This window comes from Tyto alba, unplaced genomic scaffold, assembly GCF_018691265.1.
Source record: "Tyto alba isolate M040663 unplaced genomic scaffold, T.alba_DEE_v4.0 Super-Scaffold_6, whole genome shotgun sequence".
NCBI classification, from domain to species: Eukaryota; Metazoa; Chordata; class Aves; order Strigiformes; family Tytonidae; genus Tyto; species Tyto alba.
The window spans coordinates 31,217,820-31,361,998 of NW_024881327.1; the positions used below are offsets into that span (position 1 = coordinate 31,217,820).

Sequence of the window (144,179 nt, forward strand, 5' to 3'; positions counted from 1 at the left end):
TATTTTTACTGTTCCAAGATAATGAAGGAACTAACTTTCCAACATTATGCAGGTTGTGCACAAGGAGTTCAAGGCTGAAATGTGTGAGTCATGCCCAGTGCTTGAAAGAAGGTGGAAGTTGCTTACCTTCAGGTCAGGATCCTGGGAGGTGTGGATCCCACAGCCCCTTCCCGTAGCTCCAAAGGTCTGGAGGCAAGTGGGATTTCAGGTGTTCCCCTCTTTTCTAAACTTTCTACTGGGTAGGTTACACAAGCCTTCGTGTCTGTTGACTTGCACACTGGCAGTCTGTAATCTAGTCATAAGCAGCATCTAAGCATGGATTTTGCGGGTTAATTTTATTGGTTTTTGAATGCTTAATTTAGTTAACTGAAGTGGGAAAAATACTGGACTTTGTCCTAACAAATGCAGCCATTCAAAATTATTTAAATGCCAGCTAATGAGAGCTGCAAATGCCTCGTGTCCCTCTGCCAGAGTGAAATTTCCCTTAAATTAAGGGACACATACCAGTCTATTTCCTTAGTTTATTAGTACAAACAATGCATACACAAGACTGTATATTGTTTGAAGACTGCAATAGATTTCTAATTTAACAACTCCGTAACAAAATTTAACTAAATTTGACATTTATGAAAATATAAATCTCTGATTGGGTAGGTTTTCCCAACAATACAAAGTTTACATAAAAACATTCAGTATGATCTATTAGTTGCAAACAAGTTAGGAAAAATCATTAAAGTCACTTAATATACTATGTTGGCTTGTACACTGAACATTCACACACTACATTAAGTTCTAGCTTAGCATTCATTTCTTGGAAATTTGTGGCATGGAGTTCTGATTTTAAAAATAAAATTGTTTTGTTTAAATAATTTGAAAAAATTTCCACAGGTGTGCCAACTTTAAGATATGTAAGGAGGGAGAAAACTTTTTATCCTTTCAGATGTTTTCCAGTATTTTTTTTTACTTGGGCAAAACGTAATTTTTTTTATAGCATTTGTAATTATTTCACAATTTCTGCCTTGAAACTGGTAAAACTGTACAAAAGGCTCAGAAGAGTTCTAAAGCAGAAAGTGAAGCTTGTAAGTATGTGGAAGTAAGAAAACCCCATTACAAATTGGACCAGTAAAGAACCTTTGGACAGCCTTTACATTTAGTGGAGTATTTCAGCACATATACAAGCAGTCCCAGAGTGGTTTGGTCATCTGATCTGTATTTATCATGGGAAAGAACAGAAATGATAATAAGGCAAATGTTATCAACATTAATAAGTGACATGTCTGAAATCTTTCTATTAAGATTACTTTGGGGACATAAGAGATACTTTAGACTTTCTTACAACAAAATGGATAGCAACCTTTTACCATAAATAAAGTGATGTGTTTAACTGTTCATCTGTAATACCCTTTCTCTTTGAAAAAGGTTTCATTACAACCTGTTCTAATACACACTGAAGACGAAAAAATTCCTCAAACCAAAAATAAAACCCCAAACCCTGTTATTCCTTTTATGACGTGTAGGTTTTTGTCATTTTTATCACAATACAGAAACCTGAAATCCCTGCATGCAATTAAAAAAAATTTCTTTCAGTCCAGTCATTGAGGTGAACAAACACTTATCAGCTCACATGTTGACATGTTTGCAGCTGACTGGCACCTACTCTTTTCAACCCAAAGATTAATCCCAGTTAAAAAAAAAAGAAAGTTGGTATTTTTAAAATGATGATGGAATGTATCAAGTGTTCCAGGTTGGCAGGTGACATCTTGTCATTGCACCATCAAGCAGAAAACCACATTTTTGCAAGTGGGTATAAAGTTGGCTATTAGCTATAGACCCATCTAGGTGACTTTGTATATAAAATAGTGGTCTGACTCTTCTCACTGATCATGTGGAGCTTTAGTTCTAGTTAAAACAGTTTGTCAATCCCAGATAAGATCACCTAACTTCTGTAATAGCATAACAATTTTAATAGTATTGCTAGAAATTTTTAATCAAGGCCCTGGTGAAATCCTGGACTGAACCTTGTATTCCGAAATTTAAAAAACCCTGCAGCCCATTTGCTTTATGTTTGCTTTTTTTTGTTTACACAGATGTAAGAATATTTATTGAGGAAAAAACAGTTGGTCTGCCCTCTGCTGTTTCTGTCTTCTAAGAAATGCACTGATTTTTTATGTGAATTCAGAAGACAAATCTATGCATGTATGCTATTATTCAGATAAGCTAGTCCAGATGGTTACTCAGTTGTCAGTAGCAAAACTGTGTCCTCTGCAATCTATGGCTGAACACACTTTCTCATAGCAATAGTTGTGTTTTTTGGTTGGTGTTGCTTCGCTCACCTCAGGCTCTGTAACTGTAATAGGGCTATCCCTTGCAAATACTTCCGTTGATTCCCTCCAAATGCAGTCTGCAGTCACTTTGAAGCTATAATTGTGACATTTTGGCCTAATCACTTGTGTTGTGTTGTTGAAAATCTGACGGCTGTTTGAAGTAGCAATTTTGATTTTCAGTGCAGCGTCAACTCGATCCACTACAGTATAAGTACCTATACTTCCATCATCAAATCCAATAATAATATTTAAATGTCTCTGTGAGAGTGCAAGAAAAGTGGGGGTTTTATAAAGAGAACAGGCACCGATGTTTTTGCCATCTGCTAGCCTCATTACTATTAAACTAGAGACCGCACCATTGTCATCATCTTCTTCACTGCGAAAACAGATGTACACAAGATAGCGGCCATCCCGAGACAGCCTCTGCCGCCAGATGATACCTGGAGCATGAACCACACGAAGTTTTCCACTGTATAAATCAAGCACATTGATGTTCTCATCACCACGGGTTATAATTCCTAGCTTCCCGTTTGGGGATATTTCAAAGTCTTCCAAATTTTTTAAGAAATTGGTAGGCAATTGTACGCGTCTGCAGATGACTTCCTCTGTTAGGCTCCAGATGTTCACAGTTTCAGTAGATGTTATAAATACTATAATATCTGGGCAGTCTGGTATCAGCTTAATATCCACAATGCTTGCACCATCATCACAGCAAAACTTCTTGGTTATGCTGCCTGTCCAGAGACTCACTGCCAACACTTTATTCTTCGCCATTCCGACTACAAATGTATTTGCAGTTGTTATAAATGCATTCTGTAAGGCAACTAAAATATTGCAAACCCTATGTCCTGTAGCCAGTCGCCAAACTCTGGATGCATTTTGCTCACATAGAGAGACTACAAATTGATCGTTATGAGTAATCATTAGCTCTGAGATTTTTTGTCCGTTAATACGAAAGATATTTTCACCACTAACAGTGTGCCATACATACTGGCTGCATTTATCATCTGATGTAACCATTATCTCTCCAGAAGAGGTCAGTACACAGTTTTCAACAATACCTTCATGCTTGAACACGGCTTCAATAAATCCAGTGCTGAAGTTCCACTTATGGACAGAATCTGATCCATCCAATGTGTATATTAATTCACCTCTGGCTGGCAGCACCAGTCTTTGGATAGGCTTGCCAGATTTGTCAATATTGGACATAGCAGTTATGATGTCTATATCCCAAATAGAAAGGACACCACTGGTGGATAAGGATAGCAGCATGTTGTGATGATTTGATTTAATTAGCCTGACTATAGTTCCTGAGATTTCCTGTAAGCTTGCCATACATTGTCCCGTATCTCTTCTCCAAACAAAAATGGCTGAGGTATTTTCCATTGAAGCAATTATACAGTTGCCATTTTTGGACAACACGGCAGATATAAAGCGCTCATTGTGTTTAGCTCTAAACTTTTCAGCCACCTTCCACACACGAGTGTCAAGAAGTTCAATGCTGAGAGCCTTACAAATTAAAATTGCACTTTGGTCTTCAGAAAGCTCTATGCTGACAACTTCGCTGTCTTCTCTCCTGCAGTCAAAGTCATCTGTAAGCTGGGGATTCGTGATTTCCTCCGTATTCCAAACAGAGAGGCTACCCTCGTTGTCCACCATCACCATTTCTTGGGCTGTGTCCAGAATGAGAAGGAATTTCACAAATCCACCAGAAAATTCAGAGGTCACGGTGGCCAGCTTCTCTCCGCTACCCAAATGAAAAATGCTTGCGGTGTTCAAATACTGTCCACAAAATGCATAGACTCCATCTGGAGAACACTGCACACAGGTCACTTCATACCAGCAGTGGAAGTGATAGAGAGGCCAACCGTAAAGCAGATCTATTACAGTAACATCTTTGCTGGCCTCCAGCCAAGCAAGTGCATGGTTGACTGATAAAGTAAATCCATTTATAAAACTGGACCCTCCCCCAATCCCACAATGTTTTGACCCCTTAATTTCCACCTCTGACAGAAGACAGGAATTTATGTTATCGTATATCAAAAGAGTGTTTTTTGTTGTAGCCACTACAAGATACTTTTCATCACTAGTAAGCTTCATCCCTAAGATAACAGATGGAGCTGTTGTAATCTGCCTTAGTAACTGGCGGGTCTCTACATCCCAAGTGCTGATGGAGCCATTTTCTAAAGCAGCAATAATTGTGCTGGGATTAAAAGTAGGCAAAATCTCAGTGACGTGCATGCAGCTGGATGACAGCGGCAGGCGCTCGGGACTGTAAGTCACATCCATGGAGGAATGCAAAGGGACAATAGAGCAGTACTTGGGTCCATCCTTGTCACATTCTAAGAGGAGATGTCTGAGTTTGGGCAATGAACTTACTACTGGGAGAAGCCTCTGCTGCAATTCAGCAGAGAGTGAACCTGGGTATTTTACTACTTTGAACTTTATACTGCGGAGGGTACTGGCCAGAAATTTCAGCTCCTTTTCTTGCGAGTAGGTGTAAGCCAGTTCTATGTCAGAAAGTGCTTTATCAAACTGCCCTATTCTAATCATGGTGTACAGCCAGCTGAAGTTCATAATGACTCCATACAGAAGATCATCTGTCCTTCCACATCTTGTCAAGTGATGAATAAGCTCCGTCATTTTTCTGTGATTGATAAAAAAGATATCAGGCTCTAATGGATTACACTGAAAGACCCATGGCTGGTCAGGTGCCTGCCTGTCAAAAGCAGTCTGATCCATGCAGTGCTTTTCATCCTCGTTCAGGCCTCTACTGACATGGTCAGGGCAACCATTCAGATGTTGGTCATTGCTGTGGAAAGGTTTTCTTCGTCCACCTGACCAAACACCAAGAAAATACTCTGCCATGACTGTGTGCATTTCATGTAAATCTTCTTCATTATGCAGGTACAATTTCTGGGCAATTAGTTGCAAGTGCCTATTTGCCCAAAGAAGCAGCGTTACATTTTTAACCTGTCGCTCTATCAAGTACCCCTGTAAGCCCTCCTTAAGCCTGGCAATGTATATATATGGAATTCTCAGTGGGTTACTTTCTCTGACACTCTCACTCAGTTCGTACATAACGCTATTGTCAAGGGCTAAAATATCTTCCAGTTCCATTTCACTCAGGCCAGATTTGGACATAGTGATGTAGCCAAGTGCTCTTGACAATAGTCTTGATCCACACTTGTTTTCCAGGGACCAAAACAACTGCTCTATGCTTTCATGGACAGTGACACAGAGGGAGGACTCGTCCACATCTTTGTGAGATCTCCAGTTCCTTACCTCTCTGAAGGTTAAGTTCACAAACATAGGCAGTGTGCACTTGGAGAATGCTTCATTGACATAGATTTGTTGCCCTGATGTTACTTTTCTTTTAACTCGCAGCAGCTGATGTTTCAGTACTTGACTACACATCTTCCTGTCCCTTGCAGTCAATTCAATGTAGTTGTCTTCTTCATGAATAAGGCACCTCAGTTTTTGCAGGATCCCATGCTTGTTTGGCAGTGTTGACAAAATTATCCGTACTGAACGGGGAAGGTGAATGGGAAGCCACCAGAGCTTCCTACCATCATCACTATCTGTTAGCTGTTCTAGGGCATCGAATATTATCACCAGAGGCCTGTGGAAGGAAGACTCATTCAAAAGATTGATGAACAAGTCCCGAAGGTCATGAATCTTTTTTGGGTAACTTTGTACGAGGCAACGATAGTTGACTGCTAATTGTTCACAAATGCTTTGAAGTATATTCTTCAGATCTGTACTTGTTTCAGTGGATCCCAAAAATCTTATAACTACCACAGGGTCAGAATCTGGTCCCATCTCTTCTTGCAACCAGGAATAGGACTAGAATACAGAACATAGTTTAGTTAATATCTAAATGAAGCACAGTAACAGTTTATAAATAGTGGTTGCCTATATATAAATAAACATTTTTATATGTTACTGGTTGAATGGAAATACTTTCACTGGCAAAGTTCAAGGCTGGTTTGATTTATGTGCACGGAATGAAATTCACATCATATGTCATCTTTGTTTAGCCCAGGTAATATCCCAAAACACTAAGACCCAGATCCACAAAAAGCCTTACATCAAAGGGACATGAGTAGAATGTAGTCCGTAAATCCCAGGATGCTCTTTGTAAAATCTGTGTCTGAAAGTCGTAGGTAGATTCTCTTATTAATAAAATTCCATAGACACTAAATAATGTCATCCTTGGCCAGGCAACCAGCTTGCACCTAAACTTGTTTAACATTGATTCCCAGCTGAGTATAAATGCACGCCCTGATGGTTTTGGAGGACAGGGATTAGAGTCCAGCTTGCCCTTTATTAGCAGGTTACCTTAATTCCTGGACCACAGGTGTGCTGTGTCTGTGAATTCTTTTCTTACACACTGCTGCAAGGGGTAAAAAGTATATCTTGCTATTTTTTTGGTTAGAATACTCTAAACAAGTGAGGAATGTGGCTTTAAATCCTCTCAGTCTGTGCAGGCTAACACAGTCAGTTCTCTTAATTGCTAAGTATTTTCATCTCAGTTTAAGTTACTATAGAATATTTTGAAAGAAAAGCGTAACCAGAGTCTCTAGGTTAACTTATGTACTCAGATCTGAAATGAGATCTTGAGTTGCAAATTCCAATTTCATATAGGCAACTAATGTGAATCTATAGGAAGTCACATTTGGGAAAGATACGGGATTTTAAACATTATTGTTCCCTTCTCTATTTCATTCTGGCTGATGGGGCTGTTTCGCAGCCCATGGTGCTAAATTCTCTGAGCACCCTGCAGGGAACTCAAAATTGTGACTCCCAGCTGGAGAATTAGGCTTAGAGATGCCAGCTTGGTTTTTTTATGCATCCGGTCCTGCCTTGCACAAAGTGTTTCACTCATCTCTCTGTAGTACTCAGCTCAATGACTTACTTAAACAGCATATGTCACATAAATGAGTACAGGTATTTTTGCAGGTTATTACAGATAGATCTGTAACGAATGTATCAGACTCATTCCAGAATAATTTCTGATGAGACCATAAGATGGCATGACTTGGAAAGACATGTTGTATTTGTGTATAAGACTAAAACCAGCATGTGATATTTAGATGGTTGTTGATTCACAGGACCTCAGTATAACAAGTGGGAAAGAGATCGTTCTAAAATACATGTTCATTCAAAAATATATTGATTCCTATTAGGTTTCTAAGAGCTCTGATAAAATATTTTTGTTTTGGCTAAGCACACAGTAGAGACACATTATTAGTGAAAGGTCTTTTTCTGAACATGTGTGCAATAATATGCAGAATATACTTTTTATTTTATATATTGAAGGCTGATATCAGATCTGTTGACAAAAGGAAGAATGAAAACTAAGTTGGCCTTTACACATTAATGCTCCTAACATCACCATATTATGCAAAGTATTTATTTACCTTCTTTGCCACTTCAGCTAGTAAAAGTGTCTTCCCTGTGCATGGTCCTCCATATATGATAAGAGGGTTAATGTGTCCTATTTTGCTAGGTAGAACATATTTGTGAACTATGTTTAATGCGTCACATCTATATTCATAAAAAGTGGAGTACGTTTTACACAGCGATGAGTGTTGAAGAACTTCATCGTACAGCAGGTCTGTCTCGGTGTCAAAATTCTGCTGCACTGTTGCTTGGATTATATCAATCATGTCTTCATAGAACTGTTTACCAAGTCCTTCGATGTAATGGTTCTCCACTTCTTGGGAGTAGCCCAGTTTCATGTCACAGTGAGTGACAGATGTGTACACTCTTAGATTGGATGATGCGACGATGGTAGGAATGAATTCATCCCTGAGCTTGATCAGTCTCTCATGGGCTTCGGGATCTCGTAGAAACTTCCCAGCTGTATGTATCACATCCATGTATTTTCCCATCTCTGGAATTTTAACAAAACGCTCAATGTTGGCAATTTTCCGAATGTAGCAAACACACTTCTTTAGGAAAGCTGGTGTTTGTTTACCCAAGGCAAAATCAAGTTCATCTTCAATAGCTGAGGATGAAAAGAGAACACGGAGTCTCTGTTATCTTTTCTTTATAAACAGTTCAAGAGCAACCCCCACCCTCAACATGCAGACTCTTAAACGATTGCATCTGTTTTCTGTAAATAACAGAAAAAGCACTGAAAAATCACTGGGTACTTTCATATGTGTTTTGGTCTCAAGCAAGCACAATTAACATTTTTTTTTCTTCAACTATATGAGAAATGCCAACAGAAATATATTTTCATGTTTGTGGAAAGGTTGATAGAAAAGTTAATAAATGAATATGAAGAAACAGTTAGTATGAACTTTACCAGAGGAAAGATATCTCTTTGCTTGGCTGTGTTTCATTTTTCCTTTCTCATACAGTAATTTCACAGCAGTCTTAAAAATCTTCTTAATCTCTTCTGATATATCTTGCCATTTGTTCTCATTCATGGAGTTTGAAGAAGATTCCATCTTTTAAAAATATCCATAGTTAAACAATAGCTGTAATACACACATCTACCACTTCAGAAAGTAAAAGTCTAATATTCAAGGTCATAAATAACATGGTAACAGAGAAACACATGCACTAAAAATAAATAAATAAGAGTTTAACTTTTTGTACTGCAGAAAATCATAATGTATTCAATTTCAGAATTATAAAAGTTAGCTACTTAAGGTATTTTCTGAATTCCTACTGTATGCAGCTAGTGCATTATTCTTCAAGAGTAAGATGAAAACCACCTTTATAGAAAGAGGGTTTTGAGATCGAAGCCTGAAATAATGATAATAAAGCAGCAGTAATACTGCTATTATTGCTCCTTTAATGAGAAGTAGTAGTAATATCATTATTAACTAATAATAATAATTATTAATAATAATGAGTAACAATAACAACAATAATAATAATTTTAAACTTGGATCTCAAAACTGAAAATGAGGTTCCTGGTACCTGTAGTTAAGCACCTCATATTAGCTACCGTATTTGAAAAATACAGGATTATATGTGACATTACTTTCATTCTTTCATTGCTATAGGAACAGTAATCTTACTGTCATCAGAAAGGGACTCTAATATAAATTCACTAATCCTTTCAGATGGTATCTTGCAGATGCCACAATGGAGGTTTCTCTAAGGCAGCTGGTAGTCACTGCTGCATTACTTACTGCAGGTGAAGTGTTTAAGGGGTCTCCAGTTTTCCTGGTGAGTGTAATAGGAAAAGAACAGCTTCCAGGGTAAGCTCCCTAGCAATTCTTTCTTGACACGTTCAGAGTTGTGTATCTTTTATTACTTACTCTAAGTTTATGAGATATAACTCTATGTTAGCTTTAAGTTATGAACATCTTTTTCCTTACTCCTGTGTATCAGTAGCTTGAGGAAAGGTACAAACTTTTAATAACAAAAAAGCCAAGCTTTATTCAAAGGGATACTGTGGGTATTAGCAAAACAATGCAAAGTTACAAAACTTGCTTTCTCCCTTGTGATCAATACTTCAGAATTAGCCACATGCTGTCTTCAACCCATTAAAACTCTGTCCATGTCTGTTTTTCATATTTTCAATGTTTTTTCATGCAAAAGAGAAAATACTCTGCTACATGATAAGTAAATGCAGTATAATGGTTTAATTTTATTTTCTTGTATAATACAGTATGCACTCAAAATGAAGTGAATACTGTTAAGAACTTTATTTTTTCTACACTGAAATCTGTCTTTGGGTATATAGGATGTGTAGGAGGGTAAAACTGAGCCCTGAGTAACATAATTTTTTTATTGTCATCAAATTAAAGACAAATGCCTGTTTTAAAAATTACAATTAACAGTGTTTAAAAAATCTACTGTTAGAATACAGTTAATAAGTTAGAAGTATGAGATCTGACTCAGGACAGCACTAAGCACTGTTAAAGAGCTTTCTTGTATGGGGATAGAAGGGAAAATGTGTATTTCCTCTGCAAATCCTATTCACTGAAACCTAGCAAAATCACAATACCAGGGCAGGAGAGTTTGAGCTCTCCACATTCCAACATCAGGGGAGGGAAGAGGAATCTGTACAACTGTCCCACTAGTCCCAAGAGGTTATGAGTGAGTACAGTCCACTTGCTCTAGCTGTTATCTGAGAGTGCATCATGACCCATCGTGTTCCTTAGTGTTTCACAGCTGCTCCCTTCACCATGTGTGGGAAAGGAGTGTCACAGCACCAGTTGCTCAGGGGTGGACAGAGCTGTAGAAGATAATTCAGAAACAGCAGAAATTGCCTGGCCCTGGGGACTGCCCGCCACTGTAACTGATAGAGAAGAATTCTGTAAGGAGGTGACTATGATTTACCGTATTCTGGTAGTTCTTCAGCATTTCAGATTTTGGTCTGAGGTAATATGCTGGTGGCACTGCATTCTCATCCCTGCAGTACCACTCTTCTAAAATTCTTGTCTCTAGCTTGGCCTCTACAGCAGCATCCAGGATCATTTCAAATTCTGCTGACTCAACTTCCCCCGGTATTCGGATGTTCCCGTACTTCTCTCCCAATAGGCCCTGTGTATTTGCAGGAAAGTAGGGATTAAATTTTTCTTTTTAGTTATGCAAAAACCCTCCTAAGAATCTGAATTTCATAAAAGTCACTTTGGTAATAGTTTAATGACTTTGAAATTACTAGGAAGGGAAACAGATACAGTGTAAGATGAATTACTGTTGAGGGTACTTTACTGAGCTGCATCCTACTATGATGACTTGGTAAAATTTCAAGTAGATGCATTCTCTTTCTTAATATTAACTGGTAATAAAAATACAAAGGGATTCAAAAGAAGAAATTAAAAAATACCAAACATACTTTCTTAGCACAGTATTAACTCATGTATTATTGATTCCGATTAGTCACAGGTTGGCATTAATCTCACACGCAAAAGCAAATGTGAAAATCCTTTTCTCTGAACTCAGGATAAGGATGCATCTCTGGATTCTTTACCCCTTGGCTTTATTCTTAGTTTCCACAGTAATGGAACAGAAGATTTTATGTTATGTTTGATGAAAATTCACATGATGTTATGTACAGCTCATATTAGTATTATTAAAAATGTGGCTTATACCAGCAATACCTAGGATCAATGTTGCAGAAACACAAGCTGCTTTGTTGTCTCATATTCCCTGTTGCAAAAATGTTCAATGTCTTTGTCTCTGTAGCTGTCCACTGAATGAACAGTGGGGCAAAGGAAAACAGTTTTGATCAACTAACAAATAGAAATACAAATTTTAGCACTTAAATGCCCATACTTGGTATATAGGCAAAGGCTTGTGGAAGCCAGTTCTTAAACTGTGGCACAAGAGATTTTTCACCTTCAAAACTGAGGATTCAAATATTGGTTATGATGCTCTGAATATATATTTTTTGAATTTATTTCCATAGTTTGCTGTCCATAAATATTTATAAAAAGGGGATTGGGAAAAACTTTGTAGAAGATAGAGTTTCAAGACATTCCTGCATTCTTTTGACAAAATTTTTCAAATTTGCAATCATCAGCTTAATTCTGCATTCAAATCTTGGTTGACAGAAGTCAGTGAGAACTCTCACTTCCTTTCAAGTAGGATTTTTTATTTCTTTCCTCATTTAAATGTATTCAGTAATGATTTTGAGTTAATGAGGAGTACTTAATGTGGAGAGGAACCAACAGTATCAGCATCTTGATTTGAATCAGGAAGATCTCTTAGTAAAGTAATGCTAATGCAAATGTAGTAGTATCCTAAAAATGTAAATGACCTTGTTTGTAAATAATAAATATCTAAATATTCATTATTTTTAAAGCACTCATCATAATGAGAAGCTGTTTTAAACTTTTCCAGCCGTAACTAAACCATTAAAATCAATAACTGATGAGGATGAAGCCTGCTTCAGTGATTATAAAGGTCTGAAGCTGCAGACCCCTTTTCTGAATCCAGTTATGTTGGCAGAAGGTACTCAAGCAGCTCATCGTGCTAGATGCTGTCGCCTCAGAGCAGAGATGTCAGAACAGTGCACGTGAACACCTCCTAACCTCTTTCAGGCAAAACCACCTCAGTTAGTTCAGACCACAGTTCACACTGGGTAAATGAACCCGGCTGATTTTTGCCTGGAGCAGATTAGGAAGAGCTCACATGAACTACAGTGCTGGCTCTGATGGAGAGTGGTTGGCATCCTACAACAGAGGAGTAGTGACGAAGAGCTGGTGGACAGGAACAAGTCAGTGTCTGTCCACTGCTTAGGAGAAATGAAGGCATGTAGGAATTGTGTTAGTTCATATAGTCCAGGCTTCAGTTTCTGACCAGTCCCAGCACCCAAGTCCTTTAAGAAGCTGCTCCAATAGAGAGGCATTAGGGGAAGAACGGGTTTGCCTGGCTGCCCATTTATATCCCGCAGTAGCTTCATTCAGGGTCCACATCAAGGAGTCAGGAGAAAGGAACAAATGTGTTCAGTAACTAGAATTAAATAATAATCACTTTAATGAAATGATCCATTATTTTTATTACATTATTTTTTCTCTGTGATCATTCTAACTACTAGCTCCCCTCATAGAGAGTGCTACGTTGCTTCACATAATGAGATAACTGGGGAAAATTTCTAAGTTTTTACTGCTCTGATCTATTAATAGAGCCCTGCAGTTCTGGAATTCTGAAGCTGCAGAGGTTAAACAAAATATTATTTTCATTCTTTATTCAAGTGAGGTTAATAACTCACATTGTGCTGAATTGCAAGCCTTTGCACATTCAGATTGATGTAGAAATCTCATAAATTTCTCTCAGAGGAGCTTTGCTATGCAAATTTTGCAATTACTCTGTATAGCAATTATTACTTGAAATTCATTAGGCTACACTTTACTGAATTTAAGTCCAGTGGATTCAATAGACAGTTGCCCAAGCAAAGATCAATAGCTGGGCCCTTCATTAACAATACTAAAATGTCAACATTAAAATGTCTGGTTTTAATGTACTGCATTTAATCAACTAAATTTGTTTTGGAATTATTCTGTGTACTTTTCTGCTTCTCTGGTACACTTTGTGCTGTTCTCTTTCCACTGTACTATAGGTAAATAACGGAAGGCTGTACTTTGAAATGAAAAGATGGATGTTTTTTTCTTGTATCTTATCTGTCACTGCAACAGATATTATGTAAATAATCCTGTATTAGGGATGATCCTCCTGGCTACTAGAGCAAAACACAATAAAAAGGAATTTTGATGTGATCAGAATACGAGAATCATTATGGATGACTGTATCATGAGCTTTTAAATAAAACGGAGGCCTATGCAAATACTATCTGAAAGCCTTAGCATTTTTTTAAAATCAAATGCTAAACAGTAGAGGACATACATTTATCATGGTGTACCTTGGTGCTATAGATGGTATTGATAATATTTTGCTAGAAGTCTAGCATTAGTTGAGGGAAGAATAGACATACATAGAAGAGGAATCACACAGACAAAATGTTCTCCATTTGGGATGATGGCAGTGAGCATCCATAAAGCTTAATAAACAATGAAATAAGACTTGTATCATTTTGCTTTGGGGTATTTCTACTCTTCTTCTTTGGTTGTGGTTTATGAAAATGTTTTAAGGTTACTCTCACAAGATGATACTTGTGCTAGGAAGAAAAGGAATGAGGAAGTGTGGAGGAAAGAAGTCTGAGCAAATATATGTTGCACTGCAAGGTGAAAACTAAGTCTAGCTTATTATTGTTGACATCTAGTGTTTAGAAGAGCCTGAAGCTAACAGCTGTACCAAGAAAGGAACGCATCAGTTGAACATCATGTAAGGATCTAAATGTGCTAAAGCATTTAGTTTTAGAACTTAGAAAGTGGACCAGGCAAAAAGGAAGCTGCAGAGGCCATGCCAGCACCTCACTGCCATTTATTTTTGTCCTGAGAACTGCTCAGGGAGCAGCAGGCAGTGTGATGCCGACCAGTCTTCTGTAACTGTGCCCACTGCACACCACAAAACTGTTGTAGGGATTGTGGTACAAACCCTTCATACAAGCTGCATGAGTTGGCCAGGCTCATAGCACATCTCTGTAACTTGGCTGTTTAACTCTGGATCAGCCACTTCATGTGGCTGGTGTGAGCAAGGACTCCATGTTTTAGCCAAAACTTAGGCATTTCTGCAATTAAACCAAAGTTAAGGAGCAGCTGAACAGAGATTCTGAGGACACCTGTGGCACCTACTTGGTGAATATGTGCATTTAGAAAGGCAATTAAATGAGTTAGTGTCTTTGATGTTTTCATACAGTAGAATTGACAAATGAACAAAGAAAAACAGAAATAGGAACAGGATAGGGAATAAAAAGAACAGCACTAGAATGAAGAAAGGAATTGATTACACAAGTAGAATCAGCAAATCGTAAATACTGTGCTGAGCAGGTCTATCGTTTAGAGCAGGGCAGTCCCAGGCACAGCACTGCAGCTGTGTTCCTTTTAAGGCCCCAAGAGAAATTAGCTGAGGTTCTGGTATTAGTACCTGACTCTGTGTAGCCATTTGAAAAATATTCTGTTAAAAAAACTTACGTGGAAGAAAACAATGGAGTCATTCCTGTGATTTCTAGTAACTCCAGACTAGCCTCAATCTACAGCCCAGTTTCACTGGCTATTTAACTGTGGTATTGAAACACAACTCCTTCTCATTTTTCTGGGGAGGGTAAAAGTAACTAATGCTGTTTTTCTAGAGGACTGTGATACCACACCCCAATGCTGGAAGTAGGAGGCATGCTGAGTAAGCATAGCTTTTTTGTACTGAGAGACTGATGCTCAAATGCTGGGTTACATCACATAAACACGCCAGGTTCCTGGGGAACAGTTCTCCACCTAAACACACATCCTCTAGATGCACTACATGTTTTCTGTCAACAGTGGTCATTCATAAAAATAATAAAAAAAAACCCTGAGGACTATAAACAGACTATATGTTTGCTGTAATAATAATAAACTATTTGTTTGTAAGGCTACATGACAGCCTTAGGATGGGTGCACTTGCATGCACAGGCTTCCCATGCTTAGACATGGAGGTGAGGCTTGGAAGTACGTCCTTCTAGCTTGTAGCAGGGAACAACCACCTCACCTCTGCTCATTTGGTGTTGCTACGGTTAAATTTATATCTGGGTGTATATGTGTAGTCTATCAGGGTACCAAAAACACTCAAACCTTCAGAGACCTAAATGAGAAGCTCTGAATTGAACTTTTCCTCCAAGGACTTCAGTGTCTGAACTGCATCCATGCAGAAGGCTTGCAGCAGACTCTGGAAATCATAGAATCATAGAATGGTTTGAGTTGGAAGGGACCTTAATGATCATCGAGTTCCAACTCTCCTGCCATGGGCAGGGACACCTTCCACTAGACCAGGTTGCTCAAAGCCCCGTCCAGCCTGGCCTTGAACCCTGCCAGGGAGGGGGCAGCCACAGCTGCTCTGGGCACCCTGTGCCAGTGCCTCACCACCCTCACTGGAAAGAATTTCTGCCTTATATCTCATCTAAATCCACTCTCTTTCAGTTTAAAACTGTGACCCTTCATCCTATCACTACACTCCCTGATGAATCCCCATCTTTCCTGTAGCCCCCTTGAAGTACTGGAACGCCACAGTAAGGTCTCCCCGGATCCTTCTCTTCTCCAGGCTGAACAACCCTAGCTCTCTCAGCCTGCCCTCATACAGGAGGTGCTCCAACCCCCTGACCATCTTCATGGCCTCCTCTGGACCCACCCGAGCATGTCCGTGTCTTATACTGGGGGCCCCAGAGCTGGACACAGTGCTCCAGGTGGGCTCTCATGAAAGTGGAGTAGAGGGGGAGAATCACTTCCCTCATACCACTGGCCACGCTTCTCTTGATCCAGCCCAGGATACAGTTGGCTTTCTGGGCTGCGAGTGCACATTGCTAGGTCATGTTCAGTTTTCCATCTGCTAATACCCTCAAGTCCTTCTCCTCAGGGCTGTTCTCAATCCATTCTCTGCCCAGCCTATATTTGTGCTCGGGATTGCCCTGATGCATGTGCAGGACCTTGCACTTGGCCTTCTTGAACTTCATGAGGTTTGCACAGGCCCAATTCTCAAACCTGTCAAGGTCCCTCTGGATGGCATCCCTTCCCTCCAGTGTGCTGACTGCACCACACGGCTTGGTGTCATCAGCAGACGCCGCTAAATATCTGCCCCATCTCCATATTCCCTATACATTCAAGTAAATGCAGATTTCTTCATAGAAAAATGAAGAAAAATAAAGCAACAGAAATGAAAGAAAATTTAATTTCTCACAATCTTCATGTTGTTTCATACTAAGTCTGCAAATAAGAATTACTGTTATTTCAGACCTTTATGAAAAATATCACAGTATTCTACAGTAATAATCTAGAACTTCAATTTGCGATAACAACATTGCAGAATTTTGATGATTATTATGGGAAGTTATTTTTAAAGGGAACAGTAAAGTTTACACTATATTCAGTACCAAGAGACAGTTTTATATGCAGACTCGTGAATCAAAATCTCCCACCTGATGAGTCATTTTCCTTTAATAGTAATGCAACAAATTAAAGATTCATTAGTTTGAAGGTGATTGAACTGTTTAAAGCTATCAGGCTGACAAACATATATAAGACCCTCAGCAACCACTTGTATCTAACAAAACTTTATAGAATTAACACAGAGCAACCTCAGCAGTAGTCTTTGTTAAGCCTGAGGCTAAAGTTACTACTAAATGAAGATTAAAAAATTACTGTTTAGATTAAGATGGGAAATATTTTTCTTCTAATATTCTTGTTGTGGAAAGATATTAAAATGATAGTCACAGCCACAATGACCAAAAGGAGGAAACTAAATAAGATTTGGATTTAATCTTGAGATATAGTGGATTCATAGTGCATGTCATGTTATTAGTTCAGACATCATCACTAAAATGTTCGTGAACCCTAATACCGTACCTTACATTAATACAGAACAAGTTGAAACTTTAGATATATTTAATTCCAACTAAGATATTTAGTGGTAATTTTAATTAAAAACAAGCTGTCAGATAACAGCAAGTTATATTCATTACTGATTGGTTTCATTACTCTTTTTTAAAAAGAAATTATATATTAACATCTGCAAACTAAGTCATTTGAAGAGTCAGCTTTGTAATGTTCTGTGAAGTGATTTCAGATACTCGTCAACTTAAGGTATTTTTTTTTGTTGTTTTGCTAGCACAGAAAGCTGCAGATTCATTGAAAAAAGTTTTATAGCTGGTGAATGATCTGATCCAATCATGCTGAGCTCCATGGAATCAGTCCTACCACTTTTACTTCGTGAAGTTCCACATGTGACACTGAAGTGCATACATATGTCCTCTTTACCTTTTCTCAGAGCAGACCTGGATTGCCAGCTTTTTGAAAAACAAGCTTTCAAGAAATCATCTTTGAAGGAATTAAATCTAACCACAAATAATTTTTTAACCTAAGATACCTGTGTGTATCCAGATCTAAGCATCCCTTAAAAAATTTGTTTTTGCAAGATCCATGATGGATTAGAAAGTATTATTGTCCTCATTTGACGTAGGAATTAGGTGCAGGGAATTAAGCCTGGTCTGGGATTCTGAGCTGTGGCAGGTATGCTGTGGTTTGTTATAACTGAGTAGTGGAAGCAGTTGTTCCTAAATTCTCAGCCCTGTCTTTCACTAATGAAGGAGGAAAGCCTTGCCCACTTGTGAATGAGGTCCTGAATGATTCACATTTCAGCCTGCTAAATTAATGTAAGCTTAAACTGCGATCACTTATTCAAGTAGAACAGCTCCATTAGGAGAAAGCGTATCTCACATTACTGAAGATGTGGGGAGTGGTTCATGCTCTGGGCTGAACATTGCCTGCAGACACATACATCAGCATTCAGGTGCCACTGAGATGCACCAGGTAGTTTTTCAGTAGCTGCTTGACTTGTAGAGATTTCAGTGCTCCCAAAGTGCCCTGGAAATACTAAGTTCATCTGTTGCCAGCGGTTGGGAAATGCTGCTTTCACCGATGTCCCAGAGGTGTCCTTCTACCATCCCCAAGGGAACTGTGGATTGCAGTCTGGTATCATGCCATGCCGCACCTGAAGGCCTTGTGCAGAAAACTGGTGAGAAGCAGGCTGTAGCTAGTGGGTCATAATCCAGAGCAAGGTGGGTAATGAGGGAGCTCACTCATGAAGCAAGAGGCCTGTTTCAAAATCTTTCCTGAACTGGAAGGACAAGTCTGTGGTCACCAGGTATATACCCTACTCATCAGGCTTCTGGGCATGAATGATGGGGTAAGAGTAGCATGTCAAAACTGCTGCTTGCACAGCATCTTTCTGTACAAGAAATTGCATAGCATTGTATAAGTAACAATATTATTTCAAGCAGGAACTTGAACCTTATTTTTCCACAGTTCACATGAGTGCCCTACCAAGTGCTACAAAGTCAGTCCTCTGGATCCCTTTCTCTCCTGTGGTCACCTGCTCTTCACTGCCTTTTCTGAATCCTGGGGTTAGAGATCTAACTCTCTGCTTCCTCAGCATGTGCTTCGTGGCTTCCTTCCTCTTGTAGTTAAATCTTTCTTATGAAGTAAAAACTTTTTTCTTCTTTAAAGCCATACATTTCAGTCAAATAGCCATTTTGCTCAGAGAAATGTGTCTTTTGCTCTACTGATTACTGTGATGTTAATACATCTATGAGATGATAAAAAGTATGTTACTTAGTAGTAGATCGGAGTTCTATAGACAAAAAAGACACATAAAGAAAAACTACAAGTAAAAGACTGACATTTCTATTTAACAACAGGCTTTAAATACCTCTAAGTATTTTGTCCAAAAAGTATACTTATTATAATCAGATGCTAATACCCATCAATTTTTTTCAACTGATATATATGTATGTACGAACTGAAGACAGAATCACTTCAGCATAACTACAAAAAAAGCTCCATTGTTTTCAAACCTTACTTTTTATATGTAGACTGGCTACATTCTACGTCCCGTCTTTCAAATTGAATTTGGAGGTGGTACCACAGTGCATCTGCATGTCTGAACCTGCTTAGGTGCCACATTCAAGTCAGGGAAAGCATGCAGAATTTGTAATGTGAAGGTGTGCTCACCCTCCATGTCTGCAGAAATTTGGGCTTAACTGACATAACCAAATATGCCAACTGTATCCTGGGCTGGATCAAGAGAAGCGTGGCCAGCAGGCTGAGGGAGGTGATTCTCCCCCTCTACTCCACTTTCATGAGAGCCCACCTGGAGCACTGTGTCCAGCTCTGGGGCCCCCAGTATAAGTAATGATAGGATGAAGGGTCACAGTTTTAAACTGAAAGAGAGTGGATTTAGATGAGATATAAGGCAGAAATTCTTTCCAGTGAGAGTGGTGAGGCACTGGCACAGGGTGCCCAGAGCAGCTGTGGCTGCCCCCTCCCTGGCAGGGTTCCAGGCCAGGCTGGACGGGGCTTTGAGCAACCTGGTCTGGTGGCAGGTGTCCCTGCCTGTGGCAGGGGGTTGGAGCTGGACAATCATTAAGGTCCCTTCCAACCCAAACCGTTCTGTGGTTCTGTGATTCTATGATTCTATGAAATATACAGGTAAATAATGTCTTGAAAATCTGTAACAAATGGTCAGGATAACAGTTTTTAAGGGCATTTTATTTAACAACTGAAAGAAATTTAGTACAGCTATAGGTCTTTCTGATTTGTTGCCAGTATATTGTAATTCTATTATAACAGTATCGTATGGAAATTAATTATGCAGTATAAGATGTTCAGGCACAGCCAGAAATATTTGGTGGAAAAAAAATGAAAACCAAAATAACAGGATTAGCTGGAAGTTTGTTTCTGAGAAATAAATATGATTTGAATTGAAACTGAGAATTTACTACCACAAACAGAAAAGAATGTCTGATATTATTTTTTTTATTATTCCTTAAGGGCACAGTATCCAATTTATCTCAAACTCAAAGCAAAAATGCTAATAGCTAAACAACAGTGAATCATCTGAACTGAAACCAGGAAAGTATATTTACTTAAATTTATTTTCAATGCACTAATGATTTCTGTAAGAAGAAAAACAAATTTATGAATTAATTGAAAATCTCAATGGAGTATTCATGTTAACTGCTTGTTAGGGCAAACTCCAAGCTATTAAACTGAACTGAAGTGAACAACTGAAACCAAGATGGAGAAAGGTATAATAACACACTTAATTTAAACCAAGTTTTAGGCAGCTGGAGTGCCAGAGCAGCTGATGCCCAACAGATGTCCTGAAAATAGTTGCCTCTACTCCTTTGTTTTCCTTCTAGCTGCAGTGAGGTATAGTGTGAGGACCTCCTGGTACAAGCACAGAGAGAATATTCTTCAATTAAATACATTTGACTGCTTTTCTTGTCTATCCATGGTAGTCATCAAAGGACAAAAGTTATGTTGCATTGGCATTAAGTCTCCCAAAAGAACTTCCATTAGAAATCAAAAATATGAAGAAGAGGCCAAAAATTTGATTTCCGATTTCTTGGATGTACAGGTCAAAGTGCATACAGAATGGCCTTTTTTTTTCTGATGCCAAGAGTTGTAAGGCAGTACAACTTATCAGACAGAACATCAGAGCTGCTGCAGATCTCTTAAATCTTTCTACTTTTACTTCATCTCAGAATGGAAACTAGTAACTTCCTGATGCTTTTGCCAGTGCCTCAGATTGCCTATCATAAAATAAGGCTAATGATAGCTTGCAAAATAAGCATTTCTATTTTGAGTGTTGATATGCAAAGAATCTTGTGTATTTATCTATCAGCAGGGATGTGACTTTTGCTTTACACTGTTTGTCCTGTTCAGTTTTTAAGGGAAAAATGATACCATAGAGTGTACCAAACATTTTCATTTGATTTTTCTCTATACCTAGGTGATAATGAGAGTGTCCATACCTCAATCCTTTGGTTGAAGCTTATGGGTAAATAGATTTAGTTTTAAAACTTCAGCTGACTGTGCAAAACACAAAGTAAGAAATACAATTTTTAACTGAAATTACTGAAGTGAGTAGAAAACAAGGCACAATCAAGACATTTCTGTGCTGATAAATAGATTTATTTTCTTTTCCACCTGCCTGGATATGCATTTATGTTCATTGGCTTGAGAAATGTCGCTGTGCGTTGTTTCACAGAGCCATGACCTAATTTCCCTCTTCCTTTTTTCCCTGGAGGCACTCCAGAAGTACACGGGGGGGGGGGGGGGGGGGGGGGGGGGGGCTACAGGCATTTTAGAAATTTGAGACAGGTATTGGTTTCAGTTTCATGAAAAACAAAAAAGGGCTGTTGAACTACTGTGTAAGAAAACTGACTGGAAGTCTTTTGCAGTGAGTAATGTTCCTGACATAAGGTGTAAGAAGAAAATGATGCTGGAGTTACTGGATACTTAACCTGTCTTTCAGAAAATTAAAGAAAGCAGCTGAATCCAGCTGTAAATGAACCAATTCCCTCAACTCTGAACTTCAATATTCAGTATTTTTCAAATCTCAAAGCTTTTCCCTAGTGGTAGGGAGATATGAAAAAACAATGAGTAATTTCTCAGGACATAGTGGGGGTAGGAGCTAATAGTTCACTATGCAGAGTGAACGTGCTTCCTCAGAAGAAAATAATGACCTACTTTGCTGATACACTTTGTTTCATCAGAACTCTCCTTTCTCCTGGCTGTGAAAGTATCGATAGTCTTCTTCCTCGCAGGTAACTGCTACTGCAGCCCAGATTCCTGTCAACTCTCTGACAGGTCCCGTAACACTTTATAATAGTGGAGCTGGGTAGAAGACTGCAAGGGCTAGGTTTAATAAAAGACTTTAGCACAGAGCCTAGACTGGAGTCAATAACCTTATCTGTGGAAATCACCACCTTTCCTACAGGGAGCAGGAAATGTTCCTGGAAACAGCAAGATCAATCTTGTCTTTTAGAGGAGGGCATGGTGATATAACCTCCCCTGATTTGTAAAATAATCACAACACTCACCCAAGCAGGGAGGAACTGTGAAAGGGTTTGAAATCCTGTCTCGCATCTCATAGGTGAAGTCTGGCTAATGGAGAAAAGCTTCTCCTACTGTTGCTGTTTAATGTGTGTTCCTGAGCACCCAGGGATACAGGCATCATGGAGCCACAAAGGAAGAAGATGCTCTGAGCATATCAGTGTAGTCAGCTGGGAAGACATGGCACTGGCTTCTGGACACCAAAGCCTGGAGTTAAAAACTTGGACTCATCTGCATCCTTATGTAAGAAAGGGTGCTGCCTCCTGCTGCACCCATGCACCCTCTAAAAAGATATGCAGGGGGGCATATCTTTATTTTCTGGGAAATATGATCTTGCTAGTGCTTATGAGAAGGGCTGCTTAGTTTCTAAATTCCCGTTTTGGGATGTTTTTTATGTGATAAATGATGAACCAAAGAGTTTAGATTGAGGCAGAGTTGAGCAGGGCAAGAAGAGATGAATCAGGCACTTAATGGATTGACAGAGAGGCATCTAGTCTATAGTAACTTACAGAGTTGCAGCAACTGAGGATGGATTTTTAGGACTGCAAAACCTATCCAAATTCTACTGTAAGCACATACACACACTCTTTATTGGAAATAGACCTATATATTTATGCTTTTCTGTAACATAATTAAGCTGTGTTTCTCAGTAATGCACATAGCCACTATGAAGGTATTAGAAAGTGTTAATTAATGAGCATTATCAGAGATCACTGATGGTTTAATTGAATTTTTAACACCCCTCCTGACTTTAGGAATACTGAAGCTAGTTGTAACATGTTATGACATTTCGCTGCAAATTTCTTTTTTCTGTTTTTTTTTTTTTTTTTTTTCCCTTCTTATTAGATCTAAACAGATTGGTATTCATCGAGTCTACAAATGAAAATCAGATTTTGTAATTAAATGTCAAGAAAATGATTTCACAACTTGTATAGAATAATACAGTCACCGTGAGCCTGATATGACCCACGACTGTGTAGTGTGTAGTGAAGCACCTAAAACACTATTAATAAACCTATTTTGCAGGAATATAAAATAAAGGAAGGCCCAAAGGCAAATTTTCAGTATAAGGGACATTAGCTCTAGCAGATTATAATGCCACCTCTGTACAGCATCCAGAATTTAAAATTTATCACAGTATGCAAAGTAGTATAACATAACATAACATAACATAACATAACATAACATAACATAACATAACATAACATAACATAACATAACATAACATAACATAACATAAAATAACATAACATAACATAACATAACATAACATAACATCAAATCTGCTTTGCAAGTATATGTGGAATGGCCTATATTATTTATTTTGGATAGTTATTGGATTTAGATGACTTATATTTACGATTTTTGTATCCTTATGTGCCAGTTGTAACAAGACATTATTTTTTCCAAGCCAGCTGGTATGGGTTTTAGGGCTTGTTATTTGGGACAGTTGGTAGCTGGTACTCTCTGAACAGATACTTCATCAATCTAGTCCTTCAAAGATGAAAAGAAATTATTAGATAATTCCTTGCACAAGAAGAGTATAATTTTCCTTCCCCAACAATGCTAGCAGTATGATGGGCCCAGTAAACTTAAGATTGATGTAGAAGTATCAGCCCCTTCTGTATGTTCTTAAATGATTTGCATGCATTCCTTTTCACATGCTTGCAGGGAAAGAACCATTTTTTATTTTTATTAATTTACTATGTATTTGGAGGAGGCTGGAAAGGACAGTAGCATAGCTGCAGGATGAAAGGAACTAATTCCTATGAGAAGAAACTATTAACCTAAACTGTAATAACAGTTAAGGAGAGAAAGCAAAAATGTGGAAGGGATCTTCATAGAAGCTGAACTGAAGAAAAAAGACTAACACAAGCACTGTGACAACAGGGATTAAAGCTTCATAAACCACACCTCTTGTGCATTTGACAAAGGTTATGGCTTATGAAGATCACCATTACTTAAAGTATTCAGAGTGTCAACAATTTTACAGCCAATTCACATCACCGAATGTGACAAAGACAATGATAACCCTACTAATTTAATTTATATGAAATATAAATCTAGCTTTTCAAAAAGCCACCTTTCAAAAACTACTGTTCTTCAAAACTACCCAATATTAGTTTGTCATTTATAATACAGATCGAAAAAAATCACCTTTATAAATCCTCTTAGTTTTCACTTGCCATACTTCTTCAATAATGGCATAGATCAAAATAAACGCTTACCTATAGTAGTTTTCTATTGGGATATCTTCATGCCTTTTCTAACACTTATTTTTACCTAAAAGTTAATCAGACTTAAAATTAATGGTAAGTGTACAAGCACTAAATACTAACTGCAGGTAATAGGTCAAGTCATTAGCCAAATGTTTAAAACTTCTGTAGCAAGTCCCCATGGAAATGAATGAAATATAGCAAAGAGCATCAGGTCATGACACTTCTCTCAATCTATCTGCCTATGCCATGCAGTGGTATGACTGAGAGGCAGAGTATGTGCTCTGCAACAGTATGTGGCCGGGTGATGAGCTGTTTATCCAGACACGAGTAGCACTACTATTCTAAATTCTTTTAAAACAGTTTTAAACATTAAAGTAATTTCTATGTTATGTAAAAGAGTTAACAAGAAAAGAACAGGTAGTTTACTCACAATATTTGCAGTCTCCATAGCATTCTAAGGAAGTATTCACTGTTTCATTTTTTCAAGGTGGAATGGAATAAAAAATTACTGTGTGAGGTTTTCCAGTTATGAAAGAAAGAAGCATATAATAATTAGTTGCTACAAGGCATGCTAACAGAACAGTAACTCCAAAAAAAGCACCTTGCACTGAGAGCAAATAGTTTAAGAGAAAAGAGGCAGTGCCTTATGGATGCATACCAGTATCACTATGAAGAACACTGATGCTGTCTCTTATTTTATTTTTGTAAATGAATATATTTCATTGAAGAAAAAAGGATCCTGTGAAATTATACACTCTGATTATCTTAGAAAAAAAGAGAACCAGCTACTGCTAGCTGGATTTAATAGTAATCAGACTAAAAAGTGAACTAGTTACTTTGTGGGTAGGTGTATGTTTCTGGATCTGTTATTGGAGAACCAAAGGATCGCTTAAGTGAATCTCTGTATTCGAGAAAAGGGAAGGTATATATGCTAGATGCAAGCAACAGCATTAAGATATCTGAACTTATCAACTGTTTGCTAAATACTGTAAAGTATGCTGTTTCTTTACACAGATGTAGCATTGCCAGGTTTAGGATTCTTCCTCCCCCCTGCCCGGCACTTCTGCAGAATAGCTAATGTTGGCTTTCTGATCTATAGTTTCATTTGTAGAACAGACCATTACATCTAGCTGATTACAATACTACCTCAGAAGATGGTTTGGTAAAGCTTTTGAGGGTCAAGAGAAAATAAATCTCATAAATCTCATGTGGCCTATTTCTTCCTCCACAGATTATACACAGAATGATGGAAATTTGAGTTAATGTTAATCTTGTTCTCACTAATATGGTTATTTATATTAAATATAATACTTAACCTTTCTGGAAGGCAGCACCAAAAATTCTATTTATGTCAAGAAAAAGAAATACAGTGACTTAGCAGAAAATACGTACAGTCTTCTGACTGTAGGCTGAAAATGTAAGCTATCTCAAGACTACATCAAAATCCATGCAGTTTCTGTGTTCCATGGAAAAGCTGCCTGATGAATCTTGTAGCTATTTTCAATGGGATATGGTTAAAAAATGGGTAAGCATTCTCAGACCCTAGGTTTTAGATTTAGAGAATGAGAGATGATTCACAGTAAACTACATTACCAGCCCTAAAGCAGACCAAGGAACTCACTTACAATGGCTTAATCATATAAAATCATCCCGTGCTTGATTCCACTCTGTGTGTGTCTGTGTTGTTCAGAGAAGAATATCATGGAAAAGGGTATACACCCTTTGCCTGTTAGTCTGGATGCTGTAAAAGAAGACCAAAGCTTGCTGAGGCCAAAGTTGCATACTGTGTCTTCAAAATTTAATCACTTTTTCTATTTTGAAGGATTTAAAAAAATATACAGAGCTCTACTTTGACATTCATATAAAAATCTTTCCTGGCAGCCAAGTCCATTTAAAACAGGATTAGTGTCTGCAGACATACAATTCACTTCAGATTAATGCCAATAAGTCCTATGCAGTCATTCCTGGTATGCTGTATGACCCCAAACCCACTTATGTTAGAGAGAGTTCTTACTTGGACCCGTTCTGAATCAGATGTGGAGTGAGAAGAAAATTCATAGTTTAATACTCGTTTCTTGGAAAATACTTTATTAGGAGAGGTGAGCTGTTGTGCCATGTCTGGTTCCAGCTATTTATCCTCATTCACTTAAAAACTATATATAGAGCTGCTTCCTTGAGGAAATTAAATTCAGAGATGTACAAAGCACATGTAAATTCTGCTGAGTTCCCAAAGAGCACTGGGTGCATAGCGTACGCCCCAAACTGGCTGTTTTACTATAGACACATTTGACTGACTTTAGCCTCTGTAACTTATGGAAGTTTTCCCATGAGAGCAAAAGCAAAATGTAACCCAGGTGTTCCAGAACCTGTATATATTCGGTTTTTACATTAGGAATAAACCCTAAAGTAACACCAGAAATGAAATGGGAATGGAGGAGATTCAACAGAGCTGGAGTAATACAATTTGGAATTTTCTCTGAGCTGGAATGTGCTCAGAATTAATTATCAACCATTTGTACTATGCAAAGAGAACTAAGTAGCAGTGTACTTCATGGAATGATTAAGGCATGCATTGTACTATAGGAACAAAAAGATCTAGAGATGTAAAAAAAAATCTCACTTCTCAATTTACCATATTTCATCTTCAATTTCAGGGTGATTTAAGGACATGCCAAATATTGTGATTTGCTAATATTCTTTTAAAATCCTACTGGAATTCCAATTTTATAATGTTAGTTTTGTTTTAATAGTTCATTAATGCTGAAATTAACAACAAGCTGTCAATAATTTTAGAAGGATAATGTATATTATGTCTGTTCCAAGTAGGTGGAAAATGTTTTTACTATTCTTTGGACCAAATGATTTGAATGATGGGTGGGGAGAATCTCTTAGGTTTGTAAAAACCCGAACATACTTAGTTGAGCAAACCACTACAGGTGACAAACTAACATTTCATTTCCATTTCTCCTTCTCATTTTAGAATTTTTCAGGACATAGTCATGCAAGAACAGCAGTTCAGGCAGAGACTGCGTGGTGCCGCACAGATGGACGAGTGCACCCACGTGTTATAACTTGCAGGGTGTGTTTGAAGAGAAGTGAGGAGAAGCCTGCCAGTTCTCTCATCTGTACTAAGGCGTAATCAACAGAAGGTTAGTGCTGGAGTATTAGTTAGGGAAAGCCGACAAAAAGGCAGTAAACTTATTCTGCAAGCAATCACTACAGACTAATGACACTCTAAATAGCTCAAGGCCTTGATATCAAGCACTGTACTTGGGTTCCTAAAGTAGCAATCTAACTCCCCCATGTCTCCTTGATGTTAATGGAGAAACGGTCATCCAGAAGATGACTCAGATATTATTGGAGATAGCTATGTCTTTCTATTCGTTGTTAAAGGTATCGACTGGATCCGCATTAGGTTAATCCTGTTCATGATCAGTACTAGTTGTGGGATAATAATATAACCTTTATTGTCACTCTACCATCCTGTCTGTATTGCCAGCCCTTATGAATTTGCTAGGAAACATAACCCAACAAAATGTAAAGGTTCCTGTGATGCACTGAGTGTATTTTGGCTTCGGTATTGTTATGCAATGCAGAGTCTAAGAAGTTTACAATTCAAAAATATACTGCATTTCAATGTCCCTATGTAGATTCCAGAGACAACCACTATGATTTCTGCATAAACTTTGTATGGAAAGTATTTTCTCCCATGGAAATAGTATTTTTCCCCTCATAAATAAATCTTGATAAATTATCCTGTAGATCAAAAATAGCATAGTATTATTTACCTACAGTAAAGGCTATGAGTTTTTAAATGATCATGTAGAATAGGCACTAATTTTACAATGTAAAAAAACAACCAAACAAAAACCCCAGCCTATCCAAAAACCAAACGACTCCCGTCTCCCTTAATTGGATCAAGTGTTGACAGAGCTCAGTCAGTAAGAGGGGGACTGTACATTCCCAAAGTCAGTGTCACAGGAAATGAATTACCCATTTTTTTCAGAACTGCCTCCTCCTTTGTTTATGAATGTGTTCATTTGGATTTTGTTGTTTCATATCTGAAGAAAATTTTAGGATTTCCAACTTATGCTCCACACTAATTTAAGAACTGAATTTAATTTTCTCTCCATCTGATTTCACAATGCAGGCACAAAGTGCCATAAAGAAACACTTTCTAAAATCAATCCATATCTGCTATTTAATTCTGAGTAGTCTGTTTGAATCCCAGATCTGCATCTGAATTAAAAAAGTGGTAATTGAAAAGTAAAAAAAAATACCCAGCTGAATGGAAGTGGCACATTTTATAGAACTTTCTCAAGAAATGGGAAGTTGCCCAAAGCCTTCAGTGCCAAAGTCAGTTTTTAATTATGTTACTATAAATTAAAACTAATTATGCTTTTTGGAGTAGAATCGTCTTCAATTTGTGTTGTAAATGAAATAAACCTCATCCCACTAAGGTACAACAAAGCAAAAAACAAATGTGCGTAAAAAGATTTCTGTAGTTTTGCCAGTCTAGTCATTGGGAGAACTATTACTCTGGCCCATACTTGGAAATGCTGGAATAAATATTGAAGTTTTTGGCTCACTGCAACCTCTCTGCTAACTGTTTCGTTCTGGTTAAAATTTCTGATTTGGCTTGATTTCTTTTCTTGGTAACAATATCAGGCAGGCAGTTTTTAACAGCCTCAGAATTCTGAGCTGCTAAAATATGCAGCAGTGGCACATGATGAGGTTTCCTTCACTGTCAGAATTTAGAACATTCATGTCTAAGGACACTGGGTATTGCTACAGGAAAAAACCATGTCTTTCTGTTCCAACTCAGTTTTTTCATCAAAGGGAAGATTAAAAAGTAGAAAAATAAACCCAGAAAACTAAATTTAGTCACGTAAGATGGAATCTACACAAACTGTCTAGAGATCTAGGCCAGTGTGTGCTTGTGAAAAACAGTGTCACGACAGCATCAAACCCAGCCCAGACTCAGTACTCCATGCGCTGGGCTTCTTACGGTCAAGCGCCGAGGATGGCTTTTGTTCTACAGGGCTCTGAAGCTACGTAACAGTGAGGCAAGCAGGTGAATGAAACAGAGCCAGCAAGATGTTTTTGTAAGGGTGTGATAAAGGTACAGAACAGCACATGCTACAGCTTGCTCTTTGTCTAATCTTTGGCATGGAGAGAAGTGATCTCCAGCTTTCACAGCCGGCAGTGTTTTGTATCCCTCCTGTCCCCATGGGATTCTGTGGTTTCAGTTCACTTAATCTTTAAAATTCTTACCTTAAAAAAAACTAATCAAGGACATGCAGTTTTTTTCAGAACTCTTCACTGCCTTAATATGACAAGTGTAAGAATTAGAGTTCACTTAGCTACGTTTAGGTACAGAGGAGAAGTTTACCTTTTCTAATTTATTTTCTTAGCAAATATATTATAGAAAGGAAAATGTGGAACAGCAGAGCCATGGTCTTAAAGATGTTTTTCATTGAAGTCTAACATCAAAACACAGTTTAATAAGTTGGAATTAAAGTTCTCCAAAGAAAGTGGCTGGTGTCCTTTGGTGTCTGAGCAAGAAGTATTTCCATTACCCTTCCAGTTGCAATAAACAAGTGACTATGGAGAGGACAATCAGTAGTGTATCAGTAGTAAATAGAAGTACTGTTTTTTTTTTTTCTTTGAGATCAACTGTTGAAAACTTGTAATAAAGACACGTGATAGCAAAATACTTGTAATTTAGTAAAACTTACACTAACAATCAGTGTAACAATTGACAAAATTAGTGAAGTAGGATTAGGCACGTCTGTGTGAAAACATTCAGCCTTACTGATAGGTACTGAACAAGTCTGTCTTTTGCCCTGTATGCTCTGGTACTTCTACAGTACTAGAATGAAACTGGAACTGAATTTATCTAATGTAGGCCGATTATCTACATTTCTCTCTGCAAGAACTTTGTCTTAAAATAATTTTGGTTGTCTTCTTAAACACAAATGAAGAGTTTTATAGAGGTTAATTTAACTTGAGACTTATCTTAATATCTCTGCAGTCCTACAACTATGAATAGAAAAATAATTTTCATACATCCCCCATTTATTTCTCACAAAGATGGAGCCTCAAGACAGCCGATAAAGAACTGAATATGTTTTAGAGTAATACAAGTATTTATCTTTCAGAGAAGCATCCTTGATCGTAGCAAATCCTACTCATTGTGGCTGTTTTTGTACTTTCACTGAAGTCTCCCTTGCACGTAGTACTTCTCATATACAAAATAAACCCACTTTCTTCCCAAATCATGTCTTTCATTTTGATGCTTTAATAGATGCTGTTAAGTATGCAGTATATAACACTGAACAGCCAATCTCATTAGAGAGATTCTCTATCTAGATCTACCCAGAAAGTTAACGAACAGCCTTACTCTTCACAGGTAAAGAGGCTATGCTACTCTCTAAGCAGCTGGGAAAAGGCATTTATCAAAAGTCATGTATTCTTTGTCTATGCACTGAAAACAACTACAGTCAGCATACAATCCACTAAACTGGTCTTTAAATATTTTTCAAGTTAACTATATTCATCTTAAAACACGGGTCAAATCTTTCTAAGCACAGAAGAAGGAGAAAAAAAATGCACTACTCTGAATTGTATATTTAATATAAAATCAGTAACAGCAAAATTGACAAGGGGAAAAGGATACCTGGGCAGGACTTTATATATACAGCCTACTCCCAGTGTCTTTCAGCTATTAGAACCCTACACAATGTTTGGCATGATTTCACAAATTCTTACTGCTTCAGCTGTAAAAGCTGTGAGGGATAGCCGAAGACTGTTGAGCTTGATGTAAACAACAGGTTCATCTACAGAAAAAGACCACACTGACATTAAAGTAAATATATAAAGCTTTATAAACCACTCCTATAAAAGTGGGTGCGGTCTCTCCTTTAGGCCTAATAGGAAAATCGAATGAAGATCTATCTTTTCCAGCTTTACTGACTCTTGAAAAAGCAACACTTGTTCTGGCAACAGTAAAGCAATTGCAGAGAGCAGGAAGAACACAAAGACTTAGAGCCTATTCAGGTTGTCACTGACCTCCATTCTTTTCACACTCTAATACCTGGCATCCTAACTTGTCCTGGGTTTACAACACAAAATGGCAAAATGCAGATCAGAGCAGATAGTTCTTTGCTGCTGCTGTGCTTTTGTAAATCCTTCTAGGCCAGCCAATAATGCTTGTGTGAAAAGTGCCAAGTTAATTAATGGTGGCCTCCTTCAACAAGTAGTCCATACTTTTGTTATGACAGTAGTACAGTTCTCCTTAAACAAGTAGTTCTGGTTTCTAAACCCATCTTGTTACGGGGACTGATCATGAAAGATCCTTCCTTCCTTTCCACTAATACTGAGTAATAACTGTTAATCTACAGTTCTGTATAGGGAAACATTTGGATGCAATATAGCAAATGTACAGAGAGGAATATAAAATATTTTAGAAAGAAGAAAATACATTTGTTACTGAATCATGCATGTTAGGATAGCTAACATCATTATATTTTTGTTGTAAAGTAAAACATTATTTTTATACCCACAACAAAACATGGACCTGCAGAACTTTTCAAGCAATCTTCTAACAGCTTCATACGGGTCTTTTGCAGCTCAGGACTGTCCCATTCGTCTGCTTCAACTCCCCAGTATAAATCTATGACCTGGAGAATAATATACAACATTGTTACTTTATCATATGCCTTTTCTACTTATCGAATTAAAAATTAGCTTTGTCAACATTCCATGTACCACTAAGCATTGCTCTGTGGTGTAGCAAAAGGCAATGAGGTCTATATCCAGTCCTTACACAGACTGGCAGGGTTTCCTTAGGTAAATGAGAACTCAAGCCTCTTATTTTCCCTCCCAGATGGTCTCTCCTGGGACAGTTTCTCATTTCATATTCATATTTTTTTACAGAGATTAGCATGACAAGATCTTGATTTGATGTAGTCTTTATTTGCTACTAGGTTGCATATAATGGATAGGTAGGAATAATGACAAAAGCACTGATAAGATCCTGGCTCTGTGAAAATTAAAGGGAGTTCTGCTGTGGATCACAGTCACGACTATGACTTGACACCCTGTGTCATTTGTTTCCACAGGATATAAATTCATCCTGTGCACATGGCTCAAAAGAAAGAATATGTGCAGTTCTGTGATAGCGTACTTCCTTTGTTATCTGGTCTTTGTTATTCTGGAGGCAGAGATTGTATAGATATGCAATGGCAGACAGCTTGCTGTCCAGCCTTTCCTCTGTAGCTACAGACTCAGTTTTGTGATGGTAATTAGTTGCAAACAAACTCATGGAAGAAATGGGAGTACGGATGTTAAACTTACTTGAAGAAATTAAGTGATGAAGTGTGATTTCGCTTCATATTTTAACTAAAAGGCTGAATTCTTACTGTGGGAAACTAGATTTAAAAGAATAGGGATCATATGTATGCATTTATTTTAGTACTTATGGTACATGCTACTACTCTCTCATTTAAGCTACTATTGATTGTTAACATCATGTATGTACCTTGAACAAAAAAAAAAGTCCAAATGGATAGTTAAAAAAAAATAAAAAAAATGTATGAAGACATAAATATATTACAGTATTGCTTACTGTAACATTACTTGTACTGTGGAAGCACTTGGCTGTTTCTATAAGAAACAGAAGCACAAAACCAGCTGTTGTCTAAACAGGTCATAAAATCAGCCTGAAGACCTAATATAAGAACTAGTAATGAGTTGATGTAAAAGTAAAATTCATCAGTTTACAGCTGGTTAATGTCCTTGGGAAATTTCTCATAACAATAAATGCCAAGGTTTAAGACCTTAATGCTTAAGAAGCATTTATGCCCATGTTTAATTTTACTGCCAACAGTCTTGTTGGCTATTTCTGCCAGAAAAGTTTGGGATGCATGTCAGTATTTGCTGGAGTAGGCATCCTGTTGCCAAACATGAGAGGTAATGTACTGCCTGACTGATGATGAGCAAAACAGCCCAATGTATAAAATGCGTTATAGCTTACACTGCCAAGAAAATATACTTAATATCTTTATTTTTTACAGAAACTCTGTTCCAAAATTTTGCTGGAACAAGCAGCTTCTGCTTTACAAAATTGCATCTCAGCCTTCCTGTCTCCCTCATTTGCACTGATTTCTTCTCTGTCCTCTTCTCTTTTAGTCTGATTAGGAAAAAAGTGTTCCCTTCTTCCTCTCTCCCTTCTGTGATTTATTTATGTGACTTCATTATTGAACTTCACATTGTATTCAGCTGTCTGATTACTTGAATGATGTATGATAGAGCTTAAGTATTCCAGTCATAAAATTAGAGTATCTCAGCATACAGTCCAAAATATTTGAATTACCGGTTGAATGAATTTATTGTGCTGCTCAAGTTCATCTGAAACATAAAAGCAATTTCTATTTTAATTAACTGTTCAGAAATGGTGCTAACTATAAATGTGAAGAGGAAATTCACTGGAATAGTAGATATTGTAGGGGCTCAGCAGCTGCCTTCTTTGTGTTACAATGTTACAGATTATATTTATGGGGTAACAATTTTGGTGCATAGTATCTTAACATGTTACAATTTTGTCCAGCAAGAAGAAATATTTTAGTCATTAAACCTCTAAAGGCACCAAGAATTTCAAAATGAGAGGCTTGTCAGTTATTCTTTAGGTTAGCTAAAATAAACAGGGTTTACAAAATTAAAGAAATAGAACAAGATGACAACTGTATCTGATGTTGATGTATGTTTTTACTTATATTTGGAAAAACTGTGTGACAAACACCCACTCTAACTTTCAGTAAAGCTGCCAAGGTGAGATGACAACCAGTGCACTGTGCGAGAGCTATTTACACACAGTGGACTGACACTGATCTAGTTCAGCTCCACTCTAGTCACCTAATGGAGACTTTTTGTTCATAATTCAATATTCCCTTTTACTTATTTTAGCTTTTGTCCTACCAAACCCACAGTTTCACAGATTTCTGAGATTTCTGAGGAAAATAAATGATTTTATCACTTCCAAGTGCTTAAAAAAACACTCAAAAATTTCATTCATGCAAAATTCCACTTTACTTCTAGCATATATCACATGGTGAAAATGATTTGAAACAGTTCACTGTTACCAAGAAGAGTATGCTGCTAATTAACTATGGTTAGTTATCCTCCAAAAATTTTCTATTACAACTACTTTAACTTCTCTGTCCTCCCCTTAAAAGTACTGGATTTCAGGTACAAAACACCATGCACTCTGGAAGTCTTTTTCTTAGCTTACTTGCTTTCTGTCTTCACCCATACCTATTTTTTAGAAATATTTTCTGATTCAATGGAAAGGGAAGTCCATCAAGCAAACAAGTTCATTGAGTGATTGAATATATTCAGTTCTGCTTCCACACACATGGTGGTTACATTCCCTAACGGCTCCCACCAACTTGAGGATGCCTGACAGATCTCATGCTTTGCAACAACTGAAATGCTTATCAGTGCAGCCAGATGACTCAGCGGAAGCTGGAGCAATTAATGTAGTTGAATTTCATTTGGGTCATGATTTCTCAGGAAGAGGGCATCTTCAGGACACCCTATATTATAGTGCGTTTGTGGCAGTCAAACACAAGGTAGTTCTCGTTTAGTCAGTAGAAGGTAACATATCAAGTTGAAAAGTTATGTGTTCTGCTCTGAACAGGGAAATACAAATTTATCCCTGTATCTGAAAAGTACATAATACTTTCTTGACACCACTGCACTAAAAACTGTAGTCTTGATTTTGCATGCTAACCTAAGAAACTCAGTGTATCAGGAATGGAAAAAGCAGAAAAAAATGTTTTGATAATGTCTACCTCAGAGCGTCCTCCAAAATGCCTTACTACTTTTCCTTCGTAGTGTTTTGTACAAGTTTTCCTATTTCGCTTCCACAAAAATGTGATAGCTTTCTATCTGTTTTCAGAAATGTGTCAGTGGAGCTGTCTCTCAGACCTCATATCACTTAAGGATGCTCCTGGTGCTGAAATTATGTAATGAAATAATTTGCTTCCATGAATATCAACTAGAATAAGCTTAATTATTCCTCCCCTATAGAATACATTACAATCCATTTGAAGAAAGACATGTTTCTTCTCACAAAGAATTCAGTGGATTATGATCTACTTGGAAGAGACATTTCCCTCCTGTCACTGAGATGTCTCCTCAAAGATGACTAAGAAATAAAGTTTATATTTTCCATTAATATCACATGGTAGTAACAGGAGAAAAATGCTTTATTATTTAAATATATTTTGCTATTCCTTGCATGTACCACTGCAGCTGGGACTTCCCAATCAGCTGATGAGCTAGGACCTTCAGATGAAGTTCTTTTATAGCCATAATCAAAAATCACTCTGGAATTTACCACTATGCAGATTCAGCAACTCCACTGTGACTCAGGGAATTAAAACCAAATATCCTAATTTAAGAACTTGTTATTTTGATTAAAAACCATCTGCATGTGCATCAAGAATAATATACTGGAAGGAACAGGATGTTGCATATAAGGCATTAGCTGTTTCCAAGTAAGCTACACTCTGGAGAGCTGAGTTTTTGCAGTCACCAAGATGGGAAGTTAATACTACTCCGTGAGGAAGTTTGAGGGTGTAGAAACAGAATTTTTACTACATTGCATGCTATAATTGTTTCTCTTAGCAGAGAGCCAGTTCCAGGCCTACTGACATATATGGGACTTTACTGGATGACTTTACTGGACTGTGAATTAGGATATACCTAACTTAAAAGTACCAGTGACTTTAACTGTGATGCCAAAATCATGTGTTTTAAGTCAAATGCAACTGCATTTATTACTAATTGGCTCTTACTAAAGATGTGGATGGGACTATGTCTTCCATAACACAAAGGAAAGCATGAACTGACTGAAGCAATGGGAATTTTACATTTGGCATTAAAGGAAACAAATTCCATGGTATATAATCACAATAGAAATGTTCTACATTCAATTCACTTTGGTAATCAGTTTCAATATTCACCTGGATAAATTATTTTCCACTTTACAGTGGAAGACAAACCTGTAGTTAGAGTAGATATAACACTTATGTGAATATACATATGCTGCTACTTCAATGATGATTACATGAAATTTAAAATAGGTTGTATTAACTTAAGTATGGTTTCTAGAAGTACAACATGGCAATTAAGATCTAACATTATTCCTTCTTAAATGCTCTGAATATCTAAAATAGAGGTGGTTTCATTAAGTTTCTAATGTGAAAGTAGTCTGTTTGTTGCCATATTGCTTTTATCACCAGTGCAATGTTGCACTGTAGAACTGTGTGGGTTTTTAATCTATTCAGAATTTACCTCAAATCTGCCTGTAAATTAATTTAAGTACACAAATTCATTACAATTAACGTATGAAATACATTTTTTGCAATTTTCTATTTTACCAATGATAGTTAAAAATGCTATCTGTTCTAAACAGAGTTAATTTCAAGAAAAATTAATGGAAGATTCAACACAACAAGACCTACCTGAAATTCCAGCCCATAGTTTTCCCTGCAGAATTCTCGCAGCTTGGGATACACATGTTCTCTTAGTGCGTTCCTTTCTGCTATTGTATCTGTGTTGGGGGAAAAGATGTTATTAACAGTATTTATATGAACTCTGTTCTTTTAGTCAGAGATATAGATTTATCATGTCACACACACACCCCCATGCCCCACTAATGAAAATCAAGTGCTGGAATTTAACCTCCAAACTGTATGTTGTATAAACACGTAAATGTGTTTGTATGGGCAACATTACACTTCATACACATCTTAGTATTGCAGCATATTTCAATACAGTGCAGCTGATTTAATTTTGTAATTCAACAGTCAGAATTTATCTGTTTGACTTCTATTTATTTTTCAGGAAGCTGAATTTTATGAATTAGAAACACCATGAAACAAAAAGATATACCAAAGATGAAAGAGATCTCTATACTCAGAAATAAATCAATAACACGAATTAATGTCATTGTGTCAAACACTATCACTTTCTTCACCATCTTTAATCTGACATTATCTTAAAAGGAAGAAGGCTGTTAATAGCATTATATATATTATCTTTTGGTCCAGGTGATTCCTGCTGTCATACTAAATGCACAGTTCTAACACCATGTTACTCTTACCATGCAAAATGCAAAACACAAAGCATATGTTCTGATAATGAAGTACAATATGGCAATGATACCAAAATTATTAAGTTCTGTCTGTCCAAGTTAATCTGAACACATTTATATAAAACTTATCACTCACAAAACGTATTGTCAAATGTGAAGTAAATTTGGTTAGTAATGAAATCTTGTATAGATAATAAATTTTATTGTCTCTCCCAATAAGGCTAAGATATGTGATGTATTTTGCTAGGTCTAAATTGTGACCAGTGTCGATAGAGCTAAGACACAGAGAGATGACACCATTGCTAAGTTATTTTCAAAAATAAAACACCGCTGTTGTAAACCACTAGATCTGAGTGCCATGTGATGAAAAATCAGATGTTAACTTACAAGTGATGAAGAACATCTACTGCAGTTAAAGCAATATTTGTATAACTGCACTGAAACAAAACAATAGGTTAAAACCAACTTAACAACCTCCATACTGTTGTAAACTAGAGATATGTATCCAAATCTAACAATGTTTCGTTTATCAGAGCCACAGCTGATACATCTAAGTCAGAGGTCTGTTCATAGACTCATGATCACAGACTTATAATATTTTTTTATTTTGACAATTCCAGGAGAGTGTGAAATCCATAATTTAACTAATTACACCAGATTCATAATATCCTTCTTAATATTTAAATATGCATTTGAAATATTATACAAATGTGTGGTAGGTACAATTACTATTTCTTTTTAGGAACAGAAAGCAATCCAGAACACTTTCAGAGAATTATTTCTTGTGATATCTTCATCAAGGTAAAAAGTCTATACCACAGAGGCTCAAAAGCACAGCCATGAGCTTAAACCAATTTATGTGAATAACCACAGTTCTTCTTTCACAAACTTTTGATGGGGAAAAAAGTCAAAGGCGTAGTAGTTTTCATAAAACATCCTCTCAAGTGCACCGGTATTTATGATTTAAGGTCTTAAAATGTACTAACTATGTTAATGTGTTCTGAAGACAAGAGTCCAGAAGCATTAAAGTCCTTGCTCCATTGCAAGCTTTCTATTCGACTGTGGGCACATCACTCGAGGCGAGATTCCTGAATCTGAAGTGCACAGCTTTTATCTATCCAATTTGAACGCTGCAAATAAGACAGACCCTGCTCTGGGTGACATTCAGAGTTTAGCTTCACTCCCTCTCTCCTGACTTCCCTCTTGGGACGTTGTTAACCTCCTCTCCCTGGCACTGAAGAGGCTGCACCAGGAGTGCTGTGTCCAGCTCTGGGCACCCCAAATCGGGACGATGGGGAAGAAACTGAAGAGGCTACTGAGATGGTCAGGGGCCAAGAGCACATGGCATACCAGGGGAGATTGAGGGATCAGGGCTTGTTTAATCGGGCAAAGAGTGTAAGGGGGATCTAACCACAGTCTACAACTACTTCTAAGGTACTTAGAAAGATGATGGGGCCAAGGTCTTTGTGGCAGTGTCAGACAGTACAACAAAGGCAATGACAACATATTACAGCGTGGGAAGTTCAGGATGGACACTAGGAGAAGCTACTTTGTCCTTGGAGATCTTCAAGACTCAACTAAACAAGTTCATGTTCACCAAGTTGCTGCTGGCAGCACTTCAAGAGGGAGGTTATCCCAGATGACCTCCTGAATCCCCCTTGCAACCAGCAGTGATCCCGTCTCTCAGAAGAACCCGCAGGTTTGGCTTAGTCATCCAGGCCTCTTGTACAGTACCTGGTTAGACTTCTACTGGGTGGGCCAGCTGGAGCAAAACTGTAGAGTAAAATAGATGGTGCCAAGGACCCAATGTCCATGCCATATGTATTTCAGGGGATTTTACTTTGAATTGGGCTCAATCCCCACAAACATCTGGAGTGCATAAGGTGAGATCCTGGAGTTATATTCCTGGTTTTCATCCAAAAGGAACACAGTTCATGCACACCAAGACTGCTCTATCATGTGAGTCAAAGTATATTAGATAGTGATGATGAAGAGATTAACCTCAGAAATGTACTCCAGATCTGAATGAATACAGACACATTTTACATATATTTAGGAATGGAGTGGAAAAACCAACATTCATACTCCAGAGCTGCCTGAGTTAGTACATAAAGAATAGAGGGATGGATTAATTGCTCCCTCCTTAGGATCCACAGTCATTAATTTTCTCTCATACTTTAGTGCCTAAGTCAACCTTTTTTTGCAGAATGTAGTACACAGCTAACACAGCTAACTAATTAGTCAAAGGGTTGCACTGTGCCAACACAGCAGCATTATTTTGGCTCCAAAGCAGTTTTTCTCAGTACTAGCTTGGAGACACTGTACTGCATGGTGTTGCTGTACCTTGTGATAAAAGCTACCTGCATACTTTGCTTCATTTGAAAGACTTCACTTTTTTTTTTTTTTTTTTTTTTTTTTTTTTTTTTTTTTTACCTTCATGGTAATGGAAGCCCTTACATCAGTCAGTGGTAGAAGACTGTATATTCTGTATTCTTTGCTTTAGGAGCAATTTAGGTTAATTTTAGCATGCAAGTCTAAGAAAACACAGACCATCGTATCTTCATGATTAAGTAGAATAAACTCTGTTGAAAACCAACTTACTACTCAGTTACTGAACTAAAACAGTATGATTCTTACCTCTCTAGATGGAAATTAATCATGACTGCAGCTTTGTTATTAAGGAAGCAGTAATTCACAGTTACTGTTTGCAGTTACTTAAATGATCAATGCGACAGTGGACAGAACAGTCTTACTAGGGAGCTAAAATAGACTAAGTTGCAGGAACAAAAAAAAATTACTGGAAAAGGGCAGAAGTTAAACATAAACATGATTAAATGATAAATGGGAAATATCTTGTCTGAGGTATACGACAGATAAAACCATATTCTGCTGCTTTCCATTTATGTCCATACGATTTACACTGCAGAACCCCACTGGCTCTAGTTTTAGAACATGGTGCTGTTCCCGGAAGCTAACTTGTAGAGTCATGTTCAGAAAATGAAACACCACACTGCAAGAATAGTGCTACATTTCTAATACCTTATACATGAAAGAAAGAGATAAAATATTCCTTCAACTAGAACTGTGTTCTGGATAAGACACTCGACATATCCATCCAGTATTTTTACTCCTGCCTCCAAATATAATAGAATGTGCTTATCTAATTGGAGTTTGAGTCTGGTGCTTATATTAATGAATTTTAAGAATTCCTGTATTTGTAATAAGTTGTGAAACTTTAAGGAAAGAAGAGTGCATATAGTTCAGATGAACTACAGTAATTAGTATGGATGGCAGATAAGCTGGTTTAATTAAATAAAATCTAACCTGATTCACAGTGACAGCAAATCTGTGAAGCTGGCAGATCCTAACAACAAAAATGTCACACAGGCAAATTCCACCTTCCAGGCTGCTGCTGCAGATGAATGGATTAGCTAAATGACATTCTTCTAGCAGACAAAATGAGACAGTAGCTGTGAGATGAGCTTTATAAGCCTCCTAATGTTAATTCTGATACTCTGAAATCCAAATGATAGTCCACAATAATCTGTTGGAATGAAACTACATCAGCAAAAACATAAGACAAGACCTAAAAAAAAATCCCAACCCTAAACTTGTCTCCAGTATTTAGATGAAACCAAAAACCTACACTGTCTTGAGCAAGACAGTGACTTGCTAAATGCACACTTTCCATACAAGTGTGAACTCTTGCAGATGGTTGCCTCCTAAGCCAGTTCATAAGCACACCGTCCTGCCCACTCCTACACTTTGAACTGACTGAGAATGCCATCGCAGCCCTCCCTCTCCCTGTGCACCCCCAGTGTGATGCTGAGGACTGAAATGAACTAGCCATATATGTATTTACAGCCTTTCTGCCAAATAACAGGCAATCACTTTTTAAACACGACTGTTTGTGTGAGGTGTGATTTCTGAAGGCTTGTAGCTCAGTCAAATCACTGCTAGTTTTCATTAGAGTACTCCAAGGTGCTGCTTCTCAGTGTGAACTATTTCCGTGCCCAAGTATGACCTTCAAACACAATCTGTTCTGCTATTAAATCTCTTATTTTATTTTTAATATTCTTGTGTTAGCAAACAGATGATGAGTATTTACAAACAGTTGCCAAACATTAATCTCTGGGATAAAATAAGTCATAGAAAATAGTCCAGTTGAAAAAAATTTCAAAACGTAAAAGTGAACAGAAAGAGCTAACATGGAATCCCAATGGAAATTGCCCATTTTCAAGCACCAGTTATTCTTCCCTAAGGCCAGTTTCTCTTCATGCTGGTGGTCATACTGGTCTGGGTTCAGCCACAGTGATGGGAATGGCTGTTTCACGCATGTGGGCTGAAGTCACACGATGACTCTTACTCAGCCAAGGCTTGACGAAGCTGAAGAAGGAGGCTGCTCAGCCACATCCGGCTATCATGTGTTGCACAGGGGGTGCCAATGTGGGACAGTGAGCTTCACTCAACCACCCTCAAAGGACCAGCACATTCAGATTGATGGTTTGTTCACAGAAACATAACCTGTGAGTAATTTTACCCGTGCACGGTGCAAGCTAAGGCCCTCAAGCAGGGGAAAATCCTAAGCCGTGAGGATGTTTGCACTGTCACTGTTTGACTGACAGAGGAACACTGCATCACCCGGCTCACGGGAGCTGGCAGGAAAATTGTTGACTGACATAATAGGTTGAGGCAGGCAGCTGAACCTGGAAGAACCAAGGCAGCAAAAGAGGAAGAAAAAAGCTGTCCTTGCAGCTGTTCAAGGCACCACAGAAATGGATGTCATACGGGGTCACAGAGCTGCCTGCAGGTTTCATCTTCAGCCCATCACCCAGGAAAGAGCAGCTCCTTCTATATACAGAAGAAACAAATTCTGTATCAGCCCCCTGTTTTTGGTGTTCCCATGCTTTGCACTCTGTCAGGACAGAAGCTTGCTGGGGGTCTTGACCTCACCGCTTTCACAGCCTACTTCTCTGCTGGCTTAGTCTCCTGCACAGATGCATACTGATATTTTTATTAACACATAATGTTGGAGTCACTTGTGCAACTATGGAAGCCCTGGATGATCAGAGAACTTCTAATGTCGTCCCGAATGCACATCCACTAAGATATCCAGCTATTTGCTTCCTCTAAGTATTTTAAATGTTTAGATTTGATGGATGGGTAGGGCAGATTCTTGCCAATGGATTTTTTTTAATGCACTGCAATATTAAAAAATATGGGCATTTTATAACCATTGTCTATTAACTGCAGTGAGAATGTCTGCACTTGAATTATCTATGATGCAAATAAAGTTAAAAATTATTTAGCAGCAACACCAAGTAAGAAAGTGGTTGCCAATACTGCTAGTATGTTCTTGTCACATAGGACTATTCAATTGAATTATTCCTTTTAAAGTGCCTTTTTTACTAATAATGCACAATAGCATTGTATATTACCCCTGGTACTAAAAGCTTTGAATACTAGTAGGTAACAAATGTCCTTAAATATTATGGAAACCTTGTCTCTGAAAATAATACCATAGTAAGAAGTAATTTGCATTTCTATAGTGCCTTTCAACTGAGAATCTCAGAGCACTTTGAAAGTAATGAGTTTGAATCATATATCTGGTAAGAGAGGGAAAAATGACTTGAGCTACCTAGTACCCTTGCCTTCCTAGAAAATTAACTCCATAGACTCTGTTGTCATTTTCTTCCCTTGGCATTTCTGTGAGTACAGAGCATTAGAATAAGCATGCAAAGCTCCCCAAGACTTTTTATGGAATGGGAACAGCTTGGTTTGGGTCGTTCCTTCCAGTGTGCCCTCTCCGAACAACACTGCCAACCTTCAGGTCTCTACTGGGTCTCTTAAGAAGGCACATGAGAAACTGGACAGCCTGAAGGCCGTTCATTAATTACACTAAACCCCGTAACTGACTGTAACCCTCCACATAAATTCTGATTAGCAAAATACTGGAGCATTACTGTGATGTACAGAGCTGCGTGTCCTCACCCAGCCTGACGGTGGGAGGTCTCTCACGGAAAGTGCAGAAAGCGTGTGTGACTACTGGACTAAGGACCTAGATCGCTGGCCTTCAGCTCAGAGGCTAGGGCTCTAGCCACCAGGATATTGCATAATAAGATTGGTGGCATCTCCCTCTCCTCAACCTTCTCAGCTCTTAAAAAAATAAATACAACAGTGGGCTGAGCATCTGAGTCCAAAGGAATAGCTGCTTGGTAAGAAAATCAGAAGAAATAATGGAAAGTAACATTAAAATAGGAAGTAATCCTGAAACATCTCTCAATTGTGAAGAAACGACAGGGTGTGACTACAAATTTGTGGTCTACACGAGAACATTTAAACACATTTTCAAAACAAAAGACCTTACTATCTGAAGCAGGATTCAAAATGTAGGGCATAATTATAAGCCTAAAACTTCTAGTTGCAGCAATTAGCTCATCTTTTTTAGTCCCGAATCAAACAATATCTGATGTAAAATGAGGTGTGGTTGCAAAACCTATTTCTCTGAAATGTTCTCTACTGTCAGTTCTATAAGATGACAAATTTAAAACAACACATGTAGAATATGTCTTCATTATTTTTTAAATTATAATGCTTAATAGCTGGCCACATTTCACAGTGACATCTTATAAAATACCCTGCATCTTGACTGTTAATGTGATTAACTAGTGCCACCTATTGGCTTAACAATAACGCCCAACTGACAACTTATATACATTAAAAAATGAGGCAACTAGTAAAATCAATGTGATCAAGGCCTGTGTTAAAATACAGAATTTTGGGGAAATATCATTATGGAATTGGTGTGACTGAAGGAAAAAGCAGTTCCTATATCTAAATATGAAAAGACTTTTGATTAATTACACATGATTATGTGCCCAATTTAAAACAAATGTTGGTTTCTGAGAGTTCTGAGTTTTATTATGTGTACAATATGCTTACCATGACACAAATCTGGATTCTGATCCAAAGGTTGGTGAAGTTAATGGAAAGATCTGTTAACCTCAGCAGATCTTAAATGAAGTTCTACATTTGTGACATGTATTGAAACCCAGTACCTTTTGATGCCTTACTGACTTCCACAGAGTTTGGATTAAATCCTTCAATCCATAAATAACTGAATAAATAAACAAACACTACATACTCGTTAAATCTAGTGGGAATAGTATGGGTGAGGATTCTGAAGCAGAATTTTATCTCGTAATGTATTCTAGTAACTAACCTCACGTTACCCCTTGGGAACACAGCACTCTTACATGTAGATGTTCTTATAGAAATACGAAGAATAGGGTTGACCTGGAATCCTTTCCCAATCCTGCAAATGGTCTCTAGATTGCAGCTTGGGTGCCTAGGCATCCTTGCGTCCCTTGACTATGATTTGTGGCAAACACTGCAAATGGAAATTCATCTGCCTAAAACTACCAATGCACAGTGGGAGCTTCAGCGGCACCACGGGTGGAAGGCAGAATCTCTACAGGGGGAGAATTCTGCATTCTGCAAACTGCACAAGTGGAAGAATTCAACAAAATCTAATTTTCATTTAATAAACCAAACTAGGAAAAGCTCTTGAAAACATGACAATTTAAAAACAATTATTGTCATACAATTAAATGATGTGACAGGAGAAACTGAAGACACAGCACATTTCGAGACACCAAAATTAAGTCTGAAAATTATCTCTGCAGAACACCAAAGCCTATTACAACTAAGCACTGGAAAACAGCAAAGCCTGCAAGGACAAGAATTTGCAACTATAATAAAAATTAATGTGAAAGAAAAACTTCTTGTGAAATCTAAAAGAGGACTTCCGAGTGAGCTTGTGCAAAATTGTGTAACAGAAGACATATAAAGGGCCAGTGCACTAATAAAGATACATGGAAAATTCCTACTAATTCATCTAGAGGTGTCAACTCACACTTCAAAAAATTATGGAATTACCTAGAAAGCAGAAAAAAAAAGCTATACAACACTAGAAAATGTTTTTAACAATTAAAATGTGTGTACTGCAGTAGCTTTTTTTTCGGACATCATTAGACCAAAAAGAAAACAATCAGGGCATGTTACTAAAGAACTTGAGGTAACGAGGCAGTGACAATCAATAAAGCAACAACATGTCACAGATATTTTACCTCCTAACTGAACTGCAGATTCAAGTGCTAGCAGCTAGTATGTTGGAGGCTTTGAGGAGGCATAAAGCAGAGGTGAGCCATAAAAAACCGTGAGAAAGCAAGGCTAGTAAAAGCACACATGTATTTCACAGTACAGGCTGGTGCAGGCCCATTAAATACACCTCATTCTGAAGAAATTCCAACACTCTTATGTGGCTTTACCTCTGACAGCCTGGAGGCTATGGAGGACCTCTGCAAGCACTATTGGCTCTCCAGTAAAGTTGCCCTTCCCTTCTCTAACCGTTCTGTTTAAGTTCACAAGTCACAAAGTTCTAATCCAGGTTGGATTCTTCCTTAAGTTTGGTGGAACAAGGCCACAGTCTGGGTCCCTACAAAACTGCTGAAGTCAGTCAGGCCTGCTGGAAAAGCATGACCCATAAAGGTATCCTACTGTATGGACTTCAGGTGAAAAATGTGAAGACTTTTATGCCAAAAGATGAAAAAGTCTTGAACCTGACACTTGTGGGTGTTCAGAGACACCCACAGAAGAAGTGAGAGGTGCTGCTCTCAGTACAGTAAGTCTGCATCAATAAAGTAGGAGTTTTCCTTGCAACAGGCTTTTTTTTCTTGATGCTAAATGGAGAGGACTATTAAATAACATCACTGCACAGTCAGAATAGTTCTTGGCTGCTGTAGAAACAGTTATCAAAGATGAAGAAACTAAATGACAATCCTAGCAAAGGAGAGCAGCTGCAATAGGGCAGTAAGCCCAGAACAAGGGGACTACATGAGGGAGGGATGCCAGAAGCTCAACCACGCCTTGCCTAAATAAGAGAATCTCAACTGATTCCTTACAGGACTATTTCACATACCAACAGACAACTTCTACCTAGATATAACCACCCACTTAGAGGCACTGCAGTACAACAGTTTTTAAAACTGAGAATTCCAGGTGGGGTCTGTGCTAAAAGTCATTGAACATGACCAAATAATTCACAAAACTGGCTCATTTTGATGGATTATGTAATGTCTGAGAGGAAAACAGTGATTGACATGTAAAGGAAGAGTGATTTATCCTACCTCCGTTCTCCCTTACCCTTTCCAATTCTAATGATTCATCTAAGCATTATTTTTAGTGAAGATTATATAATCAAGTTGAAAAGGCCATTTTTAATAAACTTATAATGTATCTGCTTTTATGAGTCAAATAGTTTTCTGAAGCCTTGATTTTACTTGGTATTGTTTTCTTATTCCAGATTTTATTAATTTCTTCCACTTGCTAACCATATTTGATTGATTATATATATATTAAGGTAATAGTAAACTTGCAATTTAACAATATTGAGGAGTTAGTAATTGAAAAAGGACAATACATGTTCTGGTCACTTGAGAAGCAAGTGTAGTTGAAAAAAATAAGTTCAGTTTCTCACAAATACCTTTCGTAAGTGTGATACAGAAAACAATATTTGAAGAACTTCCAGAACTGACATACAAATTTAATCAACTGGTGACTGAACTTACAGACTGTCTTCTAAGTTAGTACTTCCAAATTCCTTTAGCCATCTTCCCCAACTCTGCTCTTATTTTCACAATAATGATACCCACTGATTTACAACTTAAAGATCCTGTTATGCTATACTCTCAACGGCAGTGTAGAAGATGGCTGAAAGGATGGACTTGACCTCATTTCCATTTCTTGCACTGCCCGGCACTATCAGTCTTTCTCAGTGCTTGTGAAGGTATTTGTCCCTTGGCTACAGAAGCCATCTTTTACCTTCCACAGCTATATAAAGTTAAAACACAATAGAACCCACATCTGGGGATCTCATTTCTTTTATTTGAAATGATTTTGAATTTACATAATGACTATGACGACCTGACTGTGGTGTTAACATGGGAACAATGCACCAGCAATGGAACTGCTCAATAGAATTATATAGTATTATACATGGTTGATTATAGAAAGTATAAAATAGAACATTCATAATTAAAACAGGTGGAGTATAAGGAGATAATTTGCATTTTTATCTCTGTTTTCTAAAGAAAGAAAAGTAAATGATGATCTATGTCTTCTAGTCTTCTCCTCTTTTGAAAAATATTTTTAACTCAGTGACTGACATTAAACAAATCTGATTGAATTATATTAATCTGAAGTATAACAAATATCCTACATGAGAATAAATCAACAGGTAAATAAGAGAAATCCTATCAATGACTCTCCTCCTCCCATTCATATCTAAACTACCAAAGGAAAAGCTGTAACATGAGCTCTTAGACATTTCATAAATGCCTCATTTGCAGGAAGGCTTCACCTGAAATAAGCAGGCCACTGCAGGACATACATCCATGGTAAAATAATCTTTACGGGAGCTAACTGCTTTATATTAGCTATCTTTTGCATGGATGCATATATTGGCTTCCTGACATGGTAAAGGGATGAAGAGGCAGAAACTGGATTTGAGAAATTTATGAATAATGACATACACTAATGAAAGTTACTGAAACTCATTCTAAGCAAGGAAATGTTCAGGAATTTTTTAACCTCTGGTCATGTTTATTGATTAATGAGCTCATTTCCTGTCTGTGTATATTGCTGTAAGCTGGTAGTGCTATGGAAGACATAGTGCAGCAGTATGCTATACAGTCTATTTTCCTGTGTATTTTCTTAACTGTTTTGGAGACAGCTCATGCAGAGCTAGCCAATCTTCTGTCAGGAATGGCACAGGTACGTTTGATCCAGCTTCAGGCAGGAGGACGGATCCAAAGGCGTCAGGAGGTCTTTTCCAGCCTCCTGGTCTGTGATTTGCACAACAATAAATAACTAACTAATGAAATAACTGCCTAAGATGCCTTGGACCTCTGTACGGCCACATATATCTGGCTTAAATGGCATGTCATTTAACTCAATGGTACTTTTGCTCTCCAAAGGTTGCTTAATTCTTTATAATCCCATGTTGTAAATTACTTGCACTTCAAAGTAAATCATCATACACACTTTGCTAGTTTCTTGATATGCCAAATTAGGGATCACATAAACAGGAATGCTTCAAGAACTTGCTTCAAGAGTATTGCATAATTCTTCATCACATTTAAATGTAATCCAAGAAACATATAACTAAATCAAAACTGTTATCAAACAAAAATACGATTTAAAAATTTTCTTAGGATTTTTCAGTAACCACTCCTAAAAAGACAATCAACACTTACTGCTCACTGCTCTCATTATTTGAGCTGTCAGAAATATTATAGAGTGGAAAATGAAGGCGAAAAATAGTCGTTTTCTTCAGAACAAATAACTTTGTCTTGCCAGAACAGTACAGACTATGAATCTAGCCAGGAGGACCATTATCAAGTAAGAAAGTATTTCTCCTCTGATCTCCTTTTCTGGAATTTGTGGGGCCTTTATTAAACAACAGTAGATACAAAAACTTTAAAAAATTAAGTCCTTCATTTTAAGAAAATCACTTATAAAGCAGTCATACATGAATTATGTTTGATTCCGACAGTAAAGCAAGATCCCCTAGACGTGTCATGCTGGCATATGTAGGTGTGGAAAATCCTTGGTAATATAATAACCCTGAGATTAGAGTCCCTCATGACACACTGGACTCCTTTAGACACCATACTTTAGGCTCCTTAGATTATTGAACTGTCATTTCCTTATTTATTTCCTAGTATGGCTCCGTTTTAATAACCCCATGGAAATAAGGATATTCAGATAACTAGGTCTACACAGTTAACCTCTCTTTCTATATACAGATAAACAAAAATGGATCATTACAATGATGGCTTTGGATAAAGTTACTCTTTTAGGAAGATCTGCTTTTAGCTGTTCTACTCCACAGATATTTCCACTTTGGTTTTTGAGATCTCTTCTTCGGCTGAATATGGATAGTCTTGTTCATACAAAATTTCCACTGAAGTTAGCAGGAGTAGGCACTTCACCGGGCAATAATCTATCTCAAGACTTGGAAAGGTTTTTACAGGTACTGAGACTATGGATTAATTAGTAAAGCAACTAGAAAAAATAATGGAGGCAAAAGACCTCACAGATTATTAAACACAAAGATACAATCTTTATCATTTTGTCCCTGTTGTGATTTCATATTATCACGCATCTGAAACTGCCAGGGTCTGAGGATGATCCTTGGGCTCCTTTGGTCTAACTCACAAAGTCTGATTTTACTGGATTTGCCTCTTATTTATCTTAGATATAATAGCTGATGAGCGTAACTCTACAAATATGGATAACTCCTCTCATCTAAAAGAATTAAACCCACATTCTTATTTGACGGTTCTTATTCATCTAAAAGTAACCTTTATCTAATAAAATCCAGTCAGTGAGATCGTGTGTGAATAAACAGAGTGTAAGTTCAGGCAGTGTCAGGGCTTCTGTTACATATACTCTAAAGTGCCAGTCATTTCTTCCTACATTGCATGCTCAGGCATCAGTCTTATACAACACAAATAAACAATACTAAATAACAGATAATATATATTGAAACATCTATGCTAAAAGGGTTTTTTTGAGGATTCACACAAGCCATTTATTTTGCCAGTGATTTTTAATGTTGAAATTCTATATGCTTCTGAATGTCTGTTTTACACTTTTATGAAGTGCTGTAGCTCCTAAAGAATGCAAATGCTTTTAATCATACGAACACATCAAAGGGCCTAGGCTCCAGAAACACCTGCCAATAGCAAACATTACATCTGGGGAGCCCTCTCAAACTAAAGCTGTCCAGATAGGGCTCTTAGTCATTAATTGTCATTTCATTTTAATGCTTTGTAAAATGTTGCTAATTAGAGACTCTAAATAATAACTTTACAAATAACATTGATATGTATCGTATATACACTGTAATAACTACTTGTCTCAATACCTGATTCAGGTACCAAAGAGTTGGAGGACAAAGCTGGAGATTTATAAACATAGGTGAGACTGCAAAGGTACTCAATTGCTAGTAGTGTGGAATGGACTCTATTAATAAACATCTTCAACTGTTTAATTATACCACAGAGGCATGTTACTATACTGAAGGTGCAGGTGTGCCGCCCCAAGCAAATGCTAGGAGCGGGTTGTACAAGAGTATTTGTCAGGCTCTGACAATTTGAAATCTGATCTGTTTAATTATTTGATCAGTCCCAAGGACTGATACTTAGCAACAGCATGACTCTGGATTAAGTCCAGTGTGGAAGCCCTGCTATTTGCTAGTCTTTGCAGTTTCTGGTACCAAGTGTCTTTTGAGCATCCTGATAAACCTAGTGTGTAAAGGTGACTTTTTTTCTCTAGAAGGAGATTCTGTGCAAAAATGACTGTAGTTGGTCAGGCATCAGGTCTGTCCAGCACAGTGTCTTGTCTCCAAAAATGGGCAATAGCAGATGCTTATAGAGGGACTTTAAGGCGAGGTCAAAGATAGAGGCCGGCACGTAATTATGGTGCTGATGGGGTGGCTTACAAGAGCTGCATGTGGTACCCCTCCTCTTTGCCCAGCACAGCAGCATGCACGTGATACTCTGCACTGACACGGGGCTCCCTCTTCTTTACCTTGCTACACCTCTTGTTTTCAGCCACCTGTGATTCAGCCCTACTCTGCTTTTGACTAAATATTTTGTTAGTAAAAGCCTCTCCCTGATACAAAACCTAAATTGAAAGAGTAGCATCAGGTCAGTGGAATTATTTTAGAGTGGTACTGGCACAACCATGATTAAATTGGGTTCTCTAATTCTATTATTATCCTTCTTTAATTAAAATTCCAGTAAGGGGATAAAGCAGATGTCTTGAACAGCACTGCCTATATTAGAAACTGCCAGATTTCTCTGTATTCCATACACATGACTATCTATAACTACATTATATTTATATCTACCACCTTCAATATATTAAAACCTTAAACTACTGAATATTACTAGTAGCTGAATATTACTAATGTATTGTTACTGCACCCTGAAAGGATATCTTATCACAAAATACTCTTTCAGCAGATAAAAATTCAAAGAAATTTCATCTGTTTCAGATGAAAAAAGTTGCCGCTCAGGCACTGCCCTCATATCTTGAATTAGAAGTTCAGTAAGTCGTTGATCTAAGGTTTTCTTTCTGTAATAAGTATTTTAAAATGCTCCAAACAAAACTTGAAGTCTAACGCGGGGTTTTCTTTTGTGTGTTTACACATCTGTGGACAAACGCACATGCCCCCATCGTCCTGTGAGTTTCTTAAAAAGAGTTATTTCGCTGCGTAAGCTTAGAAGTAGGATGCCAAGTTACGTGCCCTTTGTGCTACACTGTTCTTAGGCGAGTACACAAATCCCACCACTGAATACACGGGGTCTCCTTGAAACACTGCCTCAGCAACCCTCCTTAGCTTGCTGCACAGCAGACTGTTGCTCAGCTGAGAGCCATCCCCCTGCCCTTCATCAGGCAGGAGAGAAGCTCCCGGGTGCTGGTGGGGGAAGGCACCGTGGTGCTGCCAGCGTGGTGCCGCCTCCCATCTCAAGCTAGGTCTCCTACCTTGCCGAGGGAACAATTCACGGTAAGGGCTTGATTCAATACTGCCGCTGTCCATCATCTAACATACTGAGAAATTAATATCGCATGGATTTTGCACAAATGTTTCACTGTTCCTCACTGTACTTAGAAGCGGTGTCAAGTGTGCAGGGGCCGCAAGCTCCTCTTTGTCTGCCACTGGAAGGGTGGGCACTTTGCACAAGAAGGAGGCACGCTCCAGTGTCCCACGCACATCCTGACTGCTCTGTATTTCTAGTTTAATAAAAAGATGCATGCATGTATATGTATGTTTAGATATCTAAACTACGCTATATGGAACCAGCCTAGCATGCAAATACATCTAAAGAAATAAAGCGATATTTGCAAAATTTGAAAGGAAGAAAATAAACTGTAGGTTCTGCTCTGTTTAAATATTATTTCTTCAACGCTAAGAAAAATAGTCATAGAACATAAGCTGCAGGTGCATACAACCCTGAATGTTTACAAGTTTATTTGTGGATAAAATCTGAACTTCCCTGTAAAGCTTTTACTTTTACAACAGCATTTAACAAAACCTAGGCTCTTCTTCAGTAATGCTAGAATTACAACCTTGAATGGTGCCCTTTGAATGTAAATACTCTGTTCTCACAAGGGGTCCTAACAGCAAGTTTGAAAATCATCTATGATGGTGTGATGTGAGTTTTACACATCCATTTATACCATTTTATACAGTTTATTTTATATATTTTGTGTATATGTGTGCACGTGTGTGTATACACATTATAGACACATCTACAAAAATTACAGAAAACCACAATTTTAATATTTTTTTTTAATTAAAAAAGAATTGTCATATTGTTAAAAATGTTAAGTAGATAAGGTAAATACCTAATTCAAACTTTTGGAGCTGATAATTGCAGATGCTGCTTGGTGGGAAGGTGACTGGGTTACTGGTAATTTTGCTTACTTCTCAATATCAAGAAGAAATAACAAACCCAACAAACTAAATACCTTGTTGTTTTACTAAAAATATAAACCAACAACAAACAACTCACACCTCTTGATCTTAGTCTTGTTCCTCAAATGCACACCCTACCTTTTGAGTATGTGAATGACAAATTGTGTTGAAAATGAAACGAAAGTTCTTAATGTTTCTAATTGCGTATTTGGTGAATTTAGAGCAAACCCTTAGCCCAGTCCCCAGGCTGCATAAGCAAAGACCCCACAAAGGAACAGGGAGACATGAAGAGCAGTTCTTTTCATACAGTTTATCACCAGCTTCTCAAGTTTATCTGTCTGGCAGAATAAACTTCAATCCAGTTCAGTCTCCATCCTAGCCCAAAGCGATAATTTCCTCTAACAGAAACAAAGGCTTGAGGATCTGTTCCTCTCATACGGGTTCTGCTTGAGATCTGCTGACTCTGCCTTGCAAAAAAGAGTTAAAGTCTACGCGAGACTTGGTGATACAGTCTCAAGGAGAGTCAGTCGTTGCTTTCTGCTCAACCACATCAACAACAGAGTTGTTCTGTGGCACAAGAGGGAAGAGAGAAAACTGCACATAAAGGCAGAAATACTGAAAATGGCAGGCTTCTTTCCAACCTAATAAACTGTAGGTATCTCTGACCTTTGGCCCTCCTGAAATAAGACGTATTTCAAACCCAGGTACTTGAACCATGATGCTCTCCTAAACTTTGAGATACTCAACTTTATTTCTAAAATTATTGAACTTCTTTTTTTTCCCCAAGTGTAGCTTGGTTTGTAGCTCTGAAACACTACAGTGATGTGCGTCACGTAAAACCATAAATAGGTACAAAGTTAGGTAATCAGAACTAACACTTAACATAAAAAAAGTCCTGCAGTTATTTGTCTCCACATCTCCGCAACACCTCCCTTGCAATTTCATACACTTGAACATCTGTGTTTTCCTTTAGCTAAGGAATAAATTCCACCCAGATTATATAAAATTGTCTTTATAAAAAGATCTTCATGCAATGTATCCAAGTAAGGACACCATATGGTATTTTGGTGCTGTCCAAAATGGACCATCGTTAACTAAACATTATTCTGGCTTTTGAGTACTTTTCCACATTAACTTTTCCTTAATTCTATTTTTCTTAAGAGAAACAACATTTCAGGTAAAAATGTAATACACCTGGAACATGCTCAGAATGCAAAATTATATCTTTCTCTTATCACATATGGCAATAACTTTGTAATTAAAGCAATCATCATTCTTCATCTGTTATGAGTTATCCACCCTCATGTTCAGTAGCACTAAACTACAAATGTACGTAACATTTTTTTTCTTTCTTCCACATGTAGGTTAACATGCATAAAAATACATGTAATTCCTGAAAAGTCCAAACAAAAACACGGGTAAGACCCATTTCTGCAATCCTTATTTATAGGAATCATCCTTTTCTAGTCAGCAAAACTAACTGCAAGTGAGAGTTTTGCTTTCTGTATCATGAGAACATATGTAAATTGGGCATCAAACATTTGTACTTTATTAGAATTGTTTTTCAAATTAACACAATGTTCTGGATGATGCATGTCTGTGGGAATAAACTAAGTTGAAAAACTGTGTAAGAACTCAAGAAAACTCGAACTCATTCAACAGTGTAAGACAAGGAAATCTCACTGATGCACTCTGTGGGGAAGCTAGTGAGGTTCCAGCTGTAGCGGTTAGTTTTACACCGTGATTGTACAATGGAGAAATTAAAGTGGTGGTAGCATCAGTAGTATCTTCTATTAGAGTAAGATCTTCCTTTTACATTCCTACATGTGTGAACAGGACTTCATACTTAAGATTGTTAATCATGCCAAAAATAGTATTAATCAGTTTTTTTAATTTATAGTTGGTTGTATAGTTTTAAAAAATGAGTACTGTTGGCACAGAAACCGTGAGGGACACAGCCTTTGTGGACTAAAAAGGGCTGTTAAAACAAAGCTTGTTCATGATCTCATCACAATTATTTCTGTTTGTACAACAGGAACGTTTTCAATGGCTAAAAAGTATTAGCTGTCAAGATCCAGTAAAAGCAATCCTGTGTTGGAATTTGGGTTCTGCACAGAGGAGATCTAGCTGAAATAAAGGATGGAAGAGGGAGCATCCTTACCATGTGAAGTGCTAAATGCAACCCTGTTCACACTTTGAGATAGAACTGGCTAGCACTACCTATGTCAGGACACACTCAGATACTATACAGAGGTATTATCATCCTGTCTTCAATGGAACCACCTGTGTGTAAGATTTGGCTTTATACAGATCTCTCATCAATGCAATCATTTGCCTCTGCTAAATTACAGATGTGAAAGGCACATTCACAACCAAAACTTCAAGAGCTCAGAGTAAAAAATTATCAATGTCTTAACTAATCAAAGCCATGACAAGACCTCAAGTTGAACTAGCAGAGGGCTAACTTTCCCACTTTCAGAAGAGCCAAGAGAATTTAAAATTATCAGAGTTTTGTTCCAATTCCCAGGATTTTGTTTTCAAGACAAACTCCTAACTCTGGTTAAGGCATCAGTTTCAACAAGGGCTTGTAAGATTGCCTTATATTGCCACATAATTTCTTGAAATAGCAAACTTTGCAACTCAAGTAATTTTCTGTTTGAAGTAGCAATGAGAATCATTAGAATGTTCTGAACCTACATAGGGCTGATGTCACAGCTCCATGTAATGGGACCGTATGGAAGTTTATACCTGTTATATTTAATATGAACTGTATATTAATGGCAGGCATCTATACAGGCACTATTGAGTAGCAGAGAAACTGTCATTAACTGATTGCTGCTACAGTCCACAGGTTTCTACATGTAGCAGTAAAAGCACTTATTACAGCCAGGTGAATATAACTTACTTTCCTTATCACTTTGAAGCAATAAAAGTATCTTGAGAAAACCAATACATTATTTAAAGCAAAATCTTCAATGTCTCCTAGCCAAAATACATCTTTAAAATTGATTTATATTCAAATGTAAACCAACTTCAATGTTTCTAAAGATCCAGTCATGTTCAGTGATATGAAGATTGATTAATCGATACCAACAATTTGAGCAAGACAATACTGTTAACTAATAGCGGAAAATAGATTCTTATTTATCTACAACATTTCCTCTAGAAAACAAGAGACTGTAAAATGAAGCAATTTTGATCCTGTTACCCATGCTCACTGTCGCCACTTGTTCTTTTTAGGCATTTCTGTTTAAAAAAGTTTACAAATAATCATTTTTTTTCTACTTGCATAATAAAACCATAATATGTTTCAGTCATATTAAAGTATGTTTGTAAAGAACAGACCAAACACTGACTCACCAGAGTTCTCCAATATACACTTACGAAACTGATACAGTTCAAGAAAACTACTTTTAAGTTCGTACACTTTAAGTTGTAGATAAAGTTTTCTTGTGATAGCTAGCAGGATTAACCCCTAAATTTTGCTGGCACTGTGATTCTGGCACCTACAGAGCACAAGGCCTTAGTCGTGCAAATATACATTGTGGTTTGAGGCTTATAGATGCTAAATAGTTTACTAAACTGGAAAAGTTTAACTTTTTTTTTTCCAGAGCTCTTGCATTGTGAATTCTTCTAGGTATTTTGCAAACAACATTTTTATTTCTAAGTACTTCACTAGATGATATCTAAATCCCACCATAGGCTAATTTTTTCTTGTTTATCCATATATTCTTTTTTTTTTTTTAAGGTCACATGCTCTTTAGTAATACTTCTGTGTCACTGATATCAGTGATAAACAGTCATGGTTGTTTCTCATCATTTAGAGTCCTTAAATGTTCATAATCAAAATCTGTAACCACTATGAAATTTCTGTCCCAAACTATAATTTCTGAAAGCGGGAGCCATGCTGCAGATAAAATTTTGGACATGAGAAGTGTTAAATACTCTGACCACATGATCCTACAAAAAAGATAATAATCCTAAACCAACTCAATTATTTTCTTCCTTCTACTGTCTTTTTAAAGTTGAAATATTGAAGTACCAATGCAAGGGTAAAATCCTACAAATGGATATATATGGCTTCAAAATCCAACTTTTAGAATGAGTTTAGTGTTGTTTTTTCTTTTGGTGGGGCTTTTTTATTTTATTTTATTTTAGCAAATATCTAGCTAAGAAACCAAGCTATTCTGACCATAACTGCCATTCGCATCAAATACGGAGGCACCAGTAGCTTCACAGTTAAGGCAATGCTGGCAAAAATCCATTTCTAATGAATAACGTATCTTCTAAAAATCCACACTCATTTTCTTTCAGAGCCAAATAAACATTTCTTTCTTATTATCGCTATTTATGTATCTTTGCTTAGATTGCAACTATAAACTGCAAGCGTCTCCATGCCCTCCTTAAAGAATGGCATCTTTTTAAACAAACAGGGATGTCGGTTGTGAGAGCTGAGAGTTTCCTTGTGTCGAGAGCAACTCGGAAGACCTGGAGGTGTGGGAATTCTTCAAGGCAGCGCTGTGCCCACTTTTTTTGCTTGTGAGTGCCGTTTCTCATACTCCCGTAAGTATTGGTGCCAAGACAATTTTCACTTCAAAATTCAAACTATTTTGTCATTTCAGGCATGATTTTCAGATGTCTGATGTTTGCATAGAAGGTGACAGTATTGTTGAATTAGAAGTGTTGGGGGGGAAGGTAGTGGGTGGTGGCATGAAGGAGAATTGTGAATACAGTGGGCACATTTTTACAGACAAGAAATGTCATAGGTGTGAATGCTTCATTTATTATTTCCGTGCTTCGAGTGGGAATAGGCTTCAGCAACTTCAATTTTACGAGTGGGAACGACACCTCCTGAATGTATGCAAATTCCTCGTATCAAAGGGTAATTTTAAAAATAGGCTTTAAGTAGCAGGATGCCTAATTAGCTCAGATGCCGAGTATGCGATCCCGACTTTATTAAGGCAAAACTGCAGCTTTCAATGCGCGCTTCCTCGGAAGCCGAGTATGACCGGGATCCAAGGCTCACAGCTGCCGTAGCCCCAGCCGGCTGAGACCTGCTTCCTTTCCCCATGCGAGGAAATCAGTCGGAAACTCTATTAATCGGCCTCCCCCCGGGAAAGCTTCCCCTTCGCTAGCAGGCAGCCCGTTTCCACGTCCCGAGCCCCCCGTGCCCCGACACCGCGAAAAAGACAGACACCCCCCCCGCCCTCCACGCTCCCCACCCCCCCACCCCGCTGCCATTCAGACGTGTCCTTTATGGGCATAAAACTTCACGAGCGGAGGACACCGCCACCCGCCCCCACGCGAGCCGCTCGCCGCCCCACGGCGCCCGCCCGGCCCGCCCCGCCCCGCCGCCCCACACGGCGCACCGGCGGGGCGGAGCGGCGCGGCCCCGCGCCCCGGCCGGGCGGCCCCCGGGGGCGGCCGAGGCCGCGGGGACGAGGCGCCGGGCTCGGCCGCGCCGCGGGGCCCCCTGAGCGCGGGTGCCCGGCGCCGCCCGGGAGCAGCGGGAAGCGCCGCGGCCGGGTGCGGGGCCGGGGCCGGGCCCGGGGGGAGGCCCGGCGGGCCGCGGGTTACCTTCGGGGTTGGCGCTGATGAAGACGCGGACGCTCCTGCCGCTCGGCACCAGGTGGGACGGCAGCGCCGAGAGGTTGCCGGAGAAAGCCGCCCGCCGCAGCGCCGCGTCCCGCGGGCAGGGCAGCCTGCCGCCCGCCCCGGCCGGCCACATCCCGCCGCGCTGCAGGGCGCTGCTCGCAGGCGGCCGCCGGGCCCCGGCTCAGGGCAGCCCCCGGACCGCGGCGGCGGCGCTGCCCGCCGGCTCGCCGGCTGCGGCCATGCGGACCCTCCGCCTGCCCGGGGCCGCCGCCCGCCTCCTCCTCGGCGGCGGCGGCGGCGGCGCGGCGGGGGCTGGGGCCGCCGCCCGGCGCCGGAGCGCGGGGGGCAGCGGGGAGGGGAGGCGAGGCGAGGCGGCGGCCGCCCCCCCGCGCCGCAACCCGGCGGCGGGGAGGGAGCGGGGAAGAAAGTTTGCGGCGGAGGCGGCGGGACGGCGGCAGCCGGGCCCCCAGCGCCGCCCGCCCGCCCGCCCGCCCGCCGCGGAGAGCTGCCGGAGGGAGGCCGGGCGCCGGGAGAGCCGAGTCTCTCGGGTTCCCCCTGCGCCCACGAGGGTTGGCGGTGCCCAAGGCAGGGACGGCTCCGGCGAGGCTGGCGGCGTCTTCCCTCCTCCGAGCGTGTCACAGCCCCGGGGTCGGATTTTTATAGGGAAACTGCTGCCGGCTCATCCTTCGGGCTCAGAAGAGTTCAGAGCCCTTTTTGCGTGTTGTTCCGTAATCGCCTGCACGGAGTCCCACCTGCTCAGATATAAAAGAGGTGTTCTTGCTGCCTTTTTTTTTTTAATCAGTTATTTATTTATCGGAATAAATGAAAAGCCCCGGTCTGAAGAATGAAAGAGGAAGGAAGCAGCGAGGCCGGCAGCCGGCGGGATGCGGTCCCTTTGCAGCAGTCAGTGGCGGGGCACCCCGTCGGGCAGCGCCGATAAAATATTCAGGAGGGCAGCGGGGGCGGGCGGCGGCTCCGCCGGGGCGGGCGGGCGCGGGGCGGGGCGGGGCGGCGGCCCCAGCCCCAGCGGGGCCTCGGGCGGGCCGCGGAGTTCGGAAAGCTCGGCGGGAGGGGCGGGGGGGGCGGGCAGGGACCTGGCAGCAGAGCGGAGAGGAGGGGCTGGGGGTCTGGGGGGGGGGGGGGGGGGGGGGGCGGCGCAGGGGCGGTGCAGCGGGCCGCAATTAGCCTCCTGAGTCTTGTTGGTCGCGGGAATACCTTCTGGGGAGGAAGATGCAGGCATCCACAGAGGGGTCTGTAGGTGTTTCTGCGTGCTTAATAGGCTGAAGATAAAAAGTCTTTCATGCGGGTAGTATCTAGATAGGCTATTTCATGTGCTGTGTCTGATACGAAGCTGGTTTGTGTAATTACACGTTAAATATATAATACACTATGTAAATTGTGGCTAAACCAACCTTACTGTGGATTTATACGCAGTATTTAAGAGCTGAGGTCTTCCTCTCCCAGTCTGTTCGGTTGCTTCCCTGCCTGCCCCGCTGCGGTCCCCGCCGGATGAGTTGCCGGCTCTGGCAGGCAGTGACAGCAACAGGGGAGGCTGAGCTGGCTTTCAGGGAGGTAACGCCACTCAGGTAAGCAAAAGCGAACTGCTCAGCTCTGTTTCAGAAACAAAGGTGACAGCCAGGTGCATTCTTTAAGTATTGCTGAGCAGATTTTTAAAAAAAAAAAAGTCCTGATTTTCTTAAAGAAATGAGGCATATGCAAAACTGCATCCTGAGTGCATTTGTATGTGAGTATAAGGGAGAAATTTTGTTGCTCTTTACTTGTTGCTTTATTAGTTCTGCACCCAATAGATTTTGAGCCAATTTCAACCAAGTGAAAGAGAGGGACAAATTTTAAGATATTAATTCTCCAGGAGGTAACATTCCCGTAAGTTCTGTGGACATAGCTGGGCAGGGGACGGTGCGCTTACCTGCAAAGAAGAAAAATACGCTGTGTACATTTCAACCATTAATACTGAAATTCCAACATTGAACAGAGAGGTTGTGCCACTCTGTTGGGAACTGAATGCAAAATCCCTCTTTCAATCAAAATGTATTTTCCTGTAGGATGCAGTGGTGTCCAGTAAGAAGCAAATCTCACTTGAATCCTTTCATGGTAGACATGCATATTTCTCTTCTCTGTGGATTCTCTCATGCTCTGTTTAAGACAAGCCTGAAGCTTTGGTATAATTTGGTTAAAAAATCTGACAGTCATGAGATGCAATTCCCTAGGAAATGAGGCTTCATACATGTCACTGCTTACAAAACTATTGGTCTTATCTGCACTTCACTTCCCGTTTGTATAGCAAATGTGCTTAGACGTGCCTTTTTCTGGTTTGTGTCATGAACAGGTAATTTCTCTAATACAGAGCTGAAAAGCAGCTCCTTGAGGCTGCAGACAGTTAATGAACGCATGAGGGAAATGATTTATAGTGTAGGCTGAATTACGTCTTGTGTACTTTGCTGGGACTAACCCTCAGCTGGGCTATCTCCTTTGCTTCTCCAGCATAAAGTACTAGGCAGTTCTTAGATATGAATTTGTGGAAGCAGCTCCTGGTAAGGATGCAGAGACTCGCTTCGTATTGCTGCTGCCTCAGTGTTATCATCAATAAATTTCTCAGACAGCTGCTTTGGAAGATGAGGTTCATTGATCTATCCCCTTACCATGCCAGCAATAATGCAGTGGTTTCCTAAGTCTTTTTTGGCAGTCATCTTTACTAAGTTGAAAATTTGAGTTTGCATAATTTGAATGCTTTTGGAATTTTGTCTTTGACAGCATTGACAACAGTGTCAGCTTTTAACTGAATACATTGTCTCACGAACCCAAGCTGAATGAAAGGGGACCAGGCCTATGATTTCCAACTGTTCACCCCATCTGTTTGTTGCCGGGGTGTTACCGCGCTTGCGGCAGGCGTAGTTGCGTTGCATATGAAGCAGGTAGTCTGTGCAGCTTGCAGGCTCCCCGTACCCACTTCAGAACTTGTGCTGATCTATAGTACTATTTTGATCTGTGAACTGGATTGCCTTTATGCATGACTCAGCTTCCTCCTGTCGCGGTAGCTGCCACCTCTGTGAAAGCTGAACTGGACAGATGCCTCGGAGTGGTAATCTCGTCAGCTGTCCGGCTTCAATCGGTCTGCATTTGGGGCTCAACATCCTCAGATTCAGTGCCTGTGAATATATAATGTGGGAAGGAAGTACAATGAGGCCGAAATGGAGAGGATGAAGAAATGATTACAGAGAAACTACTGCTTTACCTGAGACTTTATCGGTGTGAAAGCACTCTGGGTTAATTAAGTTTGGAGATTAGTTGGTAGATTTTCTTAAATGAAAAGAATTCTTCTCTTAATTCAACAAGAAGACAAAGGGTATCAAAGAATGTTATATAAACCCAAATACAAATCATAAAGAGGGTATTTCTGTGTTCATTATAAAACATACATCAAAATTATCCTGCTTCATACTGAATAACAGATTTTGTAAATGTTTCATTTAGGAAAATGTACTACTTTAGAAGTGATATTTTAGAATCAGTGTCTGTATCTGAGTCCCAAACCAGTTACGTGGAAGCCGCCTGAGCAGAGGTTCTCATCCTGTATAAAAGATTGCAGAGCATTGACTGAAGGCATGATCCCCAAACTTTCACACTGACTTTACTGTACTTGGAGCAGATCTTCCGTGTCTATCATTACAGTTAATGCAAGAAATATCCTTGTGCTGAGCAGGAAATAAAAACAGATTTGTAATTCTGCAAGTGATTTCGTATAAACATGGCCAGTAGATTGATCCTGAAAAACCACAGATCAATAAAGTAGCAGGGAATCTATTCATATACATTCAGTATACATTTTTTCCCTTTCATCTGAGTGTTTCTTGGTTATCATTCTGGCCTCATTCGTTCCAAGTTCAGATATATTTAAATGAAGTTACAGAATGCATCCTTAGATAAAACACATGAGTAAACCCAAGTTATTCCCAGTGGCCCGATCTGACAGACTAGTGCTTTACTTCTTGAGTAGTCCCCCAGGAAATGGTAAGACACTGGAGCTATGAAGTATAGCTCAGTAGTCCTGATCCAAATCCATGGAGATCAATAAAAAATGCACCAAGTTGTTTGGCTTAAACCCAGCATGAATAAGGGTTTGCAGCTGACAAACAACTTCCTGAGACGTGTCATTCTGAGTTGAGTTTTGTGTAAAAATGAGCATTATAGATCAGCTCTAATAGTCTGAAGAGCTTGGGAAGTAACATGAGTGATATGCCATAGGCAGTGTTGTGATACAAACTTGACTGTGAGAAACAAATTTATTCTGTCTGCAGGCCGAATTTATGTTCTTGCTCACATGGACTTTAATACACATTGTGGAGTGTGCAGAAGAGCTCGGGATTAGTTTAATTTCAGTCCCACTGCAATCAGTGGAGACATGTTCAGTAATTTTGAAGTGAAGGCATACCTGTAGTTAGCACTTTAGGAAATCCTATACCAAGTATGAGACATGGTCATAATAGCTGGAGGGTTTTTTAAAATATCTTTCAAGTACAGTGTTTTGCCCTACACTAAAATACAGCCGCTGTGGTATGACCTACGTACTTAAAATAACCATCAGTTCTGCTTGGATGTTTAGAGCCTGGTTCTGCCTTCTATTTAGCTTTCTTCTGTTCAGCCTTCCTATTGTCTTCTTTCCAAAACGTAGCTATTTGCAGGAGTTGGGAAGGCCAAGTTTTAAGATCAGGTCAAAAATCTAAGTTTAAGGGTCAACAAATTGACCGGGACGTCCCCTTTCATCTAGAAGCCAAAAGACTCCTGTGTGGAGTTACATTTTCTGATTGAATACTAACTTAAAGCTGAGTGGTTTTTTTGCAGCTCCCCAGCAAGCTGGCCCAGTTTTAGGAGTAGGCGAAGCAGGCAGTTGCCTAGAGCGACAGACGAAAGGCAATAAAATCCCATTTTAAGCAAGAAAGAGACCCGGTGACTCTGTGCCTGTTTCTGGTTGTTTAATGAGGACTCAGTGCGTTCCCCAGCCATCATTCTCCCCAAGCTGCTGAGGTGCTGAGGCTGAGCAAGCTCTTTACCACAGGAACCATGGCCACGATTTTGTTGTTTGAACATCTCATCTATTTGTTCTTGTCTCTGCTTCAGCTTGCTGCTGCTGAAACTGAGGGGAGAAACTTTCCGTGCTCCTTCGCTGCTCCTTTTTCTTGATGGTGCTGTATTACTTTTGCTGGGGTGGTTGGATTGGCAGGAGAGCTGGGGCAGATGTGCTGAGACTAGAGAGCTCACAGAATTCATGCTTCACTAAAAAAAAAAAAAACCCACCCTGTTATTATTATCCTTGCAAATTAGGAATGACAGGCTGCTGAGACTCACTGAGTTTATATTTATGTCAAGAAACTGATTGCAAGAAATAAGAGATGTCTTAGCAAATCTTACACGGCTACTGGGTTCCTATAAGGACCTTTCAGGGCTCAGCTAACTCTACGTGATGTAGATTTACATTTTCTACATAGCTTTGAGTGCTAAAAAAGTTTGTTTCCTTCCTTCTTCCCCTGCCCTCACTGCTTGTGCTCTGACACCTCTACACTTTTGGGATGGGTCTCTTCCATGCTGTGAATAGGTTGCTGTGTTAGGCTTTGCTGATGGATAGGCTCAGTGGTAGCCTTCAGTCTCACTGACAGCACGGTTACAAGCTGTAACAGAGAACCCATCTGGAGCAATAGTCATTTTGCTCTACTGCTCTTCAGAGGAGCTACTTGGAGCAGCAGAGTTTTGTGCGCTGACTGCGGGGTCTGAGACACCTCACTGTATTCACGCACATTAGGCTCACAGTTAAGTTTATCGTGTCATCCAAAGGCATTGGTAGGTCAGCCTTCACCACACATTGAGATCCTTAATAGCAAGGTGGGAAATGTGTATGGATTACAAAAAAAGACAATTCAGTCTCATCATAAGAATTTGGAAAGCATATTACATTTGATTAGACTTTGTGACTTTGGTCAATTACTGCATCACATCAAGAGGAAATTTATGAGAGGCAGATTGTCCCACATTGGCTCACTGGGATGTTCTTACACTTTCTCTGAAACACCTACATTACTACATCCAAAAGAGAATGCTAAACTTTGGTTTCAAAAAACAAGGACAAGTTTGGGTTTCTGTGTTTTTTAGTCCAGGAATACATTTCTCCTGTGGGTGCCCCCCCCGCCTTTTGTTATTTTGTTCTTGAATAAACAGTAATGGAATATGTGTTAAGTCTTCAAACCACATGACTTTCACAAGTGCTAAAAGCAGGCACTCCAACCTGGGATAAGGTTTTCAAATACAGAGGCATAAGAACAATCCTGGCTTTCAGGAGTTGCCAAGCAATGTAATTATGTACTTGTATGATCTACAGATTAATTTATATTTCAAGGAAAACAGGGAAGATAATACCTCCAAGTTGGTTAGGTTTGTACCTTTGTAAGCACAGCGGTACTTCATTCTCACCTCCAAGTCCTAGCTTTATTTGCCAGCTGGCACTGGCACAAGGAATTCTACTTTCTCCTAAAAACAGTGCACCACCAGGAATCTGCCTTAACCCTTGAAATGGCAATGGTCTGGAAATGGAAGAGGTCTGCATGTGTTTTTTTTTTTTTTTTTATTATTTAGAATTTTTCTATTTTATTTGAAACCTAGCAAGGCAAACATAGCATTTTCTCTTAAAATACTATAAGTGGCTACACTACATCTTTATTTTTATCTCATGCCACACTTGATTGAAAGGTTCTTTGCAGCTAAAATAACATGATGAAGGCATGGAAATTATTTTTGTCTTAGTTTCTACTGGGAGCTTAGAAGAAACCTGTTTATTCATATAGAATGAGTGTTCTCTTGCACACATGAGTAGCTGTACCCAAGGACAGGGGCATACACACATGTATGCACACATTTAAAAGACACACAAGGACACATAGATTGCTACATTCACGCAGGGACTACACAATAGTAAGATTTCTAAGTTAGTAATTCCAGTTTGCTTACATAGCTTTAGATTTTACACTGTTGCACATACACATTATAACAATCTTCAGCTAACTGACCGAGTAGTCATTTTTACCATCCCTTGGCATAACTCAGTGCAGAAAAGTGGGGTGTTCACCTGAGCAGTATCCAGCCGTCGGTCAGTGCATTTGGTGACATACTTGTGGCTCGCTGTTCAGACCATGTTAGAAGACAGAAACAGTCTTTTTCTCTTAAACTTTTCCATATAATTTCCCAAGCTAGTAAGTATACGAACACTTCTAAAATCTGAATAACACCCAAGCCAGAGAAAATTTCATTATTGAAGCATGCTTGTTCCACTGAAGCACAGGAAAATTAACACCTAAAGTATCTGTTAATTTTGGATGCCATCTCTGAGATACCAAGGAAGTGTTCAGTGTTCCTGTGTTTTAACCTTTAGACTTCCATGTCAGGTGCCCAGAAAATTAAGAACCTAGAATTAATGACCACCCCTGAAAAGTTTAAATGATTTAATTAGCGTCCTAGAAAATCCATGGCGGAAGCCAGGATGGAATGTAATTCCCTCCCCCTATGGAGCAACATTCACTTTCTTAGCTATGAAATGATCCTTTTCTTTTCCTGTAATTCCTTGCCTCATTCCAGCACCTCCTAACCTCAGCTAAAAATAAATCATCATTCTGCTTTGTTTTATGGTCCTGCATCATCCTTAAAGGTTATCCATCATTACAACAAAACAGGCAAAATATGCTGCCATGTGTTTTTACACTTACTCAGTAAAATTAATTTCCCTCCTCAGCCGACCACTACAATCTTCCCACATGCATGGTCTGCTTCCCTGGGGACTTTATCCTACTTCACGCTCCATTTCTTTGTCCCATTCAACTTGTCTTCCCCAGTCCTTTCATCCTTTTCACAGATTCTTGTCCGATGTGTCTGTCTTTTTCCATTGCCCACCACCTGTTTTATCTCTCACTTTGGCAACTGGTCCTAGTCTCCCATCACATTCTTTTTGTGCAATCTCAATGTATTTTTTTTTTTTTTTTCCCCCCACTTCGTCCTCATTACTTTGGCCAACCACTCACTCTTAGCTCTTCTGTCCCTGTGCTTTCTAGGGATCATGACTTTGCATAGCTGTTTTGAGCTTCCCTTCTCCCCAGTTCCCCATCTGACTTCAGTCCTTCCTTTCCTCGCCGCCTGCTCTGCTCCCTCCCATCCCACAGGGCGGTGGGATGGCGCTTGCTGCTCCCTGACAGACACTTTTCCTAGGAGATTAAAAAGGAGCTTTAAAAATATGTATTGGTAGCGGTGACAAGCATGGTAAAGTTCCATATGGTGAGAACATTTGAGATGGACCTAAAGGCTTCTGAGTCTAGAAGTTGCTTACAGCAGCAAAGAAGATACATGTTGCATTCCCTCTGAGGAAATGCAATCCAAATACAAACCAGAAAGTGAAGGAGGAACAGGGACAGAAGGCTGAGATGTTTCTCTGTGAGTCTGTCCAAGTTTCTGAGCTGCTGCTTTTGCATAGATTGTTATGGCGAGTAATCTTGGAATCATATTCAGAACAGCAATTAGGGAGAGGCTGAGCCTAGTATGTACGTGTCTGCAGCAGAGTTAAGAGAGGGCCATCTGCTGTGCAGGATTTTATGAGTGTTTTCTTCTAAGTTAACTACACCTGCTACACATGTGGCAAGTGAATTTTAAATAGTTGAGTCAAAATATTCATGCTGCAAGGTTGCTGGTGAATAAAGCTTAACAATTTGATTATAGATGTGTGCCTGTGTGTATATTTATTTATTTGTGCACATTACATGGAAAATAAATTTGCTGCTCTCTGATGTTTGTGCTAATAGAAAATGATGCCATTTACACTCCTTTGTTAATGTGATTTTATGGGATTTATTGACATGACAAGTTTATTTTAGACATGTGAAGACCCAGGGGAGCAGGTTTATAATAGCAACATTAATTTGTCTTCTTAGTGCTAAGAAAGAAAAAAACCCCAAACTTGCTAAGCATTGTTTCACCTGCAGAGGTTCTGAAAAAGCAGCTGTCACTTTTTTTAGTCTTATTTAGTATATGTCATCGTTATTCATCTGGCTCCTGAAATGATACTGTAGCTATGCTGGGGGAAAAGGAAGCTCTCCACCTGCTCCAAGTCCAGAACAAGATACTTAATCTTGGAGACAAGAACTGAGAGCAAAAGGGAGTTTCTCTGCACAAATCTGGTTGTTCTGCCACAGAAATGCTGGCAGTGGATTTCTGCCTCCAGTCTACTGTTGCTAATCCTGATTTCTGTAAATTGATGGAGCATGGAGTACTTTATTAGCAAATGCCATCATAGACATGTTTTGCAACCGTTGCTGTGCCACAGTTGTACAGTGCTGTGCTCTGAAGTATTATGAAGGCCCTTAGGCAGCCTGAGTGTAAAAACATTTGCTGAAGAATCATGAAGACAACCATCATCATCCAAGGGTGAATTTTAATTTGAAACAGTCTTTATCCCCAAATAAAATCTGTCACTTGGGTTATTGCTTCTGTAAAATGCTTTGTTTTTGTTTTTTTTTTTTTTTTTTTTTTAATTCAGAGGCAAGAATAGATCTATTCTTGGCAGTTAATCATACTTGGTAAGTCATTTAAATAATTCAGTAAGACTCTTTTATGAGTTATGCATTGCTTATTGTAAAGAATGGCATCAGAGTCTGCCCTTACATCAGTGTAGGTATGTATAAACCAGCAGATCCAAAAATGTTTCAGAGCTCCCAGCTTTACAGTCGTATTGAAGGTTGCTGTAAGGGTGAGATCATGTACCAGCCCCTCTTCTGCACTGTTTTTCCTGTGAAGAAAATCTGCATGTTTGGGCTAGACAGGAGCAGCAGCAGGCACCAGGCAGAGACACAAGTGCCCCGACGCTCACCAGCTGCTTACTCCAGGCACCAGCCTCTGACTCTTTCTTTGCCAAGTATTCTGCGAGCAGGTAAGTGTGCTGAATGTGTGGTTTAATATTTCCTATTGGCTGAGCTGCCTGATGGGTGCAGTTACTCCTTTTTTAGTTTTCCTGTGTAAGAGAGTTGGCGGCCGGTCTTCCAAGAGACACAGTTTTCTCTTGTGTCTGGATGCCAACTGAAACCAGTTGGATGGCTTTAAATCTTTTATAAAAATGACTCTCTAAGTAAAAGCTTTGCTTTAAGGTGTCCAACTACCCACAAAAAACCCTAAAAATAATAAATTCCCTCTTGTTCAGAAATAGAGCTGTTCTCCCACTAGATGTGTATGAACATGCTTTATTTATTGGCTTTTTTTTGTGGCCTTCTGTTGACAAAAGTGAGACCTGAAGATGCTAAGTGACAGTTCAGGCGTGTTTGGGGAACCAAACCCCAAATTCTGGAGTTTCAACTGAGGTGACTGAAACTTCAGTTCTTACTCTTCTTCTGTTTTTTTAAAAAAAAAAAAAGCAACTGAGAGCATTTTATCACCCTCTCCCCTCCAATTAATTTGTTCATGAAAGCACATAAAAGGCATACAAACTCAGGAAAAGTACTTTCCTCTGAGGATATGAGTACTCCTGTTGATTTCAGTCAGAGACAGAGTACAGCTAGAGCTGAGATGAAGCCCTCTGCTTCCCACTAGGTTGCATCTCGCTTGTGCACACACAGTTAAATTCCCAAATCTGAGTCAGGAAGATTCCCTATAGGACAGGTGGGCTAGGACTGTTGGCTCTTTTTGGTACCCACTGTAACGCGTGTCCGGATCTGCTTCAAGCAGTCATTGAGCATATTCACCCCACAAATTCTCATACCTACAGTAATATTGTGGCTTTGTAATGTTGAAAAAAGTACAGAGGCTTCAGATTGTTATTGGCTGTTGAAAACTGTGTTAGCTGTGTCATAATATATAACTAAGTAAAATGGATTTGCTTTTACATTTGCTTTGGCCCAAATATATATTATGTATTCTCTTCAACTCACTGAGAGAATTGTCTATTGAATGAGGCATGGTCGGTGTCCGGAGGCTTGGATTTAACTCCCAGGACTGTCAAAGTTTTCTGTGCAATGACTAAGCAGGTCAATTAGGACTAGATCTACTGAGAAATTTAAGGATATAACTCTGGGTGATCCCAATCCTTTAGCTGCTGCTGAATCCTTAGTTCCATAATTGCTAATTTAGGTCACTCAGCCTTATGGCTTTGGAGGGCCTCTTTCCTCAGAAAATAATTCTTCCCATGGATGTTCAGGAGCCGAGAGGTCAAAGCTGGGGCTGAGGACTGAATAGTTTTAGCAGTAAGTTTATATACATAATTTCCTCATTTGTAAGCTGTGGGGGAGCTAAGGTACAAGCTGTAGTATCTCCTCACCTCACAGGGATGCTGGAAGCATTAGTGATCATGAGGAAAATATTAGCATGAGACCCTCCAGGTACTACTGGATGTCCTTACAGATTTCAGTCATTGTGTTCCTTAATAAGGAAGAGTTTAATTTAAAAAATGAAACAATCTGATTTATGAAGTCAGAGTTTGGCCAGGACAGTGGACTTGTATGTGCTACTCTTGAGAGGACTGCTTTTGGTACACTTGCAACACAAGTCCATAAGATGTCATTTAGCTTTTCATCTGAAAAATAGCATTCCAATCCACATCCTGTGCTAAATTCATCCCATGGTATTGAATCAGTGAGAGCAGATAGGCGTTGCAAGTTACTGTGGCGCTTCCTCAGCAATGTCCACTTCATGGTTCCCTCGAGGAGCAGTGCCTTTTATGCAAGTACTGAATTTTTCATAACATGACACTGCTTCCTGAGATGGTATGTTTGTATTAAGTGTTCCTTTTTCTATTTTTGTTTTCAGGTCTAACACCCAAACTGAGCTTTTCAGAACAACCATTTTTCTCTGAAGACACAAACTTCATGTATGAAGCATTACGAGCTCAAACCAGGTGCTGAGTCTATTTGCGTTGCTCAGTCTGTCCATCTCTGCAGAGCTCCTTGGCAAGTAATGTGGTCATGGTTTGGTGATATTTTGGGAAGCCAGCAGCACAGAGCCTTCTTGACAGAGGGGTGGCCTGTATTTAGTGATGAATTAAAGTTTCATTCTTCATATTAAGGGCATCACAGAATTTGCTTGCTGCTCTCCAGAGGAGACGGGCAGCTGAGCTGTTGAGAAGATAAAAGCTTGCTGCCAAATAATCTGTTGAGCAAGTAACTGGCTGTGCCTTCAGAGTGCAGTGATACCATGGCTGTTCAGAGAAAACAACACTGAAAATATCTGACAATGGTAGAGTCTCATAAACTTTAATCTCACAAGCTTATTACTCAGAAACTTAATTAAGTATCACAGTGAAATGCATAAAGCTGTTTACTTCTGTACTCTTAAGGGCGTGACATTTTATGACAATATAAAAATAGATGGCACCTTACAGCTATTACATTTCAGAGTTTTGCTGTGTTTTCAGGAGGCACTGGGATGGTCAATGGGGATATCCTTTCTCTTACTTGTAAAAGTTTAATTTCATATGTGTTCCAGATAAACAGGATTAGGTTTAATTAAATGTAGTTTTTTGAGTGTGAATGAATTTGCTATCATACCTATGCTATAATTTAATTATTGTCTTAATGGATACATTAATATTTTTTGATTCCATCTGCCCTGCTTTCCCTTGCAAATAAACATCCATGTTAGACTTAACAAATTAATGAATACTGAAGAGCAGAACTGCCTTTTCTTCTGTGGTGCAGATTGATTTTGAAACCCAGAAGTGACAGCAGTGGAAGGGTGGGCACTGCTAAGTTACAGGAAGTGCATCCATATTTAGTTTGGGTCGAAGTGCACTTTTCATAGAATCACAGAATGGTTTGGGTTGGAGGGAACCTTAAAGACCATCCAGCTCCAACCCCCTGCCACGGGCAGGGACACCTTCCACCAGACCAGGTTGCTCAAAGCCCCTTCCAACCTGGCCTTGAACCCTGCCAGGGAGGGGGCAGCCACAGCTTCTCTGGGCAACCTGTGCCACTGGCTCACCACACTCACAGGAAAGAATTTCTGCCTTCTACCTAATGTAAATCTACCCTCTTTCAGGTTAAAATTGTTATCGCTTGTCCTATCCCTACACTCCCTGATAAAAAGTCCCTCCCTGTCTTTCCTGTAGCCCCCTTTAAGTACTGGAAGGCCGCTCTAAGGTCTCCCCGGAGCCTTCTCTTCTCCAGGCTGAACAACTCCATCTCTCTCAGCCTGCCCTCAGAAGGGAGGTGCTCCAGCCCCCCGATCATCTTCGTGGCCTCCTCTGGACCTGCTCGACCAGGTCTCTCTCAGTTGTTGTTTTGAGATATGTCTCCCGGTTGTCCCCACTTACTGGGTTTTGGCTGGCATCATACAGTAGTCTTGGAGTGCATGAACTGGATTATTTTCAGGTGATATTAAACCGAAAGACAAGCTATGACATTCAGCCCCAGACTAGAGATAATCTGAAGTATCAAAATCTAAAATGTGTGTACTGTTCATGTCAAAACCTCTGCATCAACAGTTTTACTCTACAGAGTTGTTCACACTATTTGCTAATGTAGACCTAGCTAAAAGGTAGCACAAATGAGGGTGCTTTTTAGTTGATAATTTCCAGAAAACAGGGAATAGAAAATATCCCTCATCTGTAGAAAGTCAGACCTCAGGATTTGTAATTTTTCAGTAGTCAGAAAAGAAATAACGTTCTTGTGCATTATTTCTGATTATTTAAATTGTAATTGTAAATTCCTGTGCAATTGAAAGATCAGAAATAGGGATGGCAGGAAATAGTTTGATCTGCTGCTTCATTTTCTCTCTACTGCTAGATAATCAGTTTTCTGATGGAAAATATGGCCAATGTATTGTCTCCTTTATAGCCAACACCTTTGACTTTTTTAATTTTACTTTTCCGTGTTCCACTATTGTTAAAAAATAAAATCACTTGTAATGAAACTTACGTAAAGATGTTTCCAATCAGCCCAATCACATGCATTGTATGCTTACAGCTGTGGTAAACATACTAGGTGGGGAGGACTACATGATACACCTGCTCATATGCACACACTTGTATACACACACAGGGCCAATCCAAACTGATTAGCATTCCAGTTGTTGCTAATACATTTAAAGCCATGAGTGCCTGACATTTATCATGTCATTTCAGATAGTGATATAAATATTATGGCAAATATTTATATCATTTAATAACATTTAATAATATACACATTATTATAACATGACTATTACTATGATGAATATATCTAATTATATATATATAATATTATAAATATATGAATATATTGTAGTGAATTAAGTCAATGGCAAGTTTTTTTCTCTGGGAAGTTTTTCACAAAACTTTCAGTTCTTAGATTCTGTAACAGGGTGTCCATAATAGAATAAAATGCAGAGAAAGCATATAAATATATAGCATAATCTGTATATTTAATTCCTAATAAGTCAAGGGAGAGCAGGTCCCTTAGGTCCAAACCAACCGATTTTTCATCAATTTCAAAGTGCTTCGGCCATATAGATTCAGTCCTTTTGAGTCCTCCCATCTGCCTCACTTTCATCAGCTAGGGTTTACTTTGGCCTCTGTCAGGATGTACTGCAACTTGAGTATTTTCATTATGCTCACTCAAATGGCCATTTCTTCATAGGGCACGCTATTTTCTCTGAAATCCTTTTTTTTCTTAGATCCTGCAGGAAAACATCAGAGTAAGACATACCATGAATTATTTATTAGAGTGACTGGGTCAGGCATGTGGCAATAGTTTATTCTAAGTGCAAAACGGTGTGCAGTGAATAGAAGCAGTTTGATGCAATTTTCTTCTTATAGTGGCCTCTCAGTCTCTAAGAACCAAAATTGAGAGTATATATCGAAGTGGAAGCTGTAGTGTTTTCCTATTTTCTGAGTCGATGTGAGCTTTATGTGTCATTAAAGCACAAGGCTTGGGAAACACTCTTGTTCTGTTGCATCTGTCTGGGTACAGCCAAGCAGTCTGCTGTGCCTGTGGTATCCAGAGGAGGAGCACACAGCTGAGGAAGAGGAAGACCTGCTAGGAAGACAAGTTGTGGGAAGTCCAAGCATTCAGGGAAAGAGGCTCAGGACCTGGACCCTCCTTGTGGACTCCTCAGTGAGAAGGCCATGTGGGAGAACTTGCAGAGGAGGATCCTGGCTGTGGTCTACAAGAGGTCTGTCTGGCCAAGGACAGCAGAGGAGGCCTAAGAGTATGTACTGTTGGGAGGGTTCCTGGAAAAGAGTGAAGCAGGTCAGGTTGGCCACTGGAAGAGATATCTTCCCATGGATTTAATAGGCTAAGCCTCCAGCACTACATGGAGACCATAATCCTGTTGCCCTGATACTTGGTGGCAGAGGAGGACTTGTCAGCTTTAACACAGTTCACCAAACCTTAATGTGACAGGAAAAACAAAGCCCTGGAATATGGACTGATTTGGAACAGCCAGTTTGCTCTGCTTGTCTAGAATGTTAATTATTCATTGGATAAAGGGGGAAACATATTTGAAGACACTACAAAACCAAGTAGCCCATAGCTGTCATTTATTCATCAGGGGAAAAAAAAAAAAAAACCAACCAAAACAAACAACTATTTTTGTTCTTGAGCAATCTTTTCGTTTTTGTTCTTCTAAAGCACAATGACAATTAATGATTAATACACAGTCCGCAGTGCTGCCAGCAGGAAGCCAGCCTAAGTGTGGGGGAAGTCTAAATAATTGAAGGGAAAAGGTGACACAGGCAGCCATTAGTTTTTCTGGATAAGAAAATCTTCTTTGCCTGGATATTTGCCTGAATAAAAGGGAAAAATTACCATTTGAGTAGTGCAATTTGTAGACCTCATGATGCACTTCCCCTGGGGGCAAAAGAAACGACAGAGCTCAATATTTCTAAATTGGTAGAAACTGATGCAAAGCCCCCTCATTTTTAATTGCATTACAGCACATTAGCAGGCTTGCAACACAATCAGCTTGTCAGAAATAACTGGGGAGCATTCCAGAAAAAACCCTGAACACCCTATACCAGAATGAATGATGCACTGGGCACTTGCCTTCACAGAGTGACTCCCTTCCATGGACATCCTGGCAGTCACAGGAGACCCTGTATACTTGCAAAGAATGTCAGTAATTTTTAGAGCTGAACAAATCAGAGTGGCAAATATTGAGCAGAAAACCAGCTCCAGTCTTCCCAAACTGAGTGATGAAAACCAGAGGTATCCAAAACAAGCAAACATTTTTCAAAGAACAAGCTTTAGTTTGTTGCTGAACTGTCCGTTCTGGAGAACTGTGTCACGGACAGAGTGGAGAATATTATTTCAGATGCTTATCAAGAGAATAAGAGCATCCTTTCCAGCATTTTGTGAACAAACTGTGTTCTACTGTCTCATCTGACACTTTGCATGATTTAGCTTCCTTTAATTTCTAGACATAATTTAACAAGTGCCATATCACAGGCTGCCTTATCTTCTACAGAAGAAGTTTTCCAGAGCCTAATTAGTCTTTTTGCACAAGCGATAACAATGAAGCAAGTGTCAAATGTGTGCATTTAACTGGTGCTGTAAAATGAGAAGGTAGAAGCAGTAGCTACATCCAGCCCTTGACAGCATTGTAACCTGGACAAAGCTCTCCAGACCTGTGAGGTGATGACAGCAGTACCCTGTGCAGTGACAGAGAGGTATGTTGATGGCTCTCCCTGTGGTGTGACAGCTGAGCTTTCTGCCAGCTGTGCCACTCTGGGAAAAATCCCTGTTAGTATGTATAAGGAAAATCATTCAGCAAAGTAATTTTGAGATCCTTGACTGTGGCAGAATTTCCTGAAGAATGTGTGTCTGCTATTATCCTGCCCTCTCGATAAGGCCTTGGTGCTAGTTTTAGGATGCTGCCTGCATTAACTGATTGTCTCACTTCTGTATAACTTTTCTAAGAAGAGGATGGTACTGCTTATAGTCTTCTTTTGGCTTACTGCTTTAGAAGGAATGCGTAGAGTCTATCTAAATTAGATAGATTCAGTGCAGTTGTGCTAACCAGGTAAGTGACTGCCTAACACTCTGGTCAAGGGGATGACTCTGTTAAATACTGCAAAGATTTCAGAAGTTTGCCACACAAGTATGCTTTACCATAATTCAAGGGAGCCCCCATAAAAACAATCTTTTTCCTCCAACATTTTTCATTGTGTCTGTCACTTGCAGGTAGCAATGAGCTAACACCTTTACATGTTGAGATTCTCACTCTTGAACCATTTAATTAGAATCGTGATGCACATGCTGTGTGGAGAATAGGAACTAGAATACATTTTTAACACTTTTTCATCCAGTAACTCCTGAAGGTTTTTTTTTTGTTTGGTTTTTTTTTTTTTTTTTTTTTTAGTCTGTAAAAATAGGAGGAGATCTGCCAAACATAAACTTGTATTTAATATCACAGTGAAGAGGATGTTATTGCACAACTGATTTCTACATTGGCATTTAACTACTTACACACATTCACTATGCTTTCATCAAAGGAGAAGTTTGTGACTGTGTAATGTTAAGTGGGTCTCCACAACCAAAGTTGTGTGTCTGCTTGAAGTATTCCAGAAAGGTACCAGAACAACGTAAAGGAGGGTTGTAGAGGTTAATGCCCTTTTCAAGGAGTTTTTAAATGAAGGGAATCTACAAATGTGTTTTGGATTCTTTTCCCTAAGGAGTCACACTCAGTGATAGACATATTAGGAACAAAGACTGAAGAGAGAAACTGGAGTTAAGGGACTTTATTTGAGAGCAGAAAATAATAGTGATTCCTTGGATGTCAATGAGAAGGAAAGATGCCAAAAAAGAGAAAAAGTAGAAGTAAGGTAGCAAGAAAAGTCAAGAAGAAAAGGTTATGAAGGAGGAAAGAGGCTGTGGCAGGAGAAAGATGGTTGAATGCACAGGAGTAGGAAGAGCTCCATAATCCAGACTCAGAAGCATTTAGCTGAATTCAGACAACTCTTGTGTATGAATGAAAGTCAGTGATATATTCTGTTGCTTATTTAAATGTGAAACACCTATAATAGTAGTTCCTGGAGGCATTTTGCCTGCAGAGACTCAAGATGTAGCAGCTACCTTCCCACAGTGACAGTCAGTGTAGGAAACTGCAGAGAGGTCGTGTCCTGATCCCACCACCATTTCCCATCTGGTAACACTGAGATGATTTTTCCCTCCCCTGCTTAACAACTTTGCAGCAAAAGGCGGTGGCAGTCAGGTACCAGCCTAAAAGAAGGGTCTCAGAGAGGTGTTACAGGAGCACGTGAGGCCAAAATTAGCAGTTTGGAGGATGAAGGAGGGACCGGAGCCCAAGGGCTTAACCTGAGACCATCTGGGTATTAAAGAGGGGGCACATCTAGTTGGGATGGAAATTGAGCTGGAGACTTGTTGTGTTGGGTTTTCTGAAGCAAAACTCGTGTTTACTGTGATCTGTTAGAGGAAGTGGAATATAATTATTTCTTTTGAGCAACAATTTTTATGCAGACAGTTTGTATATTTAAGCTGTTGACAGAAGTTCTAATGCTATTCCTAACAGAGCTAAATTACAGAATACAGGCTTCATTTTTATTCATTAAATAACACATTGTAAGTCTGCAGTGATTCTGACTGAGACTGGAGAAAAAATCAAAAATGTGTGTGACCTGTTTTGATTGCTACATCTGTCATGTTTCTCCTCTAATCCTGATTTTTCTTTCCACTATTTTAATATCTTTGAGTTTGATAAATTATTTCTAAACATAGAAATGATGAAAACAGCAAGAACTGTCTGTAAGACTGCATAGATATTGCACTTTGTGAGGATAGCTTTCATTAAAACCCTACAATATTTACAAAATACTCAGAAGATGATTTATTACATCTCCTGTGCACTCTGTACTTCTCAATGGATATTTTCCTGAGCTCCTGTGACTTCTGGAAGTCTGCTCTCATTTTGGCACATGAGAAGTTGATGTATGTGCTGGTTTTGGCTGTGATACAGTTAATTTTCTTCATAGTAGCCACTATGGGGCTATGTTTTGGATTTGTTCTGAAAACAGTGTTGATAACACAGAGATGTTTTAGTTACTGCTGAGCAGTGCTCACTCAGAGCCAAGGCCTTTTCTGCTTCTTACCCCACTCCACCAGTGAGCGGGCTGGGGGGCACAAGAAGCTGGGAGGGCACACAGTCAGGACAGGTGACCCCAACTGAGCAAAGGGTTATTGCCTACCATATGACGTCATGCTCAGCATGTAAAGCTGGGAGAAAAAAAAGGAAAAGGGGGACATTCCGAGTGATGGCATCTGTCTTCCCAACAAACAGAGGCCCTGCTGTCTTGGGGATGGCTGAGCACCCGCCTGCCGATGGGAAGCAGTGAATCAATTCCTTATTTTGCTTTACTTGTGTGCATGCCTTTTGTTTTACATATTAAATTGTCTCTATCTCAACCCACGCGTTTTCTCACTTTTACTCTTCCAGTTCTCTACACCATCCCAATGGGGGGTCATGAGCAAGTGGCTATGTCATGCTTAGTTGCAGGCTGGGGCTAAACCACATTAATGTACCAACCAGCTTGCTTAAGATGATGAGAAAGTCTGTGTTAGCAGTAGGTGTGGTAGGATTTCTTGGGGATCAGGGACATGCACTGATCCTGCAGGGTTTGGACAATCCAGGCTGGGTCTCTGAGCAGAAAACTGCCACATGGTAATCCTGCCCTTGAGGTCACCTGGAAGGGCAAGAATGAGGAAGCCAGGCTGGTGCTTCCTTCCTGTTGAATGCCTGGATACACTAACTGCAAAGTAGATTTAGTTTGTACACGTGTACTAACGATGCAGACCTATCACAGCACTTCTGGGGGCGTGATAAGTGCCTTTAGCCAATAGACTGTAAAGCACAGAGCGTGTGACCGTCTGGCTCTGTATATCTTGGTGCTATTCAGGCAAATAAAGGAGAAAGACTTTCATCGCATCGGTGTGATGTCGTTACTCGGGTCTTGTCTCCGTACAGGGTCCCTCCTACAAGTAGGTACTACCAGATTTCACATCCCAGACTAATATTTTAAACCCACATTTTAAACAGGTCACTGCTCAGCTGGATCATCATAGTAATTTCAATTTGACTTCCTCACATGAAGCTGACTGAAATAATATTTTCAGTACACCAATATCCTTAACTCTTTCTATTCTCTTGGGCTTTTTTTTTTTCTTTTTTTTTTTTTTTTTTTATGTTAAGATCGGAAAGGTGCTGCAGGTACCTTTTACTTTAATTTTTCAGTTGGCTTGCAAAGGAGTTTAATCAGCTTTTATTCACTGAAGAGTATCTCCATCTAAAGAGTTCACTTACTGACAGAAAGGTCAATGAAATCATAAGGGAGTCATCAATGTTTCCATTCCACATCCACACTGTAAAGTGTAAAGGCAGTCTTATTCCATCTGCTAACAAGAACATCCTCAACATTTCTCAGAAGAAAAGGACAGTCTTTTTTCTCTGTTCAGTGGAAGCATCTATCTGTCAAGCTTTCATCTCTAGATTCAGAAAAGTAGGCATAACTGCAGGCTTTTCTGAAGATCAGTTGCTCATAAACAGGTATGAAGATGTGGATTGGTTGTTAATAAGCAAGGTCACTGGTGAAGGCTAGGTCCTTACCCTCTGTAAGTATATGATGATAGGAACTTTTTCAGTTAAGATCTGGACTGGAACCATTTTGATTTTGAAATTTTCAAAGTTTTTTTTTTTTTTTTTTTCAAAACATTTGTATGTTTTCAAAATTAAACATGCTTACTATACCTTGGAGCTATTCTGTGAAACTGAAACCTTTGTCTAATTAATGCTGGCCAGTAAAAAGCAAGCTGAATTCACTGAGCTGTGATCTAAAAAGACAGGGTTTGTGGTTTTGGGTAGAAGTAGGGATTTTATATTCCCAGCTTTATTGCAGAGCTAGAGTCCTGGGTTATTCATTAAAAGATCCACCCTGGAATTGTGGACCTTGAAAGAGCTGTGCTCCTGACTTTGGGAAGGTCCTGGGGACAGGCACACATGGACCATCAAGGGCTCTTAATTCCACTAGGTTCCATGTCCTAGAGCACTCAGTCAACATTTGGCAGAAGCTTGTCAAGCCTAGATAGTTTTAATAAAACTGTGTTTCACACATGGACATTTTTCTGACAAGCATTCATCAGAGTATTTCCAGTGAGTTTAATTCCTGAGTAACAGGAGCCATAAGATTTCACCGAGCAATCCTACAATAATGAGATATATTTGGGTCAAACTACCGCATGCATCTTCAGTGCTAAATATTCTCTCTGCTATTGTTAGTCCAGGCAGCTCATGGTTGTTGAAGCACAAGAGAAGCTGATATTACAAATTACTGAGCAGTGGCTAAAGGGGCCAGAGAAGTTGTAATATGTCATGTAATTATCTCGGTACTTGAGGAGGCACTGTTACTACCTATCCAAGTTATATATTTTACATATATATAGAAATCCACTCTACTATGCATTTGGACTGATTTATATTTCTTTGCCTAGTCAAAATTAAACGCAAATTTTATGAGAAAAGTAACCTTGAAATGTTCAACAAAAAATATTCAGGATGTTCAAGTATTTGAAATAGTGTTTATGAACAAGGATGATTCTCTACTGAATTAATTATAAATGATGGGGGCAGTAACTCAAACATGTTTCCTTGAGGAACCTAAAATCAGATTTTTAAAAATACTTTTATAGTAGATGGCTGTAGGTTTTCTAAGGAATTAAGCTTAAGTTCCATATTGTGTTATCACTGCCATATGGATTATCTTTGCCTCACCCACCTAGACACCACAAATTGTTGGTGACAACATCTATAGCTGCTGCTCTGATTCTGTGTTAGATTATTTTAAAATAGAGATGGCGATGTTTCAGAGTTACCGTCTGTAGATGTGATTTTGCTGTGGGAGCATAGCCTGACATAATAGCATAGCTACTTTACTACATTGCTGGAAGGATAAGATATTAAACACCTGTTCAGATATGAGTGATACATTTACTTCTCATATCTCTACACTGAAAACTCATTTTGCTCCAAAGATAAAAGTAGTACCTCCTGCCAAATCCTCAAACACCCTCATTTCCACCCAGGAACCTGCTGACCCCTCAGAAGCAATCCGTTCCTCCCAAACTCAAATCAGCGGGTTCCAGATGGAACAGGTCCATGCATCGGATCAAGTTTTTGAAGAAGGTTATTGGACTAAAAGTACATACATGCCCTGGTTGCCACTCTTCCAAATTGCCCCTAATATATCAATCTGCTTAGAACAGATACAGAGTAGTTGTAGCCTGCTTGTCGGAGAAAAAAATGTATTCAGGCTTTTTACGAGAAGTATGTCAGCCCTATTAAGAGGTTATAGAACAGGATGGAGAAGGTTTATTTAGTACCCAGAGAACAAGTCACAAATACGATGGAGGCCAAATGCTAGGTGAAAAACAATCTGGCTTGGTCTCAATTTAGCTTTTATACTATGCACCGTATTTTTCATTGTATGCTTGGATGACACCAAGTCTATTATATGGCAACAGTGTGTGCTCTCGTAGGGGCATATGAATATGGAGTTGTGATATAGCTAATGCTTAGATGACAGTTATGGGGAAGAGGATATAACACCTAGACTAATAAAAGTGTGTTTCTTGAACTTACACTGGAATAAGATCTGCGTGTAGTAGGCCAGACCAAGTAATCTATAAATAATATGTAAATGCCTCCCAGGGAGATATTCAGTCTGTAGAAGTAATTCATACTCAAAAGTCCAGAAAGCAGAATCTAAGAGGCTACAAGAATGTTTCATCCTCCTAGGAATGTTTTTGCTGTTATAAAAACAAACTCTTCATGTTGACACTCAAGTTTCTTTTGTGATTCTGTAATCTAAATGCAATTTTGAATGAGGATTTTCTTTAGAAATCAGAAAGCTCTGCAGAAGATAAAAAAAAAAAATTGGCAAGTTAGATATTGTTAAGCTAAATCACACTGTGCAGACCTTCTGTGAAAAATTAGCTCCAGAACTTACTGTGCTGCTTAAATGAGGCCTTTAGTAAAAAGCAAAATTATTTGCACTATGAGCAGATTAATTAATTTCCTATTCTGCAGGACATGCCTATAGTGGAAATAATTCTTCAGTGTCAGTTTAGCAACAATATTTGTATCTGTCCGTACACCTCTTCTGAGGCAGAGCTGGCAATTCATCCCATTAAAGGCTTAAATACTTGATGGTAAACCATTTTTCTTTATTCCATAAATACCTGGTGACACTTATTCTAAACTGAAGTGGGATATACTGCCTAATGTGACATAGAGAGCTATGAGCTTGGAGCCGATGAGCAATGTCAAAGTGTGCCTTTTTCAAAGCAATTATTTTGATAAAACTTTCTCTAACACATTCTGTAGGCCTATAAAAAGACCTGTCAATATTGCAGGTGCCTGGTGTAAGGTTTTTGTTCTTTTTTTTTTTTTTACTATAACTGGTTTTAACAGATGTAATTTTAAAAATTTTGTTTTGGAAACTTTTAGCAGTGCTGAGACTAGCAGAACAATGAATATAGCGCTGTGTAGTACAAGCACTTCTCTGAGCACTTATCCACCCATCATCTATGTCTTGACTTACATCCTGAGCTGCACTGACCTCTGCAGGGACTGGGCCTTTAGGGTTGTCTGAAAAGGAATTAAAGACAAATGAGGAACTGAGTGTCCACTTAACCATGGCTTTTCTGAAAAGGATCTGTGGGACCTTCTTTTGGGAGGCTCTCATTAATTTCAGTGAATGTTGGTTCAAAGTCTTAAAGTGCCTCATCTCCTTCTCCTCCCCAAACTGGAACAAGCTTTGTTTCTCTCCCCTGCCCCAACACCCCAAAACCAGGGTAAGTAGTGCAGATGGGCAATCTGGCCTCCTTGATGTTTCTTGGGATGGGTTTTGTCCAGTCAGAAGATACTTATGTCTCAGTCTTCTTAAGATAAAATATGGAGTGTCAGTAAAAGTAGCATCACTGTGATAATTGTATTTACATGCTAATAAATGCATTGCGCACTTGTTTCACACAAAAATAGAAGTTTCATTTCGATTTGGTCTTCTCATTTTAATTTGGTCTTCTTAGTATTGGTCAGAAGAGTAAATGCGTCAGTTCTTCATCAATCAGAAATGCAACAGAAACAAAGTTAAAAGGCATTTGAATGTCTGACTTTGTATTTATGTCATGGGATTTTACCTGAAGAAAAAGACTATGGATTATATCACTGTCAGATTGCTGTTTTATGTAAGGGGTGATGACAAGCTGGATCAAGGTAATATATCTGAAATAGAAGACAAATGTTATTTCAAATGCATCAAGACCTTGCAGATTCATCATTAGATTTAATTCAATATAAAGGTCTTCGATAGAAACAGCAACAGCAGAAACTCTTGCAGTACTGCTATTGCTGCTTTGGGGATTTTATCAATATTACAAAACTTTTATGAAAGCTCCAGAACGATTGCCAAGGAAGAGAAAAAGATGGAGCACTCAAATTGTGGCGTTGAACCAGAGGAAAATAAAGAGAAATTGACAACATGTTACAAAGCAATCTTACATTTCAGCTGGGGGGAAAAATGTATTAACATGTATCGGTATGTGCTAAACATGCTATATAAAAATAATTTTAACTTCTCATCTATTAAAGGTTAGGAGTAGAGCAAAACAAAGGGGAATTTACCAATGACTTCACATTAGAGATTGTTTAAGTCTGAAATACTCTCTTTATCTGACCTATTTGACACACTACATACACAAAATTTATGGGGGGTGTTTTAATGCTATACACTGTGTATTACCTGTTTAGAATATAAGGCATCACCTCAACTGGTGTTATTGTTTGACAGTCTAGATATATTTCAGAATGAAAATTCATGAAGCTCATCTGTTTTGGAAATTTTTTAATCTTAGCTGTTGTGGAAGACTGTCTAATTTTAGTTGTGGGTGTTTTTATTTTTTTTTTTTTTTTAATGACACATACATTGGTAATTAAAACATACACTGGTATGACATAAATGAATATGAACTCAATACATAAGGTGTATAATTTTCCATCAGATAAGCCATTTTTTATGCTATTTAATTCACCAAGAGGTGGCAGCCTTCACTCAATTCCCTTCAGATTTGTCCTCTGTTGCAGGTTGACCAGATGTGTATCTGGCATTGGCATGCATGTACAATGGTTGGTGGATATCTGGAGATGTATCCTCAGGCTGTCTCAGCACTGTTGGTATTATGTATTATTGATTTGATAATAAAATAACTGGATAAAGACAAAATGCATAGGAAATTAAGTTAGTTTTGATGAAGATTGGGCATTACTTCACTTTTGCTGCTATTCCCAGTCCCTGCTGAAATCAAGTTTGGAAGATTTGTTCTACTCTTTCTTGGTTTCAGGGAGAAATGTTTGTCTGCTTCCCACTGGAAATTCTGGGCAATGATAGGTACTCAATGCATTCGTAAGAGCATGTGTACAAAACATTAAAAACTTATATATAAAATTAAAAACTGATATATAATCTCTTGTGTTGTTACATATTCATTATTTTTAATGCAATTAAAGTTATCAGAAAACACACCATATTATGATTTCCTTCTCTCCAGAGGAGGAAGTGTGGTGGCCACTCTGTGCGGTTGTAATGGATGTGTCAGGATGGTGTCTGCATGCCAGACAGCTATCAAAACTCTCCAAACATGTCCTTCTTTGAGGACACGCTGACCATACACTGGTGATAATGATTGTTTGCTTGTTAATTATTTTTTCTCTCTGGGAAGGTAGTATTGAAAGTGTGACATAAGAGTTCAGGTAAGATTTTTGTAGGTTAGTTTTCTAAGAGACAGCTATCTAACTTAAACCAATCATTTGGGCTGTCATCATTCATGATGAGAGAAAGTATCTCCACAGGCTCTGCTCTACATTGCATCCTGAAGGGCTTTAGGATATATGAATTGAATAGCTGGTTAAACATGCCCATCACTCTCTGTAGACTGTGGAGGAAACCTAGGTAGCTAGTTTAGATTAGATCTGAATTTGAATAATTAAAGTGAGATGTCCTGAACCTTTGTGTCTTTAAATTCTATTTGAAGGTAGACATTAATTTTCAGAATTCTTCCAAGGTCTTGTAGACATGTGTGTGAATGAAAACCACACAAAGTATTTCTGCTGATCTTTGTTACCTCTTATTTATTATTAGGAAGAGACGGTGGGGAAAAACACATCCCAATTTTTTGGACATGTTGCACCTTTGAGAAAACAATGTTTATTTCGTGAAGATTCTGTAAAATTTATAGCAAACTGAAGTTTCTAAAACATGATTAAAGCCAAAGAGTATCTGAGGTAGGACTATATTTGTGAGATTTTGATTCCCTATATTTTGCCTAGTGAAGCATGTAACAGCTTTGACTTTAGACTTTCTGAGCTGGGAGGAAGAATACTGATAGAAACCAGATTAAGATATGATGCTCTGTTTGTAATTTAATATCCCATATGCCTTTTGAAAGCAGATCAGTAATTTCCATCATCATTTGCATTAATAAAATTCTGGAAAAACATGTTAGAGAGTGATTTCGTGGTCATAGCAGTCCCTGACATTTGAAGTATTCCTTTGATAACTGTAACAGAAACATCACAGATGAAACAATGGAAGGGCAGAGGAGTTGGCACAGATAAACCAGACACAGTGACTATAAGAACAGTGCAGCTGTGTGAGCATGCTGCTGGTGTCTCATTAGATCACAACACTCATCCCCTGTTTGTGCTTTTGCTTTTGCACATTACAGGTTTTCATGTCATTGTGGAGGTCCTTAGAAAGGTGATTTAAAACACAGGGTGTGGTCTCCAGTTTTTAAACTGTTCCCCCATCCCCTGGTTTTAACACTAGCAGTTGTGAAGAAGGTAGATGTATTTTATCTGTGAGGGGGATGCTCCTTGTAGTTTTCTTATTTCTAGGAATAAGATATGCAGTATATGTTTATATTAAGGAACTCTGAAGGATGTTTATAATGTTCTTAGTCTTATTTGTGCACTTCAGAGGTTTCTCGTTCTGACTGAAGATAACATATGCATGCCTTAGTCTATTTAAATAAATGAATGTCTGGGCTGGAGTAGTCTGTGCAGGGATGAAAAAGAGATGAAGGTTAAAAGCTAAATGAGATCATTCAGAAGATTTACAATCAGCTGTGAAAGATGTTTCCTTGTACTAAAGCTAATCAAGACAATGAATTTTCATGTTTGTCTTGTACTAGAGAGGAAATTGAATCAGATGTCTCCTGGGGATTCCTTTATTATTTGGTATTCACACACTGGCACCCACACTTCTTCAGTTGCTGGCAATAAGATAACTTCGATGCACATATGGTAACTAGGTTTCTTGCAAGCAAGTGAAGCAGCAACATTTCCCAACGATCCCAAACGCATGTTATTGAATGAAAAGAGATCTGGCACTTAGATAAGGAGTGTGTTCATTTCCTAGCTGTTGGGCAGTCCAGTTTTATCAGCTGCATGGGACAGATGTGGTTTTTAGGATCCCTTGTGGGCCGTGTTTTGCTCACACTTCTGGGAGTGGGGGAAGAGCTGTTGCCTGACACAAAGAGCCGGTTTGTGCTGCTGGGCTGTGGATGCAGCAATGCTTGTGACTAGTGGCAAGAGGTGAAGGCTTCCCACCCATGTTGTCCCTGGGGCAAACCATGGCTGGTGCAAAACCAGGAGGAGGCATGGTTTGGTCTGAGTTCACTGAATAAGCTGCTTCCCTTCTCCTTTGGGTAAGAGGAAGCAGGCCAGGGCTGCCGGTTAGACGGGGCTGCATAAGGATTGTGTACCTGTAAATCAAGGAGGACTGAAAAATCGTACACAACAGAATTATGCTATTTTTTAGACATAAGCCTGTTATTCTCTTGCTGTTTAAGCTTTTCTGGGTTCTTTTTTTCTTTTTTTTTTTTTTTTTTTGTTTTGGTTGTTTGGTTTTTGCCTTTTTTTTTTTTTCTTTTTTTGAGAGGGACACAAAATGAAAAGTGAGCCATTAAGTGCCTTGCTTTGGGTAAAAAGAGAGACTACAAAGACATAATTCAGCTGAAACTATAATGGACAGGTCCAACAGAGTTAAATTTGGCTCAGGTCATCTATTTTAGAAGATTAGTCTTGGTTGGGATTAATTTGCCCTGATGCTAGCACATCATATTTTGGTAGTTAAGATTTATTCAGCCAATTCCTTTCTTGTATCTCGAGATTCACAAACTATAAGCCAATCTTTGACTTTTCAGGATCTGTAAAAGTAGAAGTAATTCAGCAATTCCTGGCACATGGAAATGTCACAGAATAGCTGTCCTGTTTTTATTAGGTCCAGAAGAGATAATTAGGACATTTTTTCTGCAAAAAGAATGTGAGATACTATTTGATTAAAGAAAATGTGTTCCAGATTGCACAGAACTACAGTTTTCATAGATCATTTAAGAACAGCTAAACACCCTCCCCCCAAGCTGCTACTTCATAAAAGAGTTACTCAAGACAAGTGTTTTTTAAAAAGCAATGTCATTAGCTTTCTCTAAGTGAAACACCAATGGAAATCTGGCAGAGGTTTCATTAAAATTAGTGAAGTTACTGACATTCCAGCTCTTTCTAAACTATGAGAACCAGGTGAAGCTGCTATGGACTCATTGTGTATAAAGAAAAAGTCAGCCCTCCGTGCTGCCCCATGGAGCAGGTGTTCCTCATCTGGCCCTGACAAGGTGGGCAGGCCAGGGGCACCTGCATCTAGAAATGAGAAGAAAGGTGTGTTAATATTTGCATGGCTTTTTTGGGGTTGCTTTCTGCTCTTTGACTCTTCTGCAGTAACAAAAGTAGCTGGGGGGGGGGATTGGTTTGCCAGCTCTGTTTCTCTGAAGAAAAATGCAGTGAGACTTAAGTTTCTGTCTGCTTGTTACCTGGACGTTGAAGGAGAAAAGGGTAAGTAGGAGCTCACTTTTCCAGGAGCGAGGGACGAAAAAGAGGCAGACAAAAATTCCTAGGAAGGGGCTGTGTTTTCTTGTTGAGAAAAACTCTAAGAGCTAGGCTGAGAGTAATTACAAGGATGGGGGGGGGATCCTGAAGGTGTGAGCATATTTGTGTTGTTGTAGTACACTTCAGCAAATTCTGATTTTTAGTTCTGGACAAAGGAGAGGTACCTCATGACTGTTTCTGCCCCTTTATATAAATTGGGAGGTAACATGTAACTTGACTAAGAGAAGTCAGGGAGAAATGTAATCAAGTGTGCAGCTATGTGAGAAAAGAAACTGTAGCTTATCTGTGATGAAGTAGGTGTGATCTACTGGTTTATGATGATGAGTTTTCCATGGAAACAGAAGAAGAATGAGGGCAGAGGGGAGGCTTGTAAGGGTGTTCCTGGGTAAAGCTCTCGTGATATCCCCCTTGAGATGAGCTCATTCCATAATGCCAGTCTTCTACAGGAGCAATGCAAGGATGTCATAGAAAGGGAATATACAAAGGATGAGGAAGTGTTTTCCTGTATTGTAGATCTTGTAAAGCAGTTATTACTAGTGAAAAGGGTCACACAACTGTATATCTGATACCTTCATCAAGTGGCAGTGCTAGAGGTATTGCTTTGATGCAGAAAGTTTATGCGAAAGTGTGCAATTCAGCCTGAGAAATATTTGTGTTTTGGGTGTGTTTTTTTTTTTTTTTTTTTACAACAGCTGGAGCCATAATACTGTAGTCCTGTTTGAACAGGCTCTCTTGTGAAGGTGCTTTTTTGCTAATGTACACAGTATTCTTTAATGATTGGGAATATCTGTAAATTGTGGGATATTGAAGAAACTCTTCCTCCTCTGTATGCACACCCTGTGCACATTGGTTTGCTGCTAGCATGATGAGAGGACCTTGGATGTTACTACTCTTGCTGCAAGAAGGATTTCTGTGTAAGTGACTTTGACTCTGTTCACAGCCTCTTTGCATGTGAGAATGTGAGGGGAGAGGAAAACTTGCTTGTTTTTTAAGCCAGTAAATGACCATAGAGTTGTGCTGACCATCTAATTAGCCTCACCTGACTGTAGAAAATAAAATACTGTATACTTCTCTCTGGCTGCTCTCTCAGTTCAGCATGCTTATCTCTGTTGGTGTCTAGTTTTCCTCTGAAGCAGGCATGGTAAACCCTGTGAGTGCCGTCCTTGTCCTGTTTGCAAAACCATACATCTGACTAAAGCTTATATCTGGGTTCTGGATGAGTGAGCAGAGCTAGTAATTTAAGTTTTGCAACATGGAATTGCAGCAACTTCTTGAAGAATGCCCTCTGTGTTTAGAGAAGATACTTCTCTGTGAGATAACTGTGAGCTTGGATGAAACAGTTGCTCAAAATCCATACGGAGAAATCTCTTTTAAACTGTGTTGTGGTTTGAAACCCGTTGGCAGCCAACTACCCTGCAGCTGCTCACTCACTCTTCCCACCCACCAGGAATGAGGGAGGGAATTGGAGGGGTAAAAGGAGACTCGCAGGTTGAGATAGAAACAGTTTAATATGAAAGCAATAACAGTATCAGAGAATATAAACAGGTCACGCACAATGCAATTGCTCACCACCCACTGACCAATACCCAGCCCGTTCCTGGCTAGAGATCCCGAAATACCAAGATCCCACAATTGCAATCCTGGAAGCGAGAGAGAGCTCCTTCCTGATCACTGCTCCTCTATAGAGTGAGCATGATGTTACATGGTATGGAATATTTCACTGGCCAACTTGGGTCTGGTGCTCTGGCGGTGCTCCCTCCCTGCTTCTTGTGCACAGGCAGGACATGGGGAGTTGGAGAATCCTTGAAATCTCAGCAGCAGCTGAAAACATTAGTGATCAGTGTGCTCTTAGCATTCTTCTTATACCAAACCCAATTCTGAATCCAAAACATGGCACTATTCTAGTTACCAAAAAGAAACATTAACTCTGTTCCAGCCCAAACCAGGACAAACTGCTAGTAGATAGAAGGGGAATTGGGAGCCTGAAAGTCTGAAAGCCTTCTTTGTATAGTAAAAACACTAGCATGCATGCTAGCAATTATGAATTTCACGAGTTTCAGGCAGAACTTGCAGATCCAGCAAACCAACACTTAGTTGCTCATATTGTTCATGAATGCCCACCCCTTTGTCATGCCTCTTCTATATCTGCAAAACAGCTCTGTCTGGCTTACAGGCATTGGAGTTGAGGAGTACTTGGCTTTCTTTCTGTAATGGCTTTCAGGTGTCTGACACATGCTCCTGCTGTAACAGGATGCTTAATGTTATGAACTGCATTGAAATTCGCCAGATGCTGATGCAAAGAGGTGTTGTCCCCAAATGCTCTGAATGCACTTGAGTGGAAGATGAAACAAGCAGATTCCCAATGAGAGGGAGAGAGATGTCAGTGTTTAGATGTCACCCTATCTATAAGAGTTAGATTATGTTAAAGCTGCCTTGCAATAAATTGCATTTTGCTAAATTACCAATAAAACAAACATTTATCTCTAATTTTGTGTATCTTTTTCCCTGAAGTTGCAAAGCAGACAAATACCACTTTGAAAGCTTCTCATGGCATAAATAGTATGAACACCCTTTACAAATAAGAGGTGAACTATACTCAGTACATCAGGGAATATGGTGCTCATGACCTTTAGTTTATATTAAGGTATCTAATTGTGATGTGCATTGATATTAATGGTACAAAGCTTTATGTATGAATTTTCAGGAAAACTGTACACTTTTGCAAGGCAATTAATATAAAAACATAATAGTGTATAATGTCATCTTCACATCCCCTAGCCCCCAATATTTTTTCATTAAAATTTACTTGTATGATTTTTTTTAAACTTCAGAACAGAGTAGACAATAACTCTGGATACACCTGTCCTAAAAGTATTTTTGTTGGTCTTTTTTTTTTGCTTGGGGTAAAAAACCATATATAGCTATTTTATTTAGATTTATTTATTAAGGTAGGTGAAGTGAAAGCTCTCTAGCTTGTATTTTGCTGTAGTTACTCCTGTGCCTTATTGTACTTCCAAGATATGTAACCGGATAGGAACACTGCCTGGTCTAGATCCCTTCCTAAATAGGATTTGTGCAAGAGGAAAACATTAGTCATCACTTTTGTTTAATCTGTTTCTGGGGAAGGATTTAGTCCCTTCATGTGTGCTCACTGTATCTTTCCACCTCTTCCTGTCTTTATTGCAAAGTATTTACATGGAATCAGTGACTTTGGAGTGCTTTTAATGCAGTAGGGATTGACTGAAATAAAAAAGGTTTGAAGACTTGACTTTAATTAAGCGAATCCTGAGATCTAAATTGAACTCTGCAGTTACCTACAGTAAGAAAGAGAAATGAGCTTCATACAGTCAGTTTGTGTAGTTCTTCCTAAACTGACACAAATTTGAGTAAAAATGAAAAATACTTCCATGCCTCCATATCTCATTATTCTTAGGAAATGCCTTATTTAGTACTTTAGTTGATAATTATGGATCTTATCCGTGATGCCAGTTGTTGATGCAGTAATCATATTAGACTTGAACAGACAGGATATGTCATCTTTGCAGGGTGCTTGAGGAAGCCTCCTGGGGAAGAAGTCACAAATAAGTATCATCTTAATTTCTCTCATGTGAACGCTCTAATGACCATTGGTATGCATTAGTAGTACAAAAATCATTGGCTGACCCCAAAGAAAAAATCAGGTTATTTGAAATGCTATGTGAAAAAGACTTACGTTATATTTGGGGAAATATTCATTAGACTGAGCACATTGATAGAGTGTGTTTTTGAACGCTCAAAGACCCAAACTTTCTAAATTTTGATGCAAAGATGTATGATGTATTGAAGCCTCTTTAATCACGGGAACTGACGTGCTATGGAGACTGCATTGTGCTGGTCATGCAGTGATAAATTTTTATCAGTTTTAAAGTTTTCCCCAAATGCTTAGAACAATAATATTTCAAAGCATTCCTGAGGCCTACTAATGAAGAAAATTGAAATAGGTCACCGTGACATTGACCTTTGAAGAAAACTCAAACTTGATTTGAAGAGGAGCCTTAAGGCTTTTTTCCAGCCTGTCAAACTTGACTTTTCATCATAGTCTGGCTTGTTTTGAACATAGATTTTCACATATCTACATATTCATGTCAAACAAATGTTCCCAATGTCAGTTACAGAGTCAGGTATTCAGAACAGAATAGCAAAAGCTGTTTGGTAGCTAGCAAGCATTTTGCACAAGATACAATCACCTAATACAGAGTAAAATCTCATTTTAGCATAATGTCTGTTGGGTATCATAAAAATGATAAGTAATGTGCATGTTGGGATAAGTAGTTTTAAAAATAGCTTCAGGAGTAGAACAAGCAGTTTTGACTTTTATTCTTCCTATGGGCCTAAGCTATGAAAGTTTGCTTTATTTCTGTTTGTAAGGCTGCTTTTACAGGGCCAGGTGGTAGCCTATGAAATATGGTGTGGCTAGAGAGAAAATAGGCCCTCATCACAAGCACCTAGTCATGAAAATTTAAGGACTGTATTAGTCTTGATATAAATGTGCAAATAAATCTGAAGTAACCATAGTATTGTTGGGTATAGTTGTGCTGGTTCCAATATGTTACCTTGTTTGCTAAACAGAGTTAGCTAAGGGTGAAGCTACTCCTTTTCTTCAAAAAGATGATTTTGTGCTTGCTGGAATAAAGCAGGTGTGCTTGCACTTTTTGCAATTAGAATCTTGACTTTGTGCACCTGGTAATGTGCCAAGTTTAGTGGTGGAAATTTACTGATTTTTGAATAGTTTTGCATGTGTTCTCAGAAATTTAGCGGTTAAGGCAGCACTTCTGGGTGGATAAATGAACATTTATTGCAAATGTGAGCATTTTGAGGCTTAAAAGTGTAATTAACATGTTGCATACAGTAGACTCAACAATAATCTGTAGTTTATTTTCAATTTCTACTTAGACTTTCAACTATTTACCATAAGAGATTTGCAAGAAGGTAATATACACTTCAGGTGGTCCTCACTCTTGTATGTTCTTTTGTGCTTCCATGCAAATTCTGTGCTCTATTTCTTGAGATTTTGTCAATGTATTCAAATGTAAACATTTTTGCCCTTACTGTGACAGTGTGCCATGTCCTGTGCTGCAAATCCGGATTTTGTATTAGAGATATGTTTTCTGTCACTGCTAAAGGAAAAGGGAATTGTTAATTCTTTGTACAGGTTTATTGGGGTGTGCTCTTTCCTGATGGTTCCAGCTGAACTGCCTTCCAACATAATTAAATGTTCTTTCTGTGTTCTTGTAAAGAGGTAGCCTATGGAAGTCCTCTGAGAACTACCAAAGCCTAAGCCTCAAGTTGTCTGCCAACCTGGTATCTAGGAGAGAAGGGTGAGCAGAAAATCAGATATTTGCCTTTCTGTTGACTTCCCTGAAACCTGAAGGGACTTAAGTTTTCTGAGATAGCTCTCCTTTGCCAAATTGAAATTGGTTGGTGAAGAGGGTCCCAATACGGAGAGTGGCCCGAGTAACGACAATCACACCGATGCAGCTACATGTCGTCCCCCTTTATTGCCTGAATTCCTTGGTTATATCCTTTGCACAGCAAGCACCCGCTGTTCACGCGCCCCATGCCCCTGGATTATTGGTCGTAAGCAACTTATCACGCACCCAAAGGGAAACTGTGATAGGCAAGCATCTTGCGGTTTGCTGCATACTTGTGCTTAGCTTAGCCAGATACATAGCTGAGAAAATTTCTCATTAACAGATACAGTTCCTCACAACACAGCCCTTCAAGGTCATTCTCCTAACACAGCTGTTGTTAGCAGTCTGATCTCAGGCCTGGATTGTCCAAACCCTGCAACACAATATCATGGCCATTCTCTGTCAGAAATTCTACTACAGGTTGGGTCTCTAAAGCTTACCTTTTCTATCTTCTAAGCACTTGCAACAGATGTTGAGGGTAAAATTTTAAGCATGCTGTTTTAGTTTTTCTTGGGAGATATGCTGGTTTAGTCAAGGTTGTATTATGAATGAAACAACTAGTTTCACGCTATACATGATAATTCCCTAACTATAGGGGGAACAGATCCTGAGTCTTAAAGCCATGCACTTAAACCTGCTTCTGTCTGTGCCAGGCAGTTAGAATCTCAGCAGCTGATGCTGCTGTCTGACAAGTATGTAGGCAGGTTATTTTTTTTAATGTTCTGAAGCCACTAGAAGATTAACGGAGGATGCTCCTGTCTGTAGGGAAATGTGTGAGCTTAAATGAGACAGCTTTTGAGCTGAAGGGTTACTGTATTTGATTCGCTCCTAGGATAGGAAAGAAGACAGGTGAGTACCAAAGCATGTATGGCTTGTCAGTTGTGAACTGACACCTCTATGTGAGAAATGAATTGGAAAGAACAACAGACTTGACAGAATGGGTCTTGTATGCACAGTGCTACCAGGGCCTCCAAATAAATCAGGGGAAATCATCTCTGTAGGTACGATTTGAGAGGTCTTGGAGCCTTATAAATTTATTTTGTTAATCTAAACTGGAGCTAAAGTAGTAGTCTTCTCTAACTTGTACTGCCTGAGCTTTGGAAGCCATGCTGAGCTCTGTGTTGCTAATAGCAGGTTCAAAGCTATCTACAATACTGATTGCATATTATTAATTTACAGTATATCTATATTGTTTTGTTTGCATCTGTCTGAAAAGTGATGCGTGTCTTGCATGTGGCTTATGTGCATATGAAATGCAAGTTTAATATATTGTGACCTACAGATTTGAGGAGGAAGAAGGAAACAAATAGAAATGCAAAACTGGTGCTTTATATAATTTGGGAAGGAACACATTTGGACAGAGATATCCTATTTTCAACACAATATTAATCAAAAGTCATTCATGTGGAATTGTTTGTGGGGAAGTCTGACCGTGAACAAGATGTAAGGAAGCAAGCCATAGCTGTGGAAATAAATGCAGATTCTGTGAAAATGAATGTGCTTGATATCAAAAAAGGTCATGCTTATTTAACTATATGAAAATCAATAAATCAGACAAGAAAGCATATCAAACTGGAAATCTTAATTCTGGAGATAAGTAGGAATAAAAGTATTGCCAAAGTTTGAGCCCAGAGGGCAACTGAGCACCATGCAGCTGCTTGCTTTCCCCCTTCACCCTCAGGTCTGGGAAGGAGAAAATACAACAAAAGGCTCAGTAGTTGAGATAAGGACAAGGAGGGATGACTCACCCATTATGGCCATGGGCAAAAGACAGACTTCTTACGGGAAGAAAAAGAATATCACTTTAATTCAAATACCACCAATAGTTAACAGAGTAGGACAGGGAGAAGCATAACTATCTTAGAAACACCCCCACAGCCCTGCTGCTTCTGGGCTCAGCTTTGCTCCCCATTTCTCCACCTCCTCACCTCCTGGTGCACAGATGGAGGGGAATGGGGGTTATTGTCAGTCCACTGCCCCTTCCTCCTCAACGGGAGGACTTCTTACACTCTTTCCCTGCTCCAGTGTGGGGTTCTTCTCATAGGAGACTTTCCTATGGGCTGAAGCTCTTTCCAAGCTGCTCCAGTGTGGGTTCCTCCTATGCACTGCAGTCCTCCCTGTGCTGAACTACAACAGTGGGGTCTTCCTTCAGCCTTCTTTGGGTTCAGACACCTGCTCTAGTGTGTGGTCTTCCACGGGATGCAGGTTGGCATCTGGTCCACCATGGACCTCCATGGGCTGCAGGGGACAGCCTGCTCTCTCATCATGGGCTACAGGAGGGCTCTGCACTGATGCACCTCCCTGCCTTCTCCTCCTTTCTTCCACTGACCTCAGTGTTCACATAGGCATCCTCCTTGCAACTCCTCATAACTCCCCCTCCTCCTCCTTCCAGGTTCCCCTTCTTAAATATGTTATTACAGAGGCATGGCCACCATCACTGATGGGCTCAGCCTTGACCAGAGGTGGGTCCGACTTGGAGCCACAGGAGCTTTGAGAAGCTTCTCTCAGGGGTCACTGCTGTAGCCCCCTCCCCTGCTACCAAAAACCCCTGCTACACATACAAATCCAACACAAGTATTTAAGCTCTATTGCATGAGTCATCATTTTACTGACTTATTTTTGTTCAAGAGTTAAGAATATAGAAGAATTATTGATGCATATCCACCATACTGGCTTTCCAAGAAGGAACAAGCTCTGTATAAAGACAAGATAGTGGCAAATTTAAATACATCTGCACAAAAGGAGAGCTATATTAATCCTTTTCTGTTGGCAGTAAACACTTGTATAAACTGAAACACTTGTTAAAGTGCTAATTAGCATTTCAGTTCTTTTTATGAAAAGCAATCACTTATCGCTTCCAGTATTTTATAATTAAACTAGTGAAAAGTACTTATACTCTTATTTACATTGAAATGCATATTTTTGACTTGTATTTGTCCAACTGGCAGTTGTATCACTATAGTCCACCGTAGTCAAAGTTATTTTTTAAAAATAACAGTGAAACTCAATAGATTGGGTGAAAAGAGATGTGTCTTAAGAGCAAATGATAATAAAAAAGAGTAATCTGAGAGCTAATTAATATCACAATGGATAGTCCTTATTTGAAGAGATGAAGCCATTTCTGGAGTATCTTCAGTGACTACTGAATCAGTCCACAGGAAAGGCTTTTAAAGAGTATTGGGACTATTTTCCCTGTTTTTCTGTAAAATGAATCTTCCTTCTCATAGACCTGGGAAGAACTATATTCACAATATATGTATCTGTGCTCATTTAATCCCTTAAACTGGATCAAGGAATTAATTATTTTCTTACAGGATTTGTTAACAACTTTAACCTAAGAAGTTATTTTTCACAGATCATGTTATCTGCTGATGTGAGCATCTTCAAAACCGAATTGTGAAGAGAGCTGGCTGAAGATTTGTTCGTACACAAGAAAGGAAGAACTATAATTTTGTAGTACTAATGAATAAGGAATGTATGACTAGAGATCATGTGCCTGGTCTTTCATGTGTTTGCACCTGGTATCCACTTCTAATTAAATGACTATTTGCCACTGTTGGCTTGATTTGGTAAGTTTGCAGTCTGTCAGCGCAGGCAGTAGTAGTACCTGTGTTCACGTAAAGTGATTTACATTGCATGTGACTAAATCTAAACCAAGGTTTATCACGATAGTTCTGGAGTTTCTGTAGTAAAAATTGAATGACAACGTACCCCAGCAACTACTGCCAGGTTCCTCTTAATAGCTAAAATCTCTCTTCGCTGTAGGTCTCCTGCTGTGGTGAATATATTTAATTCTATGTCTGCGTGATATGTAATGTGGCTATGTCCTGACTCATGGCATGAACTAATAAAATTAAGTAGTAATGACTAGATACTTTAAAATGAGGCATTAGTTCTCTTTGCTTGTACTGTACTCATGGCATTGTGCAATATTTTTTCCAAGAACTTAGTTTTGACATGGTTGTGATGAGCTCAGGACTTAAATTTTGATAAGGTTAGCTCTTGTAACTTTATCGTTGGTATAACTGCAGTTGCTATTGTTATTTGTGTAAATGGTATTTTTTTGAAGAAGCTTCCTTGCCACTGGATACACTGCATTCTTGGGAAGTCATTGTCTCACAAGAGTGAGAAGACAATACAAGTTTGTGTCTGTATGAAAAAGTAACAGAATTCTCAAAGGTGCTTCCAGATGGCCTAACTGCATTTGCTTTGAGTAAATTAAGTGGTTACAAATTACAGCAGACTTAGAGGCATTTTTTAAAAATAATTGGAATATTTAGTAGGTCAACTGGAACATGCTGTAAAAGCCCTGGAGCAAATGACAGTGGAAGAATGATCAATATTATGAGAATAATAGTCAAGGAAATGATCAAATATTGGTCATTGTATGTATTACTCTTGGAATTTCTGAGATCTCAAAATGGGAATATTTTTTAGCGTAAGTGTAATTGGTGCATACAAGCAAGTTGAGTTTGCAGAACATGTAAACAGCAAATTCCCGTTTGAATGCAAGCTTTCATGCACCTGTCATTAATAACAACTGGTGATGTGATTGGAAACTCCTCATTAGTATCAGGCAACAACACCACCCTGCTTTTCAGAAATGTGAGCAAAATCCCAGTGTCAAGGTTTTTTAACCTAACGTTGTCATAACTGGGTGTTCTCAAAGGTGGTAATCACAAACGAAGCCTGACATGGAGGCAGATGAAGGTACAAACCTGAGCTTTGTGGGAGTCAAGTAAGAGGACAATGGGTAATTCAGTTTTTATAGGTACTAAAAATCTGTGCATCCAAAAGCAGCAGGCTTGCATCTTCCTATCGTTTTTTTTTTTTTTTTTTTATTCTAGAAAATACATTTCTGCTCTGCTTGAGTCAGGAGTGTGAACTGCTTATATGTTCAACTTTTAGTCTAGTGAAGGGACATTGTTGTAAGAGACAGTTTAAGCAGGAGGAAACTTGTCTGTTTTCAATTGACTTCCAGATATAGTTCTTTAAGTTTTCATAAATTCCTGAGTAAAAGAGTGTATGATACAATCTGCCCTTTTTCCTGACTTGCTGTTTCCCGTATCTGTAGAAGTTTTTGGCTTTTCACTTTTCTGATTTTTGTTTAAAAAAAAACCCAAACCCACAGCAGAAAACAACCCCAACAACTCCCCCCAAACCCAAACACCCCTTTCCCTTCCACCCCCTTAACCCCTCCAAAATCAACAAAACAAAAACCCTATGAAAACTTTTGTACCCAAAGTGCTTTTACCTTCTGTTAATAGTTCCTTCCCTGAAATGTCTGGAGGTTGGGATAGAGGTAGAAGGGGTGTTCCACAGCAAAGAAGTCTCAAAGTTTGTGTCCTGTAACTTTTTTTGATCTTTGGAGTTTCCCTTTTTCAGGGATTTTTGCACCCTTAGAATTCCCTGGAGGTTACTTCACCCTGCATTCTAACAAAAGAACAAGAATAGGTGTGAGAGGCCATGCATGAGGTAGCAGTTACTGGCCTGCTATATCTCCTAGTTGATGTGCAGGTGCTCAGGTGGTATGTGCATAGGACACGGTAATGGTAGTCTTGCTCTCTCTTCCTTCTACCTGCCTCCCTTTCCTGTAGGGACAGTAAAATTAGAGCATCTCTGGAGGAGTTTTGGGTTATCAGTATAAAAATGGGAGCAAAGATAGGAAATCCATTTGCTCGTGCTGAACTGGGGGAGAGGAGGCCTAAGGTTCACTCTGCTATGTATGTTCATAAGCATTTTTCATCTGTGTTGAATGAATTTTGCAAGGTACTTTATGCTTTGATATTGTAATTTCTTGATTTACTATGTTTGAAGAGGATAAAAATATTGAAACAAATCGGAAGAAGGTTTGAGTGTTTAGGCATAAAACCTCCTTGATAGACTGTTAGAAGCCATGCAGGCTGTGGGTCTTCTTAAAGCCCTTACACCTATTCTATCCTGAAGGTAAAGAGATGTTATTTTGAAATGTTAGAGATGTGACATCAGCTTAACTGAAATATCAAAGGAAGCAACAATGGAGTGTTTAAAATATTTGAGTTGTAACCTGTCATTGGCTGCATTGCAATAGATGGAATAGACTTGTTGTGAGGTAGCAAAGACATAGAAAACTAGTGAAGTTTATTAAAACAAATATTGCAGACTCCTTAGGAGGCATGGATGGAGGACCAGTTTTGACTAATGGGAGGTAGTTGTATCTGATAATCTAATTGGTATCTGAGACTTTAAACTGTGACTGGATTACAGGTCTGGACTGCGTGCTGAATCTCAAAAGTTGATAACTTTAAATTGTCAAAAACAAATCTTATTTCTCTTCCAGTTGGTTTTACTTAAGTATATACCACACAGGGTCACATTTTAAACATAACTTCATGTACTGTAACTGTAAGATATTACTTATTGGCACATCTGGCATTTTCTTATCACAGATTTTCTAGCTGTTCAATTTTATGTATATGTGGGTATATATATGTATATATCTAGTAGCATTTTTACAACCTGAATTCTCTTTATTTTGTGCATATTTCTGACCTCTTCTTGGGCCTTTACCTAACAATATATAACTATTGCCTTTAAAGATAGTATTCATTCTTAATACTGCTTTTCAAGGAAATTAGCATTGGGCTCAGAGAACTATATTGTTCTGTACTGGTAATTTTTTCAAACAGACTAATGCAGATATGCAAACTTAATAAAATATGTCAATTTAAAAATTCAATTGACAGTTTATTACTGTCTTGATACTGACAAAGTGACATGTGTGTCCTTTCACAAATCCTTTTCCAGCCAGAGAAGGAACTGTTAAATAGGCCACAAAATTTTATCAGAAGCTGCTTTATGGCTGTGGGATGAAGTCGAGTGTTTTCAAATCAAGAGATGCTCTGTAGTCCTGAAAAATCTTTATGGGTGATCAGATTCTTACTAATATTGAATTAAAAATCTCTCTCAGAATAAATATGGTGAACAATTTGTATTTAAGAACTGAGATTTAACTGAGAAATAACTTAATCCACAATTTCAAGTTCACTTAAACCAACAGACTGATTTGCTTGTTTTCTGCTCTCTGCAGAATGTTATACTTACAGTTGGGGAAAAAAGCCCCAACAAAACACAAAACCCACATGTGTAAGTTGGGTTAGTAACCATTTTCTTTTGTTAATCACCTCTTAATTTGCCACTGCTCTCGGAGTAGTTTTACTCAAAATAATTTTTTTGAAGGTAAACGTAGAACAAGATAGTAGTGGTTGCACTGCAAAGCAAGACATCTCAGCAAAGTAGATGGTCTATTAATGAGGGAAAGAGACAGTGTTTACTGCAAGAGAAAAAGTGACATTTTGTTGCATGAATGCACTCTAGGGTTCCTGATGACATTTGCTACTTTCCTGCCTGTCTCAATAATTTAAAATCAGGCAGTGAGTAATGGTGCTGTATTTATCAACTCTATTTAGATTGCTAGACAACAAATCACTTGAAGTTGAGGGAAATATTTCAAGCTGATCAAAACCAATGCAAGTCCAGTTCAAATGTAAGCATATATAGGTCTTAACTGCGAGAGTACCTGGGTTGATAGGCTAAGCTTCAAATCCCTTTCAATTTGCAGTAATGGCAAGAACTTATCTCTATTTGCCAAGTAAGTAGATGTTATTGCCTTAAGACCCAGTCTGTAGTCATTGCCTTTCACTATGTTAGCTGATTTTTTTGGGGGTGAGGTTGTTTATATTGAATCTATAAATATCTAAATGGTCCAGGACTTGCTTCTCTAATAGTATAGCAATTCTTAACAAAGAAAGAGACCCTGGGTCAAAGAGAGACAGGGTAATAGTTGAGGTATTTGTGTAACTAACCTTGAATGCTGGAATTCATTCCATTCTTTAAATGCTGACATGTTAATTCCTCTCTCCAGGATTGCGAGCTGGGACTGGAAGGCTCTTCTAGTGTTCTTCTTGTCACCTATCTAAACTGGTTTTGTCTAGCCAAATCTTGAGAGCCTTCAGGGCTGGTAATTCCATGACATTTCTGGGTAGCCTCTTCCAGTGCAGCATTAATGTTAATCAAGAAGCTGTGTCTAATGTCCCGACTAAACCTTCAGAAGTTGGCAGCTGATCAAAGTGATTTATGGGAGTTGCATCCAGTGAACTGTTTGCTCACAGAATACGTTGTTTGGTTTGGTTTTCTAACCAGGCTTGTAAAGACGTACACTAGAATTGAAAGATGCTTCCAACTGCTTGTTTCAGCTGTTCACACTAAGTGTGAATATACAGTTATGGAACAGCCTCTTGCCCCAGATAGAAAATATGTTTTCTATTTAGCAAATATCGTGGTTTCAGAAGGCATGCAATAAACTTGATATTCTTGAAGTTGCAATAATAAAATATAAAGTGAGTTTTCCTTGTCACAGGAGGCTTACACCATGTAAGCATTGCTAAATGTCTTAATTTTTGGATCCTGTATTCTCAATCTCGGTTTAATGGTTTTGAGCTAGTTTACAGAATGTGAGAGATGTTAGGTAAATTGTCACACAAACTTGACCAAAGTAACTTGTAATGAAATGTAATGTAGTATGACTGTCAGTCACAATGACATCTGAAATACAGTTTGACAGTATCATAACCGTTGTAGATGTAATTCTACTTTTAGAATACCAAATACTATATTTTAACGTGCTTCTTTTAATGTACTCTTGCCACTTATGGAATGCTATATATGGTATCCTAAAGCTCCTGGAGTGTGCCCACTGTTGTCCTTTTGAATGGTTCATCTCTGAGAGTCTTACAGTGTTTCTACCATATTTTATGGCTAGGAAAAATCATTAGTTGTTGTCTTACAACTTCATATTTGGTATACTATGGATAATAATAAAACCTGCTAATTACTGTGGCTATTGCTAAGAAAAGAGACTTATAGCTATTCTTAGTTCTTGCAACTTTCCTAAAAAGAAGCAAGTTCCAGCCTAAACCCAGTGCAAGACACGTGTGTTGGTTTTAGAGGAGAAACACAGCAGATGAAGCTGCTGTTATGTCTTTTTACATATACTTGTAATGTATTATCTTTGTTCCAGATGCTAACATTTAGGCTATATCTACATAACATCATGTACTGCCCCTGTAGAGCTTTGAATGAGAGTGCTTAGATTATCAGTTACAGATGCATTGCAGCAGCATAACATTTGGGATAAATAGCCCTGTTGAGAAGCAGAAGGTATTATTCAAAGAAGTTCTGTGCTAATTTTGGTTTCTTGTTCTGCAGATATGCCCTAAACTCTTTTTTGCTTCTGAATAATATTTAAAATATATGTTTTTTTTTTTTTTTTTCCTTGTCAACCATGAAGCTACCTATTTTTTCTAGCAATTTTCCTGGATCTTTCAATGAAAATCTGATCCAACAAAAGAATGTTTGAGTCGCGCTTAGCCCAGTGTTGTTGGATGCCAAAAAGGCTGGCAGCTCAGCACCACACAGCCACTTGCTCACCCCTTGCCCCAGTGGTATGGGGGAGAGAATCAGAGGAGTAACAGTGAGAAAACTTCTGGGTTGAGATAAAGACAGTGTAATAGGTAAAGAGAAACAAGAAATTCAATCACCACCTCCCATGGGCTGGCAGGTGCTTAGCCATCTCCAGGACAGCTGGGCTCCATCACATGTAACAGTTACTTGGGAAGACAAATGCCATCACTTTGAATGTCCCCCCTCTTTCTATTTCTTCCCTGGTTATGGTTATTGTTGGGTGTGTTGTGTTGTGTTACTACTAGTGTCCTGGAAATGGTTTTGGTAGTAATACGAGGATTAAAATAAATAAACATTTCTGATGGCTGCAAATAAGTTCTTGTAGTAAGATTTAATTTTTAACATGTAAATGGATTCCTATAACTAAAGTTTGTTGGCTTTACTTGAGTTAGATTATATTAACACAGATGTTCTATATTAATGTAAAAGTCCTTAATGCAGTGTTAAGACTGAAAACAAACTTTGTATAATCTAGAGTTAAGGTGAAATACACATCTACTACTCATAATGTGCTTCTTCATAGCTTTAGAAATTCACAAACAATAACATGCTCTTACTATTATAAACAATTCAATATTATTTTTCAAACTTTATTTGATTTTGGGTTTAATAGAAGTCACAAAATGAATATTTAGCTCTTTGAAGGAGAAGAGCCTTCAACTTGAGTTTTGTGTAGGAAAATGTCCTTTAAAACCAATTTCTGTTGTTCGTGGTAATGAAGTAGACTCTGTAAAGTCTTTTATGCATCATGTGAGCATGGATATTTTGTTTTATTGGTAACCAAAGAGCAAAGTTAAGCTTTGTTTTATTGCAAAACCTTTTGGGTGTGTTCCTTCAAGGCTTGTCTTTATCAAAGTCTGAGGCTCACAGGATACTTTGGTATACTTTTAACATCCTGAATGTTCCTGTCTGGAGTCTGGCAGTTGTGGTTGGACCCATGTGAGTCTGACACTCCTGGGACAGACTTTGGCCAACACAAAGCTGGAGGAGTGTAATATACTGTGGTGGCTGTACAGGCTTTTTTTTTGACTTCACAATGCAAATCTGTGTGTCTTGACAGCTTAATATTTATTAGCTAGCAGCCTACTGCTTCTCAAAATGCAATAAAATATTTTTGGGTGGGTAAATGAGGTGTTTAGTATAAGACCACTGTACCCTGAAAACTTGACAGATTAGCTCTACATAGATATCTGCATCCAAATAATTTTGTATGGGTTTTAACTCAAAGGCTTAAAAATCTGGTTTATTTGTTACGTATGTATTGAAGTGCTGCCTTTAATGTAATGACTGGGAGTAGCACCGGGTAGAATCAATTCATTACTTCATGTGCTCACTTGATAGAAAATAATAACCTAATGAATTTGCTACGTTGATTTAGAGCATTTGGTTCTGGCCCATATCTTAAATACCTGTGAAAAACAGATCCATGTTTGTTTGTAACACTTTCCTCTGTAAAAAGGCATACTTCCCCCCCCCCCCCCCCCCCCCCCCTTAGGATATGTTTTTAGGCTTGCTTGCCTAGATGATTTGATGATTTAAAAAAAAAAAACAAATTACCAAAATCAAAGACTGTTAAATGCAGGTTGCTTTAGAACTTTTACTTATTGAAGTAGTAGAAAGTGAGGGAACAGTTTCAAAATCTGAGCCTGAATATAAGCAGAAATTAGTGGTTCCTTTTTATGGTCTAAATATTTGAATGCATTCAAATTTGGAGATGTTCAAATTGACACCCTTAATCTTAAATTCTATATCATCAGGATTAAATTTACATAATTATTATTATTTCATAAGCAAAAAACATTGACTTAGAAGTGAGTTAACATATTACCAAAGCTTCCTGAAGTACATGCCTAAGTCAGTTACAGTAAATTAGTTTTATTTGAACATTCAATCTATCTAAATGTTTTCTGTTAACATTCCAAAAGTAATACAAAATAGGTTTTTTGGCTTTATGATGATTTGTAACTAGTGATAGTAAAAAGAAAGGGAAGAAATATATGTTTGTGTAATTTTTGCTGATTGCTACCATTACTGTAATGATTTTGGTCACCTTTGAAAGTTATTGGCTTCTGTTTATTGGAACCAAATGCACATCACAAGACTTCAGTTGCATGGAGTAAGGAACGTTTCCCAAAGGATTGGTTGTATTCTGGTGGCCTTAAGAGTGGCTAAATATTGTCAAAATATTGTGTGCTTGGATATACAAAGTATAAATGCCAAAACCCAGGGTACAGGTAGCTCTGTGGAAGGGCTATAAGCAAATAGCAACTAGGATGCATCAGGTAGACAAAGAGGTCTTCTGCTTAATGGTACTTTCTGAAGCTTACTGGAGCTGACAAGAGGCATCTCCCACTTACTCTTCAAGTGGTGTGTTCTCTCGTCGTTCAGTTGCTTTGGGGACATCATTGGAAGGACAAGTTCCAACTTGTTTCTATCCTAATGATGTGGATTTACCATCGTCATTCAAGTTTACTGGGTTACAGTAGTTGTAGTGTGGGATCTAGCTCATCGAAGTCAGATTTTGGAGAACTGGGAGTTAGGCCACCCTCTCAAAAGTCAGAGGATGAGCAGTTAACTCCTATTAGGAAGGACAATTTATATTAATGCACCTTACTGTCCATGGGGCACAGAGTGTGTGTAAACCTATCAACTAACATAGTGGGAGACAGCATTTTGGCATATATTCAGCCTGTGTGTGTTCTGGCCCAAAGTGACAGCATGTCTTTCTGACAGACTGTGAACTTGTTCCAAAAAAAAAAAAAAAAGAAAAGGGCGTGTGTGGAAAAACAAAAAAACAAAACAAAACCAGAACCTCAAAACAACCAGAATACCCCTTAGAAGAAAAAGGAACCTGTAAACCTGTAGCAGTCCAGGAGGAAAGACCAAAAAGATCTGAAGTGAGTCTAAAGAAGTTGCTCTTTGAGCATAAGACTTGAGGAGAAGTAGCTATATAAGTAACTGTTCATTGCCTTAAATTTTATTCCATCCCTGTAATGATTTTTTTTGTTGTTGTTCTAAGAAACACTGCTTTGGGAAGTTTGTTCAGATAGTGGGTGTCACTTTGCTTTAGGAAGTTTTAGTGCCTAGATGCAGTTGTCTGTCCTCCCAGAGGGGACAGAAGAGATTCAAATCTGGAAGGGAAGAGTAGCCTGTTATTGGGCTGTGGCTCTGCTCAGCCAGCTGTGTGGGAAAGCAGGACCATCATGCTCAGAAAAATAAATGGAAGACTGAGATGTGAGGTAAACAGATTAAAATGCTGCACTTGCCTTGTACTCCTAGCTTGAGCTGACTGCTAATCTGTTATAACAACCTTGTATTGACTGTCCATTGACCTTTGGTTTGGCTTTAACCTAGAGCCAACAGGCTGCCTTAGCAATATTGTGCAGCAAAAGCAAGTAGGGGGGGACTGGTGCACACTCAAGCTATTTCCTATGGCAGTGTGAAAGAAACTGGCTCAAAATGTCGGCTATGCACAGATATTGTTGCAGTTCAGACTAAAAGATTAGAGGGGACTTGGAAGTAAATGTGTGTGTGTGGAGTAACTCAGTAACAGTGTAACTCCTACCCTCTTGAATGCATTGAAATTCCAAGACAATTCCTCACACAACTTTGAGAAAATGTTTCTTTAACCTTCTTTTTTGAAGGTTAATTTTAAAGGGATTTATCATCTAATATTGAACAGTGGTGAAACCTTTTGTTTAAAAGGAAAAAAAACCCAATGTATGTGTTAAATATTCCTAAGTTTTAGATTAAATGAAAAAAAAAAAAAAAACAGGGAACTTCTTGGAGTTACCTGTTGATACCAGCAACTATACTTTTGTGTTGTGCTCTGCCAATTGAATTTTCATTCTCAGTGTGAGCAGAAGATAATGATGAAATATTCTTCCTCTTTTTTGGCTTTCAGAGATTAGAAAATGTAGATTAAATCTCTTCATGCATTGGGACTCCTCATGGCCTTATAATTGTGTGACTGTTCTATTAAAATATATAATCACAGCCTTGAGGAAAAAGCAATAAATATGTTTCTGAGAAAGTCACAGAAAAGCCACAGGGTGCCAAGTTTGAACGTTCCAATACTAATTAAGACACTCATGCAGATCTGGAAACAGCTAAAGATAAGATTGTGCCTTTCCATCACTGCCACTAAATAGAGGCAATTTTTGTGCATTGTAATCAAGTCATCAAATCTATATATCTAGAAGAGGACTGAAAATTGTGCTCAAAAAGAACAAATTCTTAAGAACTGGGGTTCTTTGAAGATGCAGTTGTCTAATAACTGTCAGGAGGATCTTTCCAGGCTTTAGAGAATGTCGTGATTCCAAACATTCACATAATTCTTCTTTAATTTTTGTATTATCCTAGAAGAGGAAAGGGAAAAAGCCACAAGCCGAAATCCTAGTTATCCTAAACATTGGTTGCTTATTTTTGACCTTTATCTATCTCTATCTGGAGAACACCTTAAAGGTGTACCTTAGGGAGGTATCTGCTCAGAGGACAAGCTGGCAAGATTTTTAGTACCTTCCATGTGGATAGAATATCAGTTAAGGATCAGTATAGCACAGATGGCTTGATTCATTGTATAAGGGAGCAAAGTGAACATTCTTAAAATATTTGCTTGTTTTAACACTATTTAGTTACGACAGCTGCTCAAAGGCTCCTTTGAAAAAGGCAGGTCAGTGAATCACCCTGAAATTCCAAATTTAAATTTGCTATTTCTTTGTTATGATTGGCTCGTGCTTCTTTTCTCTGCATACATGGGCTATTCTCCTCAGTGTGAGAAGTGATTAGTATTTTAGACTACAACAGCAACATCTCATTAAAATCATTAGATATCTTTGAATCTACTGGCAGGGCCTTAACAAGTTCTGTCTTGCCAATTGTGACTCAATCTTTGTTATACTGCAGAAAGTTTTGGGCTGGGCAGATTTTGTTCTTTGTTCAACTTAAGCAAAGACAGCTATTGTAAGATTGAAGGAAAAGTGCTGCAAGAATTCTGAGACTGAGCCAATTAGATGTTTTCAGCATCTGCATTTCCCTCAACTGTTGTCTGATGTGCAGCTGCAGATTGGGGTGAGTGGAGTACAAACTGATAGATTTCTGGAGTGCGGGTTCTCACCCACTGCTCCCAACAGTGTACTTGGAGACCTGTTTCCAGTCACACCTCTTCTGGAGATCATACATGTGCAGCTTTGCTCAACTGCAGAGAAAATTCTAGTAAAACTGAGGCTTTGGTTGTTTTTGTTGTGTGTGTGTTTTTTTTTTTTTTTCCTGGCTGCCAAAATGCTTTGATATAAACAACCTCACCATTTGTGTAATAACCTCACCATTTGGTATCAGGAAATGAGTATGTAGGTGTTATGTACTTAGGATTTTATATCTTTAAAGGGAATCATCATTGCAAACTGTTGAGGAATTACCAGCATCTATCTTATGGAGAGCAAACATGAATTAAAATAATCAACACCACCTGCAAGGCACTCTTAACTTCTGTTATTTGAAAGCTGTAGAGTACTTAAATATATCAACATCAATAAGAATATAATGAAAGATTAAATGAAAGCTAACTTGTAAAGAAAGCAAGCCCTGTGGTCTGATTTCAGAGCGTGATAATGTCTTGCATGTGCTGTTCTTTGAAGGATTATAAAAAAGATGCTGTACATTTTCAGGAGTGTCCAACCTAAAAAGAACAATTTGACAAGATGTAGTCTGTTCTTTACTTAGTATACAATAATTTGATTTCTTTATGGACCAAAATCACAGAATCATAGAATGGTTTGGGTTGGAAAAGACCTTAAAGATCATCCAGTTCCAACCCCCCTGCCATGGGCAGGGACACCTTCCACTAGACCAGGTTGCTCAAAGCCCCGTCCAGCCTGGCCTTGAACCCTGCCAGGGAGGGGGCAGCCACAGCTTCTCTGGGCACCCTGTGCCAGTGCCTTTCCACCCTCACAGTAAAGAATTTCTTCCTTTCATCTAATGCAAATCTGCCATCTTTCAGTTTAAAACTATTACCCCTCATCCTATCACTGCACTCCCTGATGAAGAGTCCCTCCCCAGCTTTCCTGTAGCCCTCTTGAAGTACTAGAAGGCTGTTATAATGTCTTCCTGAAGCCTTTTCTTCTCCAGGCTGAACAATCCCAACTCTCTCAGCCTGTCCTCATAGTTGAGGTGCTCCAGCCCCCTGATCATCTTTGTGGCCTCTTCTGGACTGGATTCAGCAGGTCCATGTCATTCTTATCCTGGGGTCTCCACAGATGAACACAGTACTCCAGGTGGGATCTCACTAGAGTAGAGGGGAAGAATCACCTTCATCAACCTGCTGATCACACTTCCCTTGATGCAGCCTAGGGTGCGCTTGGCTTTCTGGGCTGTGATCACACATTGCTGTCTCATAGTCAGTTTTTGATCCACCAGTACCCCCAAGTTTTTCTCTGCAGGGCTGTTCTTAATTCACTCATTGCCCAGCCTGTATTTGTGCTTGGGATCACCCTGACCCATGTGCAGGACCTTGCACTTGGTCTTGTTGAACTTCATGAGGTTTGCATGGGCCCACCTCCCAAGCCTGTCAAGATCCCTCTGGATGGCACCCCTTTCGCTCCATCATGTCAACTGCACCACACAGCTTGGTGTCATCCTCAAACTTGCTGAGGGTACACTCAATCCCACTCTCCATGTCTCCAACAAAGATGTTAAACAGCACTGGTTCCAGTAGCAACCATGAGTAACTCCACTCATCACTGTGAGTGACAGTACTTTGACTTACCTGTCAGTTACATAATCATAGAATAATTGAGCTTGGAAAGGACATAGGGAGGTTAGGTTACTTTGAAACTCATTCAAACAGGAGATTGGAGATGCTTAAAACTCACCTGGACAATCTGGGCCTTGTCCAGATGAATTCTGAGTATTTCCAGGAACAGTATTTCCACTGTGTCTCTGGGCAACCTGTTCCACTGCCACAGTGAAGTTTCTATACCTGAACAGAATTTTCTTTGTAACTTGCTTGTTGTTGTACACTTTGCAGAAGAATCTGGATTAGTCTTCTCTGTACCTTCACATTAGGTAATTGTCATCTAATTCCATCTTAAATATAAATAAATAAATAAACTTATCTATCATCATAACAGGAAAAAAAATACACATTCAAAGCAGAATGTGCAAGTTTAACACAAGATAGAGGTAAGGCAAACAACATCTTGGGTTTTGGAATAGCCATACTTCAGCATGACCAAACTGATTATGCAACTGAATGTGTGTGTTGGTTCTACTGTTATGTTTGGGGCTGGGGAGAAATGTGATTAAAATGTTTGGTATCTACTAACTTAACCTGGACACAACTAAATAAGCATTTATGTTTAGAGAAGATAGAACAGTCTGTAAGTCTTATGTATGACAGAATGTACAAGTATTTCTTAATGTTTGGTAAGGGCCTCAGCAAGCTTAAATTTAGAATGTGAGTGTACCATTTTTTTTTTGCCAAAAATGAGGTTCATCTGCAGTATGCTGTCGGACTGTGGTGTTGCACTGGGAGTAGAGCTCAAAGTAGGGATTTTGCCTACTATCAGTTCCAAACACTTGAAAAATTGACTGTAATCTTCAAAAGGGGAAAATGTAAGCTTTTATGTTTCTTTGAAAATTCAAGATTCTGATGCTTCTCAGGTTCTGTAAGAAATACCAAGAAGGAAGTATAGGATGAACTGTTATGAAACTGTAAGTGTAATGAATGTGTACTGTATTTCAATACTGTGGACTCTATTCTAATACACTTCCAGTTTGGACTTTGAGTAATCTTATTTTACAGAACAAATATCTGTCAAGCCAAATTTTATCATACCTTAGAGCCCTTAGGACTTCTGTGGCTTTGACTCCTGTAATGTCCTTTCTGTTCTTTTTTGTTCACTTGAATTCTTGATTCATGTTGTTATCACTCCTATGTTTCTTTTATAGGTTGAATAGTTTGATCAGGTTATGTTCAGTAATGTACAATATACTTCTTACATAATTTTCTTAAGCCAAACTCACTTTGAGATTTATTTTGTTTACAAGTAAATACTTTTTATTTCATATTTCTTGTTTTTAGTCTCACTTATTAAATGTTGTTCTTTGTTTTGTAGCAAATATAAAGAATGCCATGGTTTGTTCTGTTGTAAAAAACATTTCATACTGACTTTTCCAACAGATGCCTCTGCCTGCTCTCTGAATTGAGCCTCTTCACAATTACTATGTAAGCTGCGAATAAAAATGTTGCTGAGAGCTCAGACATCCTTAGGAGTTATTGGAGTCACTAGTTTTGCCTTGCATGTCTTTCTCTTTGATTTTTGGACAGTGATGTTAAAATTTTTACTATAATAGACTGAGTCTTGAAACAATGTCATATTTAAATATGAGTAAATAAGCACCCTAAATCCATGAACCTATTATATGTAAAAATTTTTAAACAAGTCTGCTGTTAGCATCAGCACTGGAACTTATAACCCTAAACTATGAACCTGTTGGACTAGTAGTACTTGGACCTTACTGTGTGTTAGCACGACTGGGTTCTTCCCACCCTTGTCTCCATGTATTTGAGTCTTCATGCTAACATTGGTATGAAACATGAGCTGAGATATAATATGAGGATTCTATAGAGGCTGTTTTGCATTCATAAAACAGAAGCCTTTTGTGTCTGAAAAGCCACAAACAAAGCATAAAAAAAGACAAAGAATGGGAGGGGATGTACTGCACAGGAAAGAAAGAAGAATAGTTTCTTCTGAACCTAAAGTTTTCTGATGGAGCTACCACAGATTGAAAAGGAAAAAGGAAGAGTAGCTCACAGGAGTGGAATAGTAAAATACAAAAACTAGTTCTTGGAACATTCAAAGCTATGACCATGAATAAATGGCAATTAGTAAGGATACTGTGAAGCATATGACATAAAGGTCAGGCTGACATATGCTATCATCAGTATATCAGTAATTGTAATGCTTTTTCCAATTTCTGCAGTGAGAGGACTGGATTGTGAAAATAAGGGCTTTTTAAAAATTAATTAGAATATGCTAATATTGATGAAAATGAAAAATTTTATGGAAAAGAGTAAAAGTCCACGTACTGAATACAGAACAGAGGGTGGGGAGACAGGGCCAAAGACACGGATGCATTCCTTGAGATTACAAATGTTATGAAGACATGTATGGAAGTACATTAATTCAGGAGATCAGTGTAATCTAGCTACCAAAATATACTAGCAGGATAGAGACACTTACTGTTCCGATGAAGTAAGTGCACATTCTGCCCTGTGTACACTTCTGAAGCTCTTAATTTCTCTCCTTCGTGGGATATGAACCTCCTGTAGGTTTACATCAGCTAGAGAGCAAGTCTTGCACACAAACTCCTGAGACATGAAGTGAACTGCTAGTGTGGTGATAGCTGTGAACTCGGAGCTGAGAACAGAAGTTCCATAGTAGAAAAAACGGTATCATTAGTACTCTGCAAACCTTTTCAGTGATGCGCAAGGTAATAGAGAAACCGTATTAGTAATTTTGGTGCCAGGTGCGCTTGCTGCCATGGTAAAAGGCCAGTGAAAAGGTTTCTGAAGTCCTGGTTGTAACTCACATATACATAATAGAGCTGAAGGGAAGATGTTTTTCCCTTTTGGTTTTGAGCCCAATACATTGCTTTAACAGATCAAAGCCACTTGAGTTTATGTTGTAGGGATAATCCCGATACAAGAGATCCACTGCAACATAAGGCAGCATTTGTTTGTGTGATGTGAGCTGTGGTAGTAGTTGTCTGACAACTTCTTGTTTTTTGCCTTTTCTCCTATTCCAGTGGTTACAAGATGTGATTGTAGGCATGTGATGCAGATTTTTGCCGTCTGTTGCCAAGAGCAATGTTATACAATGCTTTTGTACAAACATGCAATTTGTAATATCAGCAATATTACCATGATATGTCACTGTTGCTGAGTGTTATCCTCCAGTGTGTGCATAGTTAATGCCTAAAGAGTTGTAGAGAATAATAAACAAAATATGATTAATTTTATTAATAAATTTGAGTATTTCATGTGTCAGCTCCTGTGGAAGCCTGATCCATCTGTATGGAAGAACTCACCTCAAGATCTAATTACCGACTATAAAGCTGTCCATTAACAGTTTATGGGTATGCTCTTGGCTCCCCACACCAGAGCCAAAGGCAATCAAATCATCTCACATGGCCTGGGCAGCATACAGTAATTCCTTAGCCCATGGTAAAAGGTCACAAAACCTAGCCCTGCCCCCAAAGACACAGATAATCTGTGTTCTACCTAGTTAATGCTGCTTTCTCTGTCTAAACCTGCCACCGTGCATGTAACCATAAGATCCAAGGAAAAATGATGAAAAAGGAAATGTAGCTCTACCTTCCTTGATCTCTTCTCCAACGACACTGAAGTAAAAGTACCTGAGGAGCTGTGCAACCTCTCTTGTTTGGGTTTAAGTTTTCTGGATGTGATCACCGTAACAGATTCATTTTTCTAATGTTGTAGGTTCAAAAATGCAATGTTTTTTCATTTAACATTACTGCATGCTGGGAGGATCATGATGATCAGGTCATTTTGACTCCCCTGCCTGCTGCTTTCAGGTAATGTTAAGAGAAAGTCACCTCATGGAAAACTCCATGCTGAGTCTTTAACATAAATAACAACCAGCTGCTTGCACTTGTTTGATTAAAAAACCCAACATATAAAAACCACTTGTTTAGTGTATGTTGTTGTAAGCAGAAATGTGCAATTTTTAAGTGAATTGTTGAGGTTCCTGCTCTCATATTTATGCCAGTATGGTGATCCTAGTCATGGAGCTGTATTGTCTCCCTCTGCAGATAATTCATTCTACTAGGAAGTCTCATTAAGATTATGGTTATTTCTCATGATTTTCAGAGGTGTCTCAGATCTGGTGAGGAAGAGGGTCAATTGGTAAATGAATAATTCTGGCAGTTTTCCTGGCATTTATTTTTTCCTGACCTCTTGTAGCCTCACCACACTACCGAGTGGGGTGATGAGGTAGGCAGCTTACGCATGGCAGACGCTTTCATTTTGATGGTGAAAGACCAACCTAGAAAATGTGGTTCACATATCTCCATGAGAAATGGTATGTCTCATTCAAATGCTTGGCTGTACCTAAATGGACTATATAGCTATGAAATAAAGCCAAATCCCATCTTGTATCAGTTTTGGTTTAGAACAGCTCTGTTATTTCTGAGTTTTTCTGTGAAAATTAGGTTAGATGTGTGTATTGAATCCGTGTGTTCTTCATGAAGACCTCTTAAAAGTGGTCCAATGGCTGCAGAAAACTGAAATGCTTTCCTTCATATTGACTTTGCTCACAGTTATTATCAACTTAATAGCTTCTGTGGGATGCTGATGATTTCTGAGTAGAAACAAATTTTTTAAGGTATGTTGTAAGACTCGCTTCTAAAACTGTTATGTGAACAAAAAACTTTCAGATGTCGCGGTCGAGACAGACAAAACTATGTTTGAGATGGACAAAATGACAAGACAGATTCTTCTTTAAAGCAAGTTAACATCAAAGCCCAAAGCAAAAAGCCTCCAAAAGCCTTTATTGCTCTCATCCTTTGTTCCTTTATACTTTTTCTACAGGGTGTACAGACTTTCCTGACCACCTACCGACATGCCCCTTCATGTATGTGTTCATACATCGCATCTTCATGGAAATAAACCCTGGCTCTTGCCAGGGCGAAGTTAATATGCATAAGCTCATCACACACAAGTGTAGTAAGATGAAAAGTTCAAAAGTTCAGGCTCCCAAGCTTTCTAGTATCCCTATCCACCTAAAACTAGTTCCAAGTACAGGGTTATCAGTTTTTCCGATGTGTCTCTTATTGTTTCAGAGTTGTTATGCTCTCTTACTGCAGTCGATAAGCTTGCTCATCTTGAAGATCCTCCTGTTCTTGTTTGCTCTGTCAGTGGTAGTTTGGAATCCCTTCAAGGTCAAAGTCGTTCCTTCCCAGGGCCTCAGTCCAGCTGAGGTCCCCCACATTCAGAAGCTATTTGTGTAAGGAAAGGTGATGTGCAATGATGTCATTTTTCATTCCTGTTGTTACACTTGTTTTCATTGCAAAACTTTTGTGATACATGAGTAATTCTCTTAAATAAGGTCTTAGCAGCTCTTCTGAGCTAAAAGCCTGGAGCACTTATTTTTAGTCAGGATCAAAGAGAAATATAGGCAAAACATTTCTGATGTCAGCAAGTGATTAAAACATTTGTGAACTTTCTTTGGAACACACTCTTTGGTCTGTATTAAGTTCCAATGTGCTGTCCATCCAGGAAGGAGAAGTAGCGTGTGCTTATGGGGCAGTCCCTTCTGTATCTCTAGACAGTGTGTGGGAGGACTGAGGTAATTATGCTAATTATTCTTGCTGACATTAAACAGAAAAGTAGCTTCTAACTAATTCTAATGAAGAAATTAATCAAGAAGTCATAGAGAGATCTTCCACAAACAATGGACTTAACCACTGGATTTTAATTGTAATATATAAGACTTCTTATTTTAAAACTGGTTCTAAGTTGTCATTTGAGTAACACTTCAAACTTGCTGCTCTGAAGTGCTGCAGTGACAGCAGGCGCTGAATTTGATGCAGCAAGGAAATCTGTTCTGAATTGCTATATCAGGTTTGCTCTTGGTGTTGGTTGTGGGGAGTAGGCTGTGTACATTTACAATGCAAATGAGGAAGGACTTCTTTCACTTTGCTCTTAGTAGATATAAGCAGCTTTCATATTGGAAGCCTGAAAAAACATAATAGTCTATACATTGTAGTTCAGTGGCGTATCTTCTCACTGATCAGTTTATCATTAACTAAAGTATTTTATTCCTATATAAAATTAAACACGTAGTTACTTAATCTACACCCACTGTCTACCCTTTGTTGAAGGAACATTTGATCGTTTCTTTTAATCTTTCTGGAACATTCATGGGTCTGATTTTTAAAATGCATCTACCTCTGTAGCTGGAAATCTAACTTGATTTGTCTCTTTTATTATTTCTTATTGATTACGCATCACATGTTTGGCTTTTAAAAAAAAATTAATAACTATACAGTGCAAAAATGGAGGGAAAAATGTAGACATGATTGACTTTGAAATATACATTCTATCTCCCTGATCCCAACAGAAGTGAGGAATTGTCTCTAGTTTTGAGAACTTTCAGTACCAATGGTGGGAATGAGATCTATAACAATTTAACTAATATACAGATCAGTTTTGAGACAGAACAAGCAGCATGACAGAAACATGTTTTCTACAGAGATTTATATATTGGCAAAGTAGTGACTGCACAGAAGAGGTGAGAATTGCATCATTCGCAGAGGACAGGGGAATGGAGCAGTAATTTTATGAGAAGCTGACTACAAGGAGAAACTCTGGCAGAATAGAAATAGCAGCATATTTGTAGCTAAATTTTCCCTTTAGATCTTCAGTACCCTCTCAGCTAAATATTGGGGTTTGAAGAAATGTGACTTTTATTTAAGATTCGCCAAAAATAGGTCTCAGGAGGAATTTGAATGAGAATGCATGTGTGTGGGAGGGGGATGGCATATTGGAGTGAGAAGGCTTTTTCTTTGCAGAGTGGGCAGCACGGAGGAAGTGTGAAAAAGTAGCAGGAGAAGGAGACAAATAGGCATTTCTGACTAAGTTATTGTGACAGAAGGCAAGGTCCAAGAAATAATTTAAGACAGTAAGCCTTTAAGACCAGACATGATCTGATATGGTAATGTGGAGGAAAGTACTGTAGAGGTTTTAAGGAAGGCTGCTATTTGAACAAGGAGAGCAGCTGAACAGAAGTTTATTAGAGTTACCAGAAATCAGTGTTATGAGTACCTAGATGAAGTTGTAAAGTTTAGAGTATGGATGAGTGCTAAAAACCACTGAACAGAGAAAAGTGTTAATATCCATTATGCTGATAAAAGAACAGTGAATGAGGGATGAGCAAAAGAGTAAATAATGGGGAAAATGGGGGGTTTGCCAAAAGAAATGAAAAAATGCAGAAGGGGCTGATCTGAGAGGAACAAGAGGTCTATTTTGTTCATACTAAGCTTTAGCTCGCCATCTCTCATTCAAGATATGTGCCAGCTGACAAAGGAGAGAGCAGATAAACTAATAGGTGTGAGAGCCTCAAAACACTGAGGAGTAAAGCAGATGGGAGACTGTCAAATGAGAACACGATAGGTGAGAAACAGCAGACTTTCAAGTTCTTAGGAGAGAGATACAGCAAAAGCTGAATCTCAGATATTTTGCTGCCCAGCAGTCACTGTGACCTACCTCTTTTAATATCTCAGTTCAGTCTGTTCTTTCCTTGCCTGATGCAATACGTGATATTGTGACTCTCATTCTCACATACAGGGGAGATTAATCTATCTTGTGTTGTATTAAGAGAAATTCTGTGCTTTAAATGCAATTTGATAATTCAAAACTAAACTCTTATAGCTGTTGAAACACTAAAGACCCGAAAAATATATTTTGGTATATTATAAAATCTGTGGGTAACTTATTTTTTTCCAGGTTAGTACTTTCTTTCCATTGAGAAGTATGTAGACACCTTTGATCCCACTGGAGTTGCACAGAGGTCCTATTTAGAGGTCTAGTTCTTCCTACAGCATCTGCATCAGAACTATGTGGTCTTGGCTTCTTGTGGTGCTTGTGGCCAGGCACATGGCAATACAGGCAGATTGTCACTGGCCCTGCTTCAGACTTGCTGGTATTTAACTGTGGATTCTTCTTTCTAAGGGGTTCAGCTTCATCTAGGGTGAGAAAATGAGTACCATTGATATCTGGACCTTCCCTTTCTGCACTTGAAGGATGCTATCTATCAGGAAAGGGCTTTGTATCAGAAATACTGAGTGATTTGCCTCAGTCTCCAACTTTCAAGCAGCTCAGAAGTAGATCTAAAGTGCTGAATAGAGGATGATATAGAAATGCTATTTAACACAGCCCTGTATGATATATCAGTGCTTATACAGTACCCTCTTAAAGCAAATCTGGCTCCAACTTTCCCTGAAGATCTAGCTTCAATATCAATAAAAACTGAAGGTTTCCTGGAAGAAAAATCATAGGGTGAAGATAGGAGAACCTGAACACACTGCAGCTAAATCAATTCTTAATTCAGATAACTCTGTTATTTTGTTACTCTGTTTCCTTTTTTGTTATACGTAATTATCTCTGTTTAACAACTCAGGTTTTATGTACTTTCTTCCTTTTTTTTTTTTTTTTTTTTTAAAATTTATTTTTTTAAAAGATTTCCAAAGTTAAGAACAGCCTGCCTTTCTGTTTTCTTGGGTCAGGCATTTCTGCCATTTTATTTGAATACAAAAAGCTGTATGTTTATCTCATTCCATTTCTTGACATAAAATTGATGCAATTTTAAATATAGTTTAAATGGAAAGGGACTAAAGGCAGTTAAATAAACTTGGAAAACATATCTATCTTCATTTTCTGGGGAAACAACAGGTCTACTAAAGGCTTTTAGCAAACCTTAAGAGGTGCCTATTATAAGATTATGTGCTGTAGTATTCTATTAAAGAAAAGTTTTAAAATAGTGCTAGGAAACCATTAAATTTTATTAGTCAGTTTCATTTGGACTTCTGTGTATATGCGTTTTTAAAGTTAGAGATTGACGGGAAGTTTGCAAGGCAGTGCAAAGGTTTGGTGCTATCCTGATAGTCCTTTAGCACAGGGATGCTTAAAATCAGATGAGGGCCAGGAAAGGCCTGCTACTGTGTCCCATGTGAATGTATGAATGATGGCAGTAACAATCCCCATGGCTGTTGAATTCTTGGGCACTGCATGGGTAACAGTGATGAATCTGTGCCTTGTGCTTTATAATTCTCTGAAACCAATGAAAATTGGACATCCTCAGTAGCAGCTTTGTACACATACTTCACTCATATATACCCTATCACTATTTGTAAGAATTACTGATGGAAGAGAGAAATCTAAAATATCTGTTCTGCCTGAGTCTGGCAATAAGACGCTTTGTCAAATGGCATCTGAGTGCTGTGGTACAGACACTTCAGCTGTGAATTCAGTAGAGATCACTGACTTACTTCAGAAAAGCCACTCAACAGATGGTAAACTAAAACTACTTCTGTCCCGTAACAAGGTGGGATGGCTTTATTTCACTGACCTGAATGTTAAAAAAAAAATATTTTCAGTTATCCAGTCTGAATTAATATTTCATAATAGCATAGTTTACGTTTCTGGGCAGAACTTGCATTAGCTCTGAGGTGACCAACACCCAAAACAGCTCCTAAAGTTTGCCTGTGCTGTGATCAGAATAAACTAATTAGTTGCAATATTTCTGATGCATCTTAATTTTTTGGTACTTGCTTTTTGTGCCAGTTCACATAGATTTGGTGCACTGTTTAGAAGACAGTTAAAATAGTGGAGTTTTTTGTTGTTGCTTGTGTTTTTTTTCCAGGAAACAGAAAAATCTTCATGGAGACTTGAAGTATTTATTGTAAATGTCTAGTATTAGACAGAAGGGAGACTATACTCCTGTCTTCCTGATGGAAGTCCTTCCTCTTATGCCTGATTTGAATTTGTTATTTGCATGATTACTGCCCACTGTAATCAATAGATTATAAACATAATCACTACTGTGGGTTATACAGGGCTGGTATTTTTCACTTGTGTTTAGGTCCTTGTGTGAAAAGCAAAGATTTGGGAAGTTAGGCACATGTTTCCTACTCTTCTAGTAATCCGCTGTCATTGTGTTATGAAAAGGCAATGAGAAATCTAAGAAGAATATCAAGCCAGTTGTGGGAGACAGGATCTGGATGCAGTAGGACAGCTAGGAGTAGGAAACAATACTTTTAATTACAGATCCTGTATACTTTACTTTTCTTTGAGACTTGACTCTATATAGCCCTAGTACAAAAATATGTGTTTAAAAGCCAACAGCTGTTAGTGAATTGTACTTAACACTGCTGGATAGTTACTGACTCATGACAAAATACATACATATGTTTTGTCCCTTCTTCAGCCACAGTCCAAATGCTATAATAGTGGATTAAAGACTGAAAGCCATTTTCAGAATGATACCTATGTTAAATGGCCCTAGTTTTAACTTTTTTTTTTACCCCAGTATATTTCATAAAACTTTTTTTCAACTGAATATTTAATGTTTTATCCTGTAGATTAAAAGTTGGCACCCCTGAAAGTTCAGATTGGGACCTATACTTTTAGAGTAAGGGGTCCTAATTTTTTCCTTGCACAGAAAATAGTTCCAAATAGTATTTAAATTTCCTTATACCTACATACTTTTTCTGAAATAATGAATCATGAATGTCTGAGCAGAAAATCAAGCACTTGCCAGTGGTAAAATCTTAATTTATCTACAGTTCTTAGAAATTATTTCCTGGAATGAAGGAAAAACTTGGAAAGTCAGAAGTTTTTCATGTCTGTAACACCAGCTCTCTTGGGCATGGCAGAACAGCTGTTGTGAGACACTGCTGGAGGTGCTGAGTGGGCTGTGGTGCCATGCAGTGACCTATAAGAGAAACATGTTGTGAATAAAAATAAACATAAATGTCAGTGCTGATGAATAGAATTAAGGCTTGTTTGCAGATCGTGTGGGAATGTTTATATATGTATATTTTAATATATATTAAAAAAATACACTTGCACATGGAGAGGCATATTCAATGCAGAAGGGAATGTGAAGCATTAAGCATTGTACAAAGACCCTGGTGATTAGTAAAAAGGGGGCATAATGAAGTACCATGAAGCGTTCAGATTTTTCAGTTAAAGGAATAAATCATAAAATCATAGGATGGTTTTGTTGGAAGGGGCCTTCAAAGATCATCTACTTCCAAGCCCTGTGTCATGGGCAGGGACAACTTCCACTAGATCAGGGTGCTCAAAGCCCCATCCAATCTGATCTTGAATACCTTCCAGGGATGGGACATCTACACTTTCTCTGGGCAACCTGTTCCTGTGCCTCACCACCCTCACAGTAAAGAATTTTTTCCTTGTCTAATTTAAATCTACCCTCTTTCTGTTTAAAACCATTACCCCTTACCCTATTGCTACAAGCCCTGGTAAAAAAAATTCTCTCTCCAACTTTCCTATAAGCTCCTTTAATTATTGAAGGGCTACAGTAAGCTCTTATCAGAGCCTTTTATTTTCCAGGCGTAACAGCCCCAACTCTCTTAGCCTTTCTTCATAGGTGAGGTTTTCCAGCCCTCTGACCATTTTTGTGGCCCTCCTCTGGACCCACTCTAACAGTCTTTCTTGTGCTAGGGTCCCAAGAGCTGGATGCAGTAACTCCAGGTGGGGTCTCACGACAGCAGACAAGAGTGGGAGAGTCACCTCCCTCAACCTTTAGCCATGCTTCTTTTTATGCAGCCCAGGATATGATAGGTTTTCGGGGCTCTAAGTGCACATTGCTGGCTCATGTCCAAATTTTCATCCACCAGTATCCCCAAGTCCTTCTCCACAGGGCTGTTAATCCATTAATCACTTGGTCTCTACCAATACTGAGGATTGCCGGAACCCAGGTGCAGGACCTTGCACATGGCCTTGTTGAACTTCATGAGGCTCACACTAGCCCACTTTTCAAGCCTGCCAAAGTCCCTCTGGATGACATCCCTTTCCTCAAGCTTATTAGCTGCATCTCTCAGTTTGGTGTCATCCATAAACTTGTTGAGGATGCACTTGAATCCCACAATGTCACTGATGAAGATAGTAAATAGTATTGGTCCTGATATAGATCCCTGAGGGACACTGCTTGTTACTGATCTCCATTTGGACACTGAGCCGATGACCTCAACTCTTTGAATACGGCCACTGAGCCAAGTCCTTATCCATCAAACCCATATATCTTCACTTTAGAGATAAGGGTGTTGTGTGGGACAGCAGGAAAGGCTGTACAGAAATCAAGGTAGATGATATATGATATCAGTTGCTCTTCCCTTTTCCACCAATGCAGTCACTCCGGTAGCTCAAGTTCTTTGTTACTAACCAGCAGCTTATTAGTTGGAAATAATAATCTGACGTAGTATTTGGGACTGTAGGCATTAATATAATACAAGTAAACTCAATAGTAATTCTAAATTTTAGCACGTCACCTTTGATGTCATCTTTGATATAAATAAACTAAGAGAAGGAAGTCTGTAAATTGATATTTCAACTAAAAACTATGATCTACAGAGTTTTACAGTGACTGCTCTTTGTTATTCAGGAAATAGCAAAAGTTATCTACCTTGTAGATTCTATATCTTATAAGCACAAACCTTAACAGAGTAATTTCAGATCCTAAATATGTTCATCATATTTTCAGCTGCTGAAAGCTGGCATTGGTCTGCCTTCAGTGAAGTGATGTTCATTTAAAACAGTAAAAAATTTTAGCCTTTAGTCTGCAATAACGTTTAGCACATCTGCTTCATTGTGCTTCTGGGACAAAGACCTTTATTTACAGCTACAGGCTATAACCAAGAGAATGAATGGAATAATAGTGCTTTATTTACACTTTGTTATTTTTCCTAGTCCTTTTCCATGAAATAGCTCATCTATGGAGTCACAGAAAACAATGCAAAGTACTGAAAATTGTTTTTTGCTATTGAATGAAATAATTGAAACATGAAATTATTTGGCAACCGATTAAGTCAATTTTCAGAGGTGGTGAGGAATGATTGCTTGAGTATGTTGCTCTGTGCACTACAACTTATTTTAAGTTTTAGTGAGTAAGAAAAAAAAATATAGTACTTGATGGAAAATTTCTAATTCACTGCATTTTTTTTTTTTTTTCTAGAATGCTTTTTGAAATAGGTAGAAAAGTCTGGTTGTGAAAACTGGTAAAAGTGACTTGAAGTTATAACCAAGTCTTCCTGGGATTATACCTTTAAGCCTCAATATTTTCTAAGATCTTATCTCATCATATATTTTCATTTGAATTCTTGAGAGAACATTTTCATAATATAAACCTATTTCTTTGAAAATATAAGTTATTTCTTGCTAAAATGATAGCCTATTCCATCTCTTTGAATGCTGTTTTAGAAAACCATTTTGTTTAAAGTCACTAACAGGTGCTCTTAAAGTATGGTTATATTTCTTCCTAACTCTTCTAGGATGTTTGCTTTGTCTACAACTAGCATGGGGAATTACTGAAAATAAAATGGAAAATAACTATAAGTAGTAAATATATACCCATTATTCTGAATACATAATTATTATGTGATACATGATCTAAATCCTGATCTCTGCTGGAGAGACTCTACTAAAAGAGGAAAAGGTAGCTGATGAAAAAAAAGAGGCCATACAAAAATGGAAGAATCTATTCTAAAAAGTAAACAGATGTCTGGATCATTTTATCATGGTTCCTAAGATGTTGTGCTAATATCTATCTGAATAATTGGATTTCTTTTTAATTAAAAAAATCCATTCTGTAGCCTAATGTGTAGGTGTCTGAATTTTAGCAACGCAGGTTTATTAACCATTCACTGCATACATTTGATCTGGATAAAATCAACGTTATGAAGGAGGAAAAATGCATGTGGAAATGTACCAGCTATCCTGACAATGTGCATTTCAGTAACAGAACTTCTTTAAGCTTATTAACATTTACAGTTTAAATTTTTCTTATTACTTAAATTTTTGGATGGAAAAAAGTATTAAAATAAAATTAATAATATATTCATTGTTTGTTTAGCAGATGTTGATTCTTATTTTCTATGTTACTGCATAGTGGCAGTAATAGACTTGTGGCCATAGAAATTCTTGTAGCTTATTTTTATAAAACCAATGAATTTACAAAGCTCAATCAATCTGAGAATGCCACATCAGGAGTCTGATCACTACTAGACAAGTACCTTCTTTTGCTGCAACACAAAAGGAACAGTGCTACTGACACCTTAATTTTGATTTTTGTAAACATTTCATTACCCTTTTATTGTAAAACACCTGCAATTTACTGAGAGTGGAATTAGCAAAGGTGTTACCTACATATAACCCTACATCACTGCAGAAACAACTCAGAATGGAAGTATCTGTACAATGCTTTAAAAAAGGTGTCAAGAATGAAAAATGTCTTAAATCGGTTTACAAAGAACATACAAAATGAATGGTAGAATTTCTTAATTTTTTCTTCAGAAAGATTAATTTATGCTGAAAACTGTGAGTCTTATGAGGTCATCAAAGCATTTTGCTTTTACTTTAGGCAGGAAAGAAAAGTGGCTTTCACACAAAAGAATGATAGGAAATGAAAAGAAAAAATAACAAATTAAATCAATAGGAATTAGATCTCAGTAATTTCTTTCACTCTTATTACCAGCTGCAGTCATTTTGAGAATTTTTAGTCTCATAGGCATGCTAATTCCTCATCTGCAAAAATGTACTGTTCTTCAAAGTACTTTGTTCTTTCCTAGTATAATGTAAGGCTTGCTTTTATATAAGTTTTATATATATATATAAAAATAAGATGCATCTAACACTTTTGTATGAGTCTGAAAAAAAATTACTGGGGTGACTTTTATTTTGGTGAGGGATTTGATCCACCACAACAGACCTTTTGAAATTTCGATAAAGTTTTTTCTTCTGTCTCAATTTTGGTATGATGCTGTGGAAATAACTTGTAACAAGAGGTGATGTAACTGAGGCAATACATAACAAGTCATAACATGTAAAATCTTGGTAAAACCTGAAACAAGGCTCCATATATGTACATACAGATATGCGTATGTGAATGGAGTTGCTATTCATTGTGTTAGAGTTCTCATGTGCTGATGTGCCATTACAGTACTGAGCATTTTGCTGCCTACCTCCAAACTCACAGAGGCAGGTATATAACAACTTGATTTGAACGTGAAAAGAGGTGCGTGGAAGAAAATTATAGAGCTCTTTGCGGTGTAATGGACAATTATCTGTTTTTAAATGTATAAAATCTGAATAGTCTTGTCTTGTTAGTATTATCTTAATAATGAATAATCTATTTTGTTCTTGATTTCTACAGTAATGTTTGCTCAATTTTTTTGCATGTGCATGCAAAATTTTGTGCTGAAACCACCACCATCTTAAATGTCAGAGCTGTTACTGACTCAGTTCTTGGGTACTGTGGAGTGGCTTGTCCAATGACTAAGTCTCTGGTCAAGGTTGAGAGAGTAAACCCAGCACTACAAGTGAAGTTAAGATTGGAAGCAAGCTGATAGGTGCAGGAAGAATCCATCTCTGAGGAATTTACTTGGGTTTGACAGGGTTGGGATACCTTGTCCAGACTCACTGTGAGAAAGAAAACCTGGAGCAGCAGTTGTAGGGAAGTTGGAAACTTTCCAAAGTGAACTGATGGCTGGTGCTGGAATTCTTTGGCTGTGAATAGTGGGGACCTGGGATTATTGCTCAGGCTGGGATTGGGGTTGAGAGAGGAAGAATGAGTAAGATTTGGAGCTGGGCTGGAAAAAAGCTTGTCATGGGTTAGGCAGAGTTAAACTTAGTGGATCCAGATACTGGGGTTTGTCTAAGAGCAGATGAGATGAGAGCTTTTACTCTGCTTGACCAACTGTCATATGAGCTCCCTTACTTGCACACAATACTACATTCCCTTACTTGCACACAGTACTACATTATTTTATTTTTTTTTTCTTAAAATATCACGTTTGCTTTTAAACAACTTGAGGTTGTAATTCAACAGCTCTGAATTTCCAGGTAATTAGCATAACTCGCTCAGCAGGAAGGTTGACCTTCCTGACAAAGATGTCACTGTCAGTGATATTTTCTCTTTGACTCACATCCTCTACAACTGCTGTTTCTATTCTGACAGGTCAAACAGGTGGATATCAAACAAAAGCTCTGTCTCCCAGGGTGGTATCAGATGTGATTCTAGGAGCAAGTAAAATTGCTAGCATTTCCTTGCTTGTTTAATTTCTCTTTGTGCATGTTGTTTGCAGAGCCCAAAGTGCCACATTCTCCAGGCATAGGGTCTTCCTGAAAACTATTGTGTTTATAGTTTCAGAAGTATGCTTTTATAGCACATACAATTTATTCAGTGTCCATGAAAGGTGTAAAGGAAATAAATATTACTTTCCTTTGTAAATTAACTGAGTATGTTTTGAACTGTTGACCACGTATACAGAAAGCACAGAACTTCCCGCTGTCCTGTTATGGATTCAGATTGACAGTCCTAAAGGCTAAATGTTACTTGCATCCTGATCAGGCGCAGCCTGTGTAATGGTACTGATTTTCCAATGTGAATTGGTCTGGGAAGGTGATGATCAAATTTCCATTATCTCCTTGCAGACATCTCCAATTGAATAGTGCTGGCTCTATTGGACTGTTAGAAGATGATGATTTTAATTAAAACCAGTTAACAAGGGATCTAAATGTGAAAGAAATAACTTCCTCCAGAAGTTATTTCTGCCTCCAGGTCTTTGGTAAATAGGGCATTAATAAATGCTGTGAAATTACCATTAGTACTCTGGGTGCATGTGGAAGAGAGCAACAGGAGTTTCTAAGGACCTCACAATCTTGGAAGGCAATATTAGGATGCTAAATTTTAGAAGCTATCAATAGACTATATTAGTGAAGTTTAAAAGTTCCACATTACTGAAATAATTTCCATTTCAGTTGCATTACAATTGGCAAACTCTATTTCAATAATGGATTTTTTTATTCTTCTGTTTCATTTTAAAAATAACCTAAATCTCTATGTAGGGCTTTCAATTGCAATTGTGTCTACTTGAGTAATTAGACAATTAGAGGAAAAAAAAGCTTTGTGATTGAAACAAGAAATTTGAAGTGCTTCTTGAAGATGGTCTAGCTTCTTAGGTACATATATAATTTGGGAGATTTTCTTTAAATGCTTAAGGAAAAATATTTGTACAAATGGCAGTATTTATTTTGAACATTCTAGTCTGCAGTTATTTTTCAAGGATGCAATCTACATACTTTATCAGTCTACATTTCTCCCCCCCACCCCCAGAAAAAAGAAAAAAAACCCAAACCAACCAACCAAACACTAAAACAACCAACCAACCCACAACAAAACCCAGGCCCCAAACACAAAACGTATTATATATACTCTGAAGATAAGATTTAAACCAAATAATTTTGGATGTTTTTCTCCTAAAAATAAGACTGTTATTTCCTAGAATATACAGCAGTTAAAAGTGCAGCTATTCAGCGTGCTTTGTCCTTTCTCATGCCAGTATTTGGCTGCCTAATTCAAGTACCTGAATGAGAACTCAGTATTGAATTTAACCTTCTAATCTTAATCTACTGGGTCATTAGTCCCTCGGGGTTTTAGTGTGTAAACTGTACCCTGAAGTACTTCTGTCCTCTTTGAGTGGATTTCTTTGGAAACAGGCCTTACTGTCTTATTTTCTCTTTGGATTATACTGCCTGGTGTATCACCTTGTGGCTGGAGATGTGTGGCAGTGCTCCCTTTCCCAGCTGTGATATGTCTGTTAGCTGATTGGGCCTTCCACTGTTTCCTGTTGTGAATCTGACAAAAACCAGTGTTTTTGAGGCAAAATGTGTTAGTCTTTCTTATACTTACACTATGAAAGTGTTACAGAATTACAGTCACAGAATGACTGAGCTTGGAAGGAACCTCTGGAGGTCATCTGATTCATCCCTCCTGCTCAAACAGGGCTATGCAGATCTAGTTGCCTAGGACCATGTCCAGCTGGCTTTTGAATATCTCCAATGATGGAGACTCCACAGCCTCTCTGGGCAACCTGTGCTAGTGCTCAGTCACCCTCACAGTGGAACAGTGTTTCCTGATGTTCAGAGGGAACCTTCTGTGTTTCAGTTGGTTGCCTCTTGTTCTGTCACTGAGCACCATTGAAAAGAGCCTGGATCTGTCCTCTACATACCTTCCCTTCAGGTATACCTATACATTAATAAGAAGCCCCTTGAACCTTCTGTAGGCTCAATAGTGCAGCACTCTGACTTTCCTCCTATGAGAAATGCTTCTGCCCCTTCATCCTTTTCACGGCCCTTCACGAGAATCTATCCAGTATGTCCATGTCTCTCATGTACTGGGCAGAACTGGACGCAATACTCCAGTATTCAGATCTCACCAGTGCTGAGCAGAAGGGCACGTTCACCTCCCTCAACCTGCTGGCAACACAGCTTCTAATGAAGTCCAGGAAAGTTAGTCTTTCCTGCCACAAGGACACATTGCTGGCTCATTTTCAACCTGGTTAGCCTTTCTTTAAGCGCATGCTATATTTTGTGTCACTCTACTTTCTGCATCTCTTGGTTGGGAAAGTAAGCTATTGGCAGCAGTTATTTCAGCCTTGCTGGCATGACAGTTCTTACTGGCAGGTCTTGGACAGCTGTGTCTTTGTTTTATTTCAGGAGGCTACCAGCTGAGGTGCAAAATCCTTCTTAATCCAGTTGTTCTGGGCTTGAGAGGACTGACCTATTACTTTTGTTCAACCCAGTAAGGATAGTCCCTTGTGAACAAGACTTGTGTAAGGCAAATCAGTATTTTTATTTGCCTTTACTGTTGTGGCTTCTATAAATTCCCTTTGTTTTTTGTGTGTGTTTTTTTTTTTTTTTTTCTTTCCTTTAGAAATTCAGGCCGGAGGATATCACATCTGACCTGACAGCTATTGCTATCAGATACATGATATAAGCAAAGCTGCATGTTGCTGTTCTCTTGCCACTGTCTCATCTGTGTTTTGCCAGCTGAGAAAATGAAACCCAAAGGGAAGATTCAGATCCTTCTGGATCCCTTTTTTTAGTTTTGTGTATAATTGTATTAACTCAAAGTATTGGAAATAATGCTATTCAAATTTGTATTTAGTGTTCTGCAAGGACAACTGTTAAAGAACCTGTGGCTATTTCAGGATGTCATTATTAGGAGTAGAGGTTATTTATTGTCATTAAAGCTGACTTTAGGTAGACAAACTGCATGAAGTCTGCAGTTTTACAAGCCTCCCCTTAGGAGGTTGGCAGAAATATTGAAAATCAATGTACCTTCCTTTTTACCGTATTTTAAAAATCTGATACTTTCCCTCTTTCTTCAGGGTAATTTATCCTTGTTTTCCAGCTCAGAGAAAATATTTGTGTAGTGGAGATCTCTTATACAAGTGGGCACTGTAACAGCCTCATTCACTGTATCTTCACTGGATGCCTAATTTGAACTCTTGTGTGTGTGCTTCCAAATTCCTACTACTTTAATTTTTCTAATGTAAAGATGTTCTTAAGCAGTTAGAGATTTACAGTCTAAATTTTACTTGTATCTCTAACTCAGGGACAATGAAAGAAACATGTCAGACAAAGGAAATGGTACAACTGTTGGCAAAATATCTGGCTAGCCATAAATGAGAACATCTGGGATCTTTCATTCATCAAAATGAACAAACAGCCAGTGCTATATTTAAATCTTAGAGATCTGCTCATTCCTTTCAATTTCAATACACTGCTGAAGATGTTAGAATTCATTCATTTCACTGTTTTGCCCAAGTCTGGATTTTCAGATGACTGATCACATTATTAATCTACTCATCTGTGTCCTTAGGGAAGAACAGAAAGGGAAGGACTGAGAATTCCATGCTTTTGCATTTTGAAGAGTGGTTCTGATTTACATTTAATTAAACTTTCCAGCTACTTGCAGGTGCTTTGACAGATATTTGCCAATGTCTAAATTTCCTAGTAAGCATAAATATGAAGTCTAAAAACAAATTAGTGAGTATAAATGTTCTTTTGCTATCAGGATGTCAGAAAACAACATTGCTGCACTTCCAAAATTATTGCTGTATGACTTAACTTGAAGATAAGAAACTTTGAATCTTGATTCTACTTCTAATCATAGAGTGGTTGAGTTTGGAAGGAACCTCTGGAGGTCATCTGATCCATCCCCCTGCTCAAGCAGGGCTATGTATATCTAGTTGCCCAGGACTGTGTCCAGCTGGCTTTTGAATATCTCCAATGATGGAGACTCCACAGCCTCTCTGGGCAACCTGTGCTCAGTGCCAGTGCTCAGTCACCCTCACAGTGGAACAGTGTTTCCTGATGTTCAGAGGGAACCTCCTGTGCTTCAAATGGTGCCTGCTGGCTCTTGTTCTTTTTCTGAGCACCACTGAAAAGTGCCTGGCTCCATTTTCTTTGCACCCCCTCTTTAGGTATATTTATATGTAAATAAGATGATTCCTGAACCTTCTTTTCTGTAGGATAAACAGTGCAGCTCTCTCAGACTTCCTTCATGCTTCAGACTCTTCAACATTTTCATGGCTCTCTGCAAGAATCATCCAGTATGTCCATGAGTCTCTTGCACTAGGGAACCCAGAACTCAACCCAGCACTCCAGGTTTAGGCTTACTAGTGGTGGCTCCAAACACAGCCCATGATACTGTTAGCGTTCTTCGCAGCAAGAGAACATTGCTTGCTCATGTTCAACTTGGTATCCACCAGGACCCCTAGATCCTTTTCTGTCAAGCTGCTTTTCAACTGGTCAGTCCTCAGTGAGTACTGGGGGACTGGGTTTATTCTTCCCCAGGGGCAAGACTTGGCACTTCTCATTTTTGAACTTCATAAGGTTCCTGTCAAGCCCATTTTTTCAGCCTATTGAGGTCTCTCTGAATGGCAGTACAACCCTCTTGTATATTATCAACTCCCCCCAGTTTTGTGTCATCAGTAAATTTGATGAGGGTAACTATCCCGTCATCCAGACTGCTAATGAAGATGTTGAACAGGAGAGATCCCACAATTGACCCTGGGGTACATTGCTAATTATTGGCCTCCCACTAGACTTCACACAGTTGATTGCCATCCCCTGGGACCAGCTGTTCAACTAGTTTTCAGTCCACTTCACAGTTTGCTCATCCAGCCCATACTTCATCATCTGCTCTATGATGACTTTATGGGAGACGGTGTCAAAAGCCTTACTGAAGTCAAGTAGACAATGTCCAGTGCTATTTGGTAGTGGAAAGAGGAGAGGAGCCTCATCTACGAAGCCAGTCATTTCATAATAGAAGACTATCAAATTGGTCAAGCAGGACTTCCCATTTGTGAATCCATGCTGACTAGTTCTAATCACCCTGTTGCCCTTCATGTGCCTGGAAGTGGTTCTGGGAATAATTGCTTCATCACCTTCCTAGGTATTGAGGTGAGGGTGACTGGCCTGTAGTTCTTTTGGTCCTCCTTCAAAACAGGAGTGACATTTGCTTTCTTCTAGTCCTGAATCACCTCTGCCAAATACTGTGATCATTCAAGGATTATCAAGAGTGGTCTCACAATGACATCATCTAGCTCCCTCAACATTTGTGGGTGTGTCCCATCAGGGTCATTCATTGGATTTATGAATGTCCAATTTTCATAAGTATTCTCTAATCTGATCCTCTTCCACCAAGGGTGTTTCTTGCTCCAGACTCTCCCTGTGGTCTCTAGGACCTTCAGTTTCTGAAGATAAGTCATGCCTTCTGAGACCGAGGAGAATGTGGCATTCAGTATGTCAGCCTTCCCCATGTCCTGTGTCGTCATGTACTTATGCACTTATAGAAATCCTTCTTGTTGCCTATGACATCCCTTGCTGGAGTCAACTTTGTGTGGGCTTTCATTTCATTTAGAGGGTATGAAATTCTGATCCTCTGAAATGAGGACCTGTCCTGCTTATATCACTTGTAAGTAAACAAGTCTAATAAAACATGTATATTACTTCCTTGTACCAATATTAAAGCTAATGTTTTATTGCTCCTTGTAGACATAAGAGCTGTGATTAGGAAGAAAAGATGCATTATGAAGAACTTTAAGCCAAATGAACCCCTTTGACAGATACTGATTTAACGTAATACCTTTATAAATTCCATATGCTTATTAAGAGGATGTCTGTCTTCAAAGAGGGGAGAAAAAACAAAACCAAAAAAGATCAAAACCTGTAGAGATGTCATTTACGAAGCTGAAAAAAAATCATAATGATTTGCTAGTCAACAACATTAAACAATGTAAGTCACCAATTAAGAAGCTGTGGTTGACAGTCATTGCTGTTATTCTCATAATCTGATTCCCCAAATTTGGGAATAAATGTACTTTTCAATGATTTAAAACATGTACTGTTGTTCCCTGAAAAAGGAGTTGTATTTATCAGCAGCAGTTGATATCAGGAACTGCTGTCTACAATAATGAAAGTCTGGTTTAGTGTTCACTATATTCACCCTCTGAAAAGACTATTTTTCCACATAGGAAGCATACGCATTTTGTTGCACATTTTCCTCTTCAGGAAATAAACATGAAGATATCTTCAGGTAGAACTTTAAAAAACTTACCCATCTACTCCCAGTGAATCAAGAAAGGATTGGGGAAAAAGATGTTGGTGAACATAACTTTAGACAGAACTGATGATCTTTTAATGCACACACAAGAGAAGCAAAACCCAATGCATTTGCTCTAAAAGACCATTTACGGTGTATCTCAGTCTACTTGTCGGTCAGAAAAAGCAAAATGTTATGTTTGAGAAATCATTGTCTCTAAAATGAACATACCAACTCTGCCTCTTCAGACTAAACTTTTGGGTGGTTGCTGATCAGATGACAAGAGTGATACAGAGGGAAGGAAACTATCTCCTCTATTTGCTACATATGACATTTGTTGCAGATTACCCTTTTGGTATTGAAATGTGTTAGCTATCGCAATTAAGTTCAGAACATGGTATTTTGTTTTTTACTGACTCTTGACTTTTATTCCATCTGCAAAAGAAAGAATGTACAGAAAACAATGGCATTCTAGAAAAAAAAAAAAAAAAAAAACAACCAAAACACAACATAAGGTTCAAGGGACTTAATATATAAATCTGTAATTAAATGAAACATTTAATGGTGCTGAACTTTCTCGTCTTCCCACAAACTACTCCGTCTGATATTTGTAACTTTCCTATTTTGATTTCTTTAACGGGGTTTATACAAGTAATGTACTTTTCTTCTGTACTGAAGAATTGTTTGCACAACCTGTAATGTCAAAGTTGTTTCTGTGTTAAAATTATACTCCTCAGATTTTTTTACATTAGCTGAGGTGCTCGGATTAATCGGTTTACACTCAGTGATGGATCCATCCCCATGACAATGTGTAAAATGAGTTTGTGTTCATTTAGAGCTCTGATGTGTAAACTTGAAGAGAAAAGACAGGTATGAATTAGAAAAAGGTTAAATCCAAGAGTGATAAAATGCTATAATTGACCATGTGCACAAACTAAACACAGTGGAAATTTTATCAGTGCCATATATACATATGTCTCTATACATGAAATTGAGCCTTTCACTCCGGCAGATGCTTTCTGAATCATAAACTTTGTAATATACAGAAGAGTTATTCTGGGTGATGTAGTGCCATTCTGAAAGAGGGAGAAAAGTGGATAAAAAGGTTAGAAAAAAATCTTAGGCAATAATTACCATAAATCCTAGAAGCTGATCTTTGAGTCTTTAAGGAATTGTGGTCTTTTCCTAATGAAAGTGAAACCCAAACAAATCTGGTTATTAGCACTGTTAGTGTGACTGCACCTATAGTGGTAAGAACAGCAGAAAGCATACAGTAAGGATAGATACAAATTCAGAAATGGTAGAGGGAATGTCAGGCCAAGCTACACTGTGTAACTCCTTGGTTTCCAGAGTTAAACCACATTACTGTTCTTTTTCAGATACGATGCTGTTTGCATCTCAGCTCAGTAAATTATATATTTTAAGTAAATATTACAACTGGCTGAGTTACTAAGGTGAAACGTTAGACTTTCTTTGTGGTAGAAGAGTGACTTTTTATGTGAAATAAACACAAGAAGGGTATGCTCTGCTACCAGTAGAAATTCCTTGTAGTGGTAAATTTGATTTTGATCGATTTTACTGTGTATACAGCCATTTTGTATTTCCAGATATAGAGATTTTTGGTGGTATTTGTTGTTTGAGCTAGATTTTTATATCTTTGAGCACTTTAAGCTTTGTGTGTATATATATATATAGATAATCAAAGGAGATGTATGTACTGAGATATAGAATTTGAAAAATGAATAGAAATTCCTGTCAAATTAGATTGTATTTTACAGTAGCAGAAGGAAAATATTTTTAGTTTATGATGATTGGAAACATAATCAGAATTTTAATAGACCCAGACAGGATATATATTGCTGCACAGCTGCTGGGTTTAAAGTCACTAATACTTTGAAAATCAGTAACAGGACTAGTACTCCTGATTTAAAAATAACTGATAAGAATTCCCTGAGATTCAACACCGTCTACTTCATGATTGTGTAATGAGGATTTCAGTTACTGCAAAAACAGTGTTGGGGTATCTTTGTTTTTACCTCATTCTTATTCTGATAGGAATAGCGCTATTACCCACCTAGATCAGAATGCTCAATCTCTATGGAAAGCAAAACTGAAATTTTTTTCAGCCTCAAAAAAGACCAAAACCCACCAATGAAAGTTTCTTTCATTAACAGGGATCTGTTATGATGTTTGTAGGCAGCCTAACAGAGGAGCATATTGAGGATGCAATGCCTAGATTAAGAACTGAATGCATATGTACATAAACACACATTCTCCTTGCTCTGCACCCCTCACCACTGCTTTATTACCTTGTTTCAACATGAAGAAAGCAGATACATTGTGAGGGGGTCACAGTGCATTAAAACTTATCCCACTATACCTGGGGAGTTTGAAACACTCCATGAAATGACTTTACCCTGTAGACAGTCCTAGACCCCAAGTGATGTTCAGAGGCCATTGAACTTTAATGTAGCACCCATGTACAGGATCCTTTTTGCTGCAGTTTTTCTGATAACTTGCATTGAGCCTCGTGTTTGTGAACCACAGAATAAAAAGCAAAGTTTTTGTTACATATATTTGCTCTGCTTCTGTGAAAGCATAATGTGCGTTAATGGGTATATACATGTGTGCATATACATATTCTCAAAATAAAAAATTTCAAAATGTGTTTTTCTGAATTCTAAGCATTTAAGGAAAATAATGTAGATACAAGACATGAAAAATATTCTGCTGAGTAGCTATGTTAGTATATTGTAAAAGCAGTAAGCTTCTAATTCTTAAAGAACAGAACTGCCTGTAGTCAAATGAAAACAAGTTATAGCAGCTATGCTTAAGGCAGGCACTATCAGATGACAGTGTGTGTGAGATCAGCAGACACCAGGATACTGCTATTAATCACAAGTGGGATTTCTGTTTCCAGTATGATATAGAATGAATATAAATACGGATTTTCTTAAATATTTTCTCTTACTGCTGTAACACTTCTGTGACATGACTAAATGCTTTCATGTTGGAATGAAGTGATATGTCTTGCTTGTGTTTTGACACATCTTCACAAGAAGGTGTAGATCAGAGCTCTCAAGCTGATGGTCTACACTCTGTAATGCTCTATCTTGTGTTTTTTGGAGATACAAGTTTGATCATATTTTGTTTCAATGTGAGTTCCAAACCCTGTCTTTGGTGAAGATCACTGCTGGCAGTATGGAGTCATGTTATTTTGAGGCTAGGAAAGTCTCAGATCAAGTATTTAACTGTTTTACGTAGTAAAAACCTAATGGATATCCATAAGTTCAAACTAGTATGCTAGTGTCCTTGAAAAAAATACTTCAACCATTTCACTCTAAAGTATGTTTTGGTTACGAGATACATGCAAGGTTTATTTGGTTGAACCAGCTTAAGTAAATGGGGTGCAATTATTCTATTAGGTCTATGAAGCCATCAGAATACAGTGAAGGTATTAATTACTCCATTTATATTTATAAAGAGGGATATTTTCTCCATGAGTTGAGACTTTTCAAAAACCTCTATTGCTGATATCAAGCAAATGAACTGTGAGCTGAAGAAATTATTGATGCTACTCTTGGAGTAAGTCACTACTGATTATGAAAACATCTAGATTAGAAATGAAGCAGTCACTGAGAGGTACTTATATCCCAAAGTACTTTTATACATAAAGAGTACTTCTCTAGAAATATTCAGTGTCTTTCATTTAGATATTTTTGTATGTGTTTTGGAAATGGATGGATAAAAAAAAGAAGTTGAGTACTCACAATTGTAGTAGAATTAGAAAAAGAATGCAGAGTTCTGGATTCCTTTTTTTTCTGATTGTTAACCCTATGACAATATCCTAGTTACTCTTTGGATTGATATCAGTAATGTTCTGACAATGAATATTTGAAAATGTTCTCTTTTAGCTTGCCCACATGGATGTTTTTCAACATCTTTGGGTAATGATGCATATAGTATAAACTGATACTTGCTGAACCAACACTAATGCTTCCAGAAGTTCTTATTCTGTCCATGCCCTGAACTGTCTAGAAACAAGTCTGGAAGCCAAAGGAAAGTCTGCTGTAACAGTGATCCTCAGTTAAAAAGCACTCTTTTTTTTCATGATCAACACCTTGATTACATGGACACAGCCCCAGTATGCAAAATGCATTCATTCACTCGGTTGAAAGTGAGGGGAGCACGGACATGAGAGCCCATACATGTACACACCTTCTTCTTGTCGTATCAGGATTGCCCTCCTGTGGTGAATGTTCAAACATTACCACTGTATTATGACTGTGTTGTGGCCTTAACCCCTTTTATCCAGCTTGAGAATTGGCTAGCAAATGATGCTTTTTGGGTCATTGTGCAGGTCAGTTGTCATAATGTAGATTACCTTTTTCAAGCCATTAGTAGATGCAATGAACTAGAAGAATAGATGCGTTCTCTCCGGGTTAACAAATTCTGGATATTTTTCTGTTGTGTACACTTGCAATGTCTTACATGTATGTGCAGATTTGTGCAATAAATGTATATATATTCTAAAATCAGATTTTATTTCCAGATCGATTCAAAGTAGATTTCCCAAAGAATGCAGTTTTGACTGTTAGGGTTAAAGTTCACGATACGGGATCATTTATGTAGGAGTTTATTTGTATGAAAAAGTTGTGAGTCAATTATAGAGTGTCATGGAAACTTTAATTATCTCATTTCAGAGGTTTGGTTTTGAAAGCTAGAGGAAGAAGCCCACTAGCTTAATGTAACTTTTCATGTTGATACAGTAAATCTATTGTTCTGCATGTGATTTATGATACAATAGTTTCTTCTTTTGTAATCTTTCTTATACTGTCATTTCCCCCACCTCTTTCTCCCAACATAAACATATGTTCATATTAAGGATTGTAAGCTGTTTTGTTGTCTTAAAGGACTTCAAATTCAACAAATATGAATGAGAGCTAAAGGAAAAGAACATATTAAACCACAAAATAATGATCATGTTACTATTGCCATTTATATTAATATCAGAATAGTATTACCATATTACTTGATTTCACACTGAGGAATTAACTGGCCACTAGTTAGAATTGAACGGAGTGAACAGGTGGATAATATTTTAGTCTTTTCAACACATATTAAAAATGTCCAAGTATTTTATGTTAGAGTATTGTGATATTGGCCTTAAGACCAAGAAGGCAGACACCTGCATATTGTTCTAGTTGTACTGCTTCAAGTTAATGGCCAGCTGTCTCATTGTGTGTGTGTACTTGTGTGCCCTGAAACCATATCCTGACATTGTTTTGGAAGTAGTGATAGTGAGATATGCAGATAAAAGAAAAGTGGTAAGGCTTTAAAAATGTAAGAATAAGAATTTAATGTCATAATTACTTGTACATTATAATGATGTAACTTGTTTTAGTGGATCAGTAGACCAAAGGATTTGTTTCTGTCAATAGCATGTTAGTAATTTCTATTGAATAGTATGACTCTTACTGTCTAGTTCAGCTGCAGGGGAGTCCAGAGCAGTATGTAATTGCTTGATGGGAAACTCCGCATTTGTCTTTTTTGTTGGTAATAATACAAAATGTAGAAAGTAAATGCCCAGGGTTCTGTATATCATTGTGGGTATGGTAAGATAACAGTCAATCTGCAGAAAATAGATGGAGGAACAGTTGGGAATTTGATCATCTTGGGTTGAATGAACAGTCTGAATTCTTAAAATCCTAGATAGTCTTGAATTTTTCTATATCAGCAATGTATTTTGTAGTTAAGCTCCAGCAATAATCTTCTAAATAGACAGAATTTTAACCTTACATTTCTATTTTATTTTTCTTGTCTTCCAATTCAGCTTTCTACAACTGCATTAAAAAACAGTAGTCATTTAATTCTTCAAAACTGCACAAGGAAACTAAATTTGACTCCCCATGTGTGATCAGCTACTGATAAGTACTGCCTTAGCAATCATGTTTATCTGCAAGTGGATTTGAGCTCTGAAAACTGGAAAATATTCACACACAGTTATCCTGCCTGATGTTTCACAGACAGTCTTTCTTATACCATCACAACCTCATCTAAGTCATAATACAGACATAGTAGGGAAGACTGAGGAAGGCTGTGGATCTTCCTGTATTTGTTGTTGCTCTGTATCTTCTCATGGTTCTCTTCCTTCCCTTAGCAAATTTGTCTTCATCAGAGCTGAGTAGTAAGGAAGCTGCAGAGATCCAGACATACATTTTTGGCGAAGGTTGAACATCTTCCATGAGCTTGGGTATCTGGAAACTTTTGCTGACATTTGCATAACTACCACTCTATAATGGGGTGGACCAAATGTCCATGGTGAGAGAATAAATACATACGTTTAAGGATACAAGCTAATAGGAGAATCACACTGTGGAGTTTGTAAGATTCCAGAAAATTTCTCTGAGAAATTTCAAGTGAAGAACTACTGAGAAAATATACTTGCTTTGCAAATGCAAGCCCTCAAGATCTGAGTTCTCAGTTACTAAAAAATAATGCAGTGCTTTAGTTTATCTTCACTTTAAGGCAGAAAGGTGAGTTAGAAGGGTCCTATAGTGGAACAAAAATTCTACAGAGAGTCTGCCTCAAGTTACAAAACCAAGCTAGTAGTAAATGTTCTTTGAATTACTATTTCCAGATTTATTTATTTATTTTTTGCTGAAGTGTTGTAGCACTCTTATGATGGAAATCTTTAGATGACGTTTATTGCAAAGTTGCTTAGACTGTGTCTTGGCACATGGAGTTGGAAAATGAATGAGTTATGTATCTCCAGCATGGGGCAAAAGTTTAGAATATTAAATATATGTTTTTTTTCCTCAAGGTTTTCTGAGATGTGAACAGATGGGACTTTGATTTCAAGCATAAGCCCAATGATAAAAGATTGGAAATCATGCCATTAAAAAATTATAAGCAGTAGGTTATAAATTTTTATCACTCACTATTGTTAATTAACCTTTAAAAGCTGATCATGTAGAGAAATCCTGGGGTTTGGTTTCTGTGAGAATGCTTTTTAGTAGTAATGAGCACCTGAGGATTCTTTTCTCTCCCAGAGTGAACATGACATTTCAATTCTCAAAGCTGTGTGTGTGATGCCAGCACCTTTCAGCGTTTTAAGCATAGCAAGAAAGCTTGGTATTTTTGATATAGATGCAGAAAGGGCAGTGATTTTCTTTTGCTTAGGTTGGACGTGATTCCAAATTTTCCACTCTCACATTCAAGAATTAGTCCCATGAATAGCACTCATTTTCAGAAATGTTGCTGGGAACCTTTTGCCGACATTTTGCCATCAGCAGGAGAAAAAATAAAGGCTCATAATGACTTCTTCACCTTTGCTTATATTTATCCAACTGGATGTGCTTACATTTTTGAAGCCATTTTAAATACCTTTTTCTTTCAAAAAAATTGAATTGCACTAAAATAAGCACTAAAATAATGTCAAAAGAATACCTTTTTCAGGATCTTTAATCAAGTTGCTTCAGGTAGTGCAGAAAGATCATTGGACTATTTCAGTTGCATATGTAGCATGACCTGGATGCTGCAAATGCTTTGCAAGAACTTGACTTTTTAAAAATAAAGTCTTCAGAATGAAGGGGACCAGGGGGCAATGTCTGGAACTTGTTTATGTATCTGAACTCTTCCGTTCATGTGAGAAGACCCTATGCTAATCTCCTATGGTTACCCATAACCCCAAATCTCAGTTTGACAGTGAGATCATCTGTTCCAAGGAGCACAGATGCTTTTTAAGTATTTAGCAAAAGTTTGATGTTGATTCCAGATGTTAAACACATGAAAGTGAAGAGCCATCTTTTGTGTCTATATACATATAAATAAACTATACATTGGCGTTTGCTTTTTCCTTTGTTGCTTATTTTTCAAGGCTCTTTCACCTTTCATCTAGAGCCCCAGGGGTAGACAACACAGTGAACAAAATGCTTGAAAATGGTTTTGAAATATATTTTATTGTAAAGATCTTACAGTTTAAGAAAGTTGCAGATGTTTATTTGTGTAAGGAAAGTATAAGGAAAAGTTTGCAAATACTTTCATTAGTGAGAGGGATAAAATTCTGTATCATGAAGATACTGGTGTTTGTTACTTTTTCATCCCTTTCCTGCCCCCTGGAAAACCACAATCTAGTGTACCTAGTGGGTTAAGAATTAGGGGTTGTCTAGAGGTAAGTTTAATATCTTCTGAATCTATATGACTACTCTCTGCTGTCTTTCCTTCTCTTAAATGTCGTTTTAGACTGGAGAGAGTTTTCTGACATGTCCACAGACACATAAATTAAAATAAAAAGAATAATCACTGTATATATAAGAATTGGAAAAAGCTCTAATTTTTGTTATTAGCTCTAACAAATACTGTAGTGTTGCTGTTTGTTTTTAAAAATTTAATATTTCTACCTATTTCAGAATGAGATTAGCTTTAAATAATGGCCTGGCTACTAATTTTCAGTCCTTCCTTTCTATTAAAAGTCTTATTGGCTTTAGTTCCTGGTATTCGTATTGACAGATGCGAATGGCCATATATGTTGTGGTACAGACATGGGTTTGAGTCTGCTTGTCTGGAACATCTGGCCTTTTTACAAAATACATTAGCAGCATGAGGAAAATGTCTTCCCCAAGCAGGCAATATTCCACTAGTATGCGGTCAACAGTATATATCCCGTGTAGGACAAATGAATGAATTCTATGTCAACCTTGTGGGAAATTCTGATCTTCTACTGTTTAGTTTTCATACCAACCCACACCAAGAGTCTGAAACTTCTAGATTTTTACAGAGTGGAAATTCTGTCAGTTTAAGTAGAAAAAGTCAAAATATTTTGACTTGAAACTTCTTGGAAGGTAAGCAGAAACTGAAGTGAACCCCTCACAGGGAGCATCTCCAGAGATGTGATGCCACTAGAAAGGTAGTACAGCAAAACTTAACAATAATGTGTGGTGAAAACAAATTGGATACACATCATGTCTTTTAGGGAAAAATGAATGGCTCTGCTAGTCCATCTGGCCAAGTTTTGCCTCAGCCTTAATGAGGCACTTCAGAGGAACTGACAAGAGAGTAGTATAGAAAAGCATTGCATAAGTCTGTAAGAAAATCTCATCTTTACATGTTATTAATAAAGATTGACCAGAAAAACTTTATTCTGTATACAAAATAGCTGAATCTGGTTGTTTATTAGAGGAAGAGAAAGACATTAAAAGGAAAAGACTTTTTCTTTATTTTTTCTGCATATGCATTTCCCTATCAAGCTTAGCTTTGCAACTCAGAGCTCCCATTAACTGCTGTTTGTATGAAGTAGATCACGAGATAAAAATTCTGACCCCATCAGCAAATAACGGCTTCTCATATACTTAATAACAGAAAAAAACCCTGAGATCCTTAATTTCTGTTTCTGACTTTGAGAAGATAAAAATAGTACATGAGAAATAGGGATAAAAGAAGTGTCTATTAGTACTTTTTAAACAAAAATACAAATACTTTATCTCCAAAGTTTAATATCTCCTTTAATTTTTTTTTTCTAAGTACTTGCAATTGTGCGCATCAAAATAAGATGTTGGAGGTTTATATTTTATTTTGTAGATATAGAGGCTTGACATTACGTTTATGTGTAAATCACAATCATATTGTAATTTACATGTGTATAAATCATAAAATCATAGAATGGTTTGGGTTGGAAGGGAGTTTAAAGATCACCTACTTCTAACCCCTCTGCCACAAGCAGGGACATCTTCCATTAGGATCAGGTTGCTTGAGGTCCCATCCAACCTGACCTTGAACACTTCCAATGATGGGGCATCCATAGCTTCTCTAGGCAACCCGTTCCAGTGCCTCACCACCCTCACAGTAAAAAATTTCTTCCTTATACCTAATGTAAATCTACATTCTTTCAGGTCAAAATCGTTATCCGTTGTCCTATTGCTACACTCCCTGATGAAGAGTCCCTCCCCATCTTTCCTGTAGCCCCTTTTAAGTACTGGAAGGCCACTATAAGGTCTCCCCAGAGCCTTCTCTTCTCCAGGCTGAACAACCCCAACTTTCTCATTCTGTCCTCATAAGTGAGGAGCTTCAGTCCCCTGATCATCTTCATGGCCCTCCTCTGGACTGGCTTGATCAGCTCCATGTCCCTCTTATGTTGAGGGCCCCAGAGCTGAACACAGTACTGCAGATGGAATGTCATAAGAGTGAGGGGGCGAAATCACCTCCCTCGACCTGCTGGCCATGCCTGTCTTGATGCAGCCCAGGATACAGTTGACTTTCTGGGCAATGAGTGCGCACATCACTGGCTCATAGTCAGCACCAGTATCCCCAAGTCCTTCTCCCCAAGGCTGCTCTCAATCCACTCATCACCCAGCCTGCATTTATGCTTGGGATTTCCCTGACCCATGTGCAGGACCTTGCACTTGGCCTTCTTGAACTTCATGAGGTTTGCACAGGCCCACCTCTCAAGCCTGTCAAAGTCCCTCTGGATGGCATCCCTTCCCTCCAGTGTTGTGAACTGCACCACGCAGCTTGGTGTCATCCTCAAACTTGCTGAGGGTGCGCTCAATCCCACTCGCCTTGTCTCCAACAAAGATGTTAAACAGCACTGGTCCCAATACTGACTGATGAGGAATGCTGCTTGTCACTGCTCTCCACTTGGACATTGAGATGTTGACCGCAACTCTTCGAGTGTAACCATCCATCCAATTCCTTATCCACAAAATGGTCCATCCATCAAGTCCATGTCTCTACAATTTAGAGACAAGGATATCATGTGGGACAGCATCAAATGCTTTGCACAAGTCCAGGTAGATGACACCAGTTGCTCTTCTGCTATCCACCAGCGCTGCAAACCTGTCATAGAAGGTCACCAAATTTGCTGGGCATGATTTCCCCTTAATGAAGCCATGTTGGCTTTCACCAATCACCTCCTATTTTCCTTGTGCCCTAGCACAGTTTCCAGGAGGATCCACTCCAAGATCTTGCCAGGCACAGAGGTGAGACTGACTGACTTCTAGTTCTCCAGGTCTTCTTTTATTCCCTTTTAAAAATGGGGGTTATGTTTCCCCTTTTCCAGTCAGTGGGAACATCACCGCATTGTCACAACTTCTCAAATATGATGGATACATTTTCCCTAGTCTTCCTTTTATCACCGATATACCTACTGAAGTTTTTCTTGTTGCCCTTGATGTCCCTGGCCACATTTAATTCTATCAGGGCTTTGGCTTTCCAAACCTGATCTCTGGCTGCTCGAACAATTTCTCTGTATCTCTCCCAGGCTATCTGTCTTTGCTTCTACAATCTGTAGGTTTCTATTTTGTGCTTGAGCTTGTACAGGACTTCCTTCTTCTTCCTGGTGTTCTTACCCATCTTCCCCTTTGTTGTGATGCATCACTCCTGAGCTTGGATGTTGTGATCCTTATATATTAATCAGCTTGGGCTCCTTTTCCCTCCAGGGATTTATCTCGTGCTACTCTACTAAGTAGATCCCAAGTAGAAATTGTAAGAAGTGTGATCCAGGAAAAATTCAGAAGTTGAAAGGGAAATTATAATTCAGAACCTCAAGGAAATCATATCCAAAACTTAATTCTGTTCTCTGATCTATTTGATCATAATGTCTTAGGTATTGGAAAAATTTTCAGTTGGGGAATAATTTTAGAGTTGTAAAACCCCTATTTTATTTAAATTAGCTGTGAAACTATTTTTTATTTTATTGGAGACATATTCCCTTTATGTACTTTGGATCTGAGTTTTGGGATTCTAGTGCTTCATGTTTCTCTCCACAGTGCCAGTCTTTCTTTCAAAATGTTGAAGTCTAGCTGGAGCTAAAAGAATTAAATTATTGTAGCAGCTTCTGAGTAGCAGCCAAAACAGTTTCTACAGTCAGAAGAGGTTTTTGATGCACCTGGCTTCTTCACTGTTTAAAAGCACCTACACTTTCTCAGCTTTTAAATTAACAGTAGCAAAAGCTGAACATGAAGGAGTCTGAGAGGTTGGAAAGGCTTATTCTGGTGTCTGAAAAAGCATCTCTAATGTTTTCAGCTATGTATCTATTCTGATAACTTTCTGTAAGAAACACTGCTGAAAGATGGAAACCTTGTTGTAAATCATTGAGGAATATCCCTCAGACAGATTTATTCTGAAGCAGAAACCAAAAAAAAAATGTATGTTAATGGTGATGGAGGGTCCAAACCTCTCTTCTCACTTCTAACTGATGCTAACTGATG

General features: G+C 38.6%; 1 protein-coding gene across 1 annotated transcript; it reads right to left on the reverse strand.

Moving 5' to 3' along the window:
• Positions 1-507: 507 nt before the first annotated feature.
• Positions 508-58,985, reverse strand: NWD2 (NACHT and WD repeat domain containing 2). The gene is made up of 7 exons (XM_032999257.2): positions 58,788-58,985; positions 37,029-37,117; positions 32,064-32,180; positions 10,635-10,838; positions 8,641-8,785; positions 7,748-8,337; positions 508-6,170 (listed from the first exon to the last, which is right to left on the reverse strand). The coding sequence occupies exons 1-7, from the start codon at positions 58,936-58,938 to the stop codon at positions 2,235-2,237; spliced, it is 5,232 nt and encodes a 1,743-aa protein (XP_032855148.2). The 5' UTR covers positions 58,939-58,985; the 3' UTR covers positions 508-2,234.
• Positions 58,986-144,179: the final 85,194 nt, after the last annotated feature.

What these genes read in the sequence shown, in the direction of transcription:
- NWD2 (XM_032999257.2), bottom strand. Translation starts at nt 58,938, where the DNA reads ATGTGGCCGGCCGGGGCGGGCGGCAGGCTGCCCTGCCCGCGGGACGCG. An exon ending in CTGCAGGTCCATGTTTTGTT is followed by an intron (nt 10,839 to 32,063) that starts GTGGGTATAAAA and finishes GCAAATACACAG; the next exon opens with GGCCTATTGGGAGAGAAGTA. An exon ending in TGAAGAACTACCAGAATACG is followed by an intron (nt 8,786 to 10,634) that starts GTAAATCATAGT and finishes TATTTTTAAAAG; the next exon opens with ATGGAATCTTCTTCAAACTC.